This window comes from Urocitellus parryii, chromosome 4 (genome assembly GCF_045843805.1).
Source record: "Urocitellus parryii isolate mUroPar1 chromosome 4, mUroPar1.hap1, whole genome shotgun sequence".
Taxonomy (NCBI): domain Eukaryota; kingdom Metazoa; phylum Chordata; class Mammalia; order Rodentia; family Sciuridae; genus Urocitellus; species Urocitellus parryii.
In genome coordinates this window covers 79,836,462-79,980,640 of record NC_135534.1, presented here as the reverse complement: position 1 = coordinate 79,980,640, position 144,179 = coordinate 79,836,462, and the positions used below count along the sequence as shown (strand labels likewise).

The following is a 144,179-nucleotide window of genomic DNA, read 5'->3' as shown; positions in this document are numbered from 1 at the left end:
AGAAGAAGAAAGTGACTCCTCAGTTTCAAGCAGTGAAGATGGACATGGTGGGTATGAGGGCAGTGATCCTAGCTCACTTATCTTTCTCAGGGGAATCCTCAGACAGACTTCATCTGAAATTTATTTATATTCTAAAATTATTATGGTCCTGCCTGAGAAATATACACAATAAAAGGAAGGTGTCCAGGTTGGAAAGAAGGGAATATGGTGCAGTAATTTCTACACCAAGTTTGTAAACCTGGGAAAGGAAGAATCAGTGGAAGTGTTACCAAGTGGAATTACACCGAATTAAGAGTCTAAGAATACAGAATGAGATGATTGTGCTTTGGAAGGCACACAGAACTAGACTGAATATTCTTGAAGTAAGTTTTGCTCTCACCCTCTGTCTTCCAGAGGTGGTAGAGGGGATACCCATAAACCTGTCACCCACTTCTTCTATGAAATTTTCCCTCAAGGTGCTTCCAGTAAATCTTAAATTAGGGATATTGGATGGTAGTGGGTAGAGTTGGTGCCTTAAGAAATTTGATCAACTCCCAGTATCTCTCTCCCATATGAAATTGGGCAGAGCTATGTAGGCAGAAACATCTGTATATGTATATTTAACTCCTAGTCCTCCTCAATGAGACTTTGGTCACTAACGTTTAAAAATGGAAATTAAAATTTAAAAAAACCATCTATTTTGTCTAAATAAACTCATCCATGGAGTCAAAGTTTTATAACTTCGAGAGCAGTTCTTATAAGTGATACCTGAATTTATTCTAAGCAAAAGCTCCAATTTCTTTCTATTTCCCCAGGTGAGTGAATCTCACCTTTTATACTCAGGATAGATAATTGCACAGATATAGACATGATAAATACACTACTCTGACTTTATCTTTTCTGACTTCAGTTTATGCACCAATATAAGAATGTATTGATTATTTTCATTGACTTGTTTTTTTGATTGTATATGTAAGTCTAGGACCTTTTTATAATTTCTCCCCTGAATATTCCTTGCTATTTTTATATTTTGTCCTCATGAATGTTAGCATCACAATAGTTGAATTATATTTGTATGAAATACATTGAGTTATCAGTGTTTAAATTGTTCTGAACTTTAACAATTATTTTCAGATAATAATGGAATTATTTACAATTACTGTACCTCTGCTATCTTTTCAGGACTAAGTATGTTGCATGAGTATCAGGAACAATGTTGAACAAAAGCACTGAAATGACATGATCCTGATTTTCAATCTAAGTTTTATCAAATTTTTAACCATGAAAATCATGCTGATATACACATTTGAAATAAATTAGGACATAGTAAGACAATGCATTATTCTTATTATTAATCAGTTTGAATATATTGTGTTTACTAATTTGTCAAATACCTTTTCTCATAGAATGAATTTTTCTTATTGTATTAGGCAGGGTTTTCCACAAAAATTGAACTCACACACAGAGATGACTTCATTATGAGGAACTGACTCACACAGTTATGGAGGTTGAGAAGTCACATGATCTCCTATATGCAAGCTGGACACTTTGTAAAACTGATGCTATAATTCAGTCTGATTCTGAAGACCTGGAAACCAGTGAAGCCAGTAGTATGAGTCACAGTCCAAGGTTAAGAGAAATACAATGAGATTTCTTAGCTCAGACAGTTTGGCAAGATATGGTAAAACCTTCCATCATTTGCTTTTTTGTTATATGTAGTACCTCAGTGGTATGGATGAGGTTCATTCATTTGGGGTAGGTGAACTACTGACTCCACTCATTCAAGTTGACACATAAAACTGTCACACTTAGTATTATTCATAAAGAAATTGAGTTTTGACATGCCTAGTGTTATTCCTTTGTCACATTCCAGAAATGAACCCCTTTGACTTTAAAATTATGAGTACAGCTTATGCATTGTTTTCCACTGCTCTTAAGTTGGTAATATTATATTTAGACACTGCTTCTGAATATTAAACTTACTACCTCTTATTTTTTACATTTAATAATCTAGATTTGTATTGATACAGCCTCATGCCACTGAGTAATAAGATTTAAGGGATATGTGATATGTACTAAGTATTTACCTAAATCCCAAAGATGTCTCTTATGGTCTTCTCTAGAAAAAATTTTTAAATGCAAACAAATAAAGGGAGAAATATCTCTCACCAACTCTTCCATACACAGAGTCTGGACTGGATTAGCTTGTACCCTCTTTTACTTTGCAGGAAATAGGATAAAGTATGGAATAACAAATATACAAGTGTTCCCCTAGGTACTATATGTTCAAAGCACTCAAAATAACCAGAGGAGGGGCAGGTTCCCCTTCTTCCAGTGATGACTGAGCTGAGTCTTAAGGAATTCATAAATCCAAGAGGGTAAATAAAATGCAAAATTGTTTTGTCTCAAATAAGTTCTTCCTTGGCAATGATACCACACACACACACACACACATACACACACACACACACATGCAAAAAAAAAATCCACAGCCTGTCAATTCTATATTCAGTGTTATCTTCTCCCCTCTTCTCCATCATCACAGTTAATGTGACCTGCTCTCTCAATCCCTGGTACAAAAAATAACTATAATAAGTGAAGGAAATAATTAACCTTGTTCTCTATTCCATATTATATTCCCCTGTAGTTCCAGTTCTGTCTAAATTTTCTTTCTCTCTTTCAAAATTGTATTCCTTATATTTTCTCAATTAAGGGTATACTTAATTTAAGCTTCCACCTTAAACCAAAGACATTCTTGTAAATTTTTGAGTTCTCAATTTTAGGTTTTTGACATCTCAAAAAAAAAAAAAAAACATATGCAGTAGATAATTGGCCTCAGTCTTTTATTTTTCCACTCAACTTTTCAAAGGAAAGATCAGAGGAAACAAAAACAGGAGATTAAATCTCATAAAATCATAGAAATTAAATGCTAAAATATTTTCTAATATTTTTAATTGTTACATTATACTTGCACATAAGTAATTTTTCAAAAGTTATATTTTATCTGTTAAATAAAATGGATAAGAGTTCACTGATTTGAACTAGTCCTCAACAATTCAAACCAAAATAGATCCACTGGTGCTAATATTCCCAACACTAAATGAAGATCAAATTGTTCATTGGTCCTTTTGAGAAACCAGAAGGGAATGACCTGTTACCTAAACAAGCCAGTTTTTGCCAACATAGTAAGAGAATGTTTTGTGTTTTAACCCTTAGAAGGATAGCAAGGTGACACTAACCAGTTCACTTTGTCATATACACTTCCTTAGCTTCTGCTAAAACAACAGTATAAAAACTGTTGTTCTGTGAGACCTGGCATAGTGCCTCTCTATTTCTGTGTTTTATTTTATTTGTGCACCCCTCTATTTATAAACAAGATGAAATTAATGAGTTGCAAATAAAGCCAATATATTATTTAACAAAATTTGTAAAAAAAATTGTCTTTTAATGAATCCAAAGAAAAGTTTTAATTACATTTAAAAGCATTTCTTTGAACAATTATAAGTAAAAGAAAGCAATGCAAAATAAAACAAAAGCAGTTCTCAAATCAGAAAATCCCCAGAATTAAAACAAATTCAGGGAACTCCAGCCCAGGACTTGATCTAATAGCATTTACAGAAACTGGAAGTGAGATATAAAGACAACTTTATTGGTTCAGGGGTTACAGAGGCGTCTGTGATTAATTGACATTAGATACTGTAGTTAAACACTGTAATAACTTGGTCTTTTAGGCTTTCTTATTTTGATTGATTGATTGATTGGTTGATTGTTCTGAGAATTGAACCACTCTCAAGCCACTGGAATTATCAACATGCATCACAGCACCCAGGTTAGTCTGTTAGGTTTAGGGTGGGAGCTTTGTCCAAATCATTGGCTTTCCATGAATTTTGTATAACAGACATATTTAGAGATATAAGGGGAAAAAGAGTAATGTGAGAATTGTACCCCAATCACACACTTACAACCAGTAGTTTAGCTGGAAGCCAAAATAACACTTTCTGATTTGAAAGTACTAAAGTTTCCATCGTCCAGTAACATTAACACATAATCTTGAATGATTGGTCATTAGCATGAATCAAGGTGAATATGAGGGCAAAGCAGTGGGAAGATGTTTCTCCAAGTCCACAGTTCCCAGCCACAGTTGGAGCCATAAACTGGATACTGCTGGTAACATTGAGGGCTCAAGGGAAGCACTTCATGTATGCTGTTGTAATTCCTTTGCTTAATTTTGCTACACACAATTTTCTTTTAGCTACAGTATTTGCCAACTCAATTAGTTTCTTGACTGACTGTTTTCCACAGTATGTCCTTTATATTTTTACTTTCTTAGCATTGTATCATCAGTGATGTTCTTTTTCACTTTGTAACCCTTCCTCTTACAATTTCATCTGCATTTTTTTTAACACTGAAACATGCTATGTTCTCCACATTGGGTTCTATTCTCATTTCTATGAAGAATTATACTTTTGCCAAAAGACAAACAAGAAGTATGAATAAACAACAAGAAAAGCCTTGTATTTTTTATGTAAATGGAGAGGATTCTAGTGTTCTCACCTTGATTTCACTTCTCTGTTTTTTAACCCAGGTTATAGTAATTGTTACATAAGTCTATAAAAATGAAAGACAGGAAGGATATGTAACAAGCAAGAAGAAATGGTACACATCTATGATGCCAATGATTTGGAAATATGAAGCAGAAGGATCACAAAATTAAGGCCAACCTCAGAAGTTTAGGGACATTCTATCAAAATAAATCAAATAAACAAACAAATGGCTGGGGATATGGCTCAGTGGCAGGGTGTCCTGACTTTAATCTACAGTACCACAAAATGCTTTACAAAAAAGTTATTAAGTATTTTCAGGAGCATCATTGGGGTAAGATAGTCTTTTTACAATGACTGGAAAAAATTACCAGGCAGATATATAATTTTTCCTGGGGTAAATCTTCCCTGATGCCATCCTCCCCTGCATCATTTCCTGCAGCCACCACAAGGGAAGGAGCTTCCCTCTGCTGGGCCCTTCCCCCCTGAAATGCTGTTTCACTCTTAATCAAGAGCAATGGGGTCAGCCACCTATGGATTGAAACCTCTGAAACCAAACTCTGAGACTCAAAAAAGCTTTTCATCCTCTAAGTTGTTCTTGTCAGATATTTTGGTTAGAGTGAGGGAAAAGTTCAATAAGATACTTAGCTATTAAAGGACTGTAAAATAAACAGGACAGGGAGAGAGAGAGTCAACTATAAAATCTAGTTGGTATAGAGAGTAAGCATAAGGGAACATTTCTGAAAAGAATCTTCATAATTTGGAGAATTGTTCATGTTTTAGTTGTTCACTTAAGAGAATAAAAACAAGTAAAATGTTTCTTAACATATGACCCTCACTTACTCAGACAATAAATAAGGGAACGTTCAACACATCACCAAGGTTGAAAAACAGAATTTAACCTTGAATTGTACTCACTCCTAATTGAAACTCAAAGTATCCTCACATCCTTGATTAAAGATTACATTAGTTTCAGCTTGGTGCAGTGGCCCATACCTGTAATTCCAGCCACTCTGGAGACTAAGCCAAGAGGATCATATTTCAAAGCCAGCCTCAGCAAACTACTGATTCCCTCAGAAATTTGGTGAGATTCTATCCCCCGCCCCCCGAAAAAAAAAAAAAATCAAAAGGACAGAGGCTGTGGTCCAGTGGTTAAAAGCTCCTGGGTTTAATCCCTAGAATTAAAATAAAAAAGCATACCTGATTACATTAAACATGAACTCTTTTGAGTATTTATTCTGTTGTGACTATATTTTTTTCTTCTAAATAAATAAAATCCCTGTCATTGTGTATGCAGCATACTCAGAAATATCTTGCAGCTTGGTGTGTCATAAGGATGAACTTGAACTTATAGGATGAAAACAGATATGCTGTGGAAAACACCAAGACGTTTCCCAATTCAGGCCCCCTTCATCACAATATTTTTCAGCTTCCCTACTGGATGGTACATGGCAACAATTTGCCATTTTTGCATCCACAGATAAAAATCCAGTTGTTGAAAATCTTCCTTTTGACTATCTTATATATTTGGAGAAACAAGTGAGAACAACACACTTTCCAATTCTTTAAAATTGCCATCTATGTTAAGGCAAATTGGACTGTGCCCTAACAGATCCCATAAGAGGCTTCAACTTATGAGTGTCTGTGAGAAACAAATCCTGAGGCCACATGTTCACATCTGTAATCCCAGTAACTTGGGAGACTTAGGCAAAAGAAGCACAAATTTGAGGCCATACTCAACAGGGTATGAGGCTTTTAGAAACCTGAGGTCATGTCTCAAAATAAAACATAAAAATAGGTGGAGATGTGACTCGGGGTTAACTACCCACTGAGTACAATTCTCAATACCAACACACACACACACACACACACACACACACACACACACAGAGAGAGAGAGAGAGAGAGAGAGAGAGAGAGAGAGAGAGAGAGAGAGAAATAAACCCACAGTTTGGTGGAATTCAACAAATTATAAATGACACAATTCCTTCACAAATCATTATTTTTTCTCATGAGTATACCCTCAATATAATAATAATCATGAGATGAATTAATAAATGTCTACCTTTCCTGTCTTCAGTTGTTTCTGAAGGAAGTAGACTCTCATACTTACACCCCTTGGTTGATTTTTGTGCTCTTCTCTCTCAGATTTCTCTGGTTTACTTGGATCATTTCCCAAAAAGATCTCATTTGTTTTAGAAAATTCTCTTGAAAGACAACCAAGTTTGAGACTAGACAAGAACACAGATATTGATTTCAGAGCCACAGTGATAGATTAAAAATAAGTTTTAAGGGGAACAGAAGAATGGTGTTTCTAGGATTGATATGGGTAATTATCAATTTTAGGAGATTCAGACTATGGAATTGCAGAACTTAATAAATCGTTTTTCTAGAGAAACTGACACATACATGGTTTAGTAAATTCTTAGGTAGTTTGGAATTTGCTTCAGAATTTGGATCTAATGATACCAATGTTCTGTGAGTTTCAATGTACTATATCCTCTTTAGAAGGCTTTTGAATCTGTCCCCAGCCCATGGTGGTACCAATTGAACCCAGGGGCTCCTGCATGCTAAGAAGGTGCTTTACAGCTGAGCTACATCACCAGGAATTTTTAAAAGTTATTACTGTTTTGTTTAGAGTTAAGGTCTAAGCTCCCTAAGTCATCCTCAAACTGAGTATCCTCTTGCCTTAGTCTCATGAGAAGCTGGGATTACAGGGGTGCACTACCACCTCTAGCTGTACTAAATAGTTTTGTTAATTTAGAAACTCTTTAATACTCATGAGAGCTTTGAAGTTGCTGAAGCAGTATGCCATATAATCAATTTATTATAATAAAGAATAGTAAATTAGGTTCACCATTCTCCCAGTCTCCATAAAGGCAGATACAAACACATATATGATTCAGAATTTTATCACTGGTATGTACAGCTCTATGGAACACTAAGTTAAGCTGGTGATTCTTGGCTTTATATTCTTAGTCATCCTGCACTCCGACTTCAAAGCATCACTTACCAGGTACTACTCAGTAGCCTCTTCAGTGGAACAGTGTCTGTGAGCCCTGTGCTCCTGAGACTTGGAGCAGAGTGAAGAGAGCAGGTTTTTGTCCTCCTCTCAGAAGAACTTTTTTCTCATGGGTCACACACATGTGATCCTTAGAGCTCAGGTAATGCTTGAGACTGGCTTATCTGGCAGTGGATATGATATTCTTCAAAGGAACATTGCTCTTGAAGTGTCTCTGCTGTGATGGCTCCCTGACATAGGGCAATGATCAGGAGTTTGGGCTTCTTTTCAGTAAAGGCAGAGACATGCACTAAAGAAGCTATGCCCACATCGTATGGTGACTGGGTCTATAAGGTAATTCATGCAGATAGAGCAGATGAATTCTTTCTGAAAGACTTGCAGGATGTCTGAGACCATTTATTTCTTTTGTCTCTCTCTTTTTATTTTTAAGGGCTAAAAATATGAACAGTTTTAATTTTATAGTCAGAAAAGACAAAGAATTAAGAAAAGTTTTACTCAAGTCATGATGTAATAATAATCTTATGTCTAAAGAAGAATATAATTTACTTTTTACATGATACTAACAAAAAGTGAGGCATAAAATATCTCTCAAAATCTGTAGAAACCACTGTGACTTCCCTAGTCATCAGCATTCTCATCCTATGTTTTTCTCATGCATAATCCAGTTTCATATAATCCCTAGTGCTCTTCCTTTCCAAATTGAGATGAGACAGAATGGCTCCCACAGGGAAGAGTGGTGAGGAGAAGGGCTGTTTTGCCATTAAGAAAGTGGTGGCCAAAGAATACCCGATCAGCAATCACAATCCCATCCAGGGAGTGGGCTTCAAGACATGTATCTCAGTCACTCAAGATCCAGAAATTTGCTATGAAGGAAATGGGGACTCTAGATATGCACATGGATTCCAAACTCAGCAAAAATTTCTAGAAAAGAAGAACACACAGTGTCTGAATTCTGTATCTATGTTCAATTGTCCAGAAAACATAATAAGGATGAAGATTCACCGAACAAGTATTACACTTTGGTAGTCTACATTCCAGTTGTCCCATTCAAAAACCTAGACAATATGGATGAAAACTAATGGCTGATTGTCAAATGAAGTTATAAAACTGCCTTTTAAAAAATAAAGGAATCTCAGTTTCATGGAGATGTGACATTCCTCTAAAGAGTTTTAAGCATGGGTGTTTAGCTCAATTTACATTTTTATAGTGTGGATTCAGAATACCCTTAGCAGTAGCCATAATGCTTACTGCCAGTAATTCACATAGAAAAGGGCATGTGAAGGCTAGGGACTTAGCTCAGTGGAAGGGTCAGGCCCATCATTGTGGAGGCCCTGGGTTTGGTTTCCAGCACCATAAAAAAAAAAAAAAAATGAAGAATGTGAAAAAAGAAAAACGTGAAAAGGAATGGCCCTGCCATTGAACTTTTACCTTAGTCATTTTACTTAAATATTAAATTTCATAGTATTATGATTTCAACTCCTAAACAATTTCTAAGTGTTCAAGGGCTAATGATTAAAGTTAATATTGCAAAACTGTATCAGATTTCAACCAAACTCTACTGAAAAATATATTAATCTGTTGTGATAAAAATCCTACCTTTATTATATATTCTCCTGTAAAAAATACACACAAATTACAACAGGTACATCTTGCAAATCATTAAAACTATTATCAAGTAACGTTCACATTAGAAAAATATGGATTTATCTTAATTGATGCCAGAAAACAAGCAGTGCTTTCTTTCTGTTGGAATGTATTTTGCCACACTTTCTGAACAGTACTCCATAGCTCAATAAATAAGAACCGATACATGGGATGACAGATAATTAAAAGTTTTCTGCACAACAAGAAACCAACAGAGTGAAGAGAAACTACTGAACAGAAGAAAAATTTTGTCATTATCTCTTATTATAGAGTATTAATATTCAGTACAGAAAGGACAGAAAACATTGAGCACTATAAAAGCACCTAACCCAATTAACAAAGTAGGCATATGAACTGAACAGACAGTTCTCAAAAGAAATACAAATGTCTGACAACTATATGAAAATATGCTCAGTGTATACAGGGTTCACACCTGTAATCCCAGAGACTGGAGAGGCTGAGAAAAGAGGTTTGCAAATTCAAGACCAGTTTCACCAACTCAGTAGACTCTAAATAACTTGTTGAGATTCTGTCTCAAAATGAAAATTAAAAAAATCTGGAGAGGTGGCTCAGTGTTAAAACATCTCTAGGTTAAGTCTCTAGTACCCAAACTTCATAAAAAAAATCAAGGAAGGATAAAAGAAATATTTAATATTTTTATCCCTCAAGGAAATTCAAATAAAAAATACACTGTGATTCTCCCTCCAATGAGAATAGAAATCATCAAGAATACAAAACAAATAACAGCAAATTCTTGTAGGGATGTGAAAAAAGAAAATATTATACACTTTTGTGAGGATGTAAATTGTTTTTTTTAATACAAAGGAACAACAATGCAACACATAAATTATTGAAGTAAATTAATCATCAAATTAATTCCAAGGGATGTACAAAGTTAAGAAAATAGCAGTCTAATCATTTCTAAGAAAGCAAAGTATATCACTTCACAGAAAATAATTTATTTTGCTTATAATTGAAGTTCATATATTTGCTTGCTTTGATATGGGAAAGTAGGAGGAATTGCTCTTCTGCAAACTGACCTAAGAAATATGTCTGTGGGTTCACCGATACCTGCTGCAGAAGTAATAATATGAAGATTGTGTATGGTACTGGCAGGCTTCAGAAATCTTCCAGCCAGTCCAAAAGACACTCTGTGGGTTCTGGATAAGAATGAGTTGGGCTCTTCAAGGTTTTTTTTTGTTGTTGTTGTTTTGTTTTTTGTTTTTAATTGGCCCTAAAACCATACCCACTTTCTCTAAGAGATTGCTTTCCTTGGAGCTTGGGTTAGATGCTTGAATGGATGATCCATTAGGTTTGTCCAAAAAGAAACTGGCTTAGCTCCTTGGCTAATCTCCATAAACAATCTTGTAAAAACTTCCTCTCATCAATAGCCACTGATTTTACAACACTTGAAACTTCATAGGTCAATGTTCAATGTAATTTTTTGGAATTTTTAAAATTCTTTTGTTTATGAAATGACAGAAATAAAGTGTCATAAAGTAATGCTTTTAGCAAGCATTTTGGGAAACTTGGAAATGTTTTGCTTCAGATTGGCTTTAATTCTGTCCTGTTTTGTGGAGAGTTATGCAGTTATCCATTTGTTTATTTTTTTTTAAATTTTAATCCAAGAATATCTTTGATCCCTCTCTACACTGGAGATTTCTCCAGCCCTCACATTACAGATTTAGCTTCCCAAGGCTCCATCAAGGGAAGGAATTTGATTTGGCAGTGCCTGACCCATTTCAAGAGTACATGGGAGAAAGGCCAAGATTATTCCTTGCTCAGTGAACTTTGTGGGGCAATTTAATGTGTAATTTACATTATACTTATTTATTTATTTGTTTAATTTTTATATAGTCTGAGTTGCTCAGGCTGGCCTTGAACTTGATATCTTCCTTAGTTTTTTAAGTGGTGAAATTATAGATGTGCACAACTGGGACAGCTGTAATTTGCTTATTATTACAAAAAGGAAAGAACAATGGAAAAATATTAAATAGTTTATTTACTGACTTTGAGAAATAGTGTTTTAAAAATAATTAAATCATATTGCCAATGTACCAAACTTAATCTTTAAATACAGATGCCTCTCTTTTCCTGGCATACTTCACACCAAGATTCAAGTGTGGGAATACAAGGGTTTTAGAAGAAATGAAAATTTATACCTGACCTTTTAGTCTTCCAACATACATATATGTATATATACAATTTATGGTCTGGTTAGTTTTCACAATGGGGCTTTCTAGAAATGATCTTGGATTCTAAAAGCACAAGCTGCACTCTGAAGTCCCATAATTGTTAAACACAAAGTTTTTATTTCCAGTTCTAAATCAAATTTTCTAGCAGAATCCACTACTCTGTAAAGTATAAAAATCTATTTATTAAGAAAATCTGAGCAGAAGTTGTGGAACAAGCCTGTAATCCCAGCCACTCCCTGACTAAGTCAAGAGAACCACAAGTTTCAGACCAGCCTCTGCAATTTTGTGAGTGCCAAAGAGATTGAACTAGATCCTCTCTTAAAATTTAAAAATAACACACACACAAACACACACACACACACACACAGATCTGGGGATGTAACTCAGTTCTAAATCACCCCTTGGTTCAGTTTCCAGTAGCTAAATAAATTGATGAATTAATAAAAAATTTAAAAGGATTAAATTGATATTTAAAGTAATAAAAAGGTGGGATACATATAGTTCAGTGATAAAACACCCCAGGGTTAAGAAGAAGGAAAAAAAAAGTAAGAAGAGGAATGAAAGAAAAAAGAACCTCCTGTTATTTTTTTCCAAAATATTTATAAAGTTGCTGTAGGGGTGTTGAGAATAAAATGATTTAATTTATTATTTTGTATTTTTTTGGTATTTGAAAAAATTCTGATAATTAATTTCTGGTTCTTGTGTAATTGCAAAATAAACTCTAAATATCTGTTTTTTTTTATTCGGAGAAAGCAATTGATGGCTTTCAAAGCTTGTAAAGCTGACTATGAATTCTGTCTAGAGAAATCAGGGCCACCTTTCCCTGAGAAAATCTACACAAGTTCCTTCCAAGAGGGATATTAAAGCTGAAATCAGAGAGAAAGGAAAGGTTCATGTTTGTTTCACTTTCCTTTGGACTCTTCACTGGTATCTACTGCCACGAAATGAGAATAAGATTGGATTATTATATGGCAATGATCTCCACAAATCCTGATGTTATTTTTTTTTTCCTGGTAAATCTTAGAACCAGAGACCCTGAAATCAAGATTGTTTAGAAGTTGCAGGTGAGTGGATGGCAGAAGCCGACAATGGACAATAGTATGCATATTTTCACAAAGAACTGGGTACTAATTTGGGGCTGCTTCTACAGAATTTCCTTTTATGGCTCTAACCATGAAGAGTAGTCCAGCAGCGCTGCTCTCCTGCAGCAAGCTCTCCCAGGTTCACCCCCTTGAAGCTTATGGCACGGGCTAGGCTGAGCTTGAAGAGCTAGGATTGTGGAGTCATCTCAGTTGTTTGGATGCAGTACACTAAATCTTCACTAGAGGGGGCGAGGTCTGCCCACGCTCTGTGCGCACCTAGATCCGGAACCCATCCTTCCCACTGTCCTCCTTGTTCTGGTGTTTTCTGTTTGAAAAAATTGATTCCTTTCATGCATCAAATGGAATATCTTTAAACGTATTTGGAAAATTTTATATCCATTGCCCATTTTAATTAAGTTGTTGTTTTGTACGAACTCTGAATATTAAAGAATCTCAACAGGCTGTATTGTCTTCTAGATTTTGTATACATCAGCAATCCTGAGAACAGTGCCCCACTCAGAGTCAGAGCACCATGCTGTCTTTGTTAGAGCAGGTCATAATTCTTTGCCCTCAGGTCATTTGATTCTCATTTTCCGCTCTGGAGAGGGTGTCAGTGAGCAGACCAGCCACACTGACAACAGTCCTAAAAGCACCAGAGATTCTCATTATAGGGATATTCAGATTCATAATCATTAAAGGATGATTCCATTTTATGAATACCTCACAGGGTCCCAGTTGCTAGAATCAAATAAGAACTGTTATTCCAGTTCTCTGTCATAAACTGATTATAAAATTTATAACAAATTTTGTATCTGTAAATAAATAGTTTTAAGATCTTTTAAGATTTTGCTGTCTTAATGACAGCTAAAAATTTGTAGGGTGCTTACTATTTTCCAGGTAATGCATTATTTCTGGTTCATTTAATATTCATAACACCTTCTGAAGTGCTAAAGTTAGGAAGGAATTAAGTTTAAAAAAGAAATTAAGCTTGAAAAAGAAAAAAATTAAAAAAAATAAGTTTGGAGAGAATAAAGAGCTTAAGACTACCTGATAATGCACCTACGTCTTGAGATTAACTCAGAAAAATCAAGTATAGAAGCATTTCATTAAGCTTGTAATTAATACTTCCCATTTCTGAAAACCTACAATCAGGGTGTTACTTAAGACTGAGGAATAGAGATGGGCTTGGTGCTACATGCCTTTAATTCGGTTGACTCAATAGGTTGAAACAGAGGATTGCAAGTGTGAAGCCAGACTCAGTAATTTTGTGAGATTCTAAGCAACCTAGTGATACCTGGTCTCAAAATAAATAATTTTAACAGGATGCAAATATAGCCCAATGGCAAAACACTATTGGGACCAGTTCCCAATACCTCTAACAAACAACAACAAAAAAGAGTCAATGAATTGAGAACAAGAAAAACACTGAAGAATAGTTCTGAGGCTGTATTGGAAGTAGAATCATTCATTGTGATTCTAACATGCTGATTTCTATTACTTCATCATTCTTAGTAGTATATGACTAGGAGTGTGTGTGTATGTGTGTGTGTGTGTGTGTGTGTGTGTGTGTGTATATATATATATATATATATATATATATATAATTTTTCCCTATCTGCAATTTTAAAAAATCAATTCATCAGATTTATGACAGATTTTTGTCTTTATGAAATTACCTATGTCACTTTTGTTTTATACGAATAGATTTTTAGAAGAAAGCCAAAGAAACACAAGTTGGATGAGCTTGAAAGTTTACATATATTCTACTACTAAGCTCCATTCCAGTTGTTTTGGTAGAAACTCAGGATGAGCACAGCTGGATTCCATTATCCAATTCGGTTTTAGTTTGGGAAATGATTCAAGAATGATTGAATGATTCAAGTATTTATGAAATTGAAATAACTTTTACTTTCTTATTAGTTTGGCAAAACAGAATAGCCTCTTAATCTACTAACAAATCTCTCTATTGTCAATATTTTACTTTCTATTTCTTTTGTGAAAATAAAATCAACAACCTCAACCTTGGGAAGCATTTTTTATATGTGAATTAAATTATTTAATAACTGATACAGATCCTTGAACTATTTTTCAAATGTTTAAACTGTCTTTGGAGGTCTTGTGGGAAAGCTTATTTAATTAAGATGAGAATACTCTGATAATCATTTCACACATACAAATTCTTCGTAAAAGTGGACGGGACGTATAGTTACCGTTTGCCTTCTACAACATATATGTCCTTTTTTAAGTATAAAGTAATAATTTTGTAAATTGAATTACTTTAGTGAATTAATTTACTTTGGAGTTTCACAGGTCATTTTTTTCCTTCAAAGATGATTGATTTTCATTCATCATTGGCTCTGAATTCTTTAAGTTTCTTAGGCCGCTTTCTTTCATTTTCCCCCTATGTCTCTCTATTGAATATTCACTAAATCCTTGTATGTTTGAGGTAAGCTCATACATTTTCATAAATTTATGTGTACTGTGAATGTACTTGCTTTCCTTCTACCATGTATTTGTCTTTTGTCAGTCCAGATTGTATAGAGTTTTTATGAAGCAAGCATATGTGATTTGCCATTATGTTCAGTCTAAAAAATGTCTCCCTTTTGACTCATTTCCACTTACACTACTTTAAATTTATAAAAATAATACAAATTATTTTATTTGAGAGTACCATCATGCACATAGATATCTATCTGATATCACTTATACTTTGTTGATCATAAGTACATTGTAGTTGTAGATTTTAATTTTTACTTTAGTATTCTGAAGGCATGCTTAAGGATGAATCAAATATTACTTAAGATGATTTCTTTTTGGAAATATATAATTTCTTGTGCTATATATATATATACATATAATATATATATATATATACATATATATATACACACATGTGTATGTTTCTCTAATTTCAGAAATCAATATAAAGATACAACAAATTAAGATAGAAAGTGATTAATATGCTTTGCATTCACTTCCATACACATAGATTAAGAAACATCACTTGTTTAAGTTTTCTACCAGATTCTTTGTCATATTCAACAGCATATTTTACTTCTGTAAATAAACATGAATAATCTTCTTCATTTCCACTATAAATCTATTTTAATGGAATCTCTGATCACATTTCTCTGTAATGAAAAGGCAGCTCTCATCTTTCCTATGCAGGAAAGAACAAAGAGGTGACAGTTATTTGGGCCATAGCCACACAAACCTTACATTATTTCTTCTCATGAGGAAGCAAGCTAGAAAGAGAGGTAACGGGTTCTCTCAGCATGTTCCCATCTGTGTGACTACTTTAGCTTTATTGGATCTGTGTATATATGTATTTGTGTGTGGCAGTCTTATTTAGTTCTAACCAGTCTCTCCTTTTTTCCACCTATTTTTTCACTGTCTATTTTATTTTTAACTTCTTTATATTTTTATAAACTTAGAATGGAAATTTTCTATTTTTCACTTTTAAAACAATAACTTTACATGGGTGTCCACTCTTAGAGAGTCTCAGTGGGAGTGAGGCTCAATCCTTAGGGATATCTGATGATACAGATTTCTAGGCCTCACATTGAACAATTTTGATTTAGCAGAATGTGTCTGGGTCCCCATAATCTGGGAGCCTCACCCCTGCATAGATTGATTCAGAGAATCAAGGAACCACACTTTGAATTTTTCTTTTGTGGGGGGACATTCTGCTATTACTATATATAGTAGCTACTCATTAATAATAATCTTCTTTCTTGTTTTAATTGCATTAAACAATTGCATTAATATTTTCAACCAAACAATTATCAACATTTTCTCAGAATTTATAGTCATAGGCAGGTATAAGTATTTGGATTATAAACATATTTACAGATCTCTATTCCACAAAACTATTGTGCTTAGTTTGCTTATATTTTTATGATAGTAAGTACTGTGAATTAACAACATAGATTCAATTATAGAAGGCAACAATACTCCAGAAAAGAAGTATTGCTTATGTCAACTCAGATTCATCTATAGAAGGTAAATTTTATTTCATTTTGATGTAAAATGTTTAGAAAGAAAACTTAGAGTAAATTTCCTTTAGAGTTAGTATGCATTATATATATATATATATATATATATATATATATATATATATATATCTTCTAATTCTACAAATTCCAACTTATTATCTATCTTGGATATTCTTTTCCTATGAGATTATCAGTAACAACTTAATTTTCTATTTTAAAAGAGAGAAAATAATAATTCATACTATATATTAGAAATAAAACTAAGCTATTTCTCCTAGATACTTTTTTGTTATATTTACCAGTTTTCTATCTTGAACTAATACTTAGAACTATAGTATTAACCACATTTTTGCTATGGTGATATTAAAGGCATTTGGCTGAAATATTGTACAAGATATTTTATACAGAAATATTTTCTTATTAATATTTATAGAATATTTTATGCTGATATATTTTCTATAATAAAAGGGTTTCTTTAAAAGTTAAAAAAATATCTTCTGCATTTATTGGAAGATACACAAATTACTTCTTTTTAAAATTTGACATACATATGCCACTAGCCTTTTACTGAATTTTAACTTTTCTAGATCATACATACATCCTCTAACATCTCTTGATGTGCACTATTGAAATGAATGAGTGAATATAGAGTGAATTCAGTAACCTCATAGTGACTTTCCTAAGGCCCCTGACAGATACTACTGTAAGGATGAGGGCTGAATTGTGTGGAAACTCTTGCCTCAGCCACCTAAGGCCATCTACTCCAATCTCAGCCCAAAATATGTATGGCAGATTCTCTCACTCCTGGAGAAAAAATTCCATCCTCTTTTATTCCATGGGAATTATGCATTTGATTTAAAGACAGTTATATCTAGTTTAGAATTTAAAATAATGTTAGAATTAAGCACAACTGGATTTTCATTTGGAAGTATGGAATAGTATTTTCATTTATTTTTCAGGCAATTGTACTCTCAGAGTTGACTGTATACCTCTTCTTTACCAGTTGATGTATAAACTGTCAAAAGATGCATATAAGATCTTTCTTACTATGTTTTCTGGTGACTGGTGCATGAATAATATTTTTTGCCTTAAATTAGTGGAATTTAATTTCAAGCTGGTGATGGTACATGCTTGACTTGTATAAATAACAAATAAAACAAAAATGTAATATGACATTTTCTATATGACATAATTATGAAGATAGAGTTTCCAGCCTCTTCATTCAATAATAGTGCCTATTATTAATTGTGCACATAGTTATAATGTACAGTAGGCCCAATGTTAATCTGACAATGCATTTTATTTCAGGGGAAAAGAACATTGAACTGAGAACAAAAAATAAAAAAAAATAAAAAAAACTTTTGTTTTAAAAATTGTGTTCCCCACCAACTTCTTTCATACAACATGTTCATTGGGTGGTTACTTTGTTAGGATTCAAATATCATGTTTGGCAACAATGATGGTAAAAATACAAGATCATCAAAAAAAAAAAAATCTAAAGACTTCAAAAGCTAGAGAGGACACAGACTCACCATTTTGCACAGCCTGGTCTTGAACTCCTGAGCTCAGGCTGTCCTCTTGTCTCAGCCTCTCCAGAAGCAGGACCTGTAGGAATACCACTGTGCATAAAACCCAAATTGTTTCTATCCTGAGGATTTTGGTAGTGGGAATTGAACCCAGAGGCACTCAACCTCCGTGTCACATCCCCAACACCTTTTTCTATTTTCATTAGAGACAGGGTCTCACTTAGTTGCTTAACATCTCGCTGAGTTGCTGAGGCTGGCTTTGATTTTCAATCCTTAGGAAAGGATTTTCAATCCTTTGCCCTCAGCCTCACAAGCCACTGGTATCACAGGTATCTGCCAGTACATCTACCAAATATATACAGCTTTACAGTGGCATAAATTTTGTTGCTTATGTTCCTAATCTCCAGTAATTGATTATTTTTGTAGATTTCTAGTACATATATTGGTTTTTGAGAGTAGATCATTTGATGAAAATTTATTGGAAAAAGCCCTTCACCTGAAAATAAAGGTTTTCCTGGGTAAATAGTTATATGAATCTTTTCTGCCATAAGATAAATTATGAATTCCATTTTCCCCTATTTTCCATAAACAAATAATCCTTGCTTATATCACCAAAAATTGGAGTGAAGTTGATAAAGGATTCTTATACCAGATTTTCTTCAGCTAATCAGCCAGCACAGCCAAGTTTTTTTAACCTATAACAGAGCACAGATGAATATAGTTGTGCAAGTTTTTAGTAAAAATGTTTTTGCAATATTAGTAGTCATTACTTGTTATTCTTATATAAATTTTCATTGTATTATGTGCTAAATATATTTGAAAAATATAACTTCCCATAATATTGAATAAGGGAAGTAAAACAAATAATCTACTATTTCCTCATAAATTTACTAAGAGGCATGTTAGTAACCACTAAATTGTGTTGTCCTGCAATTAATTTACATTTAACATAAATATTAGTTTTTCCCCTTTCATTCATGCAACTGTAGATTCCTTGAATTTATTTTGTTGCATTAAATATCCTTTATCTGTCTGCTTTCTTCTATGTAAGGAGAGAGGAGGATAAAAACTACAAGTGTAAATACTGGGTCCTGGGGTACATGCATTTCAATTGTAACAAATGCTGCCAAACTATTTTGGTTCCTGTGATAAGATGTAAAAATTACATGGCTATATGTGCATATTTTTTCCTTCAAGATGAATTTCAGAAACTTTTCAAGTTCTAAAAACAATTCTTGTTGGTTTGACACTGTTCTTAAAGTCTTAACTATTGCTGTTTGCAGACATGGATCTTGAGCTTTCAGACAAAAGCTACTTGCCATGCTCTGAGTGTGTCATGTTTCTTATATATCTGGGAATTGTTGTACATGATCTCTCAGATGTGAATGTCATTTCTTGTTGTTCCAGATAATTCTATCTGTTTCAGAAAACTCAGTTCAAGAGTCAAGTGCTTGTTGAAACTCTCCTACTTGTATCTCCCTACACCCCTGATGGAGACACTCTTATGCTCCTAGGGTTTCCTAAGAAACAGAAAGAATGAGAAAATGGAGAGTCCACCTCTGTTCTGTAGAATCAGCTAGGGAACACCTGGCTCACAAATTTATTTTCACAGCAGATGCTTATTTGGTAAATGCTACATGATCAGACTGTTGGAAACACTAAGGATATACAAGCTAATAAAAGAGAGTCCTGGTTCCCATGGGACTTACAGCCCATTGGGAATCAGATAACAAAAACACCACTATTTATTTATTTGCCAGGTGAGGAATTTAGGGAAAAAAATAAATCAAGGGTCAGAGAGGAAGAATGTAGGTAGGATAGGGAGTGGAAGTAGCAAGCTGTTTTAGGTAAGATGGCCAGGGCATATCTGTCAGATAAGGTAACATCTTACTAGAGGAGGAATAAGAGATGTGGGATGAGAACAGTGTGTGAAAAGGCCTTGAGGGAGTATTCTTGGGAAGAATGGAAGACAAAAATGTGGAGAGGGATGTGGGTTGTTTCATATATCAAACTATGAGGCCCTGATGAAGATGGTGGGATTTATAGAGTGAGATCAGGAGCCATTAAAGAGTTTGAAATCATTTTATGTTTTGAAAGGATCATTCCATCTAGGAAGTTAGCAGTGGTGTTTGAATAAGCAAATTACAAAGAGAAATAAAATTAAAATTAGTGTATATTTTTCTGTCTTTCAGGAAGCTATACCTTAAGAGTTGATTGTATATCACTGATGTAGAGATTGGTACACAATCTAACAAAAAAGGTAAAAAGAAATACATATAACTTAAAAAAATCTAAGTTCTACAAATGATGTTTCCTTGAGGTGCCATTATGATGTTGAAACTTGGTGTTGTTTTATATAGTGTATCTTGTTGTTTTCATGTAACAGTCCACTCCACAGAATGTCAGATCTAACATGTTGCCTACACACTACTTCATCTCCCAGACACCACATTGACATGGCCATTATGTAGCATTATGTCTACTATTTCCAGTTTGAATTGAGGAAACAGCTTGAGGAGTGATAGCCACCCTATTCACCCAATGTGTACAGTTGCTTAACCACATCTTTATCTTTAAGCCCTTAATTTTACAATCGGTTTCTCCTTCTTAATATAGTGACATTAATTCTTTCAGGATTCAGAAAGAGCCATATTCTAAATGATGGAGGCAGAGTATGCATAAAAATAACCCATCATTTTGGGGCAGAGGCTAGGTAAAAACTAAGTAAATTCCTTTTCAACTTTTGCCTTGGACTCCAATCCCATGGCTGCACTGAGCCTGACTGATAGTTCAATGTTATCTTAATTCTCACAGCACAGAAGACAGTGAATTTGGTAGAAAGGTGGGTACCTACATTTCTATAGAACAGTAATCTGTTTAACCCTCATAATCGATAACTTTCATCCTAATACAAGTGAGTTAAAATTAAGGGTGTTGGCATGACAGAGTTTTGTTTCTGCTAAATGTCTGAAAGTGACCTGAAATAAATGGAAAGAAAATAATAGAGACAACAGAAAACAGGTTCACTGAATAGAATTACCAATTAAAATGTGATTTCCAAGAAAAACACAATTTCCTTGAAGAAGAATATAAGTTAGAATATATGTCATTAAGCTTTAGTTTCAAAAGCATGAAATTTAACCATGTAACTTCTAAAAAATGTAAAAATATTTATTAATCTAGCATTTATGGCCTTCATAATTTGCCTGGAGTCTTATAAATTACCATGCAACATATAGTATATGAAACCCAGTATTTCATGAATTTCCACTATTCAAATAATTCACAATACATGCTAAGGAAACTTGGCTGTCATTTTGTTTGCTAATTGGATTTGTGGCCTCAAATTAGAATCACAAAAAACATTCCTATATTGGTCAAGTTTAAAGAGTGAAGTGCTTGAAAAATTTTAATTTTGTAGTTTCTTTGCAGAGAATGATTTACAGTATTTTAAATTTTGCTGAAAAAGTATATATATATATATATATATATATCTCCATTAAATACTTTTTTATAAAAAATATTTATATAAATACTTATTTAATGTATATATACATTAAATGCTAATATATATATATTAAATACTAATATATATACTAAATAATAATATATATACTAAATACTAATATATACATATATATACACATTTTGGAGACTAATGGAGTTTTACTATTCCTTATATGAAGTTTGATATAAAATTGAAACTTGAGTGAAATAATTGTTTTTCATGCTATGTAAATTTACCATGTATCCCTGTAAACTATTGCATATTAATTTCCTTTTTAGCCCAGTATTATTGAGGATTATGAATTATCAGCTGATGCTTCTGGAACAGGTATTCATTGATCATTTAGGATTAACAGACAGACCTTTCTATAGGTAAGAAAGAAAATATTACTCTTCAATTTAATATTACATTTTTAAAATGTTGTGCACTGTGGAAAAAAATATCAAAATTGATTTCTTGCAAGCTAATAGAATATTTGAAAATGTATGTAGTGATAAATATACTATATTGAGTTTCCAAATAATGTAATATGACTATTAAATATCTTTATTTTTAGCATTTTTTGTGTCTGATTATTAAAAAATGTTTATTTTAGGAAATGTAAGAGATTCATTAAGACAATAAACAGAAAACAAGAATCTCTCCAATTACAGTAAAATATAAAATCAAGTTTATATTTTCTTACACATGATTTTAGCCCCTGTTCTATTTTAAATGTGTTTGTTTTTATATATATGCAAGATAATAATAAATTCAATAAACATGCATAATATGTAATAAATATTTTTATTTCCTCCCCAAATTTGTCATTAAAAGTTTTTCCCCCTAAATTTTGACAAATTTGCTTATTCCTGGTAAGTACCCACCCACTGCCCCCAGGTTGCCCATACTGTGAATACTGCAAAATGGGTTATACTATGAACAGCCAGAAGTGGTGCCAACTTTCCCTGGCACCTTTATCAAAGGGTCAGAGGTTGGGAGAAAATAATTATCCAAACAGGGTGACTATTTTGCCCATGGTAGCATGGTTGTGCCTCTTTAACACTTCACCTTGTTACTTTGCAACTTATCCTCTTTCAGGGCTAGCACATGACCTGGTTTAGCCCCTTCAATGAAAGTCTTCTTTCTAGACCTTGTAAACATCACAGATAGTTTTAATGATTCTTCATGCCTTCAGCTAAGCATTAACTCACATTTAGAATGTAAATTTTTAAAGAAGAGAAAAAAAATTGGTTTGATGATTATAAATGGGAAGTGTTATAAGGTCTTGGGCAGTGTGGTGTCATAAAAGTCAGTTCTTATTTCCCATGCTCATTGAGACAAATAATTTAATTGTAGTCAGTTTCCTCCTCTGTGAAATACTAATGTCAACTTTGTAGAATTCACTTTTAAGAATTAGAAAAATTGGCCAGGTGTTGTGGCTCACACCTATAATCAGCATTTGGGAGGCTGAGGCAGGAGAATCATAAGTTTAAGGCCAAACTCAGCAATGTAGTGAGGCTGTCAGCAATAAAAATAAAAACTACTACTAATAAAATGAAATAAAAAATGGCAGGGGATGTGGCTTGGTGGTAAAAGTCCATTGGGGTCAATCCTTAGTATAAAAAAAAAAAGAATTACAAAAATTGTAGTAAATTCTTAAAGAATACCAAGTACAATCTATACCAGGTAATCAGAAGTTGTTTATCCTTGTTACTACTGGTGTTAGCTCTGAACCACTTTGAGCTTTCTATTTAAAGGAAAATAGTTAATATATATTTCATAGACTAGTCTTTAGAGAGTAGTGAACTTGTAAATTTGCTTGCCAAAGGTCTTATTTAAAGTATAAATTTAGAAATATGAGATCCAAGATTGTATGGTGCTCCTCTTTCTTTCTTGTATGTCATTTGTGCAACTAACAGCAAAATATTTTCTTGACAGGCATGTCATCTATGCTCCGAGCAGCCACAACAAGTATGCAGGGGAATCATTCCCAGGAAATTCTGATGCTTTGTTTGATATTGAAAGCAAAGCGGACACTTCCAAGGCCTGGGAAGAAGTGAAGAGACATATTACTATTGCAGCCTTCACCATGCAGAAATTGGCAGTAACTTTGAGAGAAGTAGCTTAAGAGAATTCTTTAGAATCCCCAGGTTGAATTGGTATGGTATATCCATGAGTGTCTTGATAAATTAAGAAATAAAAGTGGCAGGTTTTGTGTGTGTGTGTGTGTGTGTGTGTGTGTGTGTGTGTGTATGTGTGTGTGTGTTTACTTTGTTCTTTGTTTTAGTTCTTGAATGTGTAACAACCCCAAAAGCAACATGACCTCAAAAAGTGGCCATCTGCCGCTGAGGCAGTCCCTGAAGGTTTGACAGCTGAAGGCTCTGCGCAGGCAGGGAATGTTCCCTGCAGCTGAAGCAAGATAGTCTTCATTGAAGGGGAATCACAGCAAATAAAGTTTACTTCAGAGTGAAATGCTGAAGGGAAAGGGGCACAAAACACAAGATCAAGAAGAAAAAGGAATGATGGAGTCCTAACAGTAAAGTATGTCCATGTCTTTTTTAAAGTAGATGATATTGAATAATAAATAACTGCATATTTATTTAAATTAAATTGGGTACATAGAAAAATTATGTGGGCTGGGGATGTGGCTCAAGCGGTAGCCCTCTCGCCTGGCATGCATGGACCCTGGTTCGGTCCTCAGCACCACATACCAACAAAGATGTTGTGTCCGCCGGCCGAGAACTAAAAAATAAATATTAAAAAAAATTCTCTCTCTCTCTCTCTCCTCTCTCACTCTCTCTTTAAAAAAAAAGAAAAATTATGTAAGTTGCTTCTAAAATATTAATATTTATATTATATTAGAAATAACTTTCTCTGCAGGTACTTGAAAAAATTTTAGATGTCCATGTTAAATATATGAATAGGTCCATTGCTTTTCAAAGTCAATTTTGTGACTAGAGTACCAAAATAAAACAAAAAATGTTGGAAGATCACTGATTTAACCCAACAGTTTATTTTACAAATCAGAATGAGAGTCAGAGATGTCTTGCACATAATTATGCTGATAACTGAACCCAATGACACAAGCCATTTTCCTCCTGGTAGTTGTGAAGACCCATTATGTTATTATTTGTGAACACGACTCTGAAGAGAGTAACGCTGTCATCAAGGGCTCCTTTACATAGGGAGCCTTATCCTTGGACTGCATGCAGCAGTGTGTATATTTATATGTGTTTTTCCAAGGCAGTACTTTTATATGTTCTGAAAAAAGACATAAAAACAAATATTGTTTAATTTGTATGTCAAATTAGCTTCAACTGAAATTCACTTCTCCTTGTGTGTCTTATTTAATTCTCATATTTTTCTGATCCTTTTGCATGTTCTTGATTCTTTCCTTTTTCAAAGATATTGAATATCCCTCATGCAGGAAACCTGTATATTTTATAATAAATTATTCTTGATCTCAACAGGGGGATCTAGTATATGTTAACTATGCACAAACTGAAGACTTCTTTAAACTGGAGAGGGACATGAAAATCAATTGCTCTGGAAAGATTGTGATTGCCAGATATGGGAAAGTTTTCAGAGGAAATAAGGTAATATCATCTCTTTCTTTTTCCTCCAATATTAAAAGGTATAATGCAATATATCTAAAATCTCCTTGCAACCTTTCAAAGACTATGATCCTCTTACATTCTGTAAATGTCCACCTTACAGGGAGGACATACTTACTAGCTTATGGGAAGTGGTTTTAAACTGGGCCACTGGAATTGGCCAGTGTTTGGCCAGGGTGAGCCAAATAGATTTTTCTGTACCTGCAAGTTACCCCTGTGGCCTACCTAGAAATGCATACTAGATTTGCTGTTTCTGTATTTTTGTTTTAAATATTATATCTAAAAATATTTACTTAAATAAATTTAATATACATTGTTATTATAGATATTAAGAGAAAATAAAAATCACATAGTAGTTTTTAAATTAATGTCACTTGACTTTTTAATTTTTAAAAATCTTTTTTGGGAAAATAAATGAAAAAATATTCACTTTCAACCACAGAACTGGGAGAAATCTGCCTGAGGAGTCTACTTGCTCTATATACTTCCAGAACATCAAAAGGAAACACCAAGTACTCACTACCACTATATGGGTATTTTCCAAACCTGTTCTGAGAACTGATCCATTTTTAGAACCTGAAGTAGAAAAAAGAAAAAGCTACTTCTCTGAATAAGTTCTTTGTTGTAAGCCTAATGAGAAAGGCTTGAACATAAAGCTCAGTTACTCATTTATGTGTAGTTTTGAAAATTGTTACTACCAAATCTGGGGCAACCAATTAACATAAGAGAAGTACACTCTATTTCCTAGGTTAAAAACGCCCAGCTGGCAGGGGCCAAAGCTGTCATTCCGTACTCAGACCCCACAGACTATTTTGCTCCTGGTGTACAGTCCTATCCAGATGGTTGGAATCTTCATGGAGGTGGTGTCCAGCGGGGAAATATCTTAAATCTTAATGGTGCAGGGGACCCTCTCACCCCTGGCTACCCAGCAAATGGTGAGTGATAAGGCCTCAGTCATTACAGGACACTTAGCCACATTTTAAAGTGATTTTATTTAAGGATTTTATATGACACAAAGGACTGAGAATGAATATTTGTGTGTGTGTGTGTGTGTGTGTGTGTGTGTGTGTGTGTATTATGTAGGAATGAGAGAGTTTCTAAAAATTATTGGTTCAGCTTCCTTATTTATTATTTGAAATCCTTGTGACTAATAGGTTTTGGAATTCAGACTTCCAAATGATTAAAAAGTAACATGGTACATATACCATATAATTCATAACACTTACTTGGGTGGCTGGAACAGAACACCAGAAACCAGTATATAAACAATATTTGCATCAAACTGTATAAATGCTGATACTAAGTGGGGTAAATATAGAATATAAATAGACTCATCTGCTCAAGTGAGTTTTGCTATGAAATAAGTTCAGGCTATATAGGTTTTATTGTCAAGTACATTTACCCTAAATTCATAGTTGGCACAGATTTTTTTTTGTTTTTGCTTTTACCATTGACCAGAGATAGGAGAAGAGAAAATTTTATAACATTTTTAAATGACAAGGTAGAATCTAGAACCCCATAAAGAAAACTGTCTTTTTTTTAAAAAAATATTTTCGTTAGTTGTAGATGGATACAATACCTTTTATTTTATTTATTTTTATGGGGTGCTGAGGACTGAACCCAAGGTCTTACAGGTGCTAGGCAAACACACTACCACTGAGCTATGACCCCAGCCCTAAACACTTGTCTCTGTTGCTGCATGATGATAGCAGTGATGGATGTGAAGGAGTATCTCATACATGCCAGCACTGTACATGCATCAACAACCCTAAAAGCCAGGAGGCATTATCTCTGTTGGCAGGGGAGGAAACTGTGACTAGAAGAGGTAAGGTGTCTGCAAAAGATAAACAACTACTTAGCAGGGAGTGGGATTCTAATTCAGGTACTCTGGCTTCAGAGTCTGTGTACTTGTGCTGAAAAGCCACCTTGTAAAACATTAGCAAAAAGAGCTCAATTATTATATGTGTACTCAACTATCTGAACATATTTACAAAAATATGTAATCATTTAGTTTAGGTAGTTGCAAATTAACTAAAGTTGCATAAATTAGTTGGCCAAAGCATCTTTGTCATTTACATATTTACTCTTTATCTGGATTTTCCATCAAATCGTGGAGTCCTCTGAAGCTTATGTACGGTTTTGCTTTGTAACTCTTCTGAAAATATGGTACATTGTCATAGATTCTTTGCTTTTTTAAAAAAGAATACACATTACCATATAGTAAAACCATATGAATCTGTCTAAAGTTTTTCCACCTTTGTATTCTCAAGTTTAAAAAAATGCAACTTCTTCCAAATAAAATGAGATTAACTGCAATGTTTCTGTTGATTATCTTCACATTTAAATGATGGGATTTTGGGGGAACCCATGTTATCCTTTGGAAGCTAGCATTTATTCAACCCCTTGGGTGCCTTTAAGTTTACCATTTCCTTTTAATTTCTACTATGGAATAGTTCTAACATAGCCAAAGCAAAGATAGTCACCAACATATTGTCAACTTTGTTTCATCGATCTATCACCCCCCTTTTGTTGAAAACATCGCTCCCTACACTGCATATCATTATGTCATTTTACCCAAGAGAATAATAAGTTTTTGAGATTAAGTTTCTTATTAGATAATTTCAAAACCTGGTGTGTCAGGGGGAAAGGAAAACACAGACCAAATTTGTCTTAAGCCTGAATTAATGTCAGAATATTATTTTGCAGTAAAATTTATATGCAATAAAATGCATAGATTTTAAATTCAGTTCAATGAATTTTTCTATCTTAAATTTTGCTTTTGCAGCACTGGGAATTGAATGCAGGGTCTTATGGTCTGGTTCATGTGCTAGGCAAGCACCCTATACTGAATCGTGTCTCCAACCCCAGTTCAATGAACTTTGAAAATTGTATGCATTCATGTCACCCAAAATTAAAGGACATTTTTATGATGTTCAGTGTGCTCTCCTATGCTCCTTCTCAGTCAATTTGCACTTCATTCCCCCAAAGCAACCACATTTTGATATCTAGCATCGTACATTAGTTTGCCTCATTTTGATGTTCATATAAATGGAATCAGACAGTAGATGCTCTTTTTTGTTTCACATATTTCTCTCAGTATAATGATTTCAGATTTTCCATGTCATTTTGCATACCAGTAGCATGTTCCTTTTAACAAGGGAGTAGCATTCTATTTTTGGATTATACGAAAATTATTTATTCTCCTGTGGTCAGAAATTTGTTAGATGATGTAAATGTGGCTGATTTAAACAATTTTGTAAGGTTTTTTTGTGCACATATGCTTTCATCTTTTTAAGGTAAATATCTAACAGTGGAATTGCACATTTCTGCTTAAGGTACCTTTCAAAAAATTATCCCAAGTCATTGTCTAATTTATATTCTTAAAAGCAATGTAGGAGGGTTTAGTTGCTTTATGTTCTTGCTAACATTTTGAATTATAAGTTTTCTTTAACCAATTCCAATAGATCAAAATGAGAATGCGTTCAATATGATTTACATAGATCTACTTGAAAGGAATTGAGGTTTTTTTTTTTTTGGAAATGTGTCTCTTTTTTGTTGTTGTTGTTTCATAATATGCTAATAGGCATGATATTACAGAAACTGTTGGTCTTCTAAATATTCCTGTTCATCCAATTGGATACTATGATGCACAGAAACTCCTTGAGTAAGTTTGCATGAATAAATAATTGACTACTTGGGTATTTCCTATGATTGGTAGTTTTATCTTCATTTATTTTTCTGTATTGATTGTCTCTGAGATGTGTAGAGCATGTGATTGTATCATGATTTTATAGAATAATGGTTCTGTTCTGGAATTTACATTATATGATTTACATTATAGGATTTACATTATATGATTATCCAATGTTTGCCAGTCACCTAAAGGAGCCTTTCTGATCTCTAACTGCAGGGAGCATAATTGATCAATTGCTCCAGCCATTATGCTTTGAAATCTACTGCTGAGTGTGGTAGGGTGCTTAGACAGACTCGTTCTGGAACCACAGGACTCCTCAGATATGAAAATTGGACTTGAGGACCTGTTGATAATTAGCTCAAATAGAAGCTGCACCATGGCCCCATCTTCCTCTTCTTCCTTCCCTTTCTCCTTTACTTTGCATCAGATCTGCACCACAGTCCGCTGACTTTATGAGGCTTCCCTAGCTCCCATTTTGCCCCTAGTAAATCATTATCTTTTCCCCTAATAAATCTCTTACTCATCTGTATTGCTTATTTCTTATTTCTTGAAGGACCTAGAATAAAGTAAAGTGAGAAATACTTCCATTGTGTTTTTATTCTCTTCCCTTTCTTTCTCTGCTTTCATTATTGAATCTTCTTCAAATATGTTACTGTTTAACCTAGCATTGGAAAGCTTTCCCCTTTCTTGCCCCATTTTTTTTTCCCATCTGAATGTCCCTTCTTTCCTTTTAGGAAAGGAGATGACACTGATTTTTCTGAAAGTGAAGTTGGTAAAGACCAAAACATCTGGCTAGTTTGTCCTTTTTCTTTTTGAGTACAAAGCATTCTTACTCCTTGTATTCTAGCATGTATGAGAAAGCGTTTTATGACCTAGCATGCAAGGCCCTCATTTATATAGGTGGCCAGGCTGATATCTGGAGATTTGGAGGAATGTGTCCAATTTAAGAGGAGGTTAAGGAATTACCCTGTGTTTGTTTTGTTTTTCCTTTTGGCCCATATTTTAGTCAGATTTTTTTTTTGCTACAGTAACCAAAGGAACTGATAAGAACAATTAGAGGAGGAAAAGTTTATTTGGGGACTCAGTCTCAGTCCATTGATGGCTGGCTCCATTCCTTGGGGCTTGAGGCAGAATATCAAGGAGAAAGGGGATGGCAGAAGAAAGTGGTCCAGGACTTCATATGGGGAAGGAGGGAAGGAGGTAGGGGAAGGAGAGAGGAAGAAGGAGAAAGGGGGTATGGGCTGGGGGATGGGGGTGGGAGAGAGAGAGAGAGAGAGAGAGAGAGAAGAAAAATTACACTCTGCTCAACAAGGACATAATGGGAAGGCTGACCCCAGGGACCAACCCCTATCTAGCCACACCTTAATCCCTTCCAGGGATTAACAGTTACTACCCAGTTAATTCGTATCAGTGGATTAATTCACTAATTAGGGTAAACCTCTTATAACCCCCAAAATCCATCTCTAAACTTTATCCCATTTTTTTCACACATGAGTTTTTGGGGTACACCTAACATCTAAACCATAACAGGGCTTTAACTCTGTCACATCAGCTATGATTTAGGATCAGGTACAATTTTTGAGTACAGTATGATCTATGATTTATCTAAACATATTAATAAATAAAATCTAAGTATTATGAATTTAGTCAATGACAGTAATTGTAGCATAACTTGTAATATTCTATAATCAAGATAAAACTTCAACAATCAATAAGTACTCAAATATGTTACTGATTGTGGTAGTAAATGAAGTCACTAATAGATACAAGAATATTGTATAATATTCAATGATATAGAACATGTTTGTGATACACTATTGAGTTAAAAAGGAAAATTTCAAATCAATGTATAAGATGGTCCAAGTTATATAAAAGTTTAAAAATGAACCCATTTTATGTTTGTAATTAGGGAAAGAATGCATGAAACTGTTTCTGAAAGCTCAGTCCTGGTCCCTGATGCCAATCCAATAATGAGGGACACAGTTGTGAGAAAAAGGAAAAAGAAAGTTTATTGCTTTGCTAGCAAAGGAAAGGAGAAACACAGGGGACTCCTGTCCCAGACACTGATTCTGCCCATCTGAAGGAACAGAGGGCTTTTAAATAGGTGATTCAAAAGCTCTGTTGGAGTTGTAATTCACTTGTTAATTTGGAATATAATAATTTCTGAGATCTTCTATCTCATTTACACACTCCTGCCAACAGGAATTTTAGTTGCACTTAGCAGGAGGTTAAATCATCTTCCAAGAAACCAAGTTCCAGTACTTTTCAAGCTTCTCTCTTACGTACTTTGATCATACTCCAGCCAGATTTGTCACTAAGCCTTACACTTGCTCCATAGTTCTATGCCTTCCTGCCTCTCTATATTATATCTTGTCCCTTGAGTGACTTTTCCTTCACCTTCCCATTCCTATGTCTTGCTTATCCTTTAAAATACAACAAAGTGAAATCCCCTTTAGAAAGTTGTTCCTGATCCAACAAGTTGCATTAATCCTTTTTGTGCTTATTTTGTAGAACTCTGTATATTATCTGTCATGTTCTATTTTATATCATAGTTGGTTTTATATGTATCACCTTCTGAGTGACTTGGGAACTTTTTGGTGGAATGATCATGTGTTACATTCCTTGTCAAGTAAACCAAAGTACATTTAGAAAGGTAGACAATAAATGTTTCACAAATGGTCAAATAAAAATAAATATGCTATAGGAGACAGATTTAAGTCACTACTATTTATAAATATTTACGGAGTATCTAACATCTATCAAATCCTTTCAGAGATCGTTTCAAAATTTATTCATATTATCTGATATCTTTAGAGTTTGAATAAACCTCTGTTCTTTGTGAATGTGTCATATATCCTTTATCTGTTATTAGATTCTTACAGGTAACCATTTTTTAATGTTCTGTTGTTTTTTTACCTGACCTTGAGGGACCAGTACCATTACAGCATATTTTATTGTTTTGTAAGAAAAAGTACTATTTATTTTCTTTTTTATGTTATAATACACAACTGTCTATTTTTCTTCTTGATGAATTTGCATTTTTTTTGCTTTTCATGTTTATTTTGAAAAGGAAATACATTGACAAAGTTATAACTTGAAAAGATTTACAGTAAAAAGATTTCCTTTTATTCATTTCTATGAATGTTAATGTTAATAATATTGGAGAAATATTTTGTATATGATCATGTATATGTATATTCTTCCCTTGTCTCCTACAACTTCTTTGCATATTTAATATTTGCTGTTTTGACTATGGATTGTGTTTTCTAACAATGTAAAAATCCTCTTCATAGTACTAGATGATATTGTGTGAAAATTTATTGTGCAAAAATAAATTACATATTACTTGAAATTCTATTTATTAGCCAAACTTCCTAGTGAGATAGGGAGGAAAATAGGATGTATTTATTCTCAAAGACTGTTTCTGCCCTACAACTAGATTTTCATCAAAATCTATTTATAGTAGAGGTAGAAATTGCTCACATTGCATTTTCAGTTTTCTAAGTTTGTCTTGGGCCACATCCATCTATCTGCTGCTGTTCAGTTAAAATACTTTTTATTTCATGCCCAACCCAAGAAGTCAGCCCTTGCTCTGATACAGTAAAGGTAGCTGTATTGAAGGAAAATGACAAGAATCACACCATTTTGTAAATATTACCATATATATTACCATATTACTTTTCTCAGTCTCCTACTAAAAGATTACAGTGAACTGATAGCATGTAGTAGCTGTCCACGTGAACACTTCTACCTTTTTCAAATTTAAAATAAAATAAAATAAAATAAAAAGCATGAAACTTTTAGGGACATATGACTAAAGCAAAATTATTTCCTTTGATCTTCCTTTTTTTCCAGGTAGTTATGTGAAAACACACTTTTTGTAAGAGATGACAATACAAAGATTTGGGAGTATATTTATCAGGGAAAATTCCAAAGAGTTATACATCAAGCTTTTTATTCAGAGAATACTCTAGAGAGCACTTCTAACATTTACTCTTGAGAGTAGTAGCACAATGTTCAAATTCTAGTCAATAATTTAAATCTCAGCTGTACCACTTATCAGCACAAAACTTTGTGCATGTTACCTAATCACACTTAGCCTCATGCTTCTCATCTGCGAATTGGGAAAAATAATGGAACCTACTTTATAAGGCTTGTAGTAAGGATTAAATGGCATATTATATTCAAAATGTTTTACATGACACCTCTGTCATAGAAGCTATTGTAAACAAATGCTCAAGAAAGTAAATTCATTGACACTTACAACTTGTTAAATAAAGTGAAAGTTTTCCTCCAGCTAATATTGATTTTTTTTTCCTTTTTTGGTCCAACAGATACATGGGTGGCTCAGCACCACCAGATAGCAGCTGGAAAGGAGGTCTCACAGTGCCTTATAATGTGGGACCTGACTATACTGGAAAATTCTCTACACAGTTAAGAGAGTATTTCAATTTAACTCTTTAATACAGATCTTTTAAGAGACTAAAATTGTAGAGAATGACATAAAAAGTAAAATGTATATAGCACCAGTAGGAAACAAAACTAGAGGTTGAAGTGGGCCACACTTTTAGAGGGGTTGTGGCTCAACAGTAGAGTGCTCAACTAGCACATTCAAGGCCTGGGTTTGAGCCTCAGCACCACATAAAAATAAATAAAATAAAGGTAATGTGTCCAACTACAACTAGAAAAAAAATGGCTAGTGTAATTTAAACAATGAAAGAAGATATAAAAATTGTGGTGTTAATTTGATAACCAGCATTTTTGAGAATGTACGCTTTGTTTTTGCTTTAGAAAAGTCAAGATGCACATTTATTCCAACAGTGAAGTGACAAGGATTTACAATGTGATTGGTACTCTCAGAGGAGCCATGGAACCAGCTAAATTAACTATTTTCTCAGCAAATACTGAGTGAGAAACTCTTATGTTCCAGGTGGTGGTCTGAGCTCTGGGGCCATAATATGAACAAAGAATATGACACTTTGCCCTAATAAAATTTACCTAAACACTATCTATAATGTAATATGCTATTGTTATACATGTTGTGAAGAAAAGAAAAGTGGAGCTAGCTTGGGGGGATGACTGAAGTGAGTGATAAACTATGAGTGTTTCAGTCAAAGAATTAAAGCAAGGTGGGCAGGGAGAGAATTTTGAGGTGTTTCTCTAAGTTTTCTTGATTTGCTTGCCATATATTTTACATAAGGAAATGTTTTAATGATGACTACAAACATCTGCACAAAAGGAAAAACTCAGAAAACTAAGATAAACTTAAGTTAATGAATTCTTTGTAGAATGGTATTTTCTACAACTAAAGTAATTGACAATATCTAGACACATGCATTCCATAGTTTTTCAAATGATCTGCTGATTAATATATTTTTTATATAGCCTTCATTTAGCACATCTCAATTCCATAGGAACTAGTTGGTTATACATTTCTTACTAAAATAGATACATGTAAATTTTATATGCTTCTTCTTATAAGGGATCAAGAATGTTGATATCCTTCTAGTGAGTACTGAACAATGTATAACTAGCTTTTAATTGCATCTTATTTTATATGGGCAATGTGCTAAACATTGGGACTGAAAGAATAATAAAAACCTGGGATGGGGGCCCCTACTTTGTAAGGAGAGCCATACATTCAATTGTGATCTGTGTTTTATCAGATGTGGAAAGTTGCCCTGAGAACTGGGTAGACAGAACAATTCCCTTTTTTTTCTATGAGAGATAAAAGTTCAGAGAGGAAAAATTAGGACCGGTACTTTGAAAATTTGTAAGAGTAGAAAGTACAGAACTGTGTTTTTTCACTCCGAAAATGTTGGAAGGAAAGTGGTAAGGTAAGAGAGAGTAATAGAGAATTGAAAAGGTGGATAAAAATAAATGTATATAATTGTCCATATACTTTGGATTACAGTAATATATTGAGGTATGCATTTTCTCTATCACATTCATACTCTCTTCATAGAGAGGAAACATTAAAATCAGATCAAACAGCACATTTGCACAAGATTTCAAGAAACTTGCTATTTTTCTTGAGTTGTGAGTGCTTCGTGTTTAGATATTGTTGAATCATTTGCAATTTACTCCATTATTGACCTAAAGCCACAGTCTTGCAATGTTGGTTTCTAGACAGATATGTCATTCTTGGAGGTCACCGAGACTCATGGGTCTTTGGGGGCATTGACCCTCAGAGTGGAGCAGCTGTTGTTCATGAAATTTTGAGGAGCTTTGGAAAACTGAAAAAGGAAGGTAATATAAACAATAAAATAAAAGACCAGTCTCTTTGAATTCTCAACTAAGTCTTCTGTAGTGTTAATTTGAAAATACCATCTTAGCTGTTGCTATCTGTTGATCAAAAGAGAAGACAGCCATTATTATTAGATAATTTATTTATTAATTTTAATTTATTACAGACTGTGATATTATTGGTAGCATAAATTAAATGATAATCTAACATGAAGGAATTGCACTGTTCTTGGCTGCTCTTGGTAACCAAGAAGATGTAGCCAGGTTCTTCCATAAAAAGTCATAAGCTAAAGCTTTCCTGTCAGAGAGCTGCAAACAGAAATTCCTGGGCTGCTTCAGTCTCACTCTTCAGGTCATGAAGACTAAGGATATAGAAGCTATGCCCAGAGAAATACTAATCTGGCTGTCTAATGGGATTCTGCTCCCTGTAGGGTGTCTGTTCTCTCCTATTCTCATCCATATGCTTAGAACCACTGATTCAGTCATTTTAGAATCTTCATATGAAAACCAAATAAAAAATGTAGTTTCAATGATTTTTAAAGTAATTTTTATACCTTGTGAGCAGCAAGTCTATTCTCTTTTCTGACCCTGCAAACCAGGTGTCTGAGGGCTGTAAGATGCAAACATTATATTTAAGCAACAGTAAAAACAACAGTGAAAGTATGTTTAGTTTGCATGCTATTGATTTTCTTTGAGAAACAGTGTTCTCATATAAATGACTCATTTTGACTTTATAACAACCAAGGAGAAGTTTATGTAGTTATTTTAGTATTTCTTTTGCAGATAAGTTAACCAAGTTTAGAGAATTAAATAATTTTCCCAGGGTCATGTAGGTAATATGTGGCCCAGTGAGACAATCAGAGTTTAGACTGAAATTTCTGGGTACTGGTTCACAAAACCATATTGTCTCTAATTAAAATGAAATACAAGGGTTCTCCATTCTCTTCTCCACAGAAATATCTTAGATTTTAAGAAAATAAACGAATGGAGACCCAAATTTACATATTAAATGAATTGGTAGTGTTTAATCTTATTACAAAAAAAAAAAAAAAAACTTTATGATGTGAGTCAGGCATCATGGTTCACATCTATAATCCCAGGAGCTCAGGAGGCTGAGACAAAGGATCACAGTTCAATGCCTTAGTAAGGCCCTAAACAATTTATCCAGACTGTGTCTCTAAATAAAAATGTAAAAAGGGGCTGGGGATGTGACTTACTGATTAAGTGCCCCCTAGGGTCAATCCTTAGTTTGATTCTCACACACATTAAAGTTTCATGATTTGATATGACACTGGAAAATCTCTATGATAAATGCAAAACATCTCTGTGGCAATTATAGAGTATTCTGAAACAATGAAATGTTAAGGAATAATAATAGGATATCTGAATAATGCTGTTAAAAACTTTAAAAAACAGGATGTTAAATTCAACAGCTATAGCATAAGCATTCTTTTTTGGGATGTGTGTATGTGTTTGTAGACACATTTTAATATAGCTTATTTAGCAACTAAAATATAAACATAAGCCAGGATAAATATTCCTAATAAATACACATGAAATATTTACTAACAATGACAGCTTAGAATTTTGGGATCACTAGGAGCTTTTTGAGCATTGCTCCATTTAACCACCAATAGTCAAGTAGTGACTTCACATTTATTCTGTTGTCCTGGTGTGTGAGGAGATAGACTTGGTCAGTTTGAATAACTCACCTCATGACACCTCTTGTAAGTGAGAGAATCAAGATTTGAACAAGATCTTTCTTTAACTCTGAGGCTAGAGTCTTACTGCCCAGCCACATGACCTCCCCCACTGAATTACACATATTTCAGCAGCAACAGGCATTGCTATTGCTAATGGAGCCCCTGTTCACTAATTCTACCAGAGGCTGGAGTGAAATCATACTGTCAGCTGACACTGAGCATCTGTTTATGTGATGTCAGAAACACAGGGAGGAGTTGGAAATGATTTTTCAGTTCCATGGGTTGTCAGAACTCTGGCTGCACCTAGCAATATCTTCTTTCCTTTTAGGCAACTGCAGAACAGAAAGCCTTCCAATGCATAGCCAATTATCAAAAATTTATTAGAATATTTTATGACTTTTTTAAGACTATTATTGTGTCTTTATTTCTCCCTTTTCAATCGTGCTATTTCACTTTGACAAATCACCTTTAAAATCTTCCAAAGGAAATTATTATTTTTTTGGGGGGGGTGCTACTACAGATTAATTCAAGGGCACTTGACCACTGAGCCACATTTCCAGCCCTATTTAGAATTTTATTTAGAGACAGGATCTCACTGAATTTTTAGTGTCTCATGGTTGCTAAGGTTTGCTTAGAACTTGTGATTCTCCTGTCTCAGCCTCCTGAGCTGTTAGGATTATAAGTATGAGTCACAAAGTCTAGCCCATTATGATTCTTAAATTCAAAATTCACCCTTCCTAATCAACAAATGATGCTTTCAATTCTTTCTTTTCCTCTTTTTTTTTTCTTGGTATTTGTTTATTTTCCCCCATTTGGGCTTGATAATGTCTTGGGTACAGTACATTTTTCCCCCAGTATTTATATACATATACATATATATTTTAGGATGAAGGCCTAGAAAAACAATTTTGTTTGCAAGCTGGGATGCAGAAGAATTTGGTCTTCTTGGTTCTACTGAGTGGGCAGAGGTTAGTGAATAATTTGCTATAATGTTAAGTTTCATAGTAACAAAGCAGTGGGCTGGGATGTAGATCAGTTCTAGAGCATTTGCTTAGTGTGCACAAGTTCTGGGATTTGATCTCCAGCACCACAAAACATACCAAAACAAAGACTTTGGACTTAATAGTTAAATCTATAAAAATAACAGGTGAATACAGTGAGAAAATGCTCAAGCTTTTTTTTTTTTTTTAAATCTTAAGCAATAAATTCCTGCTCAAATCTCAAGAAAAAACTATCTTCACTAAAGATCTAAGTTTTGTTTTTTAGAGATACAATGTTACTTGTTGAAATTAATTTATCTCTATTTTCTGAATATATCTCTATTTTCTGGGAGCATAATAGTAAATAAATCGATATACTGTAAATATTCATTTTCCTTGGTGGGGGGAGCAGAAATAGTGTTTTCATAGAATGTGAGGTAAAGCTTTTATATATATATATATATATATATATATATATATATATATATATATGAAAACAAATATAAAAAACATATATATATTTGTTTTTTAGTTGAAGGTGGACACAATATCTATATTTCATTTTTATTTGGTGCTGAGGATCTAACTCAGTGCCTCACGCATGCTAGGCAAGCTGTCTACCACTGAGCTACAATCCCAGCCCTGTGGTAAAGCTTTTTATAAGAAAGATTTATGATGGTATCAGAAAAAGCCTAAATGTTTTCAGGATCTGATTTACCCCATTCTAATTATTTTTATCTTTCAGAGTTACATATTTATTTTCATTTTTATGTTATATTCAGAATGCTTAGGAAATTACATATTTTGGAGACTCGAAATCTACATTAATATCTCAAAACATTTTGCTATACTTCCTGATAGTGTTCTAAAAGTGTTCAATTATCAACATTTACCAGTAGGTGGAGCCATCCTACAAGATAACTTGACTTCATGTTTACAGGATCCAACTTTATAAATTTTTCAAGCAGATTTTGAAATAGCTTATTCAATGTGAATGGGGCAAGATTTTCTATTTAAATAATGAGATATTTGTAGGAAGATTTACACTCAAAAGTCTCCTAGGTCATTTCATGTTTGCTGAGAGAATTTTTAAACTTATCTATGGACAAACCACAGTATGATTCAGAAATTCACTTCTTTTCCATGTACATAAATATGTGGACAGTTCATCTTAAATGTTAGTTTTTTAAAGTTTTGTTTGTAGTTTCTAACTGGTAACTTTCATTGAATTCTTTCAAGTCAACTCTCTTTTGAGAGTCTTATATGCTAAATTTGTTAATATGGGCCTGTTTCATTCACAAATTTATATTTAATGTGCCTTTTGCTGGGGGATGGGAGGGTGGTTATGTTGATATGTTTAAAGGTGGATTTTTCTTGTCTTTTTGTGATAGGAGAATTCCAGACTCCTTCAAGAACGTGGAGTGGCCTATATTAATGCTGATTCCTCTATAGAAGGTGAATATAGTAGTCCTCATTAAAAAAAAAAAAAATTGAATAAGAGATAGCAATTCAATTTATATCCTAACCAGGAAAGCAACCCTTGAACATATGTTTAAGAAATATGCTCCTGGTCTGTCTCACTGCTGCCTTTAACTCTGGAATGTATGTGAGCCCTAAGTGAGAGAATTTTTTTTTTTTTTTTCGTTTGCTTTATACTCTATAGAGTGCTGATTCAGGGAAGCAGCATTCTATGATAATAACCTATGCCAGATTATCTTAAACATAGCAGAAATTTATCTAATATCTTTTGATGAGTAAATCAGGAGCATAGTTTTATGATTTAGAATATAAAGTTATTCTCATGATAATACACATATGTTTTTGAAAAAAAATGCTGATTTCCAAGATTTCATCTTTCACCAAATGTTTTTATTTTTAAGTTTTTCTTTAATTCAACAATTAAGTCTAGTACACAACTGAATACTTCTCTGAACTTTTCCAGGAATCCAGGGGAATCAGAGGTTAGGAAGGAATGGTCTTATATTTGGGAGGTCATGGATCACATACATGGTAAAATAAATCAGTCTTGGCTTATAATCAGGTACTAAAAGGGATATTTAATCATTCTGCTCTTTGCAGTTTGAAGAGGAGAATAGTAACTACTTGAGACCAGCAGTAAGAAAGGGAATAAGCATTTGAGACAGGTCTTGAATAATGTGTATGCTTTTTTAAAGGCAGAGAGTCCAATTGAGAGACATTTCTAGTTGATTTTCATGACAATGAAGCAGCCCATTGTCCCTGTACTCCACCCCACTGATCCCTTCTGCTCCTTGACCAAAAACAACAGCTGCTGTTCTCTGTACTCAGTTGCTCTTCAACACATTCTCTCTGCTTAATTCTTTTCCTGACAGTCTCCCCTGAAATGTTGCCTTTTAGGGGAGGCCATATCATTGCAGCACTCATCATTGTCATTGTTAGGTAATTACTTGTTTTATAAACTGCCTGTCTCAATAAATAATACTCTTTAGCAGTATCTTGCCTGCTTACTCCTGGATTCTTAATTTCTCATTAAGTAAGTGTTTATGGCATGGTTGCTGAAAGTGAAGAAATAAATAGGTGAAGATTGGCTGGAGTTGTAGCTCAGTGGTAGAGCACCCACCTAGCATGTGTGAGGTACTATGTTCAATCCTCAGTACCACATTAAAAAAATAAAAAGATGAAGGTATTGTATCATCTAAAAAAAAAAAAAGAAGAAGAAAGAAAGAAAGAAAAAAGAGAAAAAAGTGAAGAGTGGACTTTTAGAATATTTTCCTTAATGTGTTACAAATTTAGGAGAACAAACTTATTGTAAATTTGCCATGTTAACAATTGGTATACAGTACCTTATTTATCTATCAATCTATTTTTGGCTTCTATTTTTTAAAATGTTTAAAATTTGTCCCTTTTAGATATACATGACAGTAGAGTATATTTTGACATATTGTACATACATGGACTATAACTTATTCTAATTATGGTGTCATTCTTGTGGTTGTACATGATGTGAAGTTACACTGGTTGTGTATTTGTATCTGAACATTGGAAATTTATGTCCAATTCATTCCATTGTCTTTGCTATTTCTCCCTCCCTTCCCTTTCTTTTCAATTGTCTAATCTACTGAACTTCTGAAATATAGCACTTTGATGGAGTTAGTTTGGCATTTATACTTCTTCTTTGTGCATGTGTCTGAGCTACATTGTCCTAAGTTCATTTAGAGGGGTGCATTTCACCTATCATTTCCTCCTCCTCTTGGACTAATGTGATGGCCTGGCCTTTCACAACAGACTTCCTGAATTAATTCCTGGCCCTGCCACTTCCTTCTTATGTGACTTCAGGTTATTGCCTTCTGCATCTATTCCTCACTTCTAAATAGATTACTGAGAGCACCTGTCTCCAAGGGTGATTTACTAAGGCAAAAGGAGTTAATGATGGCAGAACTCCTAGACCTTCCTTGCAGAGTAAATGTTCAAAAAATTAATCTTGATTCTTATTGTTACTACTACTTAAAATATATGAACAGATGAAACATTTTTGCCCTATAGAATGAATACTCCAAACACAGTCTTCAAATAAACAATATTCTTTTCATTGTAGTTTTTAAGATTTGATTCTTCATGTATTATTTAAAATTAGTGGGTTTAGCTGATTTACAGCATCCGCCTAGAATTGCTTTGTTGAATTCTTGTAGTTTTCAGGATTAAGGAAGAAAGGATCTAATATGTGATTGGATCATCACTAATCTCATTTTGTTTTATATTAAAATTTTTGTTAAATTCTCATTTCTCAAAGTTTCTTATGTTAAGATACAAAATTTACAGATAAAGCAAACTCCAGTCATGAACCACTCTTAAATGAGGAAGTTCACAAAACTCACTTCTTCATGGTAAATATGAAAATGTGTTCTTTGTTTTTATACAGACTAAAATGATGTTGTCAGCTCAGTTTGAGTTGTCATTGGAAGATCATATTTTCCTTTCAGAATACGCAGGAATTGCTGGTAATATTACAAATTGACTGGTGAACACAAGCTAATGTGAAGAATACTACTAGTATGTGAGGTGAGTGAGGCATGACTAGTATTTCCTGTCCAAATTTGGAGTTTTGGATAAATTGTTCCAAACACTGAGGGCAGTATTGAACTATTTAGTTTTAAAGAGAAGATATATATATATATATATATATATATTAACTATGGCAAAGTTGAGTTTTTTAATGTATAATACCGTGTTATATAATATATTCAAAAATCTTCAGAAGAATCAAACAAAGGTATAAAACAAAAGGCAGAAGATTCAGATAAAAGAGGTAAAATAATGCATTAAGAACCCTGAAGAGACATCGTAAGGAGATAGCCTGAGATCCCTCAGAGGTCTTGATTTAAACAGGAAAGAGGCAAGAAACTGAGAAAGAATTTATCACAAAATGCCATTGAGTTAAAACATGAAATGCTGCACCTGAACTGGCAACCACAACTGCTATCTCAACTGGGAAATAGAATAAACAGCAAACTGAGAAGAAAAGTAGTCCAGGCTCAGCAGATTCAGAGGCTCAGTACTACATGGGGCTTCATACTTCAGACACTGGCCACCACTGATGGATGATTAATTGGTGTATGTATATATTTTTTAAAACGTAAATACTTTATATAAATTTTTCTAAAAATTGCTTTTTTGACTATCTAAGTGTGTCATGGAACATAGACACATAGATATCTGTGTTAAAACTTTTCAAATTTTACTTTAAAATATTTTATATCTAAAGAAAAGTTAAAAATGTGATATACTGACTTAATTTGTATTTGTATTTGTGTTTCTATGGCCAGTTTCCTATTCCTCTAAAATGTTCATACATCCCATGAGACAGTTGCAAAGCATTGAAAGCTTACATTGGTAAGTTATCATGAACTGAAGTCAGACATTTTTAAAATTTTTAAAAGTTACACCAGCTTGTACATGAAAATCCTATTTTCTATTCCAGGATCCAACCTAGAATGGACCATTGAATTTACTCTGATGACTCCTTTGGTTTCATTTGAAAGAGCTTTTTTCCTTACTTTTTATGACTTTCACAATTTCAAGGAATACTTGTCAGGCTTTTTGTAAAAGAACCCTCAATTTTGATTTGTAGTTTTTTTTTTTTTCTCATGAATAGACTAGAGTTATCAGTTCAGAGAGTAAGAAAACAGAGGCAAAATTCTCTCCTCATTATAAGTATATGGTATCCACATATTCTGTGTACCAAATTAAGTTCTTTGGTTATATAAAAATATATCATTCTGACAGTGGTGAAGGCGATCCCCCACTCACTGTCTTGACAGGGTCACAGTGAGGATGAATGCTGGCAAAGCCACGCTGGTTGGTGGGTAACCGAAACCATGAGACCCTTTTTTATGTAATTGGGACTTTGCATTTTCATGCTTATGTTTCTCACAGGAGGCATGAGTATGTTAAATGCCAAACAAATTAAATTTCAGGTGGCTAGAACAAAACAGGTAGTTCATGCCTTGGAGGCTATTCTAATACCCCTCACCATATCTAGGACAAAGTAAAAAGCTATTCTTCTATCTTAGTGCATTGTGGACAAACCTAATAATGGACAACAATCATCCTCTGAAAGGACATGAGAACTAGTGCACCTTGACTGAGAAACAAACTCTTTGAGAACTAGTGTACCTTGACTGAGAAACAAACTCTTTGAGAACTAGTGTACCTTGACTGAGAAATAAAGAAAGTCTTTGAGAAAGCAGCTCAACCAGTTTTATGAGAATAAATTTAGAAATTAATTAAAATAGCTTTATAAGACACAGTTTTAGAATAATGTTAGAAATATTATTTTATTTAGATTCTTAAGTTTAGAAATTCTTAAGTCTTTAGTTGTATAGGTTTCTGATATGCTTTAAGGATGATTCATAAACTTTAGGATATTTTAAATATAAGATTTAAAGGGACTTTTTAGATGGGAATTTTAGATTAAAAATAAAGTACAAGTGTACTTTAGGTTAATGATTGGTTAGGAGACTTAGAGTCTGGTTACGTAGTTTGGCATTAGTTAATAAGAAAATAACATATCTTGGGAAAAATGGTAAATCTTGGGAAAATCTGAAGGATGTAAATTGGTGACATGTTTTATTGATGATTCTGTACTTTTGATGATTGTATGGCTGGGGGTCATATCCTGGAAGGATGTAGATTGGTATGCCCTCAATCATGGTTAAGGAAATATCATGTCTTGGCAAAGTTTTAAATTATATAATTAATGACATATTATGAATCTATAATGATGAGAAAAATTGTAATAAAATGGGGACCCAGAGAAAGCTGCTTTAGCTCTCTCTCTGAAGATTGCTCAAACAGAACGACTCCTGTCTCATCTTTTCCCCGACGCCACTCATCCTTCAGGACTCCCTGGACCCTGCTGGGGCAGGACCCCGGCATGACAGAGGATATGGATAATGATTGAGGCTATAAACTTGTGTATATAGAGAAGGGGCAGAGAACATGTGTAAAATTTCTTTATTTCCTCTCAATTTTGCTGTTAACATAAAACTTTTAAAAAAATAGTTAAGGAAGTCAGGACCTAATCAAATATGTTGAATATTTAGGCCTAATTTTTCTTCCATTACGTTCAGGTTATCTGGTCCAATTCCTAGATCCTTAATCCACTTCCAGTTAAGCTTTGTGCATGGTGACAGATAATGGTTTAATTTCACTTTTCTACATGTGGATTACTATTTTTCCCAGAACCATTTGTTGAAAGGGCTATCTTTTCTACAATGTATGTTTTAAGTGCTTTTGTCTACTATCAGATAACTGTATTTATGTGGTGTTGTATCTGTGTCTTCTATTCTGTACCATTGGTCTACAAGTCTACCTTGATACCAATACCATGCCATTTTTTGTTACTATGGCTCTGCAGTATAGTTTAAAGTCTGATCTTATAATGCATGCTGATTTACTTTTCTTGCTAAGGATTGCTTTGACTACTGTGAGTCTCTTATTTTTTCAAATGATTTTCATGATTGCTTTTTTTATTTCTATGAGGAATGTTGTTGGGATTTTAATTGAGTTTGCATCAAATCTATATAATGATTTTGGTAATATGGCCACTTTGACAACCTTAATTATTCCTACCGAAGAACATGGGAGATATTTCCATCTTCTAAGATCTTCTTCATTGTCTTTGTTTAGTCTTCTGTAGTGTTTATTGCATAGGTCTCCCTGAGAAGTGGATGCAGATACATAATGGGGTGGAGGATGAGAATGGAGGAACTTTGATTAGGCAAAGGGGAGGGAAGGTAGGGGAGGGAGAATGGGGGTAGGAAAGATAGTGGAATGAGATGAACATCATTACCCTGGGTACATGTATGACTACATATGTGAAACAACTCTACATTGTGTACAGGCAGAGAAATAAATGAAAAGATGTGCTCAATATGCATACAATGAATAGAAATGCATTCTGCTATCATGTATAAGTAATTAGAACAAAAAATAAAAATAGTGAAGAAAATGAAAGAAAAAAAATAGTTAAGGAAATAGTAGGGAAGGAGAAAGGGCCAAACTTTACTGGCTTCACTGAAAAATAGCTTCTTATCCTGAGTGTGTGAAAGAGTTTTCCTTTTTTATTCCCTAAGGATAAATAAATTAGAATTTCTTAGATTAACAGAAAGGTGAAAACATCAAAATGGTATGTTTATTGTGGACAAATATTTCTGCCTATGATGTGAAAATTTTTCCTAAAAAATGCTATTAAACATGTATCATACATTTATGTAAATTTGTTAATTCTGAAAACCTCACAAAATACTCAAAGATCCACAGCCTATAGTGCAGATGGAAAAAAGGGACTGCAAAGCATTTTATGTGCCACAAAATATGATCTTCATTTAAAGAAAATTAATCAACACAATTTTGAATTCATACTATCTTCAACCATCTTTGTTTTTAAAAACAAGTTGAAGTTACATTCAAGAAAACATTTTTTTCTTTTTTCTTTTTCATGGACTGAGAATGAAACCAGAGGTGCTCTACCACTGAACTACATTCCCAGGCTTTTTTTTTTTTTTTCTGGTACTTAGAATTGAACCCAGAACATGTGCACGTGAGGGAACCACTCTACCAACTGAGCTGTATCTGAGCACCTTCTACTCCTATTTTTTTTTTTTTTTTGAGACTAGGCCTTGCTAAGGTTCCAAAGCTGGCCTCAAACTTGAGGTCCTCCAATTTTAGCTTCCTGAATTTCTAGAACTCTTGGAATTAATAAGCATGTACCACCACACCGGGCTCTAGTAAAAAATACTGAAAAAAATACTAAAGTATAATATTGTTGACTTTTATTGGGAAGGGCTGCCTGAATTACAGAATTCCTAGGCATAGAGTTTCCTGATTTATCCCTGGTTATTTGTGGCCAATATGAACAAAAGGCCTGACTGGGAAATTCAAAGAGCCAGCAGGGTACTGCCATATAAGGGAATTCTTGATAATATTCATAAAACTCAAACTTCCACTCTCAAAAATTAAGAAACACACCAACCAGACCTAAGGCTTCTCTATGTAGTGAAAAAACACTAGTGAGGTGGTCAAGAGACTGTAGTGATCTTCCTCCTTCACAAAGAGGAGAAGAAACATGTCTTTGGAGTCAATCAGTGTGCCATTCTTCCTTACCCAGGAGTCCTTGAAGATTCCTAGATCCCTGTCCAAAGAGTCCTTCATATCCAATTTATAGTAATATTTCCCAGGGAACTCTTTGTTCCCCATGCAGCAAAATAGTTAGATCTATCAGAATTCAAACATGAGCCTAGATGGACATGCTCAAATCTCAAACTTCTCACATTATCAAATAGTTTGATGTTATGATCGGTTACTGCATTTTTGAAGGAAATTTCCACAGTGGAAAGAAGAAAATATTCCAGTCAAAATCATCTTTTAAATTCCTGTTAGATGAGAAGTTATACCTTTTACTCTTTTAGGAGGAGAGATGGGTTAGAAGGCAGAAGTAAAGGGATAATTCTGGCTGACGTATTTTGCAAGTTTTCCAGAATATCTGCAGCAGAAACAAAAACCCAATGACAATGAAAACACTGTTAAAAATATGAACACTGTAACAAAATAGGTGGTCATGCCTATTTCTAGCTCATTAGTTTTCATTTTACCTGAGAACTGGAGGTCTGCATTGCCACTAAATCCAAGGAAATTACTACTTGCTTTGGTTTCTATTTAGGTTTACCATGAAAATCTATATACTGCCTCAACTTCACCAACTCATTTTATTTTTGATGCCCATAAAATATTGCTCTGTGCATTCATTTATTTTATGTTTGTTCATGTATTTTAATATATTAAATTTAATGCATTTTATATATTACATTTAATATAATACATGTGAAATATTCAATTACTAAGATATTTTAAGGGAAAATATTTAAATAATCTCCATCACTAACTGTACCTAATTTAAAGTGAGAACATTCTGAACTAATTTATAATTTTCTGACTGATGTAAGTGATTTTGTATCTATTCCCTGAATCATATTTATCATTACAACAGCCTGCATTTATTTTTTTTCTTATTTAATCATGGTAATCAGTTTACTAATTGTGATTATGAATACAAATTGACAGGGCATTTCCTTTTTGGATACTAAAGGTTAATAAAGGTAAATATTTCCCACAGAAAATCATTACTGAAGGGCACTATACTGTGTTTCCATCCATGGGCTGATACTCACCTTGAAAGCAGTTGAGCCTGTCTATCAGTCCAGTGATGGTCTGGGCAGGAAGTGCTGGCTTTATAGGATGAGGCAACTGCACTGACTCACTTCTGTAAGGAGGAAGAGGATATGAATCTTGTGTTATGAAAGATGTCATAGCAGTTTTTAAGGAACCAAACAACCATTCCACTCAAAATATTTCTTGAAACCCTTTTCTTATCATTGTGTACCTCCATCTTCATGAGAAGGGACTATTCCTAGGAGTCTTTTTTACTTTATTTGCCAGTTAACAGCTCATTTCTCAGAGATGCCAATCTCATTTTCTAACTAGGAAAAACTATCCCCTGCACCTCATTTTATCATGTAAAATCATACAGGGTTGTATTTATGAATGTCAGCATTCAGCCCAGCAAAACATGCATCCCTCAACCACAGGAGAAAAGAGAAGCTAACTTCTGATAAAGGGAACAGGAAATCATATTCACACAAACACATGCACACACAGTTGATTACTAATTACATAAAGTATTTCTTCACTTTGTTAGAAACAGCTTGATCTTCTTAATAGCTCACATGGTGCACTAGTTTTCACTAAAGAAAACTTACTTTGTCAATAGACCTCCCAAGTCCTGCAAAGAAAACAAGAAAGGCTTATATTTTTTTAAAAAATAGGATGGTATTTTGTTTTTTGTAAATTCAGGTAAGTATCAAATATCATCACAGCAACCCTTTTTATAAATTCATTTTCATCTCTCAGGACAATACTGGTAACACATATTTGAAGAAACTGAATTCTTGAAGAATTCAGCACCCAGAGGGTAAGAAAAGAGTGAGAAGATAGGACATGGGTAGCACATAGCAGATAATGTCTCTAATGAGGGCATTTCAAACCCACAATTTCAAAACAGAAGTAAGGAACGATTAACTTTTCCAAAATTTCTTCATATTTTCCAGTGGCAGGTAAAAATGGAATGGTTGATGAATAAGTGGTTATTTTCTGATTCTTAGAGAAGCAAGTTTCAAAACAACAATTTAAGAAGAAAACATTTCCTAGGACAGCTACTCACAAAATTCCATAAATTTTGCTTATTTGTAGTCAGAATAGAAGTTAAACTTTACCTAGATTATATCCAAATAGGAAAGAACCTCATCATTGATGCAGGAGATGTGAAAATTTAGATGTGGCACTAAGTAATGTGGTCAAAATTGAGAATCTAGGATTATGTAAAACACTTTCACCTGCATCTCAGTGCTCACCTGGAGAAGCTCAAAATAGGGTTTATGGGACATTTTCACCAGCTTCTTATGTATTTCTATGACGTGTGTCTTCTTTTGAACCATTTTGGCTTTGCTTTTTTTGAGATGCTCAAAAATTAATTTCTTTTCCTTTTTAAGACTCTATATGTAGTTTTTCTTCCCCATGAAGAATGGGACACAGTTACTTATAGTCAGCCCTCATCAGCTCTTCCCATATATACGTGTAGCACCGTAGGGATAGGTGCTAGGTCTAGATCACCTTTCAGCAAGATTTTATCCTCCTCCACTTAAACCTCTCTCTTTGGCTAGTACATTTTATCAGTATGTTACATACACCATAAATTCATATCTACCCATTTCTCAGAAATTGCAATTTTATTCCTCTTTAATCTTGATTATTTTTCTATTCTTTATAATGATGGAAGGAACCAAGCCATCCTTTTATCTGCATTTATCAACTTTTATCTGCTTCATGAGTGTGTAAAATATCTGAAAAAAAAATTTTGACTGATAATTTATCCTCCCACATATAAAAGCCTCTATGCAAGCCATTAGAATTTATAGTTGAGTCATACATCATTATATGCAATAGTCTCATCTCTGTTTATTAAATTAATTTTAATCTCAAACCTCCCTACAACACTGCTTGTTCATTTGTTTGACCAACATAGTTGAATTTTACTTTCAGAATTAGAAACCACTAGAAAAGCTATGTCTAATATCCTTACACTATGATGTTAAAGTGACTATAGGTAAATTTCTAGAATGTCTGCCTCAAGCTGAGTGTTAGAAAAATAGACTTATACTTACCATCCATGGACTGATAATCTTCATTTAGATTTTTCTGATTTACATGGATCTTTTCCCATAATGATCTTATTTGCTTTAGCAGCTTCTCCTTTGTATGCATGTATATACATATGTGTGTGTGTGTGTGTGTGTGTGTGTGTGTGTGTGTATATATATATATATATATATATAATCATTAAACACTTGAGAAGCAAATACATTTGATTCCATTTCACAATGATAGAATCAACAAAAAAGATATAATTACTTTTGTAGGAAGAAAAAAATTATAATACCTTCTTTTTTTTTACCATTGATGATTATGAATTTTAGAAGATTTCAGGCTGCAAAAGTACAAAATAGGGATAGTGATATATAGCTTTCAGATAGTGTGGCAATTCCATCAGAATTGGGATTTTCTGAGGCTCTACCACACTAATTCCAAGGACTTTATCCCTTGTGTTAGTATATATGCATACTATATAGAAATATTTTGCATTTATTATTGGAGTATCCTGTAACTCTTTTCAAATGAGAACTTTCTAATGCCTTAGTGTTAAACTCAAAATTAAAGTAAGCATGTACCTTATCATGAGCCCTGTAGAAGCAAGCTCCACTAAGGCAAGTATATTTGTACACTTTATTTATTGCTTACACCTTTGGTACTTAGCTTCTTCCTTGATGCTTGGAAAATTTTGTAGCAAGCAGTAAAAAACAGGGCAATCATCATTGTGATCCTCATCTTTGTTATAATCCCTGAGTGCCCTCACTAACCCTTCACAGTGCTCTTAGGAGATTCACTTACCTGGTACTCCTCAGCAGCCCCTTCTACAGAAGGATGTCCCTGAGCCCTTTGCTCCTGAGAGCTGGAGCAGAGCAAACACAGCAGGGGCTTGTTCTCTTCACAGAAGTTGTTCTTTGTCTCTTTGTAGATCACACACATTTTGTTAGAGTTCAGGAATTTCCTGAGACTGGCTTTTCTGGAAGTGGACATCAAATTTTTCAGAAGAATATCTTTTTTGACATATTTCTGTTGAGATGGCTCTCTGCACACAGGGAAACAGGAAGGAGTTTGGACTTGTTCCCAGGAAAGGCAGAGAAAGGGCAAACAAAAGCTGTGCCACTGCCTATGGTGACTGGGTCCATAAGGTACTTCAGGCATATGGAGCAGGTGCATTCTTTCTTGAAGGCTTGTGAGATTCCTAAGCCCATTTTCTGAGGGAAGAATATCAATAGAATTTATTCATTTATCCTTGAAGAGAAAAAGTCCTGAACAAAATTTTACTCAAGTTGTTACTGAATAGCACACTTCTGCCTATGACAAAATAGACTTCCTTTCATATATGACCAAATATAAAAATTAATAAATAGGTAACTCAAATAAATTATGCATTTAAGAGAATATCTCTCTCTACCAAGCCCAAACAATTTCCAAACACTGCTTCACACTGTGAAAATATGTAAATATTTTAATCTGTTCCAGAAAACAAGGCATCATTTATAATTTTATTTTGCTAAAGATTTGGGTTCTCATTTCTACAGTGGTTGAATTTCTAGAAATAAGAGGGAAGAACTATTCCTAAATATATTTTTAGATCTACTAGTACAAAAGTACAAGTTATCTGGAAGCTAATTTCTGAGTCCTTATAAAATACATAGAACAAACTAAGGGATACAAAACTAACAAAATTAAATTAAATATCACTTTAATTCCAAACTATATTCAAGTCAAGACAGAAGAGGAATGATTTTTATACTAAGTAGAGAAACAGCATCATTTCATAGAGATAATCTAATTTGAAGATCATTTAAAATAGGAAATTTGACTTTTTTTGGCTTGGTAAAGCAACTACATTTCCACTATGAATTGTGTACTTACCTAACTAGTGGGTCCATGATTTCATCAGTGCTTGTGGCAGAAGGGTAAGTATGAAGTCAGCTCTAGGATTACATGCTCCAGTTGTAGAGGAGGTAGATTAAAATGTCCCTCAGTGAGATGAGTTTCCAACTCTGCTCTGGAGAAGAATGAGCTTGTCTCCAGGAGTGCCCTTTTACTGAGTGCCTGAAGACCACACCCAGTTCTTCCTTGATTGCATTTCAGGATGCTCAATCAGTGTTAGTGTAAGTAATTGGGTTAGTGTGGGTAATTGGATTAGTGTGGGTGTTTTGGTAATGTGGGTGATTAGTTTTCAGGTACAGAGTATTGATGTATCACCTTGTCTAATCTTCATAAATAAAGCTCCACAGGCTTACCAACAATGATCAATTAAAAAAAAATAAAACAAAATGAATCCTCAGCTTCAGATTGTTTCTAATCTTTAGTTGTGTTCTTTTATTTTTTTGCTTTAAAAACATAGAAAGAGGGTTTCATCAATATATGATTTTTAGTAAATATATATATATATTTACTAAAATATATATATTGCCTGAGATTGAATTTAATTATATTCTGACACTTAGAGAGGGATTTAGTTTAGAAATTTTATTTTACTCACCAGGTGTGGGGGTGCATGCCTATATTCCTAGCTATGGAAGCTGAGTCAGGTGGCTCAGCAATTCAAACCCCAGCCTCAGCAATTAGTAAGGTCCTAAGCAAGTCAGTAAAACCTATCCCTAACTAAAATATGAAAAAGGACTAGGATGTGGTTAAGTGCTCAGTGGTTAAGTGCCCCTGGATTCAATCCCTGGTATACACAGACACACACACAGACACACACACACACACACACACACACACACACAGAGAAAAGAAAGAAAAAAGAAAGAAAATAATTTTGTTTTTCTCACCTCAATCTCATTCTTTCCAGTAAGAGACTGAGGGTCCTGCCTTCTAAGTGCTTCTAAAGGAATGACACATATTCAGTGTAAACTGCAAGAGCAAATGAGGCCACACTTGCAACCCATCCTGTTTGGAACATGAAAGATGCAACCACAAAGCCTCTACAGACTCTTGATACACTGCATGGACTTTTTCTAGAACTTCCCTTGTACACAGATTAGTGTCAAGGATGAATTTGCCCAGCTGTTACTACTTATGATCTTAGGATATAAAATCAAGACTTTTAATACAAGAATCCTGGACTTTAAGGGAGAGTGTTCAGGAGAAGTAGCTGCCCTGATATTTCCTGAGCTACAAAGGCATTAGGCTGCCCAGGAGGCCCTGTTTTTTGCCCCAGATTTTCAAAGTGTTAGATGAGGAGAACTCTTCATTTTGGGGGACCTCAAACATTCATATTTGCCAAATTTCTTCCCTAAAAGAGAAATCAAGGAGATTCAAGCTCTCAGACATTGGCTTGGGTATCCATACTTTCTATCTGGAAGATGCAGTGTGGTCACAGTGATTTCTGACACCTAAGATAAAGCAATTATATAAGGTCTAGCTCAGGCAAAAAAAAATTGAGACTGCTGCTGTGCACAGGGGTTCATGTCAGTAATCCCAGCTACTCAAGAGGCTGAGACTACTTGGAAGGATAAAGAATTTAAGGTCAGACTGGGACTGAGCAAGATGATCACAAAAAAAAAAAAAAAAAAAAATGCTCGGCAGGGGGGCTGGTTTCAGACAATGTTAATGCTGTTAAAAAGTTATCCATGAACTTGAGTTTCACCTGGGAGCCACCAGAGCATTCACCACTTCCTGTTGATGTGTTTGTAAGTAAAAGAGGGGAGAGACAAAAAAACTACCAAATACTCTCAGAGTCTGTGAAGTCAAGATACTTAACCTCTGAGCTATTGACTGTTTCTGTCTCCTATGATGGTGGAGGCATGGTACAGGCAGGAAGTGGAAGCTACAAGCTGAAGACCCAGACTTTTTGCACAGACAGCCAGGGTGGGACACTGTTAAACCTTTTGCATGTAGCCAACATCATGAACCTTTGGAACACATTTCAATCTTTATGTTTCTTCCCCATGATTTTTGTTTTTAAAAGTTTATATCACTATCTTAACTTTTAAAATTTGTCTTTTAATATCAAACAGAATAATAAATAGAAGATTTTACCAAACTTGAAATAACTGAAATAAATGAGTGATCTGTAGAAAAGTAATAAATCTGATCTATTTAAAAAACATTGTATAAAATGTCATCTTTGTAGCCAGCATGGTAGCACACTCCTGTAATCTCAGCTACTCAGGAGACTGATGCAGTAGGATCACATGTTTGTTTATAGGCTGGGCAATTTAGCAAGGCCCTGTCTCAAACTCAAAAATATATAGGGCTGGAGATGTAGCTCAATGATAGAGGATCACTAAGTTCAATTCCCAGTACCAGGCATACTCAAAAAGAAAATTATTTCCTTTCCCTTTCCATTCTGTGTAAGTAACCTTAAAAGTTACAAAAAAAAAAAAAAAAAAAAAAAAAAAAAAAAACCTCACAATTTGCAAAGACACCTTACCAACCTTTTGAAGAAGTGTGCCAACTGATCTAACTGTAAAGAGTACAATGTAGTGCTGTTGATTGCTTGGTGATGAATGGTGTTTCTTTTACATTTTTGTAGTTTATTTTTATATATTATAATTTCCTTATAAAAATGGAACAATTCTGTGATATGTAGAATGTAAATTGACATGCTTTCTCTCATACTAGACTTTACCTGTGTGTGTTGTGTCTGAATTAATCTGGTGGGAAGTTGAGTTGGTTTGGGGATTCATTACTGATGTCATTATTTCAGTGCTGCATGGGCTGCATATTCACCTAGCATTACTTTGTTTTAAGTGTTGGACTGGCTCACCAGTTTGTCTCAGTATCTGCTCCACACTCTAGTTCTCCCTACAAACTCTTCTCAGGCCCTCAGACAAACTGCTTTTACATGTTACTCATCACTTGCTAGTCTCATTGTGCAATGGCAACATGAAGGATGTAGGAACATTCCTTGTGTTTCTGATGATGAAACCGAGATCTTAGGCACATTCCATGTCCCTGAGTCTTGGAAGGGGCTTTGTCAGTGATTATGTCCACCTCCACCTGTAGGTCTAGACTCACCACATATTTGTATCTACTTTAAAATTTCTCTCTGCTTTTTAAATATCTTTATTTCCCCTTTCCTAAAGGCAATAATATATTTGGCTCTTTGTGGCTTAAAGTATTTTTTTAACAGGAGAGATAATTTTCCTCCTGGTGAAACAAAATATGTCCCCCTCAATTGCAATTTTTCCTATATTTTATTCCCAGTTATTACTGACCTGTATAATTCTTTTCTCATGAAGTTATTTACTATTTTAAGTTTGGAGCTTGGGATACACCTCAGTTGATAGAGTATTTATCTTGCATTCACCATGCCCTGGGTTCAATCCCCAGCACCCCCCAAAAAATATTTTAAGTTTTAATGTTACATCATAGAGTCTGAAATTTATTTAAGTAAGTTGCCATTGGTATTGTGTGTGTGTGTGTGTGTGTGTGTGTGTGTGTGTGTGTGTGGTAATAGGATCTAAAATGTATTTTCTTGGTAAATATCTAATATATCATTCCTTAGCTATATACAGTGGAAAAACTGTTTGAATATTTTTTTCAGCCTATGCTTTTGAAATTTGTTCATTCACATTGTTGCAATGAGAGTTTGTCCATTTTGATTGCTTCATATAATTGCTTTGCATGAGTGTACAACAATTTATCTATTCAACTGTTGGTAAGTGTCTTTGACTCCAAATTTTAGGGTATTATGAGAAATGATGAAAGGAACAACATTGCCTATAAATTTTACCTAATAAGTATATGTAGAAACTGCTGATAATATATGCTTATCCCTACTGGAAAACCTAGGCCTTAGAAAGTGCTTTCAGTAAGTAAGCCAAAATTTATTTTTTCAATTAATATTTTCTCTAGCCTTGTGTAAACCTTATTTATTCTACATTTTGTCAACACATATTATTCATCTTTAAATTTTTATTTATTCTTGACAAGGTCTAGTGATTCAATTTATGGTTTGAATTTGCAATAATCTAATGACTCATAAAGGTGAGTATTTTTTCATATTTCACTGACTACTGTCGGAGTCCAGCTCCAACAGGGTGTCTCAGGAGACGAACAGATGGTGAGGAGTCGGCGAAAGGGTGGTGGAGAAACAACACAGACACCAAAGTGAAGGTGTTGATCCCAATATTTACTTGTGAAGTTGATCATATATACTTTTCATTTTGGCAGGCTCACAGTACTTTGTGGTTACAAAACAGGAATCATTATCCAGAGAAACAAAATATTACGTAGCTCCAATTAGAATAGAAGAATGTATCTTGGCTTATGCATAAGCAAGCATTTGTACTTTTAGTTTGTGTTTTGCTTTGAGCTGTTTCTGCTTAGTTAACTTTTAGTAATAGTTTGAAATGTCCCAAACTATTGGCCTATACCTTGACTATTCTTTCTTGACTTACTGAGTGGAACCTGTGCCATGGTTACGGCAAGTGGTTGACTTATTATTAATTTTAATCAAATAAGAGTAAGAGCACAAACCATTGTGCACAGGAACAAGAACAAGTTGCCCAGTACTAAGCACTAATCTGTCTTCTTAACATTAATTTTTCTTTCCTAGATTTTAATTTAATTTCTCAAATACTTCCTTGACAGGAATACAGGGCGTTTTTCATTAGACATTAACAATTTATGCTCCATAGCTGAATCATTGCATTTAGAGCAAACAGATCTATTCTTTAGAAGTAGTTGCATTAATTGGGAAAGTAATGTTTTTTCCTTCATACTTAATGGTCATATGAGAAGTCGTAACTATACTTATTAAAGGAATACAAAAACAAACCAGCCCATTCCCAGAAACATACTGCGCTCCTCCAGAGGATGTATGCCTTGCACCATCCACCTCAGTAGGGCCTTGCCATTGCCTGAGTCAGGGGAGGGGCACAGCAGACTACATATGTGTATTCTGTTTTATGATATTACCATTCAAAAAACTTATCAATTTTTTTTTTTTTTACCAGGTTCACTTTTCTTTATTTACCAAACTTTGTGCATCTCTGTTATTCAGGGCTCTCTAGAGGAACAGAACCAACAGGGAATATATAGGAGATTATTAGATTTGCTTACAGAACCAGAAGCTGTATAATCCCACAATGCCTATCAGCAGGATGGAGAGTGGAGAAACCAGTAGATGCTTAGTCTAAGATACTGAAGCTTCAGAACAAGATGGATTAATGATGTAGTCCCAGTGGGACAAAAGGCCTGGAAACAACCTGATAGTATTCAGAGTTCACTTTGGAAGAGTGAAGGAGCTAGAGTCTGATGCTCTCAGGATTTTGTAGCAGCAATCTAAAACCCCTCAAGAGGAATCAAGCTAGAGGGCACTGATGCCTCATTTTTGCAACTTTTATTCCATCCAGGACTTCAACCTATGGCTGCCCACACTTAGAGTGAATCTGTACTTCAGTTTGCTGTCCTGTATGTCAATTGTTTCTAGAAACACTTCCATTGACATGCCAGAAGCATCCTAATATTAAGCATATTTTAATCCAAACTGACAATTCAGATCAACCAACACAGCATCTATGATGCATGTATATTGTATCTTTGATACATACTTGGTAAATACATTCTTTTTTGGGGGGAAGGGCACTGGGAATTGAAACCAGGGATGCTTTATCACTGAGTAACATACCATGTCACTTCTATTTTTTGAGAAAGTATACCACTAAGTTGCTTAAAGTCTTGCTAAAACTCTGACCCTACTGCCTCAGCCTTCCAAGTGGCTGAGGTTATAGGCATCTTCCACCATGCCTGGTTCTAGCTTTTATTTTCTTGAGAAAAGATCTTGCTTTATTGCCTTGAACACCTGGAATTAAACCAACCACCTTATTTGGCTTCCAAGTAGGTGAAATTGCCATGCACTATGAGCTCTGCCTGTAATTTCACCTTAAAAAACGAGAAAATTATGTTCTTATAACCATTGAGTCTTTATGGTCATGCTTGTTTGGGTAGAGAAAGAGACATGTTAGGTTGAATTTTAACTTTATTAAATCATACTTTATCGATTCTTTCATTTGTGACAGTCCAGGAATAAATTAAAACCAGAAAACATATTATATTTCATGTACCATAGGCAATTATATTCCTCAAATGAATAAATTTTAAAAAACTAGTTTTAGGAATATATGAGCTTTTAATATTATCATCATAATTAATAACAAAGTAAACAAGTTTTCATAACATTAAAAGGGAATGTAAAGTTAATAAAATATAACCTGTTTGATATGTTTGATAATATCCAAGGAAGAGGGCTTCCTTGGATATTTAATTTTTCATACATTGGGGCATAGTCCTTATGTCTGGTCAGATGTGACTACAGCAGAAAACAGGATTGACATGGGGAGAAAAGGAACAGGAAATAATACTGTGTATCAGTGAACTTTGAGCAACATTAATGAAGCTCACCACTCTACCTTCATAATCCAGGAATACTCCTATTCTGCCAATGGGCCTTTGTACATATTGAAGTATAAGTGGGGAGGTGGTAAAGAGAGTGCAATGGGAACCCTCCTTAACACATCCAAGAAGGAAGAGCCCCTCCACCTCATCCATCTTGTAATTTCTGTTTTTTTCCCAATAATCATTACATACTCCCAAAGCCCAGTTCCAAGAGTCTCCCACTTCCACCTCCCAGTAATATCTGCCAGTGGCAAAAGTCTGAGTACCCCAGGCAAGAAAGCATTCTGATGTTGGAATGATCAAGGAGGAACCTTGTGGATTGCATCCAACATTCACGCTTCTCAACTCTCCATACAGGAAGATGTGGCAGTTGGCTCTTTTACGACACAGAGTAATATCAACTGTAAGAAAAATATTGCAGACATGTATGTAAATAATAAGAAGTTAAAGTTCTAAAAACAATCTTTCTGAGAAGAAATGATACTACTGAAAAATGTGAAATTGTAACAGCAACAATTATTTTGGTTGTAAAATCTAATAAATTATGGGCATAAATAGTAAATCTACAGAACAAACAAATTCCTTGCCACAGATACAGAAATTTGTTGAAAATGTGAAAAATCAAATATTGAGCCAAATATAAAACTAATATCTTTTAATTTAATTTTTATTTCAAAATAGCTACAGAGAGGATGCCCTGAATTCTCTGGAGGCATCAAAAATAAGTATCAGAAAAATATTCCTATTTCAAAAAAATGGTGTCATTATTTGGATGAGAGGTGAAGATTTTCTCTCTTGTAACCTTTTCAAGATGACTGGATAAAAATACATTTATACATTTTAGAAATTATCACTTGGTGAAATTAATTCTTATTCATAGTTACTAAATATTCAAATATCTTATAAATGTTGTTGGAATCCATGTGAATCCTTTCTGTTATTCCTCAAATTCAGTAATTTTAGAAAGAACAATTTAAAATTTATTTATGCAAAACTTTTCACTATCCCTAAGTTTTCTGCATGCTCTGCATTGCGCTTCATATCTGAGATTAAACATAACTCTTTATATTGAGCAAACCAAAATCAATTTTATGTGTATTTTCCTTTCTTGGTGAGAAAGCTGATTTCTTATCTTAGATTTCCTATAGCTATTCAAAATTTTATGTCATTTAATCATATATATCTATGGTAAAAATGACATAAAGTTCTAGTCAAATATTTACCCCACAAAGCTTCTCCTAACAATTCAAATTAAGCAGGATGAGGTGGCTTAAGCCTGAAATCCCAGAAGACTGGGATAAGCAGATGAAAAGTTCAAGGCCAGCTTGGGCAAATTAGTGAGACACTGTTTCAAAAAAAAAAAAAAAAAAAAAAAATCTGGGGGCTGCATATCTGGCTAAGTGGTGTGGTGCTTGCCTAATATGTGTGAGGCCCCAAGTTAAAATGCCAGGACCAAATTTTTTTTCAATAATGAACATACTGAACAACTGCATAAATTTGTATGTGAAATTGAATAATGAATCTTAAATCTGAGTGTAGCTCTGTTCATTAAAATTTCCAATTTTTATATCATTTTTATATAACTCAGGACATATGAGCCTGGATTCTATTTAAGTAGTTTTTTTTTTTTTATCTTTTACTCTTTATACTATAAATTTGACTATAGGAACATACTCAAGAATTTGCAGTCAAATTATTCATTTCTAAAAATAAGTAAAATATTTAATGAAAGAGAAATTCCACTCATGTGGTCCTAACAACAAATAATAGATTGAGAGAATACTGACAATGGGCCTATGCTTACCTCGGAAGCTGTTGAGCCTGTCAATTAGTCCAGTGATGGGTCCTGCACTGAGTTCTGGATTCACAGGTTGGACTATATACAGCTGCATAGATTCAATCCTGCAAGAAGGAAGATGCAGTTAACATTCGTACAGTCAGAAAATCATGACTCTTCTTGATAAGACACTTTATAAAAATTCTTGCAACACACAGATGTGGAAATACAGAAATTATCACTTTGTGAATTTAATTCTTATTCGAAGTTCCTAAATATTCAAATATATTGTAAATGCTGTTGGAATCCACTTTAATCCTTTCTGTTATTCCTCAAATTCTGTAAATATACTTAGTTCTCTGTTCATTTACGTATATTTAAGATTAAAAATCTGCTGTCCATTTCCAGTCTGCACTGAAATCTCCCTATCTGCAGACACAAGCTTCTCTAAAAACTAGAACTGGCTGTTGCCTCCTTCACAGGGAGAATTTCTGAAGAATCTTAGGCAGGGATATCTGCTTCCTGGAGGACCCACAGAGTTCTAAAATGCTGTGAGTTTCTTTCAACTGTCATTTAAATCTGTCAGCTTATACATACAAAATTAACAAATCTCTAGAGATTTCACACATTGGAGCACTCTATCTCTCCTGTTAGCTGCTGTTCCCTCTATTAGCTCTGTGAGGTATTTGACTTAATCACCCTTGAGAACACTTAGTACTTCTCCTTTATCTGCATAGGCTTTCCAGAATTGGAAAGAAAACAAGGAATGGAAGGATTTTTAAATAATTTCTCTTTTGCCACATTTTTATTGAAGCTGCTCCTAAAATCACTGAGAATAGGAAGTAAGAGAGATGTCAAGAGTAGGTAGGGGAGGAAAAAAGTAGATCAATGACAATAGTGACTCAGTATTCCAATGAATCATGCACATAGTTGTCCTGACTAGTACTGTAGAAACTGAAAATAGCATCTGCTGGGAGGCAGGTAAACACTCACCTGTGCAGTGTGTCTCCAAAGACCTGTGAAAAGAAAAATAAAAAGTCTGAGTGATTTTCACAGGATCCCTCTACCATTAGTTACAGTGTGAGATTTTTGATACATTGCCAGAAGTTACTACATCCTTGGATGCATTTCCCACTTCCTCTCTACTCAAAAAAAAAAAAAAAAATACAGTCCTGTATAGAGTCCTGGCAAAGTCTGGTTCTTCAATATTCTGTGTGAGTGGAAGGGGCAGAGACTGTGGAGTCTGGGCTCTGCTGCAATCAGAAATAAGATCCCAGCCATTGTCCCAAGGCCCTGTGTCTCAGGTGAACAGCCACAAAGGAGTATTAAAAAGATCTATATTCTTGAATCACCCCATCTTCTTATGTCGGTGAGTTAACCTGAATACCCATGTTCAGCTCACTATTTTGTGAATTTCTAAAAGTCCCAATTATGTTGTTGATTTTCAGATGGGGACTATACATTAATCATTCCATACAATTTTGTCTCTTACAGATAACATAGGAGGGAATCCTAGGTTTTTGGAAATCCTTGAAGCAGTGACCTGTTAGCAAAGTAACAGCAATTGTGGGGAAATATGTTTATAGAGCAAACTGGAAGCAACAGGGGAAGTGGATTTCAGCTGGGAAATGCAACAGCTATACATGCTTGTCCTACATCCCCATGTATCAGTAGTTACCTGGAGTAACTCCACATCTGGTCTGTGGCATATTTCCTTCACCTCTTCATATATTCCTCTTAACATCTCTGTCATATGAGCCATTCTGGTTTTACTCTCTTTGAGCTGCTCAAAAATGTCTTTGCTCTCTTTTTGCAGCCTCTCTAAATGATGCTTTTCTTCCTCATAGTCAGTTGCAGGCATCTTCCCATATTCAACTCTAATTGCTTCTCTTCTTAAATTTATGTAGTTCTGCAGTAAAATTAAATTCATCAAAATATGGACCTCTAACTCCTGTTGAAACTCCTTGATTCTAGGATATAACTTTCCTCTGTTAATATATGAATATACCACCAGTGAAATTCCACATCATATACTATCACAAGAATGGGATTCTAATCCGAATAAGTTATAATCTAAGTATGAATCATATGTCATGATACATCTACTCTCATGTGTATTTTTAAAGGACAAACAAAAAATAAAATAAAATAAAGAAACTCTCTGATTCTTGTTTATCTTATAACAATTATTTAAGCCTTCATCTTGTCAAACTTTCAGAATTCACAAATTTTTATTCCTTTCCTTCTTTTTATAAATACTCATGGCTTCTTTCTTTCCTTCCTTCCTTCCTTTCTTTCTTTTAATTTTCTTAGAGAATCTCATTAAGTTGCTGAGGCTCGACTCAAACTTATCATCTTTCTGCCTTAGCCTCCCAAGCAGCTGGTATTTCAGGACAGCACCACCATGTCATTTACTCTGCATCATGGTCAACAGTTTCATTCAACAAGTTACATTCACTTAATTCATGATTAAGAGTTTTATAAAACAATCCACACACAAAAGTAAAGTTGTTTTATCCGTTCCAACCCATATGTGGAGAAACATAACCCATTTCATACTTAAGGACTTTAGACCCCAAGGAGTGAATTGCAATCCATTCACTTTTCTTCAGTATAAGCCAAGTCACTTAAAGCCTACATACTGTAACCTCAGAGTGCAATACTAATTTCCATGCACTTCACCCAGTTAACTGTCATACTGAAGTGTCTTTTAGCATATATTATGTTATCTGTCTGATACCATTTCCTTCAATTCTCCTCAAAAGTCATTCCAATCTATGACATCAACTTCAATGTGACTTCAGCAACCACCCTCCCAATATACCAAGTGTAATTATTTGACATGTGCTTCTCTCTGGGTTGACACTCTATGGCTATGTTCCTCTTTGTGTCTTAATCTCAAAGTAATTTTTTAGTGAAAAATTTTGCCACCAACAATTTAAAAAAAATCAAACCTCATCTCCAGTCTCTGCCCTTGTACCCGCTTTCTACTTCCCTGCTTAATTATTCTTAAAAAACCCCAAGTTATCATATTCTAATATATCAAGAATTTCACTTATTTACATGATGGCCATTTTCCTTTTTGATTTGTATCTTAACCTTTCCAATAAGAGATAGTTGCAGGTTGAATTCTGCCATATTTTCTAGCTTATAATTTGTCATAGTTATCATAAAACAAATTTTAAATTAATTTTCATTTAAATTATAACACTCAGGATAAACATTCACAAAGAAAATGAGTTATTTAAAAATTATTCTCAAACTTGTAATCTTCTACTCAAAACACAATGCTATGTCACCCATCATATTTCCCCTCCATAGTTTATATTATGTTGTTAAATATTATTTAGTTGGGGTAATTTCAGACTCTTCTTATATTTGAACCATTTATCCCTCTCTCTGAAATTTTCTACCAGGAGTCAGCTCAATCCGCTTTGGAAGCTGCATTTGAATTTTCAGTGACTACCAAATGCCACTTTTTGCCTGTCACTTATATCTTCCCAGCATGTGACATTGTGAAATGGCCCAGATTTTTGTAGCTGTTGTGTAAGTACTAAGTATACATTTACCTGTAGTAAAGCAGCATGCTTTTGATAATATCTGTATCTCAGACAGAAATACTACCTAAGGGCCATACTGCCCTAAATAGGAACTGAGGAAATACTTTTACTATTGACCCCACCCCTTTCTTGTTTAATCCTAGAGAAAACTAGGGTTTCAGATCTATTTCCTACTTTAAACATTACACATATGTCCCCCTAAGTTCATGTTGAAGGCAGAAGCATAGAACTAACCTCCCATGAGCCCATAATCAACATCTCCATAGTCAGGTTTCTGTAACTTTCACAATATTTGTCCCATAAACACTTCATTTTCTTCACCATATTCTCCTGTAAAAAAATAAAAATCACAAATCATAGAAGCAGCAAAAAAAAAAAATAGACCTTCACATAGGGAAGAAGCCAGAAATGAGAGATAAATTAACCCCAATGAAAATAACTGGGTCATTATGTTTTCTTTGTTCCTCTCAGATGTTTATCAAATATGTGAAGCTTGAGACTTGGAACCTGGAAGAGATTCTTAATGGGAAACATAGAGAGAGTCATGCATTCCCCAAGGAAAGAGACCCATATTGATTTCTTTGTTCTTACAGACATGGATCTTCAGAGGAATCACTTACCCTGTGTTCCTCAGCAGCAAGTTCGATTGGCCAATGTTTGTGAGCTTCATGCTCCTGGGATTTAGAGCAGAGCAAACAGAGAAAGTTCTTGTCTTCTTCACAGAAGATCTTCTTCATCTCCTGATGAGCCCCACACATGTGTTCCTCAGAGCTCAGGAATTGCCTAAGACTGTTTTTTCTGACAATGGCTGCCAGTTTCTTCATACAAATATTTGTTTTAAAGTTTCTCTTCTGTACCATCTGCTTGCATTCAGAGCAGGTAACATGATCTGGGAGGTCATGCCAGCCAAGGTAGACACAAGGCCTACAAAAGCTGTGCCCACAGGCTAAGGTGACTGGATCTATGAAGTACTTCATGCAGACAGGGCAGGTGATTTCCTTTTGGAAGGCTTGCATGGTTCTGGAATCCATGTTTCTGAGGAAGAAAAAACAGGTCACTTCTGAGCCTGCTTAGGCTAAAAGGTTCTCAAGAACTACACCTGAGGTGTAAGAACTACATTTTATTTTCTTAAAAAATGCTCATTAAAGCAAGACAAACTATATTGTATGACACAAAAGGAGAATTGATGCACAAGGAGAGCCTTCAGCTTTATATCAGCCATAATTTTGATTAGATGACTCACATCCCTTCCACACTGAGTTCCTGTTCCCACCAGAATAGAAATTTGAGTATTGATCTTCTGAATTTAGGTATAGGAATTGGGTCATAAGAAGTCTACAATCATAACTGTCCCCATTCCTCTTTCCAATAACTGGAAAAAGAAAGTCTATTTGGGTCAAGGAAGTATGAGAAATTCACAGAAAGTTTTATACAATATCCCTGTAAGCCAGGCATAGAATCCCAGCTCCTTAAAAGTAAAACAAACAAACAAACAAACAAAAGCTCATATGTATTATGGTTATCTAGAGGAAGAGAACCAATAGGAAGTATAACTATAAAAAGAGATATTTTAGGTTGGCTTATGCCAGAAAGTGAATACTCCACAAAGGTCACGTGCAGTCTGGAGAGCTGAAAGAACCAGTAGCTGTGAATTCCAAGAGGCTGAAGCCTCAGAAAAAGAGGGATCAATTGTTCTACCCTAGTCCAAGACTGAAACTTTCTGGATAATCCCTGGAGGCAGGCATAAGGAAAATTCAAACAAAACCTCAGCAATACAGGGAAACATTTTCTCAAAATAAATCATACAAAAAAGCCTGGCAATATGGCTCCATGGCTAAGCACCCTTGGCTCCAATCACTGGTACAAAAAAGAAATAATAATAATAATAGGAACATCTCCTTTGTAAATTATATACTCACCCAAGGAATGTGTCTATTGTTTCACCAGTGCTTACTGTAGAGGTGATATGAAGTCTGTCTGGGGATCAGTGCTTCACTTAGTAGCACTGATGTCTTTCAGGGGTCTGCAAAGCCAGGTGAGTTCGGAAACTACTCTGATCTGGAGAGGAATGAGACTAGCTCCTCCTGCACTTTCTTTTTATAGAGGCTCTGAAGACCACACCCAGTTCTCCAAGTGATTAGATTTCAAGAAGCTTCCAATAGGAATTAGTATGAGTGATTAAGATTGTATAAGTAATTAGATTAGTAAGGTAGATTAGGCTGGGATGGGTTTTTAATTTCAAAATAGAGAAGACTGATTTAACACTGTGGCTAATCTTGATCAACAAACCTTTATAACACCACCTCCCACACACTTCCTGATACACCCTGACACTCCAGACACACCCTGTCTACCCACAGTGATCCCACTGGCATAGATGTTTGTAAGGTTTTCTGGCTCCTAAATTCCCTCCTAATGTCTTGAGTCCCAATTCCCTGCCTGAGCCACGGGCTACAAAGCTTTTTCTTCCTTTTATTCCACAGTAGACAGGGCACGCTATTTCTTAGCAAACTCCAGGCAAGCTTTTCCTGTTATGAGAGTATATAATATGTCTCAAAATAGAACAATAAAAAATTTCATTAACATTTTACTAGCTAGTTACACATTTCAAACATGTGCACATTCCATATATGGGCCTCAACTTGTTTTCTTACTTTGGCTCCACAAATATGAAATATCAGGTAAAATTTTAAAAAGATCTCATTGAAAGGTACTAGTCAAAATTATGAGCCTGGTGCTATTGGCACAAGTTGTAAAGTGAAAGCATGTGTTGACACCCATGTCTTCTGAGTCTAGAGTCCATTCCCAAGAAAGTGTCCCAAAATTTCTTTAACTACTTACAAAAATTGCATTGTAACAACAACAACAACAAAATTATAGTAGTGTATAAAGTAGCAAGGAATACTTTAAAAGAAATAGTTTTTGTCCCAACTTTCCCAAAACTTGATAATTGAATTTAACATGGATTCCTCCATTTTCTTATGCAATCTTTTTTTAATATTTATTTTTTTACTTATAGGTGGACACGATACCTTTATTTTTTATATGTATGTGGTGCTGAGGGTCAAACCCAGTGCCTCACACATGCTAGGTTGAGCTCTCTGCCACTGAGCCACAACCCCAACCCTTTTATGCATTCTTCAACTAATGATTTAGCTCTGACTATGCCACATTTTTGGGATACATGGGAATTGTTACCTGATCTCTAAGACTTTTATTATAATGTTTTGTATATTTCAGGAGAATGATTGTATTGGGTTTGAACAATTGGGCTTTTAACAAATTATCTTGGATTCCAAAGGCAAAACTCATCTTTCCTGGGGACCATGATTTTTAAAAATGCCCCCAAGATATTTTTTCTATTGTTTTACTAATTTTTCTAGTATCATCCTTTCCTTGGTATATGATAGTGTCTTCTAACAAAATAATATATATTATTAGAAAATATTCATAACTTTTATAGGATAAAAGAAATATTTGCCTCAGAAATGGTCAATAGTTATGTCTGGGTTAAACCTTGTTCCAATAAAGATTTAGAAATCTTAAAGGATATCCAAAAGGATAACGATCTTTTCAGTAGCAGATCTCCCAAACAGCACCGAAAAATATTAATAGACACACAACAATAGGCTTTTGCCTATGAGAGATCTTGAGGCCTGGACAGTGACTGTGAAGAGGTAGATTGTAACATCCCAGCAGCAAGGCGCCTGCCTCCCAACCCTCTTCTTCTCTGCTGTCATCTCCATGGGGTCTCTGGACTAAAGTACCTTTGGCATTAATTGTAAGGCTGTCCCTCCCAGGTCAGTCTTCTTCTCTGCCTGCCCTTCTTTCTGTCAGAAGATGGAGGGTGAAGGGTCTAGTCTGCCAAATCTCACCTTCCCTCCCCACTGCAAGCCTGCAGGCCGGAACCATGAAGAAAATAAAGTTGGGGTTCCTCTGTTTCCCAGAGTACAAAGAAGACTTCAAGCAGTATAGTACATTCATTGAGAGAGGTGCAGAAATGCTTACCTAGATGTTCTTTGTATCATAATCTTTTGCTATGAAAAGCAAGCTATCTATATTACAGAAACAGAAACTACTCATTAGATGCATATAGTAAAATATTGAAGCATTTTTTTAATTCAATGCTTTTTTATTTTTTATTTTTAGTTGCAGTTGAACACAATATCTTTATTTATTTATTTTTATGTGATCCTGGGGAACGAACCCAAGGCCTCGCCCATGCTAGGCCACCACTCTACCCCTGAGCCATAACCCCGCCTTGAAGCATGTTTTATTAAACTTTCAACAATTATTCAGCTATATAGTCTTGTATATTCCAGATATCCAGTTGATAATAGAAACGTTTTCCTCCATGCCTAAACTATTTATTGATGGCAGCTTGCTAACTGGAGGAAAAGTCCTTGACGATGAAAATGCAGGGATCTCTAGAGTGCTGCCCTTGTTATTGCATGCATTGAGTAAAGATTTGGAATGAAGGGCAGAAACATAGGTGCTTATTATTTTCAAACAATATGTTTTTTATCAAAACTAACATTGGATTTGTCCATCTGGTCCAAGAATATGAAATCATCTGCCCAGCAAATTTGACAATGCAAATGGTTTCTCTAATCCAGAGAAAATTTTTTCATCCTGGAACCACATTCTGTATAAAGAGAACACATGAAACTGGGCATGGTGGTACATGCCTGCAATGCCACCAACTCAGGAGGCCGAACAGGAAGAGTCTAATTTTGATGCCAGGCTCAGCAACTTAGAGAGGCCCTAAGCATCTTAGCAAGACACACTATCTCAAAAAATAAAAAGGGCTCAGGATGTGACTCAGTCGTAAAGTACCCCTTGGTTTAATTTCTAGTGTCTCCCTGTACCCTCACATAAACTGTGACTATCATTTTGGAAATATGAAAATGGTGATTGCACAGAATGGAAAATTGAAAAGCAACAATAAAGAGGGTATGAATTTAGTGATCAGATCAAAGGAAATTAATCAATCTAATCTAATAAGTAAATCTAATCTAATAAGTCAATCTTATCTAATAAATCAATGTAATCTAATAAATCTAATATAATCTGTCAATCTAATCTAATAAGTCATTCTAACCTAGTTAACTTTTTTATCTCTGGGTTCTTCCCTATTCTAGGGGAGTTCTTGACAATCCAAGGAACCAGTACTCTGTGAAACTCCTCTGAACCAAGTTCTAATCACTAGGCTCCAGTTCAACTCTAGGATTTCCTATTTAAATTTTGGAGCCTATCCATGGGGTCCTGAAGGAATCCCAGTGCTATGAAGTCTCTGCACATTCATGTGGGCAATGAACACTGTATACAAATGTTTTGTTGTTTAAATTATTTAAATGTTAACAGAAAAAAAGGGGGAATAGAAAATTAGCAAACAAATTCTGAGAGATGGGCCTCTCACAGTGGCAGAGGCCTGTAAACCCAGAGACTCCAGAGGTGGAGACAGGAGGATTCCAGGTTCAAAGCCAGCCTCAACAATTCAGTGAGGCACTAAACAACTCAATGAGAACCTGTCTCTGATCAAATACAAAATCAGGCTGAGGATGTGGTTCAGTGGTCATGTGCCCCTGAGTTCAATACCCACAAAAAAAAAAAAAAAAAAAAAATTCTGAGAGATGAAATCTACCAAGAAAAATAAAAGAACATGTACTTCAAAATTATTTAAACTGCTAATGTTCTTTCTTTTGAAGAGTCATAAACCCTATAACAAAAAGGAAAACAAAAGAGAAAGAAAGTTTGATGAGAAAAGAAAGAATGGGGTAGAAGGGGCAAAAAGGAGAGAAAGGATTATTCCGATGTCCATGGTTACCATTCAGCATCCCAAATATCAGTCAATATATTTATTGTGAAACTTTATTCCAACTTCTACATTAGACAACGCCTTATCAACCTACTTGTGTACCATTAACAAATGCAAGTCAACTATTTCTAGAACATGTGTTTTGGCTTCCTGACAGGAGGGAAATATTACTGAACTAAGGGAAGTTTCAGATAATTTAATCATAGAAGCATCTACACATTCGTTTAAAGAATTTAAAACTTTCATTTACACCATAGTTAACTTACAAGAGGTTTTCCCCATGTGATAAATGTGGTATAGGAAAGATGAAGAAATCTATCATGGGTAATAACTCAGCATTACAGATCTTTGATGACCAACACTATAGATGAGAATAAAATAATTTTGATGAATCAGGTGTTTTCTCAATCCTTGAATCTTATGAGAATATTAAAACAAAATCTCTAAGTCTAAAGCAAAAAACCTAAAACAACCCGCAAAAGAAAGTAGTCTAGCTATAACAAAACAAACTATTCCTCAAAGCAGTCCCATTGTAACTTACATTTTATATTTTTTTGAATGTATGGACCAAGTACTATTATGGGTATATAAATCATAAAATTCAATTTACCCTTTTATACAATATATTCATATATTTACAAAACACTCACCTGTACAAAAAATCTGCAATAGTTTTTGGTATTAGATTACCCAGACTTGTTTTTCCATGTGATTAGGAAATAGAAAATGAAGTGCCATTGGATAATTCTAAATAAAAGTTTACAAAATGTATAGCAAAAAAACAGATTATTTTGGTATTGTGTGTTTGGTTTCTAATGGATGATATATATATGTATATATATATATATATATATATATATATATATATATATATTTACACACACACACATGTATATATGTATGTATAGTCATTCCTCCACATAAATATGATCCATTATCTTTCCTTCTGCACTAAAATAAAATTGCAAATTTGTACCATAACCATATGAAAACTCATTCGCAACTAAATATCCTTTCTGATTTCCAAACACATTTCTGAAACCTCTTAGCTCCTGGGTGACCTGATTTCTCAGTCTTTGTCTTGGATCAAATAGCATTCTCTCAAGGAGGACTATTTTGACCTCTTCAATGTTATTCAACTGGCTTACCATATGAGGCATCACCCATTCTTTTTCTTGGAATTTGATAATATTTCAAATATGGCATTCACATACTCTTATTATTTTCTGTTTTTTTCCAACTGTGATGGTTAATTTTATGCATCAATTCCATCAAGGTTTTAATCAAAGTAATCAAAATGTGCTGGGCAGAAATTGTTTAGACCTGTTTAACATTTAAATCAATAGACTTGGATTAAACAAGGTTATCTTCCAAAATGTAGACGGGCCTTATCCACTCAGTTGAAGGTCTCAGAGAAAAGGACTAAGGTACCCTGAGGAGAAAGAATTCTGCTTGCAGGCAGTCTTCAGGTTTGAGACTGCAACATCAACTCTTCTCTGGGCCTACAGCCTGCTACTCTACCCTGAAGATAGACTTGTTGGTCCCTACAGTCACATGGACCATTTTAGGTATACATATTCATATGGATATAGATTTGAACATAGAGATATAGACTTATTTGGTTTCTTGGACAACTCTACTACACCCACTAAACAACCTCAGAGTTTTGAAAACTGCTGGCTTAACTCCTTTTGTTGTTTTATTTAGTTATTGATATGCATTGTTTCACTAACGCATAGAATTGTTCTTGAAACTTAATAAATAAATAAGTGCTAAATAATAAGGTGTAGTGAACAAGCAGACCCTTTCGTAGAGATGAAAAAGAGAAAAAAAATGTGGATGTGTAATATCTGTTTTCTAAAACTACAGTAATTATGATTTTGAAAAATTCTATCTAGAATATCTCATTTATAATAAAAATAACATTTCTCAAACCATTCACTAATAATTTTTTTTGTGAGGTAAGGGAGAATTTCATGGTGTGATAACTTTCTGTCAGCCTATAATGTGATTGGTGTTAAGTGTTATAGAATTTATACATTAAAGAAAGACACATTTTTTGGTGTATGCAAATACCTACAATATTTCTATATATTCAGCAAGATTTGGAGAGTACAACTAGTCAAACCTTCCAAAAACTAACTATATTGATAATGTAGCTTCATTTCATTAAAACTTCTTTCAACAATAATATCTTCTTGGACTATACTCAGACTCAAGATTCTTGAAGGGTATTTTGGTGTCTTTCTATATTTGGATTATTTTATTGTATTTCATGCATCAAAATAAAAACAACTAAAATAAGAATAAAAAGATCCAGACTCTGAAATATTTTCAATTTATAGATGTATTCAAAGACAATTTTTTATGATTAAAACTCTCCAAGGGCTGGGGATGTGGCTCAAGCGGTAGCGCTCTCGCCTGGCATGCGTGCGACCCGGGTTCGATCCTCAGCACCACATACCAACAAAGATGTTGTGTCCGCCGAGAACTAAAAAATAAATATTAAAAATTCTCTCTCTCTCTCTCTCTCTCTCTCTCTCTCTCTCTCTCACACACACACACACACACACACACACACTCTTTAAAAAAAAAAAAAATCTCTCCAAGACTTGAACAGAGACATTTGCAGTCCAATGTTTTGGGTGACAGAGGCTATAAGATCAGAAGTTTCAGATATCTGCAAGATCCTATATCAATTAAAAAAAATAGATAAGGCCTAGAGGTAGAGTACCCTTGGTTTAAATCCCTAGTACCACAAAACAAACAATTAAATGTGTCTATTTATCTGGAAAGCATACATTTTCTACACAATGAACAATAAAACAGCAGTTATGATTTTATTAACATGTCTGTATAAAAGATTTAATTTCAGTAATGGGGAAATAAGTTAATTCTTGTGTCACTGTATTTCTGGACAAACTTCTAGTCAAATGTAGAATAGAAAGTATGTTGGCTTTACTAAGTCAAGCAAACTCCAAACTATCCGAAGGTGGCTCCAAGGGGAGAATCTCAGTAAGATGAAAGTAATTTTGCTTTGAAGTTTACATTATTTTTTTGTTCTTGTTGCTGTTTTGTTGTACCACGGATTGAACCCAGAGGTGCTCAACCATTGGCACACACTCAGCCCTTTCCTATATTTTGTTCAAAGACAGGGTCTCCTTAAGTTGCTGAGGCTGGCATTGAACTTGTGGTCTTTTTAACTTGAGCCTCCTAAACCAATACCAGGTATACACTAAAACATCTGGATGAATTTTACCTTCTTTTGATATATTTTCTTTATATCAGTGCTATTATCTTGCAGGTCATAAAGTAGTGTGACTCTGGTCTCATTATCTTTCAAAGTAAAACTCCAAACTGACAGTTTTAAACTCAGGCCTGCTCCAGTGTGTCTGTTGGATAAGGGTGGGAATACCAGATGGAGGGGGCAATTAAGACTGAACAAAATCTACACAATCAAGTCTTCAAGGTTTATTTACACACTATAAATTGATATTTTACTAATACCAGTTTAGGATCCTTGTTCCTGGGTAGTCTTTATGTGGAAAGTTCCATCTCTGTTTCACACAGTGTTTACAGTTACCCTTTATTTTGTTTCAATCTCGGTAGGATATGTTTCCAGAAATTTGTTTAAGATATTCCAATTTATTGGCATATAACTTAAAAAAATATTTTGTAGTCATCCTTTGAATTCCAGTGGCATCTTGTTGTGATGTTTCCATTTTTTCTAACTTTATTTATTTTGGTATTTTCTTTTTCTTTTGATTATTTAGCTAAAGTTTGTCAATTGTGTTTATATTTTCAAAGAACCAACTCTTTGCTCCATATATGTATTGTATTGTTCTTTTAATCTCTATTTCATTTATTTCTGCTCTGATCTTTATTATATCTTTCTATCTACTCACTTTAGGTTTTGTTTCTTCTGGTTTTTCTAAGGCCTTGAGATACATCATCTTTTAAGAGGTATAATGCTTGTCCTTTTTAGTTTTATTTAATAGGTTCAAGTGATATTTTGCAGAAGATAGAATGAAATAGTAGATGAAGATTTTGAATAGTTCAAATCCAGCAGATGAAAGGCAAGTATAAACTCAAATCAGAAGGAGTCACTTTTATAAATAAATATAAATATATATATATATATATATATATATATATATATATATATATATATATATATATATTACTAACAGTAAATAAATTACAACAAGGGACATATTGCAAGTGAAATGTGATGATTTTTCTCTATTTATCCCATGGAATCAAAATAACTCTTTTTTTTTTCCTCTGCCGAAATCTGGAATCACTTATGCTACAGGAATTAAATAAATAATTTTTAATTTGTTCTAGTTAATTATACATGAGTAGAATGCATTTTGACACATAATATGTAAATGGAGTATAACTTCTCATTCTTCTTGTTGTACATGATGTAGAATCACAGCAGTCGAGTAGTCGTGTATGTACATAGGGTAATAATATTCAATTCATTCTATTGTTCTTCCTATGTCCTTATGCCCTCCCCTCCCTTCACTCCTCTCTGCCTAATGCATTCTATCAGCCCCCTCCCCTTATTGTAAATTACTGTCCTAATATCAAAGAAAATATTTGGCCTTTGTTTTTTGGGGGATTGACTTATTTCACTTAGCATGATATTCTCCAGCTCCATGCATTTCCAGCAATTGTAATTCCATTTTTTAAGGATGAATAATATCCATTGTGTATATATATCATATTTTTAAAAATCTATTCATCTGTTGAAGAGCAACTAGGTTGTTTCCATCCTTTAGCTCTTGAGAGTTGAGCTCTTATATGGCTATACAACTTTAGTATGCTGATTTTAAGTCCTTTGTGTATAAACCAAAGAGTGAGATAGCTGGGTCAAATGGTGGTTCCATGTCAGGTCTTCTGAGGAATCTCCATACTGCTTTCCATAATGGTTGCACTTATTTACATTCCCTCCAGTAATGTATGTGTACCTTTTTGCCCACATCCTCACCAACATTTGTTTTTGCTTGTATTCTTGATGATTGTCATTCTGACTACAGTGAGATAAAATCTTAGAGTAGTTTTGATTTGCATTTTTCTAATTCTACAGATGTTGAACATTTTTTTCATATATTTGGTAATCATTTGTATTTCTTCTTCTGTGAAGTGTCTGTTCAGTTCTTTAGCTGATTTATTCACTGTGTTATTTGTTTATTTGGTGTTAAGTTTTTGAGTTGTTTTTATATCCTGGAGATTAAAGCTCTATCTGAGGTGCACATGATAAAGGTTTTCTTCCATTCTATAGCCTCTCTCTTCATGTTTGTTTTCATCTTCATGATTGTTTCATTTGCTGAGAAGAAGCTGTTTAATTTGAATACATCTCATTTATTAATTCTTTAATTCTTGCACTTTGGGAGTCTTTTTAAGGAATTTAGAGCCTAGATTAACGTGGTCAAGATTTGGACCTACTTTTTCTTCTATTAAGCATAGGGTCTCTGTAGAGCCTAAATCTTTAATCCCCTTTAAGTGGAGTTGCATAGAGGGAGAGATTGGTGTTTAATTTCATTGTGTTACTGATAGAGTTTCAATTTTCCTGGCACCATGTGTTGAATAGGCTATCTTCCTCCAGTGAAAATTTTGGGAAACTTGTCTAGTATGAGATAGCTCTATTTATGTGGGTTTGTCTCCATGTCTTGTATTCTAAACCATTGGCCTATGTGTCAGTTTTGTTGCCAATACCATGCCATTTTTGTTATGTTCTCTTAGCATAATTTAAGTTCTGGTATTGTGATGGTGCCTACCTTACTCTTCTTGATAAAGATTGTTTTGGTTATTCTGTGCCTCTTAATTTGCCCAATAAGTTTATGATGGCTTTTTGTTTCTTTATAAAGAATGTCATTGGGGTTTTAATAGAAATTTTGCTAAATATATATGGCCCTTTTTATAGTATGGCCATTTTGTTCATATTAATTCTGCATATTCAGGAGCGTGGGAGGTCTTCCCATCTTCTAAAGTCTTATTCAATTTCTTTGTTGTTCTTCAGTTTTCATTGTAGAGAGCTTTCACCTCTTTCATTAGATTGATTCCCAAGTATTTTTCTTTAGGTTATTGGGATTAGGGTAGTTTTTCTAACTTCTCTTTCAGTAGATTTACCACTGATGTACAGGAACATATTTGATGTAAGGGTGTTGATTTTATGACCTGCTATTTTGACAAATTAATTTATTAGTTCTAGAAGATTTTTGGCAGAATTTCCTGGATCTTCTAAATACAGATCAGGTCATCAGCAAATAGTAATGGTTTGAATTCTTCTTTTCCTATTCATATCCCTTTAATTTCTTTTCTCTGTTTAATTGCTCAGGCAGGAGTTTCAAGGATAATGTTGAATAGAAGCAGTAAAAGAAGAGATGCTTGGATCCAGAGGAGAGACCTGCCTGCCCTGCCACCCCACACCTGGAGACCTGAAGAGAAGCCATGTCCATACATGGAGAGCCACCCATGCTGGGGTTCCTTATTCACCAAAACATGGCTCCACAGCCCAACATCAGGGTACATGTAGGCTTGAAGCTGCCATCCCCATAAAACTGGGATATCACCACTTCTATCAAGTGATAACAATAAGGACCTGGTAATACATAACCAAGGTCCCTGGGGAGCTGGCTACACCAGAGGATTCTCTACTAGGGGTGCTAACAGTTATCCTATTGCTGAGGTAACAGGGTCTGGCATGGGGTTGCCTATCTCTTGTTTCTCCTAGGAATAGCCAACTTCTCATGATTACCGTCTCACTTTTTATATAATCTAATACTCAATATTCTCACCATTTTATCTCATAAACATCTTAGCCAACCCCACATTCCCCCTTCCATCATTGGAAACTGTAAACCATTATGCAAACCTTTCAACTATATGGTAGAAGGTAACCAAACTCATCATTTTTTATTATAATGACAAGACTGTAAATGTAAAAATAGAAGTTAAATGATATCTGGCTGCACGTTGGGTAAATTGAGTGCTGTGATATTGATCTCTCCCTTAGAAGTGAGGTATTGGTAATCCATGGGGACACCATAAGACAATAGGGAAGAAGCTGTAATATCTTTGATCTACACTGCAAGAGAGGATGACACATAGACATCATGAAAAAACAAGGGAGTAAAGTGCCCCAACCAAACCAAGATGCTACAATAGAATCCATAGATAGGGCAATAGGTGAAATATCAGATAAGGGGTTCAGAATATACATAACTAAAATGATTTGTGAATTAAAGAATGACCTAAGTAAGCAGATATAGGCAACAAAGAGATAAGAGAACAAGTACAGGCAAAGATAGATCACACTAACAAAGAGATAAGAGAGCAAATACAGGTTGCAAGAGAGTACTTCCAGAAAGAGATAGAGATATTGAGGGGAAAAAACCAGAAACCCATGAAATGAAAGAAACAATAAGCCAATTAAAAAAAACTCAATACATAATATCACCAACAGACTGCATCACTTGGAAGACAGGACCTCAGGCAATGAAGACAAATATACAATCTTGAAAATAAAGTTGACCTCACAGTGAAGATGGTAATAAACCATGAACAGAGATTTTTTTCTCTTTCCTTTATTAATAGAATTATGGTAATGTAAAATTACTTATGGGTGTTTCCCAGATATCTTTAGAAATGTATGTTTTCCAGATTTCTTTGGAAATGGAATAACAATGCACGAAGAAGGTGAAAGATATCCATCCAAGGGGATGGTGTATGGGAACACATGAGTGAACTAATGATATTTCTCCAAAACTGTACTGAAGGAGCAGGGACCAGTGGCATATGCCTGTAATCCCAGCTGCTAAGGAGACTGAAGCAGGAGAACTGCAACTTCAAAGTCAGCCTAAGCAACTCTGACTCAAAATTTAAAAAATAATTATAAAAAGGGCTAGGAATATGGCTCAATGGTTGGATGTCTCTTGGATCAATCCCTGGTACAAAAAAATAATAATCATTATTGAAGGAAATAATTATCATTGATCTCTTTTCCACATTATATTTTCCTCCAGTTCCACTTCTCTCTTTTTTTCCTCTCAAAATGGTACTTCCTTAGATTTTTCTCAATTAAGAAAATGCTGACTTTAAACTTCCAACTTAAACCAAAGGCATCCTTTTAAAGTGCTGAGTTCTCAACTGAAAGATTTTGAGGTCTCAAAAAATTATATGCCTTGGTGACTGGCCTCAGCATTATTTTACCCCTCAACCTTTCAAAGGAAAGATCACAGGAATCCAAGATGGGAAATTTAACCTAATAAAACCATAAAAATTTGACACTTGAATATTTTCATACTTTTAATTGCTATAGTGGTACATAATAAATAATTATGTTTAAAATATATATTGTATTTGTTAAATAAAATAGATAGGCATCATTATCCAAAACACATGTATGAAGACATGAAGTAAGTGTCAACATACTTTATATACAAACAGAGATATGAAAAATTGTGGTATATATGTTTAATAAGAATTGTAATGCAAAAAAGTACATGTATGAAGACATGAATTAGTGTGAACATACTTTATATGCAAAGATATGAAAAAATGCACTCTATATGTGGAATAAGAATTGTAATGCATTCTGATGTTGGGTATTTAAAAAAATAAAATCAATTTTAAAAATAAATAAATAATATGGATAGGAGTCTCCTTTTGAGAAAACAGGAGAGAATGGCCAATCACCTAAACAGGCCAGTTTTTATCCAACACAGTAAGATAATGTTGTGTTAACATTAAGGGTTCTTTTCACCCTTACAAGGAAACCAAAATGATGTTAATCAGTTCACATTGTCTTATGCCCTTCCCTAGCTTCTGCTCAAACTACCTTATAAAAACCAATTGTTCTGCTAGACCTGGCAGAGTGCTTCTCTATTTCTGTGTTTTCATTTCTTTTTACACTTCTCTATTTATAAATGAAATAAAATTCATGAGTTGAAAATAAAGTGAATTCGATTATTTGACCAAATTTGTTGAAATTTTGCCTTTCTATGAATCAAAAGAAAAATCTTAATTAAATTCAAAAGTATTTATGTGAGCAATTATAAATAAAACAGTGCAATGCATAATAAAACGAAGGGGTTCTCAAATCAGACAGTCCCTAGACTAAAACAATTTCAGGGAAATCCAGCCCAGGACTTTATCTAACAACATTTATAGAAGATGGAAGTGAGATATAGAGACAACTTAATTGGTTACTGAGTTATAGAGCATTCTGTGATTACCTGATGCTCAGATACTGTGGTGAAACTCTGTAAACTTAGTCTGAGATATATATATATATATATATATATATCCCCTGAGAATTGAAGACCTCTTGAGCCACAGGGATTACCAGCATGCAGAACAGCACCATGCTTGGTCTGTTAGGCTTAGTGTAGGAGCTCAGTCCAAATCAATGTCCTCTGATGTATTTTATTTAACAACATCCAGAGATATAAGGAAAAAACAAAGAAAAATGAGGAAATTGTACCCCAATAACACATACAATTAGTAGTTTAGCTGGAAGCCAAGATAACATTTTCTGATTTGAAAGTAGTACAGTTTCCATCATCTAATATCCTTAATACATAATCCTGAATCATTGGTCACTAGCAATAAACCAAAGTGAACATGACAGCAGAACAGTGGGAAGATGTTCCTCCAAGTCCACAGTACCCTCAGCCACGGTTGGAGCAATAAACTGGATTCTGCTGGTGACATTGAGGGCTCAGGGCAAGCACTCCATTTATGCTCTTATCATTGCTTTGCTTAATTTTGTTACACACAGGTTTTCTTTTCAGCTACTAATTCACCATCTCAATTAGTTCCTTGAATATCTGTTTTTCACAGTGTGTCCTTCATAAAATGCCTTTCTCAGCATTGTATCAATGATATTCTTTTTCAATTTGTAACTCTTCCTTTTACATTCACCTGCTTTGTTATAACTCAACACATCCTATTCTTTCTGTTAGATGCAGGACAGGCTGAACTGTGTTTTCTGCAGGGCAGGCTGAACAAATGTTAGCTGCAGGATATCCCACGCACTCAAACCCCCTCTGTCTGGTCCTTTATCACCTGTTTGTATCAAATCTCAACACTGAACCCCACTCAAGGCTGAGCACTCAACCCCCTGCTCAAGGCTGACACTCAACCCACCACTCAAGGCCCAGCACTTAACCCCCTTGTGTGCCAACAAGTTAGCTTGCAAACCCAGAGAAGCTGTTAGATTTAGGCAGCACAGCAGAAGGGCTATAAAAGCCTTCCCCAACCGGGCCCCTCCACCACTTTTCTTTCTCTCTTTTCTCCTCTGTTGCACTGCTGCAAGAAAGATCTCTTGGTCGCTCTGAGTGTTGTGGTCACTTTACTTTCACTTCCCCCATAAGTTTTTATTGATATTTCTTGGAAGAATTAAATTTCTGCCAAAAGAAAAATAAAAGAAGTAAATGAATAAACAACAAGGAGAGTCTATCTTTGATGTAATTGTCAAGGATTCCAGTGTTCTTGCCTTGGTTTTACTTTTCTATTTTATATCCCAGGTTATAATAATTCTGATACAGGTCTTCAAAACTGAAAGGTAGTAAGTAAATGTATCAACCTGCATGCGATCCTGCAAAACTATCATGCCAATGATTCCGGAGTCCAAAGCAGGAGGATCACAAAGTTGATGCCAACCTCAGCAGTATAATAAGATGCTGTCTCAAATTAAAAAAAAATTAAAAAGGGATAGGGAATGGCTCAGTGGTACGGTGCCCTTGGGTTTAATCTCCATAACCACAAAAATGTTTTTTAAAATGTAATTAAATATTTTCAGAAGCATCATTAGAGTAATAAGTTCTTATTATAATGGCTGGAAAGAAATTACTAAATAGATACATAAATTTATCCTGGTGTCCTTTCTTACAGCTACCACAAGGGGAGCAGCCTCCCTCTCCTGGACCCCTCCTCTCTGAAGAGCTGCTTCACTCTTAACCCAGAGTAATGGAGTCAGCCATCTATGAATTGAGATCTCTGAAACCAAACTGTGAGCCTCAAATAAACTTGTCCTCCTCTAGATTGTTCTTGTCAGGTATTTTGGTCACCATGAGGAAAAAATTCAATAATATACTTATTTAATAAAGGACTGTAAAATTAACAGGAGGAAGAGAGTCAACTATGGAATCTAGTTGGTCCGAAGAGTAAGAATAAGGAAACATTTCTGTAAAGCATTTTCATAATTTAGAGAATTGTTTCAGTTTTAGTCATCCATTTAAGAGATTAAAAACAAGTAAGCTGCTCCTTGCCATATGACCCTCACTTAGAAAATAATAAGGAAACACTCAACACATTACCAAGATTGAAGAGCAGAGTTTACCCACACTTGAAACACACCTGGTTTCAACTCAAAGTATCCTCAAATCCCTGATTAAAGACTACCTTACTTTCAGCTGGGTGCAATGGCACACACCTGTAACCCCAGCCACTCTGGAGGCTAAGGCAAGAGGATCAAAAGTTCAAAACCAGCCTGAGCACAGCAGTGATATCCTCAGCAACTTAGTGAGATACTGTTCCAAAATAAAAACAAAAAACAAAAGGACAGAGATTATGGGCCAGTGGTTAAGAGCTCCTGGATTCAATCCCTGAAATAAAAAAGTACCTTATTGCACTGAACATGAACTCTTGAGTATATATTCTGTTGTGCCCATTATTATTTATTTTTTCTAAATAAATAAAATATCTATCATTGTGTATCCAGCATACCCAGAAATATCTTGCAGCTGGGTGTGCCAAAAAGATAAGTTTTAAGGAATAGAATGGAAACATAAAGGATGTATAAAACAGCAAGCCATTCTCCCGTGGCTTGCTTCTCAGGATATTTTTTAGCTTTTCTGCTGGATGGCACATGGCAACAAATTGACTTTTTTGCATACATAATTACAATTCCAGTTGTTAAAAATCTTCCTTTTGACCACCTCCCATATTTGGAGAAACAAATGACAAGAACACACTGGCCAATTCCTTTAAAATTGGCATTGATTGGCCTGTGCCCTAACAGATCCTATGAGAGACTTGACTTTACACTGAGTACCAGTGAGGAAAAAACCTTCAGACCACATGCTCACACCTGTAATCCTAGTGACTTGGGAGACTGAGTCAGGAGGAGCACCAGTTGGAGGTCAGCCTCAGCAGCTTAGTGAGGCCCTGTGCAACTTAAGATGGTGTCTCAAAAAAAAAAAAAAATGACTGGGGATGTGACTCAGGGCTAAAGTACCCAGTGAGTTCTATTTCCAATACCAACAAGAAATAGAGAAATGAACCCACAGTTTGGTGGAATTAAACATATTATAAATGATATAATTTCTTCACAACTCATTATTTTTTTCATGGATATACCCCCACAATCAATATTTTCTTTTTTAAAAAAACAGACATATCTCACTTGTTATAAAACACATATTCTTTTTCATATGCATTTGTCTTCAAAGTATAAAAGCATTTTGTGTTTGACACAATAAAGGAGATTTACAGCACCTTTGACTTAGTGATTTAATAATATGTCAATTTCATTCTTGATTGTCTACATCATTCTAAGTCCAATTTTATGCATTCTTATCACTATGGACCTTCATATTCCCCTGGTACATTACTTTATCTCTGGGGAAATTTCAAAATCAACATTATATTATAAAATAATAATTTCAAATTTCAAAATAGTGGAACCTCCTTAACATTCAAAACTGGAAATCTAGATTTCTTGCCTTTAATTAACATTATCCTCTAATATTTTCCTGTCCTATTATGTTAGCAGAACTTTGGAAACTTTCCTCAGGCTAGCAAAATATGTGCTTACACTATGCTTTCATTTTAATGTTAGAAGAAAAATACTAAAATACTAAAAACTGTGTCAATCTAGAACATAGCAATTCATGTTAAGCCTAAGGCAGGCATTTTCATAAATATGTACTCTATATGAAAAATTTAAACTAACTTTAAGTTGCTTTTTCGTGAGCACGATTAAAATGCAGAAATGAAGCTACTGTCAAGGTTAAAAATATATGAGTATGAACATGAATGTAAGAAACTGCATAAATTCCATCTTATTAGCAGTGTAGGCTGCAACTTTACCTGCTGAGAATAAAGAAGGTAGACTGAGCTTGCTGGTAGCACTTGACATCATAGATAAGCCAATGGTAGGAAGTAAATGCATCTAAAGAAAACTAAAGTAGTTAATTATTTCTATCAATAATATTTTAATATTCCAGCCAATATTTATTTTTTGGATACTCTGTTAGGTACTAGGGTAAGCTCTACTTGCATTATATTATCTGAACTCAGTCATTAGAATGAATGCTGGTCTATCACTTAAGCTGATTCACCTGAGAGGGAACACACAGAACCTAAAGAAATCTCATTTGGAAACATCACCTTATTTCAAACTCTTTAATTCCTCCTGGCTCAGCTTCTTTTTCATAATTAGTGTAGTATAGGTAGTTTTCTTGTTTTGTTTGGTACTGAGTATTGAACCCAGGGCACTTAACCATTGAGATACACCCCCAACCCTTACTTACTTTTGAGGCAGGCTCTTGATAATTTGTTTAGGCCCTCACTAAATTGATAAAGCTGGTCTTGAGCTTCAACCTCCCAAGTCACTAGGATTACAGGCATGTTCCACCAAGCACAGCAGTATAAGCATTTTTGTATTTAAATCATACAGGATATATTTATATATAAGCTACACAATAAATGTTCAAGAAATGTAAACTGCATAAGTCTTTTCACCAGAAGTGAAAAGAAATAAAACTGGCAAGTCTACATAGTGAACACCCATTCCCGGGTATGGCTGACAACAAAGTCTACCAAGCTTCACATTTTAATTTTTTATTAACATTTGTTGATTTCTACAATATATTCAGGAAGAACATTTGATGGCAGAAACACATTCATAAACATGATTGAGTATGACATAACAACCATAAAAAATCAACTGAGTATTTATTGTATCATGGCAAGATGGAAAAGTCAGTAGAGAGCACAAGTTTGTATTCTGTTTCACTATCTTCCCATCTCATGTCTCATGCCCTGGGGAATGATCATAAATCTTGAACCCCCATATACCCACCCCTGATAGAATCAAACCCTGAATGCCAGACATTCTTCTGAGCTACAATGCCTGTTCATTAAGTTAATGTGAAAAATTACATGTGCCCACCATGATGGTAACACACACACCTATGCTACCTTTTCCCCTTTAAGGTGAATTGAATAGATCCAGAAGATTTCAAACTGACACATGCATTCTGGATGGCCAGATCTGTGTAGATGTGCAAACTCTTGTGTTCCTGTATTAATCTAGACTCAGAATCACAAACCCATGTTTTTGTAATCACACAAAGGTCATGAAACATTGAATCAACAATAGCTTATATTATAGGCAACTAAAGATGCTTTTATTAAAGTAAAATTGAGCAAACAAAATTTCATATTGTATCATATTTTCATATTTAATAAAATGAGGTTACATTAAGATATCGATAAAAAATAGTCATAGTAATTGCTCTGCTTCAACTGAGAAGGGGTCCCTTAAATATGAAGTTCTCGGGCAGAGAAGTTAGCTTCCCGAATTATCCCTAATTAGGTGTGGACTGTGGAAAATAAATGGCCTGACAGGGAAATTCAGGGACCTAATACAATATGTCCATATAAGGGAACTCCTGGCAACATTCAAAAAACTCACACTTCCACTTTGAAAATCAAGGAACACACCAACATGGCCCATAGGTCTCTCTATATAGAGAGAAAGTATTGGAGAGGTGGTCAAGAGACTGAAATGTGTGTCCTCCTTCACACATAAAAGGAGAAACATGTCCTCAGATTCAAGCAGTGTGTGGTTCTTCCTTACCACAGGATCCCTACAGACTCCCACAGCCCAGTCCCAGGAGCCACACACATCCAGCTCCCAGTAATGTTTCCCAGAAGTGAAGATCTGGTCTTCCAATGCAGCAAAAGAGTTTGATCTGTCAGAATTCAAAGCTTCATCTTCATCATCTTCTCCAAACATCAGTCTTCTCACATCACACAGCACTACATTGTGACTGCTTATTTCATTACGGAAGGAAATGTTCACTGTGAAGAGAGAATAATTAAGCCAAAATCAGACCTTCCCCCCACCCCAATTCACACAAAATGAGAGTTGATTTAGAGACTTACAAGAAAAAACAAGCAAAGATTAATGGAAAAGCTTTGGCTAGAAAAATATCAGATTCAAGTGCTACCAGTAAATCTGAACAACTACAGGGAAAATATTCCTAAAAATTCATTGATTATAGAGCTTACTTCTGCTGCTTATTTTTTATGACACTCGAAAATCTGGAGACCTGAGCATTCTCAAGTCCATAGCAATAAAATTAACCTCCATTACTCTCTCTTTTGAAAAGAAAAAGACAAAAATAAATGTAATCATGGATAGTAGATAATATGATTATTATTAGATAATTACATAAATGTATCAGTGATATTACAATCTTCTGGTTAAGAAACCAAGTTTATATTTAAGAAAATCTATTTATTACAGAATTGGTTTCCCGTTAAGAATTTTCTGCCTTTTACTTTTGGTTCCATCTGACCCTTTTTCTGCTAAACTAACCTGTCAGGGTTAGGTCTACCATGGAGTTCCATATACTGCTTCACCAAGTGATGACTTACTTCATCATTGTTCATACAATGTTCTGTGAATTCATTACTTTATATTTGTATACTGTTTATTATATCAAGGGTAATGTGTTACAAATCTAGTTACTAGAAAACATTAAAGAAAACCATTTTTACAAATTTAAATTCAATAAACCCATTATCATAATTAATTGCTCTTGAAATTGTCTTGACTTGAGTCCATTAGTGTGACTCAGTGAACAAATGATATTGTATGTGGTGATGTTTCTAGGGCTTAGTGAGACTTTTTATTTCCTTTCCTTAATTGAAACTGTTGTGACAGAGCTTGTATACAACATTTCATTTATGTTCTTTTCTTTACATTGTTCCATATTTTAACATGGTATACATCAATAAATATGTTTTGCATTCTTAGTTGCAGGCTGATCACTTTTATTAGGTCAACGATTAATGAAGAGAGAATGATTACCCATAGAAAACCATCATTGTAGGGCACAGTGTAGCTGTCCCTCAAACAGACTGACACCCACCTTGGAAGTGTTTAAGTTCATCTCTCAGTCCAGTGATGGGCTGAGCACTGAGCTGTGGCCTCACAGGCTGGGGCATGTGCAGGAACACTAACTCATACCTGCAAGGAAAAAATAAATAAATAAATTGATCTTTCTGGCACCAAAGACTTCAACAATGATAGATTCAAACAGTTTTTAAGACATAATGGTAATGGCTCAACTAAAGGTTCTTGATCAAAATCATATTCTAATGAAACCTAATGAAAAGGAGCACACTAGAATATAAAAGAATGGAAAAATATTTATAGCCCACAGGAAGTAAGAAGAGGATGGGAGGTGTCTGAAAAGCAATGCTCTCTCCAAAGAAAGAAAGTTTGAGGACTTTATTCTGAGAGTCTATACATATTCCCTTTGGGGGCCATTGCATTAGGATGTACATTTCTGGACTGGGAATATTTCTCCATGAACTTGCCTGACACGTAGGAGGCCCTTATTGAAATCCCATGAATAAAAAGGAAGAAAAAAAGAAAGAGATGTACATTTCTCTGTTGTTTTTTTTCTTTCTTTCTTTTTGGTACCATGGATTGAACCTAGGGGCACTTTACCACTGAGCTATATATATAATCCTTTTTGTTTTTGGACAAGGTTTCATTAAGCTGCTGAGGCTGACTTCAAAGAATGTGCCATTCTCCTGAATTGCAGTCTAAGCCTCCTGAATTGCTGAGATTATAGGCCTGAACCACTGTGTCCAGCCAAAATATGTACCTTTCTGAACATTCTCAATTAAGGATCCATAGTTCAAGTTGAAGAGATGGCATATATTCCTTACTTTTCTCAAGTGGAGATCATCGAGCACATGATAAAAGTTTTAAAAGGCAGATGAGAACACAGTAAAGATAGCTGATGCAAACACTTCTGGATGACAGAATAAAAAACATTGCTCAGCTAAATGATGTAATGGGTCTAAATGAAAAACTTAGATTACCTCAGTGACCTTTGAGATATTGGCTGAGTCTTTGTAAATTTCTCAAAAAGTTTTAGCGAAAATAAATGAAAGGACACTTTGACAGTATGTTAATGTAGGAGTTTTATCCTAAAGGTTCCTACATCACTTAACAATGATCTAACACTGACATTTAGTGTAACTACATAATCATGGGGTAGGATTGTTCTAGTTTTTATTGTTTTTGTTGTTGTTGTTGTTGTTGTTGTTTTGTTGATACCAAGGATTGCTGAGAGCATCCCCCATATATATATATATATATATATATATATATATATATATATATATATTTTTTTTTTTTTTTTTTTAATTGAGACAGAATCTCCTAAATTGTTGATGCTGGCTTTGAACTCATGATCCTCCTGTCTCAGCCTCCTGAGCCACTAGGATGACAGGCTTGCTTCACTGTGCCCAGATCAGGATTGTTCTAGTCTTAAGGAATCTTTCTTACTTTTTTCTCTGCCTACTTCTCTCACCTATCACCTGGTAAGGACTATTCCATGTACCTCAATTTGTTTATGACTTGAAATCTAAAATTATAGATAGCTGTCTTTAGAAACCTCTGCTTAAGTTCAGCAAAAACTAAACCCTTCAGCTCCAGGGAAGAAAAGCTCAGTTTTGATAAAAAGGGAACAAGAAATCATATTCAGTAAAACACAGACACATAGAGGAAATGTACACTATCTCAATAAATACTTTCTTCATTGTCAGAAACACATTGGTATTCACAGCATTTGTGGTGCCCCAATTTGCATTAAAAGTCAAACTTACTCTGCCAATGTGTCTTCTAAATTCTGCAAAGAAAAAACAAAAAGAAAGAAAAGCTTAAATTTCATCAGAATTAGCTCTTCTACCATTAAGCCTTTGTATTTGAAAAACCACCACCTCAACACTCCTTGTAAATTAATTTTCTACCATAAAGGTAAAACAGGAAGAATCTAATTTTTGCTAAATTCAAAACCCTGAAGGTTATTTTGCAATGCTGCAAACCAGCAACTGTCTGAAAAGAGATCTTTTGCAGGACTTATTCCCATAGTGACATATGCTAAGGACAATTTGAACTAAGGACATTCAAATTAAAAAACAATGTAATAAATGTTAACAATTTTCAAATTTCTTCATGTTCCTCAGCTGGACAAAAATGAAATAAACATGAACAAAATGCTCTTTTTATTTCTTTCTTTTTAAAATATTGTAGACGTTGATGGAGCTTTATTTAATTTACTTATTGAGGGGTGGTGCTAAGAAATGAACCCAGTGCCTCACATTTGCTAGGCATGTGTTCTACCACTGGGCCCAGCCCCAGCCGGTTTCTTTCTATTTCTTAATGAAGTAACCTACAAAAGGATAATTTCAGAAATAAACATATCCTGAGGAACCTACTGTCACAATTTAACAAAGCTTGCTTGCTGCATGAAATCACAGTGTCTGTTATTCCCAAAGTTTAAGATCCCACCAAAAATGCAGAATGCATATAAATATGTCTTTGGTACCAAATAATGTGGCCAAGACACAAAATATTTTCAGTCATGTCTCAATTACATACCTCAAACAGCTCCACATATGGTTTATGGCACATTTTCATCAGCTCCTGATAGTCTTTCTTTAGTTGTTTCCCCTTTTGAAGCATTTTGGCTTTCCTTTTCTTAATTTTCTGTATAGTCAATTTGCGTTCCTTTAAAAGTGTCTCCAAATGTTCTTTTTCTTCCTCATGGACACTGGGATGCAGCATCCTATAAGCTGCCTTGGTATTCTCTCTTTGCAGATGCACATACCACTGCAAGGACACGAATTTCTTAGATCAAATATCAGGTCAACTTTACTCTCCTCCACTTTATAACATCATCTATTCATTTTGACTCATGTCTTATGCTAGTAAACTATGCACATAAATTCGTGTCTTTCTATTTCTCATAAACCATTAATTCATTCTTCTCTTCCCTTCATTTATTTTTCACTCATTATTAACTATATTAAGAGGCAGAACACTCCTCTCTCAAACTCATCTACTTCATGACTTGTTGAAACAACCAGAAAGAAAGATTTTCATTGGTAATTCCTGTATATATCTTCTCAAATCAGAAACTCTGAATGCAAGTCATTTTGAATTCATGCATAACTCACAAATAATTGTATGCAACACTTTCATTTTTGTTAGTAAATAGGTCAATAATATCAAACTTCCCTGCTCCATAGCTCAACAATTCTCCCTGAGTAGCAGTGCGGTTTTGTACTCCAACAAGTAGAAGCTATCAAGAAAGATCTTCCTAAAATTTTGTGATGATTCCAACTCACTTGATGAATCAATAAATGTCTACCTTTCCTATCCTAGGTTGATTCTGAGAGAAATAGACTCTCATACTTACAACCCATTGGTTAATTTTTCTGCTCTCTTCTTTTAGATTTCTCTGGTTTTCTTGGATCTTTTTCCAAAGAGATCTCATTAGTTTTAGAAACTTCTCCTGTAAGAGAACAAAAGTTGAGCACTGGACAAGCAAGTTGATTATGTTTTCAGGCCCACAATGATGAAGAATTTCAAGCAATTTATATTTTAAAAAAAAGTTTTATGCAGCACAGAGGCTAGGGTTTCCCTGCTTGGTGTGGATAATTATCAATTTTAGGGGATTCAGACTATAGAATCACACAATGTAATAAAACCATTTTCCAAGAGAAATTGGCAAATACATGGGCAATGTTAATTCTTAGGTAGTGTGGAAATTTGCTTCAGAATTTGGATCTAATGACACTAATATTCTGTGAGTTTCATTCTAATATATCCTATATAAAAGCCCTTTGAATTTGTGGTACCACTTCCCTGCCCACCATACTAGCAATTGAACCTAGGGTCTCATGTATGCTAGGAAAGTGCTATGCCACTGAGCTACATCAACAGTCCTTTTAAGAAGTTACTATATATTTTAATTTTCCCAAGCCATCCTCCAACTGATTATCTTCCTGCTTCAGTCTTGTGAGTAGCTGGGTTTACAGGTGTGCACCACCACATCCAGCAGAACATTTAGTTTTGTTAGTTTAGACACTCATGAGAACTTTAAAGTGCCCTAAGCAGTAAAACCATATCATCAAGTTATTGAAATAGGTTATAATAAATTAGTTTCCTCACACTCTCAGTTTCCATGAATATAGATACTATCACATACTTTATTCATAATTTTATTCATAATTGTATCACTGCTACCTATACTTGTATATGGCACTCAGTAACAATGGTTCTTGTGCCTTATAGTCTTAGTCACCCTGCCCTCTAGCTATCTCAGAAGCATCACTTACCCTGTACTGCTCAGTAGCCTCTTCAATGGGACAGTGTCTGTGAGCCCAGTGCTCCTGGGAGTTGGAGCAGAGCAAACACAGCAGGGTCTTGTTCTCTTCACAGAAGATCTTTCTCTCCTTGTGGGTCACACACATGTGATCCTTAGAGCTCGGGAAATGCCTGACACTGGCTTTTCTGAAAATGGATACCAGATATTCAAAGAATATTACTCTTGAAGTCAATCTGCTGTAATGGCTCCCGGCACATAGGGAATGTTCAGGAGTTTGGGCTTCTTCCCACAAATGGCAGAGACAGGGCCAACAAAAGCTGTGCCCACAGCATATGGTGACTGGGTCTATAAGATAATTCATGCAGATGGAGCAGGTGAGTTCTCTCTGCAGGATGTCTGAGTCCATTCTTTTCTTCTTTTTTTTCCCCTATTTTTTTAAGGGAAGAGAATCAGAACAATTTCATATATATAGTATGAAAAGACAAGAAACTAAGTCAACAAAAAAAAATTTGGGGAGGGGGAGGTGGTACTAGGGATTGAACTCATTGGCATTCAACCACTGATCCACATTCCCAGTACTATTTTGTATTTTATTTAAAATCAGGATCTCACTGAGTTGCTCAGCTCTTTGCTTTTGCTGAGACTGGCTTTGGTCTCACAATTCTTCTGCTTCAGCCTCCCTAGCTTCTAGGATTAAACTAATCAAAATTGTACTCAAGTTATGACCCAATAATAAGCCTATGTCTAGGAAGAATAGCCTTTATTTTGCATGACATAAACAGAAAATGGAGGCATAAAGAGAGCTCTCAAAAACTTTAGAAATCCCTATTGCTTACCTAGTCATCAGCATTCCCATCCTATTTTTGCCTCATGCATAAAACAGAACCTTACAATCCCTAGTGCTCTTCCTTTCCAGCTTGGGCACAGGCAGAATGGCTCCCACAAAGAATGGTGGGGAGAAGGGTTGTTCTGCCATCAAGGAGTGGTGACCAAAATATGCCCCATCAGCAATCACAAGCCCATCCAGGGAGTGGGCTTCAAGGCACGTACCTCTGGCACTCAAGATCCAGAAATTTGCTGTGAAGGAGATGGGGACTCAAGATACGCACATGGATACCAGGCTCAGCAAAGCTGTCTAGAAAACAAGACAATGAAGTGTCCCATAATTGTATCCATGTTCAATTGTTTGGGAAACATAATTAGGATAAAGATTCACCCAATGATCATTACACTTTGGTATCCTATGTCACAGTTGCCACATCCAAATGCTTACAGAAAATGTGAACTATCTTATCAAATAATGTTATAAATCTTCCTTTCTTAAACAAAGAAAGAACCTCAGTTTCATAAAAATGTGACATTCCTCTAAATGATCTTAACCATGAATGTTTGACCCAATTAGAGTTTTATAATGTGGATTCTGAATGCTTTTAACATCAATCATATTGATCACTGCCCATAATTGGTATAGAAAAGGGCATATGAAAGCTAGGGACTCAGTGGTAGAGTCTTGCCCAAAATGGCAAAGGCCTTGGATTTGGTTCCCAGCGCTGTATTAAAAAAAAAATGAAAAAGAAAGAGAAAGAAATGCCCTTACCATTGAACTATTACTTTAATTATTTTATTTAAATATCTCCTTAGATATTATTACTATTATTAATTATTATTATTATTATTATTATTTCAACTAGAATTCACTATCCCAAAACAATTTCTAAATACTTAATGGTTAATGTGATGATCATTACTATCCAAAGTACATGTATGGAGACACGAATTGGTGTGCATATACTATGTATACAACTAGAGATATGAAAAATTGTGCTCTATATATGTAATAAAAATTGTAATGCATTCTGCTGTCATATATAAATTTAAAAATTTACATGAAAATAAATAAATAAATACCTAAGGGCTGATGATTAAGCTTAACTTTGCAAAATTGAATCTGATTTCAGCCAAAATCTACTAACAGGAATATACTAACCTCTTGTGGTACCCTCCTATCTTTATTATCTATAGTCTTGTAATAAAAAAATACACAAATTACAACAAATAGGTATATCTAGCAAGTCATTAAAATCATTACCAAATACCTATCACACTGGAAAAACACATAATTAACTTAATTGCCACCAGGAAACAAGCAGTGCTTTCTGGCAGAATGCGTTTTAGTGGACTTCCTGAATAGGACCTGCTCAGCTCCGAAAATAAGAACAGAAATCAGTAAATGGGATGGCACCAAATTAAAAGCTTTCTGTACACCACGGAAACAACTGAGTGAAGAAAAACTACTGAACGGAGAAAATTTTTGTCAACCTCTCTTCCCACAGATAATATATATAATATTATAATACATATATACATATATATATATCCAGAACAGAAAGAACTCAAAAATCTAAGCACTATAAAAACAAATAACCTAGTTAATAAATAGGCTAATGAACTGAACATACAGCTCTCAAAAGAAGTACAAATGACTCACAATTATATGAAAAAAGGCCCAGTGTGCACAAAGTGCACACCTGTACTTTCAGAGACTAGAGAATCTGAGGCAAGAGGACTACAAATTCAAGCCCATCATCAACCAACTTAGTAGGGCCTAAGCAACTTGATGAGACCCTGTATTAAAATGAAAAATAAAAAGGTCAGGGGATATAGTTCAGTTGGTAAAACACCCCTGGGTTCTAGCTCTAGTACTGTCCTACTCTTCACACACACACACACAAAAAAAAAAAAAAAAAAAAAAAGGAAGGAAGGAAGGAAAAAAAATTAATATCTTTAGCCCTCAAGCAAATGCAAATCAAAACTAAACTTGTGAGTCTCACTCCAATGAGAATGGCAATCATCAAGAATACAAAACAAATAATAAATTCTGGATGTAAGAAAAAGGAACTGTTGTACACTTTTGTGAGGATGTAAACTAGTTCCTTTAATACATAGTAACAACAATGGAATACATAAATTATTTATGTAAAATTAATCATCAAATTTATTCCAAGGCATGCAACAAGACAAAAAACAGCAGTCTAATCATTATTAAGATAGCAAATTACATCACTTCACAGAAAACAAGTTCATTTTACTGATAATTAAAATTCATAAATTTGCTTGCTTTGATATGGGGAAGTAGAAGGAGCTGCTTTTCTGTATACTCACCTAAGAAATATGTCTGTGGGCTCACCAATACTTGTTGCAGAAGTAATAATATGAAGTCGACAAAGGAATCAGGGCCTCTGTGTGGTAGTGGAAGACTTCTGAAATCTCTCAGCCAGTCCCAAAGGCACTCTGTGAGCTCTGGAGAAGAACAAGTTGGGCTCTTGCAGTGTCCTTTTATTGCCCCAGAAACCACACCCATTTTCTCCAAAAGATTGCATTTCTTGGAGCTTGGGATAGTCTTGAGTGGATGATTGATTGGATGATTGATTAGGTGTGTCCAAAATAGAGATCTCCATAAACAATCTTGTAGAAACCTCCTCTCATCAACAGTCGCTGATTATATACCAATTTACCCTTCAAATATCAAATTTAAATATATTTTTTGGAATATTTTTATTTTTGTTTATAAAATGAGAGAAAAGTGGTATCATCAATTTATACACTTAACAAATGTTTTAGAAAATTTGAAAATGTTTTCTTTGAGATTGGCTTTAATTCTATCCTGTCATACAGAGAATGATGCAGTCATTGATGATATTTTTTTATGTTAATCTAAGAACATCACTGATCCCACTCCACCCTGGAGATTTCTCCTGCCCTCACATTCCAGATCACACTTCCCAAGGCCTTCATAAATGGCAGAAATTTGGTTTGGCACTGCCTGACCCACTTCAGGGATACAGGGGAGAAAGGCCAAGAAGTCCTAGCTCATAGAACTTTGTGGGGCAACTTAATGCTTAATTTACATTATAATTATTTATTTTTATTTTTTGATACAGTCTAAGTTGTTCAGGCTTGAACTGGACATCATCCTGCCTTACTCTTCTGAACAGCTGAACTACAGATGAACCTCACTATGTCAGCTATAATTTGCTTATTATAACAAAAAGGAAACAACAATGGAAAAAATCAGAAATAGTTTCTTTAATTATTGATTTGGGAAAATAGTGTTTTACAAAGGAATAACTCATAGTCCCACTCTTCCAAAATGATCTTTACATCTGGGTGCCTTCCTTTCCTGGCATATTTTAAACTAAGATTTAGCTGTAGGAATGAACGGGTTTCAGAAGGAATAAGAATTCTTACCTGATATTTTAGTTTTCCAACGTACATATGTGTGTGTGTGTGTGTGTGTGTGTGTGTGTATATATACATACACATACATACACACAACTCATGGTTTGGTAAGTTTTACAATTGTGCTTTCTAGAAATGATCTTGGGTTCTAAAAGCACAGCTATACTCTGGTGGCCCATAAATGTTAAATTCAGGGGCTTTATGCCCAGTTCTTAATCAAAATTTCTAGCACCATTCTCTCTTCAGTAAAGTCTAAAATCTATATTTATTAAGAAAATCCAGGCCAGGAGTGGTGGTGCATGCCTGTAATCCCAGCCACTTAGGAGACTGAGGCAAGAGAACCACAAGTTTGAGGCCAGCCTCTGAAATTTTGTGAGGACCTAAGAAATTTAGCCTGTCTTATAATTGAAAAATAAACAAATAAGTAAACAAGGCTGGTGATGTAGCTCAGAGCTAAATTTCCCCCGGGTTCAATTCCCAGTATCAAAACGGTACTGATTGTGGAACCTGGGACTGAGAAAGGATTTTAAAATAGTAGACTTGGCAGTTCCATTAACTGAACGCTAGGGGGAACCCGGTTACCTCTTTGAAGGTAACCAACTTTGAAAATGCTGATCTCATGCTGATTCAACTTTTTTGGGGGAAATCACATGTATGCAGAATTCTCTTTTTAAAACATCGGAAAGATTAAGTGAAAAATATGATTTTCAGATGTCACACACATGGAATCTGCACTTTGATCGCTTTATAAGCACATTAAAAAAAAAAAACAGTATCACCTATTTAATTTTGCAATGACTCCAACTTATGAATGGAAGAGCTATGGCTGAGAAATATACTAAAGAAAATCTCATGCTCCGAGTATATTAAACCCTTACTTTTTTTGAGGAGACATTCTATGATGGGGAAAAAGTTTTAAAATTTTATTTTTATATTGGGAATTTAGGCTTGTCTTCCTTAATTAATTTTTGTCATCAAGTCTTCTACTAAAAAAAAAAAACAAAAAAAAAAACCCAACAACAACAACAACAAAAAAAAAACTGACTGGGATAGTTAGGCCTCATAACCACATTGAAATTATAACACTTTTTTCTTTTATTTTTTAGTCCTACTGGGAATGAATTCAACTCAGGGCCCACCAGGACTCAGAGCTCTCTAGGTTAGGCAAACACTGTCACCAAGCCCCAGTCGAAGCCTATTCTGTGCAACTTTAAGAGATTCATCTAAACTGGGTGGGGTGGGGCACACCTGTAATCCCATAATCCCAGCTGCTGGGAGCCTGAGGCAGGAGGATTGCAAGTTCAAAGCCAGTCTCTGAAATTTAGTGAGGCCCTAAACAATTTAGTGAGACTCTGTCTCAAAATAACAAATATAAAGGATGTGCCTCAGTGGTCAAATACCCCTGAATTCACTCCCCTTGAACAGAAGAAAGAAGAAAGAAGAAGAAGAAGAAGGAGAAGGAGAAGGAGAAGGAGAAGGAGAAGGAGAAACAGAAGAAGAAGAAGGAGAAGGAGAAGGAGAAGGAGAAGGAGAAGGAGAAGGAGAAGAGAAGAAGAAGAGGATTATTCATGCAGTTTATACAACTTTTATCTCTTGTTCTCCCAAGAGTAATACATTGTTACCGCTGTTGACTGGTGCTGAGTCCTTGCTTCCCCCAATGTTGAAGAATAACCCCAGAGAAGCATGCCCAGGCGCTCAGGCAAGGTCAGAGTGGAAAGTACAAGTTTATTAAAGGACAGCAGAAAAGACTTCTCTCAAGGGGTCCCAAGAGGTGGAATCAGTGGAAGTGCGGTTGTCTCCCCTTTTTATACCTAAGGTCTTCATCTGGTTCCCCCCCCCCATTCCTATCCTTTGTTCTGTTATCTTTCAGTGATGGACTGTAGGTGGGAAGGCACAGGGTGGGGCACAGGTGGGCCAAAGAAGTAATCTGGGCAGGAAGGACTTTTGAGTCAGCATCTTATGTTTGCTGGGAGCTGTTTCATTAACACTTCTTTGGGATGGGCTCTGGGCCTTGGGTTTTTCCAGGACTTCATTAACATTCCAAGAGTTGTTCTGCTTTTCCTGGAATTCATTCTCAACATGGCCTCCATTTTGGATCTTACTCAATATTAGACCTGATTTACCTAACTACACTAACTACTTAACTTTAAATCTGGCTTCAACATGACAGAATAAACCTTCACATAACTAAAACACAAACAAATCTCTGAGATTTTTGTTTGTTTGTAAACTGAAATTTCTCTGTATTGTTCAGGTTGGTCACAACTTTCCTGGCTCAAGGCTTGACTCAAATGATCTTCCTGCTCAGCCTCCACAGTAGCTGGAATTTCATTTCATTTCAGGCTGCCATTTCATTTCAGTGTTTCTCAATCTTTGGCATGATCAGAATCCACTTGTGGTACTTGCTATACATAAATTGCTTCATTTCTGATTTACTAGTTCTAGGATTGACCTGAGACTTTGCATGGCTAACAAGTTGCCAAGTGATATTGATTCTGTTGGTCTGGGGACTTCATGCCAGGAACCACTTCCCTAGATAATTAAGGCTTTTTTTTTTTTTGGTATGGTTATAAAAAGGATAAGTGTGAACTTTATTAAGTGTAAACATTAAAATATATATCCAGGTACTACAGCATATACCACCATGTCCAGCCAGGTTTCCCAGACACTTGAAATTTTATAAAAAATTAAAATTCCCCCCAAAATCAAACAATTGTTTTACTATGGCCTATTAGATCCAACAGTAAGAATTAAGTTGTTTACATTATAAAGAAAAACTTATTATAGGGATTATAGATTCTCAGTTTTGTTTAGACCTTTCACCTAATTCTCTTTAATTTCACAATATTTTTTAAATTTCTTTTTAAAAAAAAATTTTTTAGTTGCCAATGGACCTTTATTTTATTTATTGATACGTGGTGCTGAGGATCGAACCCAATGCCTCACATGTGCTAAACAAGCGCTCTGCCACTGAGCCACCTCCCCAGCCCTTTTTTTAAATTTCTTGAAGGATATTTTGAATTAGAGAAGTTTCAGTTAACCAGATGCCTGGAAAATTTGTGTCTCAGATTCTAAAACTAGAAATAATTGGGGAAAATGGAATTTATAAGGTCTTGGGGATGAATGACAAATATTTGATTCCAACAGTAATGCAATATTGTCTTCAAAGGAAGATGAAAAATATTGTGTGCACGTCAAGTAGTTTTGTTGAGATTGTTTTTTCCAATAGAATACCTTTCTAGTTCACTTTCCAGCTTTGAAGGAAAGACTGAAAAGGGTTCATATCAACCAACAATGTTGCTTTGTTAATTGTGTTTTGCAATATGCAAATATTTGTTGAGATGTTAATAATTAGAAACTATTTTTTGATAGTGACCCCTTCTGTTATGAGCTTAATTAAAATGGAAATTTGAATGCTTGCAGATTCTATTATTAACAAAAGGCCAAAGACTTATTGAACAAACTAACTGGACTTTTCATAATGAATTGTCAAGATACAGATTACAAATGCTGCCTAATAGGGCATAATAATGTTCATATTTGAGGAAATACTGTTCCTTCTTGAAACTGTTACTTTTAATTATTTAATCATTATCTGTCTTCTCATACATTGTAGGTTTTATAAATAAAATGATACTAATTTCAGGATTAAGCACAATGAGTGGCATGCTATAGCATTTCAATAAGTGTTGGTTGAGTTAGTAAACCAACCTTTTTTGGGGAAGGGTACAGAAATTAAACTCAGGGATACTTTACCACAGAGCACCATCCCTAGCCCTAGTTATTTTTATTTTATTTTATTTTTTTTTGAGACAGGGTCTCACCAAATGCTTAGGACCTCACTAAATTGCTGAGGCTGACCTTGAACTGGTGATCTTCTTGCCTCAGCCTCCCAAGTTATGGGATTACAGGCATGTACCACTGTGCCCAACAGTGATTTAATTTTTATATGGGAAAATTAGACAATTTGGAAAATGTTGCTAAATAATACATCAATTTTTCTATTAGTCAAACTTCAATTAGTATAATTAAGATAGGAGTAGAAGATCCAGATGGCAGGCTAGAGGGAGATGGCGTTCTTTGTAGCTTTGTGACCTGGGGTTCAAGCAGTGGAAATACTGTTTGTCTGCAAGTTTTTAGAGGACCTTCAACAGCTGCTCTCATACAAATCATGTCATAAGCAAATAGACAATTTGAGTTCTTTTTTTTATCAGTATTCGATTCATTTCTTTCATCCAATTGCTCTGGATAAAGTATTATGAACTATGTTAAATAGAAGTGGTGGAAGAGGGAATCCTTGTCTTGTTCCAGTTTTTAGAGGGAATGCTTTCATATTTTCTCCATTTAGAATGATGTTGGCCTTGGGCTTAGCATAAACAACTTTTACAATGTTGAGATATGTTCCTGTTATCCCTAATTTTTCCAGTGTTTTGAACATGAAGGGTGCTGCATTTTGTTGAATGCTTTTTTCTGCATCTATTAAGATGGTCATATGATTTCTATCTTTAAGTCTATTGATGTGATGAATTACATTTATTGATTTCCAGAAGTTGAACCAACCTTGCATCCCTAGGATGAATCTCATTTGATTGTGGTGCTGTATCACTTTAATATGTTTTTGTATTTGATTTGCCAGAATTTTATTGAGAATTTTTGCATGTATGTTCATTAGAGATATAGGTCTGAAGTTTTCTTTATTTCATGTGTCTTTATCTGGTTTTCGAATCGGTGATATTGGCCTCGTAGAATGAGTTTGGAAGTGTTCCCTCTTTTTATATTTCATTGGATAATTTGAAGAGTATTGGTATTAGTTCTTCTTTGATGGTTTTCTAAAACTCAGCAGTGTATCCATCTGGTCCTAGGCTTTACTTGGTTGTAGTCTTCTGATGGTGTCTTTTGTTTCATTGTTCAAAATTGATCTGTTTAACTTGTGTATATCATTCTTATTCAGTTTGGGTAAATCATCTGATTTTAGAAATTTGTCTATGTCTTTGATGTCTTCAGGATATGAAGACTATCACCAGCCACAACACTGTACACCATAGAACTGTATTTATTGGAGTACAATTTTTAAAAATAATTTCTAATTATTTTCTGCATTTCTGTAGTGTTCATTGTGACAGCCTGCACCTGGGGACACAGGACAGGGTATGAAGACTATCACCAGCCACAACACTGCACACCACAGAACTGTATTAAGAAAACAGCATACTACAGAGATGCAGTCACATCAATGTTTATAGCAACACAATTCACAATAGCTAAATTATGGGAGCAAACTAGATGCCCTTCAATTGAAGAATGGATAAAGAAACTGTGATATATATATATATACAGAATGGAATATTACTCAGGATTAAAAGAGCATACAATCATGGTATTTGCAGGTAAATGGATGGAGTCAAGAATATCATGCTAAGTGAAGTAAACCAATCCCCAAAACACAAATACCGAATGTTTTCTCTGATATGTGCATGCTGATGCATAATGAAGGCTGGGGGTTAGGGGGAGCATGAGAGTAATGAAGGCACTTTAGATAGGGCAAAGGGGAAGGAGGGGAAGGGAGTGGGCATAGGGGTAGGAAAGCTGGTGGAATGAGTTGAACATCATTATTCTAAGTACATATATGAAGACATAAATGATGTGACTCTATGTACAAGCAGAGAAAAAATTGTGCTCTACATGTGTATTATGAATTGAAATACATTCTGCTGTCATGTATAAAAAGTCAAAATAAATAAATAAATTTTAAAAAAGATAGGAGTAGGGGAAAAAACTAATTTAACAAGCAGCTATTTTAATCATTACTTTCTACCTTCTCTCTCCAACAAAATTTTGTTGTAGAGGTAATTTACATATGTCTTTTGAGAGCTATACAGCAATAGCAAAGTTTTCATGAAAAACAGAAGAAAAAAATAGCCAAAGGTCTAGAAATTGACAAATTACATAAGCGATCCTCAAAATGTTTATGTGAAGCACAAATCAAATTAGATATTATATATTACATATTGAGAAGACTCTTGTCCCAATGTTTGACACTAGATAGTTATTTAAAGCCCTATATTCTTTATTAGTAAAACAGATAAAATACATCTGGGTGCTCCAAGATTGAGGGGGATAATTATTTCAGCAGCTGTTGCACATTATCAATAATTTCATTCTAACTTGCTGTATATGCTGCTGTGTATCTATAGGGTTAGGGACCAACTTATTGTTTAAAGAAAATATTCATGGAAAGGTGTTTGTCTCTGAAATAAAAAAACACCAGAAGAATCACTTGAGGAATGTGTAAGGGGCCAGTAGCTGAAGGAGCTGAGGTTAGTTGGGCTTTAAACAATATATAAATATTCTAAAAAAGCAATTAGTTCAATAAAGATGTTTGTTTTAAAGTTAACTTTTAGGGATTTTACAAAAGTTCTAAGAGGAAAAAAAAAACATCAGATATATCAGCCAACAATGACACTGGGTAGAAATAAATCATTTGCTTGTAATAACTTGTTAAAAACAAAGAAAGATGCCTTGTCTAAGGCCATTAGAACTGCAGACAATGCAGCAAAGGTAGGACATAGTCCTGGAGGTACTATCTCCTTCCAATCCCACGCAAAAAGGTTGCTTTGGCTGAAAAAGAAAATGATTTTGCTTACATATGAGTAGCCCATTGTAAATTCCTAAAATTTCCCTCTGGGTGAGATGGATGGATGCAGGAGTTCTGTTTGCAAATCTTCTAAACACCTTTAAAGAAAATGGGATGGGATTGGCGAAGAAGCAGTGCTTTAGTCTTTTAGGCAGCAGGAACATTTCCCACAGCTGCCACAGCAGACTTTGCCGGGATACTGCAGGATCCATGGAATGCAAGTTGCAGGTCAACAGGAAGAGTGCCCCCTCCCTCTGCAGGGCTTCCTCTCTCCCAGCCAGGGTTCCTGGGGACTTCAGGGGCCAGAAGAAGCTGGGGGCTCGCTCCTGTTCCTTAGTCTCTGGACCCACTGGCAGGGCTGAGCCGCCTTTTGGAAGGTCAGCTGCGGTCAGCGGCGGTGAAAGCTGCCTGGGAGGTCACCGCTTTCAAGGCTCTCGCTCTCTGCTCTTCTGCAGCCCCGAGCTTTTGCGAGGGCTGCTGGCGCCCAGATCTCAGAACAGAAGCCATGGCGAAGTCCAGGGGCCGTCTGTACCTTTGGATGTCTTTGATTGCCCTGCTGGCATCTTTTCTGGTGGGCTTTCTGGTGGGTGAGTGTACAATCAAGTCCCTGGGCTGTCTCTCTGCGGAGGTAAAGGAAGGAAGCCTGTAGCTGGAGCCAGTGGGTTGTCCCAGGCCAGTGTCTAGTTCGGCTCAGGACAAGGCTAACTCCATAAACTGCACCCAAACTAGAAACCGAACAGAATGTATTTGTGGCCGCAATAAGAAAAAAATAAAATAAAATAAACTCACTGAGTTCAGGCTTTTATTGTGGGCTTTGAAAAGAGAATTTAGGGCTGTCACTGTTTACAGGGATGAAAAATTTATTTGCATTTCCAAGTAATAGTAATGAGTCAAAATTATTAGCTAATATGACTAAGCACTGCAAAGAACTTTTTTTTTCCTTATCGTTTAAATACATAAATTTTGGAAAACTCTCTGTGTGTCAAGAACTGGTACAAATTATATCCCCTGGCGAGAATAAGAAAGGCCTTAACTCAGAGATGCAAACATGTAAGAAAGGAAAGCACATCTCTCAAGTAAAACCGGTTTTAACCCACTCAAAATTGCAGCACACAAAGGAATGTGGAGGTTTTCTGCATTTTATATGGATCTTTTTTTAAAAGTTCACTATGAGCTATTTGTTAGGCATCAGTTTTTCTTTTTCTTTTTGCCTTTTTTGGTTTTTGCTTTTCTTCTTCTTTTTATTTATTCATTTTTTTGAGTCAGGGTCTTGTCAAGTGTTCCAGGTTGTCCTCACACTTGAGATCCTCTTGCCTAAGTTTCCCTAGTTTCTGGAATTACAGGCATACACCACTGCACCACAGCTGGTTTTTACTTCTAATAAAGTCAAAAGTAATTATGTATATGTATTTTTCCCCCCACAGGCTGGTTTTTTAAGCCTCTCAAAGAAACAATCTGTGTACCACACCATGGTCAAAGTATACAAGGGAAACTGTTGTCAGAAATGAAAGCTGAAAACATTAGATCATTTCTTCGGTAGGTTTGTTTTGCATTTTTATTCTAAACATAGTATTTAAAGTATTATTTAGTCATAGGTGTATTAAAACTGGTTATATTCAGTTGAACAATCTTTGTGTGAAATTGTATATTACTCATTAATTTACGGTTAGTTAAAATGTCTCTTTAAACCACTCTTGGTGTGAAATCCGTAACTTGTTAAGAAGTAGGTCTTTCTTCCTAATTTCATCCTCCAGAAAAAGTATCTGTTGGCTTACTGGGGGATGTTTCAACTTCATGCAGCTCTGGGCTGCAAGTGAATGCTATTCTTTGTTCCTCACTGTGGATGTAATCAGTAGCCTGAATTGAATCAGCAATTTTATTTATTTTTTACACACTGTATTCACTTAGTTTGTTCTTTGCTCAGTGATTTAGTGAAAAGGAGATCAGTGTTTCAGATTCTGTCTGCCACAGGTTAAACCTTCATCCTCTCTTGCTAATATAAATTTGTGGTTCAAAAATAGGGCAACATGAAAACAAAATATGATCAGTGCCAATCTTCCATCTTCTAAGAGTGATATTCAGAGTGATATTTGTGAACTTGTTGAAAGCAATCAGCATAACATTTATTTCTTTGTTCAGGCTGTTTCAAAGAAGTGATATTTTAAAAATCAGCTTTATTGAAAGATAATTTACATAAAGTAATCTTGATTTCTATAATAGCTACAACTTCAGAGTTTTTACAGATGTCTGTGGTATGCAACAAACCTTTGCCTCAATCACGATACAAAATATTTCTAGCATACCCTCTGTAGTTTGTTCCTCCCTTCACCCCAACCCTACATAATCACTGTTCAGTTTTACATCACTATAGATTTATTTGCATATCCTAAAATTTCTATATAAATGTGGTGTTCATAGCACGTTCTGTGTGTTGTCTGGCTTCTTTCACTCAGGTGGTTAGGGATGTAGCTCAGTTGGTAGATTGCTTACCTGGCATGCACAAGGCCCTGGGTTCAATCCCCAACACTGCCAAAAAAATAAATAAATAAAATAAAAATGATTGACCCACTTTGTTGCATGTGTCACTAATTCCTTCCTGTTTTTTAAATCACTGAGTAGAATTCCATTTTACAGATATTCTATAATGCTATAATGCATACTTGAGGGACATTTGGATTGCTTCTACTTTTTATTATTGTAAAAGAAGCTTATATAGATAAATGTTACAAGTCTTCATGTGATATATATTTTCATTTCTATTAGAATGATTGGGTTGGAGGATAAGCATTTGCTGTGTTTCTCTTCTCTCTCTCTCTCTCTCTCTCTCTCTCTCTCTCTCTCTCTCTCTCTGTGTTTTGCTGGGGATCAAACCTAAGGTCTTGCACATCCTAGGCAAGTGCTTTAACACTGAGCTTTACCTCCAGCCCTTTAGATTTTTTTTAAGAAAAGGCTAAAGAGATTTCAAAAGTGGTCATATCAGTTTATATTTCTATCCATCAGTGTAAGTATTCTAGTGGCTCCACATCTGGGGCAATACTTAGTATTGTCAGTTGTTCAGATTTTAACCAATTTAATTGTTGAATAGTGATATATTTTTGTAATTTTAATTTGCATTTCTTCATGACTCATGATATTAAACATCTTCTCATGTTCTTATTAGACATTAGTATATCTTCTTTTATAAAGTTTCTGTCCATATATTTTCCAATACATATTCTGGGGTTAAGTCCTTTGTTAATCATATGTATTACAAATATTTTCTACTGCAGCTGGTCTTTTGTTTTCATAGTGGAGTTTTTGAAGATCAGAAATTTCTAATCTCAATGAAGTTCATTTAATCAATTTTTGTTTGTTTGATGCTTCCTACTTCTTCTGTCTTATCTAAGTTTGTCTATGAGACTATTGTCTTAAATATTTTCTTCTAGAAGTTTTAGAATGGTAGTTTGCACATTTAAGGTCAATGTTCCAAATCGACTTAATTTTTGATATGGTGCCATCTAAGGATTGATGATAATCTTAAATACAAATAGTCAATTATTCCTGTAAAATTTCTTGAAAAGACTTTTCTTTCCTTCTTAGGAAGATTTTGTTCATTATTTCTTAAGACATTTTCCCCTATATTCTTTATTTTTCTTCTTCTGAGAGTTCAACTGAACTCTAGAGATCAATATGCAGACTGAAGTGCATACTCCATGATACATTTCCTCCTTGTCCATGCTGTGGTTTAATGAGATCACACAATTCCATATTAATTCCCATGGATGAATTAGAATTAGCAATAATGAGGAATAAAAACAGCTATACTGTTCTTGGGAAATTTGAGCTAATTTATGACCAATGTACATCAGATATCAGGAAGCTAATTCAAAATGTTTGTTCTGACATGCTTTTTGGAGACACAGAAAAAGAATGAGTGGGCAATGGGATGACTATCACTTGTAGTCTATATTGCTCATTTGGTAAAATGCTATAAAATGCAGACTATCTTTTGAAATGAGACAACATGTTTAAATTTGTATAACTTAAAAAATCAGGAGCTGGGGATGTGGCTCAAGCGGTAGCGCGCTTGCCTGGCATGAGTGCAGCCCGGGTTGGATCCTCAGCACCACATACCAACAAAGATGTTGTGTCCGCCGAGAACTAGAAAATAAATATTAAAAATTCTCTCTCTCTCTCTCTCTCTCTCTCTCTCTCTCTCTCTCTCTCTCTCTCTCTCTCTCTCCCTCTCTCTCCTCTCTCACTCTCTCTTTAAAAAAAAAAACAAAAAACAGGTAAAATGTTAACATTATTGACCTCTGCCGCATATCATGAAGTGTCCAAAAGAAAGCACCTAGAAAAATTACATGAGTTATCAGGAGTAAACCTTGGTGCTGGCTCTTACCTTGAAATTTTTATTACTATTACTTTGCTGTAATATATAAAGTATGTTTAATATATTATGTTAATATATCATATTATATTGCTTTCTATTACCTTGGATATATTACCATACATATGGTGATAAATGATGTATTAATAGTTTTCATGATGATTAAGTACATCCTTGAGAGTGGCTTTTCTTTCCTTTGTGTATGACTGAATACAGAAATGCATACTAAGAAGGTGACTATTTGGGCTCTTAATATATGAGTCTGGACAACATAAGCACAACAGCTATTGGCAAAATTTTATTAGTCAATGAACTCTCACAGAATATAAAATAAGGCAAGTGGTGGGCTAGGGATAAAATATGTGTAACATTCAAATAAAAATGAAAGAAAAAGGGACCACAAAGGAGGCTGAAAGGAAAAGTCATGAAATGAAAATCACAAGTGTGCTACCTTTGTTAGCATTTTTTTTTTTTTTTCATGCTTGGGATGGAAACCAGGGGCTCACACGTGATAGATGAGCACTCTACCGCTGAACCACATCCCCAACCAAGAGTCCTGCCTTTGAAGTCCTGTTCTTTTCGGTTTTGTTGAGATGAAGTCTTGCTATGTTGTCCAGTTTGGTCTCAAATTCCTGGACTCAAGTGGTCCTCCTGTAGCATCCTTCTGAATGCTAGGATTACAGGCACATGACACCCTGTCCAACTTTGATGTCATTTTACACTGTATGGTAGCTTTTAATTGTCTGGAACTACATGCATTTATAAAAGTTTTTATTATTTTGAAAAAAAAAATAATAGAGCTCTTTCTTATTGTCAGTAGAATTTACCTACTTAATTATGGAATCTAGGATGCTTATTAAGTCTATACTTGGAAAAAATTAATTATACCTTAATAATAACCTGGAATTAATCTTCTAGCTTGACATGCTTTACTTCTTGCTAGGTATTCAAAACATCATATCTTGAACCACCTCCAGATGGATATGAGACTGTGACAAATATTGTACCTCCCTATAATGCTTTCTCAGCCCAAGGCATGCCAGAGGTAAAGTAAAACATTTTTTAATTCAAGTTTTATTTATCTCTATTATTTTTAATTCAAGCTTTTAAAACTTTCTTTATTGTATGAAAACTATGTAGAGGAATAAAACCAAGGAATTTACCTGGAGATTAAACATACTCACCTATTGTTTTATGTTCAGTACTATGCATGCCCCCCAAAATAAAAAGAATAATTAAAAAAAGACTACCTAAAACAAAAAAGAAAACAAATACATTAAAAACAGACCCCAGTAAGGCAGAGGCCACTCTTTGCAATAACAAAGAAACTTCTGAAGATGATTTCAATTCAGCAAGGGTAATAGATGTTTTTATAAATTGATTTCCATTGTTTTTAATCTGAATTTACATACCATATGAGCAGTTAAATTAATGTTATTTTGGAAATTAAACATAGTTGTGAATGTTTTAAATGACATTTACTCTAGTTCTTATGACTGTACACACTGATAATTCTTCAAAAGAAACCACACTACTTAAAATATGTCTTACTGATTGCCTTTTCTCCAATCTTTTCAGTATTTTGATAGTTTCTCTAAAATATTCTATAGAATAGCATATTTATTAATCCCAAATAAGGAAAGAAAAGGACTGAGGATGTAGCTCAGTGGTAGAATTCTTGCTTTGCATATGCTGCAGGACCCTGGGTTCAATCTCCAGTATAGAGAAAAATGAAGAAAACAAAAAAAGAAAAAAAAAACAAAACAAAACAAAAACCTTCTGCTGGTGCAATTTTGTGAAACACATTTATTTTAAATTTTTTTTCTTTAATTTTAGCAGTGGTATTTTTTTCTTCTTTTTTCTGTAGGGAGATCTCGTACATGTGAACTATGCTCGTACTGAAGACTTTTTCAAACTAGAAAGAGAGATGAATATTAACTGCACTGGAAAGATTGTTATTGCAAGATATGAGAAGATCTTCAGAGGAAATAAAGTATGGTGGAGCTTTTCTAAAGGGAAGGAACGGGGACAGATACTGTGGATGTAAATGATCAGCTTGCCTCATGGTTTCCAAAATTGCTTTGAAATTTCTTTTCTACTTGCCATGGGTACACAGAAAATTTTATTTTTTATTCACCTCATATGTCCATAAAGGAAAAGAGTTTTATTAGAAGAATAATATCTTTTAAAAATTAATTGAAGAAATGCATACAAACTAAAAAATAAAAATCTGCCTTGCATTATTCAACTTCATTGGCTAGATATAATCAATCTTAATAGCTTTTTCCAAAAACCTAATTCTGTGATATATAAAATACCTCTATATATTTACTATACACACATATATGGATGTAATTATATTTAATATATAGTATATTATATAACATCAGTTATATATTATAATATATAAGAATACATATAGATCTAATTACTATTTATTAAACACAGGTCATTATCCACTGTATGTTGGATAACTTTATAATTTCACTCAGCCATGACTTGGATATTCTTTCATATCATTACACGGAAAGTCATGTAACATAGTCTTTAAGAGTATAGTCCATGAATCCTTACCACCTGGGTCTGCTCTCCTCTGGGCCCCTGATCTTTTATTGTGAGCAAGATCCTTAACCTCTCTGTGCCAACATTTCCTCATATATAAAATGGGATGCTAATTATAGCAACAATCTCAAAGTGAAACTCAGATTGTTTCACAACAATCTTCTTACTAGCTCAGTGGTAGAATTCTTGCCTTGCCTGTGCTGCAAATAAATTAATAAATATCTCACTAATTTAAGGAAGTGGTTAATTAGGGGTATGGCTATAGGATATATATTTTGAATCTGGAGCTGGAGTTTCTCTGTCTGCTTGTTGACCACCATGATGAGAGCTGCTTCCCTCTGCCACACTAGTGCTAACTGACTTTATGTTTTAAAGCACTTAGGGTAATAGCTGGTTTTAGTAATTTCTATATCTTAATATCTCACTAATTTAAGTGGTAACATAATATTTTGTAGGAATGAAAAGCAGTGTATTCAACCATTTCTTTGTTATCGAGTGCTTATCTTGAATTGGTTACTAGTACAAATAATTCTATTGTGAACATTCTTGTCCATATACACTTCAAACATCTGTATGAACATTTTTATAGTATAGAATCTTGGAAATGGAGTGGCTAAATAATAGTGTAGCTTCAGACAGCATTTTGACAGGCATAATGATAACAGTGTTTCCCCCAAATTGTGTCAGATTATATTTTCACTGATAACAGCAAAATGATTTCTGAATATTGAGATCTCTTTTAGTTAATCAAGACTGATAATCTTTTGCTATAATACTTTTGCTGATGAAAGATTTAGTACCTCGCAGGGTAGATGTTATGGTTTGGATATGAAGTGTCTCCCAAAAGCTCACCTGTGAGAAAATGCAAGAAGTTTCAGAGGAGAAGTGACTGGATTGTGAAGGTCTTAACCCAATCAATAAATTAATTGGATTTAATTGAGTGGTAACTAGAGGCAGGTGGGGTGTGGCTAGAGGAAGTTGTTAATTGAGGGTGTGGCTATACCATATATATTTTGTATCTGGAGCTGGGGTTTCTCTCTCTGCTTGTTGACCACCATGATGCAAGCTGCTTCCCTCTGCCACACACTCCATCATGATGTTCTGCCTCACCTCAAGCCCAAGGAATAGAGCTAGCCTTCTCTGTACTAAGACCTCTGAAACTGTGAGCGCTCAAATAAACTTTTCCTCCTTAGGGTTGTTCTGGTCAAATCCTTTAGTCACAGCAGCGAAAAATCTGAATAAAACGGTAGATTTTCATATTGTTGGTCAATTTACATTGTTCAAAATATTTTTGAAAAACAGGTTGAGAAGTTCTTCATACACTATGACTGTTTTGCATAAAATTTTATGTCAGTTTAATTAAACCAATATTTGTAAAGTGCTTACTCTATGATGTGTGAGATTTTGGAGGGTGGGTATTTAAAATTAAGACATGATGTATTTTCTCAATAATATCCTCAGTCTAGTAGAGAAGACAGATATTTAAAAGACATTTTAATACACTATGATCTTCCCTACAATAAATATATATACAAAGAATAAATCCATAGAAGAAAGGAGACTTTAATTTTTAAGGTTTGGAAACCATAGAATATTTCACATGTGTGAGGCCTACAAAGAGGGGAACTGTCTTCAAAGCAAAGAGAACTAAATAGGTAATGGCATAATCAAGTGCAATGTCTAAATTTCCTTACATTATGATTTTTTATATAAATAGTAATTTGCCATTTCTGTACCTTCCTCACACAGGTTAAAAATGCCATGTTAGCAGGAGCCATAGGAATCATCTTGTACTCATATCCAGCTGACTACTTTGCCCCTGGGGTACAGCCATATCCCAAAGGCTGGAACCTTCCTGGAACTGCAGTGCAGAGAGGAAATGTGTTAAATTTGAATGGTGCTGGTGACCCTCTCACTCCAGGCTATGCAGCTAAAGGTAATGGATGAGCCTATGAGCCTGTCAGTGTACCATTTTTGCAAAAAGATTCCTTGCTGTTTTAGATGGGGAAAAAAGCAAGTATCTGTAGAATAACATTAAAATAACTAAAAAATGTATGCATTATGTAATTTTGGATTATTAATACTAGGAATTCAAAATAATTGCCTTTGTAGTATATATGTATGTGTGTATGTGTGAATGTATTTGGCGCTAGAAATTGAACCCTGGGCTCTCAATTGCTGAGCTACATTCCCACATCTTTTTATTTTGACATGAGGTCCCAATAAGTTAATTAAGGTCTAAATTGGTGATACTGACCTCAAACTTGCACTCCTACTGCCTCAGCCTTCTGAGTTACTAGAATTACAGGTGAGTGCCATTGCACTTGGCCTTTGCATTATTTTTTAGTTTGAATTCTCATGACATGTAGGCATGGGAAGGGAATATTCAGTTGGTATTCTCCTTTTACCCTTACTAGACAAGAGTTTCAGAAATGTTGCTCCTCATACCCAAAGTAATATTGCTCTTAACAAACTAGGATTTACATTTTCTAAGTTATCTAGGATTGTATGCTTCTTTAGATCACTCACTTGTATTTTAGAAATACCAATGAGGTTTTTTTATTAGTGTTATTTTAAATGTCAATTTTGAAGTTTTGACATGTATAAAGCCATTTTTTTTTAAAGAGAGAGAAGAGAGAGAGAGAGAGAGAATTTTTTAATATTTGTTTTTTAGCTATTGGAGGACACAACATCTTTGTTTGTATGTAGTGCTGAGGATCGAACCCAGGCAGCGTGCATGCCAGGTGAGCGCGCTACCACGCAGCGTGCATGCCAGGTGAGCGCGCTACCACTTGAGCCACATCCCAGCCCTGTAAAGCCATCTTTACAAACTCTTCCTTTCTCTGTCTACTCTTCTTGCCTTCTCAATACCAATGCCTAGGCAACCATTGTTCTGCTTTTTCTCAGCATAATTATTTTGAGATCCATCCATGTTGGCATTTCTGTCATAGTTTGTTTCTGACTAACATTGCATTGACTGGCTATACCAGAGTTGGTTTATCCATTTACTTGTTGAGGGACATTTGGATTGTTTCTTTTTAGAAACTTTTACATATAAAAGTGCTATGAACAAGTTTACAAGTAAGTGTCAGTGTGCATACATTTATTTCTCTTTGGTTTGGTAAATACTTAGAAGAAGAATGGATGAATAAGACGGCAGATTGATATTTAACTTATAAAGAAATTTTCAAATTGGTTTTCCAAAAAGACTGCTCTACTTTGTATTCCACCTAATAATCCAGTTCTTATATCCTTGCCAGTAGTTATGTGGCAGTGGCTATTAATTCTGGATTTTAAGTAAGTCCTCTAAGTTACAACGCTTGTTTTTTAAAGTTATTGTCACATCTTGGTCCTTTCCATGTGAATTTTAGAGCTAGGTTTCTAATTTCCCAGAAATTAGGAATCCCACAGACATTTTTTTTTTTTCTGTGAGTTTAAAAGAAATCTGTAGATCAATTTGAGGAGATTTGACATCTTAAAATGTTTGAATCTTTTGATATATGAAAAAAGTACAACTCTTTACTAGTTAATTTCTCTCAGCAATGTTTTATAGTTTTACTGTATGGATCATGCACATCTTTTGTCAGATTTACTCATAAGCATTTCATAATTTTGTACTATTGTAAATTACATTAAATCTCAAGTCCTATTGCTCATTACCAATATACAGTAATGCTATTATATTTCTAGAAAAAAATAACTTAACCCTTTACCTTGCAAACTTGTTAAATTCACTAATTATTTTTAAGGTTTTTACAATCCATTAGCATATTTACATAGATGATTATATCCTTAGCATATTTACATAGATGATTATATCATTTGCAAATAAATACGGTTTTCTTTGTTTCTAATTTTTGTATGTGTCATTTCTTTTTCTTGCCTTATTGTACTGGCCAGTAAGCACTTTCTTTACAATGTGGAACACAGTTGTTAGAGCAGACATCCTTGCTTTGTTTTTGTTCTATAGGAAAACATTCAGTCTTTCTCTGGTAGCAGAGTATTTTGGGGATTGAGTTTAGATGCTCTCACATACCAGGCAGGCACTCTACCACTGAACTCCATGCTGAGTGCTTTTATAAAATTTTAGTTTGAAACAGGGTTTTGCTAAATTGCCTAGGCTGGCCTCAAAATTTCTGTTCTCCTGCCTCAGCTTCCCAAGTAGCTGGGATTACAGGTATGTACCAACTTAGTCAACTCTTTGTTTAATATGACATTAGCTCTAGGTTTTAATGAATTGTTTTTGTTGGACTGAGGGAGGTCATTTCTATGTGCTTAACGTTTTTGTCAATAACCTATATTGGGTTTTTTAAAATGCTTTTTCTTTGTATATTGAGCAATCCTATGTTATTAATGCTTTCATTGAATCCATACAGATATTTTTATGCTAATCCAATACCATCCTGTAATAAACTAGTTGATCACAATTTATTTTGATTTTTCTATTTTATTTCATGTGTGCTAAACTTTTCTTAAGAATATTTTCTTTATGGTCATATTGTAAAGTGGTCTGTGAATGTTTTTGTAATATTATTGTGCCATTCCAGAATGGGACACTTACATTTTCCTTATTTTTCTGTGTGAATTTATATAGAATTGGTTAAATTTTGTCTATAGAGATTGGGATAGAATTTGCCCATAATTCCTCTGGACCTGAAGTTTATTTGTAGAAATTGTTTCTGTTTTAACTACCAGTTGAATTTCTTTAGTAGGCATAAGACTGTTCGGGTTATCTATCTAGTCCTGAATGAAATTTGGTAATTCATTTCAGGGATTTTGTTTATTGAATTTGTCAGACAATTAAGAGTGTAGAATTTTTTCATAATACTCATGTTATTTTTTTAAACTTTGTCTACTAAGACCATAATGATATTTTCTCCTTTATTTTTTATTTAACAATTTATATTTCCCCTTTTGTTCATTATCTGTCTTATTAGAGATTGATTAGTTTTATTGATCTTATCAAAGAACCAGCTTTCAGTGTCATTTTTAAATCTATTATTTTGTGTTTGATTCATATATTTTTAGATTTATTCCAATTTTTCCTTTCGCCTATTGTTTTAACTTTAATTTTTTCTTCTTTTTCTAAACTTTTAAGTTGGAATCTGATTTCATTTGTTTGAAACCTGTCCTTTTCCTAAGATAGGTGTTTTAGTGCTAGTATTCTACTAAGCACTGCTCTGTCTTTTACAACTTTTGATATACCGTTTTTATTTATTTAGTTCAAAATAGTTTATCATGTTAGTTTGCATTTCTACTTTAACCCATAGATTATTTGTTATTATGTTATTTAGTTTTCAAATATTCAGGGTTTTCCCAAGTATCTCTCTAATGTTGGTTTCTAATTTCACTGTGGTCAGAGAATATAACTTTTATGATTTTTATGGATACTGAGATGTATTTTATGGTCCAAAATATAGTGTATCACACTTATTTCATATGTATTTGAAAAAAAATGGAATACAGTATTCTATAAATTTCAATTTGGCCAAGTTAATAGATAGATACTTCTATTTAAGTTATATATTTACTGAATTTCTAGATATATTGTTAAACTTTTTGTTTCAATACTCAATTACTATATCTAATAAGAAATAGTTGTTTGGCAAAACAATCATTTCATCTATTTTGTCATTTTTACATTGTTTGAAACATTTCTTCAATCTTGGCTGAAAGCCAAAAGTTCTTACATGGTTTTAAGGATTTCAATAGTTTCTGTCTTTCTTTGAAGAGAATAATGCATTACTGTTTGAATAAAATATTTGTTCTTATTTCCCAAGACCTTATGAATTCAATTTTTCCCAATAATTATAGTTTTAGAATCTGAGATACATTTTCTAGGCATCTAGTTAACTGAAACTCCTCAAAGAAGGATTCAAAATATCCTACAGGAAATTAAAGAAAATTCTTGTAAGTTAAAGAGAATTAGGTGAAATGTCAAAACAAAGTTGAGAATCTATAAACCCTACAATTAGTTTTACCTTAAAATGTAAACAACTTAATTCTTACTGTTGAATCTAATAGGCCATAATAAAAAAATAGCTTGGTTTCAGGGGACTTTTAATTTTTATATAATCGCAAATGTCTAGCAAAATTGGCTGGACATGTTGGTGCATGCCTATAATCCCAATTACTCAGGAGGATTAAAAGTTTGATGCTAATCTGGGAAACATAGGTAGACCCTGTCTGAAAATAAAATGAGAAAAATATTGGGGATATAGCTCAGTGGTAGAGGGCCGACCTACCATGGGTGAAGCTCTGGGTTCAATCCCCAGTACTGAGAAAACAATGTGTATAGCAAGCAAAGCTATAATAATAATACAGATATTTCCTACATAGCTTTTGCTCAGATTCTTCAATTGTTTTCATTTATGTACTTGATTTTGCAGATTATACTTTCAGACTAAATATTGAAGAAGGAGTTGGAATCCCGAAAATACCTGTACATCCTATTGGACATAATGATGCAGAAATATTACTACGGTATATAGTTTTTTTAGTTGGATATGAGAGGAAGACATTTTGTCATTTTCTCATCTAAAACCAATAAAACCCAATTGTGTTAAAAGTAAAGTCTTGTATCAAAATAATTCCTGAAGTAGGAATGATGGAACACACTTCTATTCCATAACAGGAGCAGTCAGTTTAGTGACTAGGAAATAAGAAAACATTGCTCTGGTAGCTCTAAATGAAATTCTCAAATGCAAAGATTTGTTTAAAGATAAAAATGGATACTGGTTTGAGATTTGTTTTCAGGTATTTGAATTTACTTAGATATTCAATAAATACTTATTTATACCCAACCTGTAGTTTAGAAATACAATCATGCTTACCACTTACTAGATGTATGATCTTGGACCAATTGATTCTTCTCTGATTCAGTTTGCTTATTTATAAAACAAAGACAGTAAATTTTCTCCCTGATGGGGTTGTCATTAATTTATACTAGTTAGCATAGTGTCTAGAATATATTAAACACCAATTAATGTTTGCTCATACTGTATTCTGTAACTGAAGTTTCTTTATGTATCTCCCAACCCATTGTTTAAATGTTTCTGCCAGAACAACTTTGCTAGGAGCCATAGCCAAGTAATATGATGCATGGCACTTTTGGTTGTAAGGTGACGCCAGCTAGCCATTGAGATGATATGATTATGTTAAGATTTACATTCATATGGATATTGGACTCCTGCTGTTCCCCTTGGCCTGCTACAGGACTCATGTTACTGGACTCCTGGAGAGTTCCCATTGGTTGGGAAAGGACAGTAGGAGGGAATTCCGGGGGAGGTCCTGGTCCCCGGTTCCGGTAGGACAGACTGCATGGGTGGACCGGCTTGCTTCCCGGACGCGTACAGGGTATTGGCAGCATTTTCAAAAATAAAGTTTTGTTCCTGCTTGAGTGGCTCGTGATTCTGTGCCCAGCCAGACTGCGGCACAACTTCATGATTTCTTTATGGGTACACACTACATAGTTGACAGCTTCTTTAAAATTCATTTCTTCCTAACCCAGTTATGAATTTCCTAATGTTGGATATCTTGTACTCACTGTGTCCCCACAGAAGTAAGATCAAGGGTGAGGAGACTTTTGCTTCCCATCTGCCTTCACTATTATATGTTTTTCCTCCTCAGCTCTTAGCACCAAAATATTATGTATTTTACTTATTTGCTCCAGTTATGGCTCTCTCATTAGAAAAAAAGCTCCTCAGAATATAGAATAAAAGGGGTTTGGACAAGTTGGTCAATAAATAATCCTTATTGTAGAGTGAAATATTGCCTCAGCATGAATTTCTTGATTTTTTTTTTCATGGAAATGGTGATACTCAGCCTTTTTCTGTCATCTCATTCTCTTTTGACAGCCACTTGGGAGGAACTGCTCCACCAGATAAGAACTGGAAGGGAGCTCTTAATGTGAGTTACAATGTAGGACCTGGCTTTACAGGGAATGAGTCTTTCAGGTATTTTTATATTACTTTAATAACTTGGAAAAGTTTTATATTTCAATGGAAATGTGAAGATAACTGTTCCACCAGGCATATTTTGCTTATATCTTTTTCTTATTGTCACTAGTGAAAAATTTATCATTTTATATCACTTAAGAAGAACTTACAGAATGAACCATTGAATCCCCCCCCTCCCCCTCTAGCTGGGGATTGAAGGGGATTCACACATGCAAGGCAAGCACTCTATGACTGAGCCACATCCCTAGCACCATGAATCAATGAATTTTTATAGTAATATTTTAGCATTAGTTTCAGAATTTCATCAATTACTGTATTTGAATTATAGACTTAACATTTCAAGTAATAATTTTTAAACTTTCCTTTCACCTAAAGTTTAAAAATTTTTTTCCCAATAACTTTCAGAATGTTATATATGTATGTGAAACATTAGGTTATGTTAAGGGAGGGAATATTGGAGAACAGAGAAAGGAGCCAACAATTATTGGTTATTTACTGTATATTAAGTGAGTTTAAATGAATAGATCATGTAGCTACTATAAAGCACAATACACTCATTGTTTTGAACACATGAAAGCATCATTCTAGAGGAGGAGTGTTGTGGAATGTATCTGTTGAGTTAGATCTACAGAAAGAATAAAAATTTCCAAATGGCTCAAGGCAGGCAGGAAATGCTAGCTACCGTGTGAACTTGGAGAGAGTTTGTGGAATGGCCCTGCATGATTAGAACTAAGAAGTTTGAGTCACTTAAAATGTTGCAGGAGAGGAAAAAGTCACTGGTAAATCAGAAATGCCATAGCTTGCTTTTTTTGTTTTGTTTTTGTTTTTTGTTTTGTTTTGTTTGGTTTGGTACCAGGGATTCTACCCAGGGGCACTTAACCACCCCACCAAGTCTCATCCCCAACTCTTTTTATTTTTTAATTTTTGAGACAGGGCCTCATTAAGTTGCTTAGGACCTTGCTAAGTAGCTGAGGCTGGCTTTGAATTCCCAGTCCTCCTGTGTCAACCTCCAGAGTCACTGGGATTATAGGAGTGCACCACCATGCCCAGTGTGATAGAATGTTTTGAAATTTTTGAAATTTAAGGTACTAGGTTAAATTCAATTTCCTTCCTTGATAGGAACTTCAGAAGCATTCAGTTTCTGTGTTTATTAATCTCTATAATCAATCACTATAGAGTTCCTTTAATTTAAGAGACTATTTAGTTTATTTATGTCTCCTGAAGGGAAAAAAATCACATAATATAACAAAAAGTAAAAATCTATCTGATTTACAAACCAGAGTATACAAACACAAAACATAACTTCAGTTCTATAATTTCAGTCATAGTTCAAGAGTAAACTCAAAAACATAAGAAATCCCAGGTCTAGATATCAAATACACTGTTCTCCACTGTGGATACAAAATTTCTGATGGATTTGAGTTTACAATGCACAATGAACAATGTTAAAAATTCCTAAAAACTAGATTCTTTCCTATCTCTCCTACCACAGAGATCTTCAGAATTCATTGATTCACTTAGATAACCAAATGATAAGATATAAAGTGAGATTTCTAATCATTGCTGCTACCAGTGAATAATAGCTTATTCTGATCTAAGCAAAGAGGAAACATAAATGAAACACAAAACCTGTAAGGAAAAAAGTAAAACTAGACATATGGCATGTTAGCAAAGTTGGGAGAGCCATAGAAAATATGAAGAATGAGTTTCAACTGAAACTCATTCAAGATGAATCTACCGTTTGTTTCAAAGGGACCTTTAAAATAATGAAGGATAATTTAAAAACTGATTATTAGATGGATGTAAATGAACATGTATTACAGATTTCATTTAACTTTAGTTAATAAAAAAATCCAGAATTATGTTAAAAATGATTCAAAATGCCAAGTAGATAATTCAGTGGTAGAGAACTTGCCTAGCATGCCCAGGGCCACAGGTTCAGTCCCCAGTACTGGAATAAATTAAAAAAAGAATGGGTTCACGTGGACATAGCAGTGCACACCTCTAATTCCAGAGGTTCTGGAGACTGAGGCAGGAGGATTTTGAGTTCAAAGCTAGCCTCTACAACTTAGTGGGACCTTAAGTGATTCAGTGAGACCCTGTCTCTAAATAAAATACAAAGAATAGTAGGGATGTGGCTCACTGGTTAAGTGTCCCTGAGTTCAATTCCTGGTACCCTTCCAAAAGAAAGAATGGGTTCAAAGAAGAATTTACAGATAATACCAAAATATATCAGTTCATCAGGAATGTCAAACTTAATCACGAGTAATTAATATACTTAACAGTAGGAAAGCTGGCATATTTCATAATAAGGGAGGATTCAGATGAAACTTCACTAGATACCAATTCATTGGACATGAATTATTTGTGGTACAGAGTTGCAAAATAGTCTAGTTGAAAATAATAAATGAGAGAAATTCATTATGAGTGATATAGCATCTTTCCCAATTTTCCCTTACAGGAGTATATTCATTCATTTCACAAATATTATTGAACATTTACTAAACTCCAGGTGCCATTCTGGGATCTTGGGGTTCAGAAATGAACAGAGGAGGCAAACAGCCCTATCCTATGGAGCCTACATCCCAGAGATCAGTTTGTTTGGGATGCATTGAGTTTGCAGTGATGATAGGATAAACATGCAGATTTTTTTTTTTTTTTTGAACCCAGCTACATCCTGAGCCCTTTTAAGGTTTTATTTTGAGACTTAGTCTTGCTCATTTGCTTAGGGCCTCAATAGTTGCTAAGGCTGGTGGGATTACAAGGGTGTGCCACCACACCTGGCTCACAGATATTCATTTGAATACCTCTGGAGGTCAAAAATACTAAAAATAAAAAAGATATAAAGATTAAAGACTTAGATGAGATTCTTTGAGAGTCTGAGCAGATGGTCTATGTTTGTTTTCATGTTTGGACTAACATTTTTCTTCAGTTCTCATTTGTTACATTAACTCTTAATTATCTTAGTTTAATGACATAATATCAATAAATTTTAGCTTCTTACTAGTCATATATTTTAGGATCATATTTTTAGAAACATGCTAAACAATATTTCTGTATTTATATATTATCATAATCATCATCCTCATTATCATTTTTGATGCTGGTTATTGAACCCAGGAGCTTGCTCATACTAAGCAATGCTATACCATTGAGCTGCACCCCAGCTGTGTTATGAATTTTTATCTCTCAGTAGCAAAAATACTTTACTTAATGCCTTAAAATGTAAAAATCATTGAATAGTTTTCTCTCCATGGTACTTTTAGTTGAATGCTGCATGTGGATTAATTGTGTATTCTGAAACACACTGTAATTTGGTGGGAGACAGAATCTGCACTTAACAATATACAGGTTTTGACAGCTTCATTGTTCTTCCATTTAAAAATAATCACAAATTGAAACCAACTGGTGCCTCCATCCCCCAAATAAATAAAAGCTTATTATGTTCTCTTGTGAAAAAATGGCTCAACATTTTCCTATGTCATTCTGGATTCATGAAACTTTTTTTTTTTTTCCTATCTGGCAGAGCCTGATTGTACTTTCGCTTTTTTTATAATTTGGTTAGTTTATATTCATGAATGACTATTTAAAATCAGAATCAACAATGAGAGTCTGAAAATTTTTATTATGTAATTGTGCATTTTAGCAGGAGCTTCACAAATTTTCATTTAACAGAATTTATCATGGTTCTCACAGGAAGCACTCAGGCAGTTCTTCAACTGTGTACCTAGGGATTACTTCCATAGTCTTGAAGAAAGTTATTGAACAGTAGGAATTAATATAATTAATATAGTCATGCATCACTCAATATGAGAATATTTTCTGAAAAATGCATATTAGCAATTTCATTATTGCTTGAACATTAGAGAATGTACTTAGACAAACCTAGTTGACTTGCATTAAACACAAGATTTATGAGGCTTCTGCCAGTGTAACATGGAATAGTATTTTATAACCAACTTACTTTTAATAAATAGAAGGTATACTCTATAAAGAAATGATAAAAATAATATTATGTACTATGCATAATTGCACATGCTACACTTTTATATGGCTGGCAGTGCAATAGGTTAGTGGACAGCAGCATCTCCACAAATGTATGACTACTATGTTAGGCTATGACATTACAGCAACTATAATTTTACTAGACAATAAGGATTTTTCAGGTGTATTATAAACTTATGGGACCACCATCATAGATTATAAAGGTAAATGTTCAAATAATAGGCTTATGTTCCTTCTGTTTATTAATTAATAATAGGATGTCTTCATTAATGTTTTAATACTTAAAGTAAGATGTATTTAAAGTTTTTTGAACAAATGCCCAAGATATTTAATAGACTACTTAGAATTGTAAATAAGTATCCATAATACAGCTTTGAGAAGGAAGAATATAAATATTAGGTAGTTTTGAAAAACTGACTTCAAATTGCATGCTTAAATACTTAGGTGTAAATTGTCACAATGTCTGCAACTTCCTTACAAAGCAACTCCCTTACAGAGCATTCAATATTAAAGATTGTTGAATATAGGTGATTGATATACATATTTTTATTCTTGTTTAATTTTCTGTAGTTTTGTGATTTTTCATAATAAAATGTTGGAAGAAGGGCTGGGATTGTAGATCAGTAGTAGAGCACTTGCCTAGCATGGGTGAAGCACGGGGTTCAATTCTCAGCACCACACATATCTAAGTAAAATAAAGGTTCATTGACAACTAAAAAAATGTTGGAAGAAAACTGTAAAACTGTAAATATAATACCATATTTGAGGTAATTTATTCCTTTTAAAATTCTAGGAAAGTTAGAATGCAAGCTCATAACACCAATAAAATTACAAGGATTTACAATGTAATTGGAACTATTAGAGGATCTGTCGAACCTGGTGAGTCATCAAGTTCTTTTAGCAGTTTTTACAAAGATTAAGTGTAAGAAAACATAAATTTCATTCTTCAATTTATATTTTTCTGAATTATTTGCAACTACTAAATTTGGAAAAAATTGTACAACTCTAAAGGTTTTACTTTTTGCTGATTATTTTTTGTGGGATAAACTCAAGCAGGAGGAAGTTTAATTTGAAGACATACATTACAAATATTTATAATGTATTCAAAGTTTTTGTTTTCCAGACAGGTATGTTATTCCGGAAGGGCACCGTGACTCTTGGGTGTTTGGAGGTATTGACCCAACTACTGGGACAGCCGTTTTGCAAGAAATTGCTCAGAGTTTTGGAAAATTGATAAGAGGAGGTAAGTGATAAGAGAATGTGACTTCCTTATATTTCCTTTATTCCTAGGCAGGTGTACCTAACTCTGTATTTTAACAATGATTACAGGCTGGAGACCTAGGGGAACTATCATTTTTGCCAGTTGGGATGCAGAAGAATTTGGACTGCTGGGTTCTACAGAATGGGCTGAGGTAAATAAGATGGCCAAGGTTCTTGTTATTGTTTTGATCAACAAAGAACAAATATATATCTCAGGATCAGCACAGCTAGACTCCATTACTTTATATGGTTTTAATTTGGAGAATGATTGGAGAGAATTTAAGAAATAGAATTTGTTTCTACTTTCTTATTAGTTTGGCAAAACACAATAGCCTCTTAGTCAACAAACAAATCTACTCAAATCTATTTGCATTTGTTTTGTGAAAATAAAATCAGTAACTTCAACATTAGGAAGCATTTTTTACATGTAAATTGAAACTAATTTTCAAATTTTCCTTGGAGGTCTTCTGGGAAAGCTTATTTAATTAAGAAGATTATATTCTGATAATTATTTCACATTTACAAATTCCACATAAAATAGCAACCATAGTTACATTTTGCCTTTTATAACATATATACCATTTGCTAAAGATATATATGTTGTAAAAGGATATATATAAAATTTCAACTTTATAACTTGGATTACTTTAGTTAATCAATTTACTGTGTAGTTTCACAGGTTCATTTTTCCTTGAGAGATGATTGATTTTCATTCATAACTGGCTCTGGATTCTCTAAGTGTCATATGCTCCTTTCTTTTGTTTCTTTCCTATGCCTCCCTATTGAATAATCTCTAAGTTCTTCTGTGTTTGAGGTGAGCTCATGTCGCGACCCCTTGCCCGCAAGGAAGACGCAACTCAGGAATCTTCTTTCAGCAGTTTTATTCAGGTCCTTGATACTTTTTCTTCTTTCAGCAGTTTATTCAGGCCTTTGTTTTGACATGTCTTTTAGCTTCTACTGCTACTCCTACTACTACTTCTACTGCTACTCCTACTGCCACTACTACTACTGCTACTACTACTACTCCCGTGTGCCCCAGCCTTAATAAAGCAGATAAAGCCCCAATGCACAACTGCCACGTGGACTTTTCTCATAGGGTGCCAAGTCACAGCGTGCCAACTCATTCTGATAAGGAGTTGTTTGTCACAGACTACAGGGGAAACCAGCGCCATCTTGTAATGGCGGCCACAGTTCACAGAAACGGCTCACCACAAGCTCATACATTTTTTATAAATTTAGGTGCACTGTGAAAGTACTTGCTATCTTTCTACCCTGTATTTAACTTTTGTCAGTCCAGATTGTATGGAGTTCTTATGAAGCATGCATATGTGTTTTGCATTGTGTTTAGTTTAAAAAAAATGCCTCCCTCTTGACTCATTTCTTCTTGCATTACTTTAAATTTATAAAAATAATACAAATCAAATAAACATGAGAATACAATCATGCACATAGATACTTATCTGATATCACTTATGCTTTGTTGATCATATGTATGTTGTAGATTTTAATTTTTACATTAGTATTCTGATGGCATGTTGGAAGAACATTACTTTAGATGAATCAAATATTAATTAAGATAATTTATTTTTAGAAATATGTAATTTCTTATGATACATATATACATAAATACACATCTGTTTCTTTAATTTCAGAAGCTCAGAGTAAATAAATTTACAACAGAAAGTGATTAATATGTTTTGCATTAACATATAAATAGCAATTAAGAAATAATACTTGTTCTAGTTTATTATCAGACTCTTTATCATATTCAACAGCATACTATACACTTATAAATACACATGAGAAATCTTCATTATTTCCATTATAAACCTGTTATAGTGGAAGCTCTGAGTACATTTTTATGTAATGAAAAGGCAGCTATCATCTTGCTTTTGTAGGCAAGAGCAAAGAGGTGACAGTTATTTGGGCCTAGACATACCGCCTTAAATGTTTTTACTATAACTTGTTCTCATGAGGAAGAAAGCTTGAAAGAGAGGTAAAGGGCTCTCTCAGCATGTTCCCTTCTGTGTCTGTGTGTGTGTATGGCATAATTACTTTTGTTCAAACCTGTCACTCCTTCTTTCCACCATTTTTCCCTCTGTTCTTTTTTATTTTTCATTTCTTTATATTTTTATTAACATAGTATGAATATTTTCTATTTTTGCTTTTAAAATGGTAACTTTACATGGGTATTCACTCTTAGTGAATCTCAACAGGAGTGAAGATTAATCCTCAGGGATACCTGATGATACAGATTTCCAGGCCTCACATTGAGCAATTCTGATTTAGTATATCAGGGCTGAGTCCCCAGAATCTCGGAACCTCATCCCTACATCTATTGATTCAGAGAATCAAAGAACCACATATTGAAAATGTTTCTTTTCCTTTGGGGCTCTCTGCTATTACTATATATATTAGCTACTGATTCATAGTAATCTTCTTGTTTTAATTGCATACTGTTTTCAACCAACCAATTATCAACATTTTCTCAGAAGCTATGGTCACAGGCAGGTGTAAGTATTTGGTTATAAAGATATTTGCAGATCATTCTTCCACAAAACTATTGTGCTTATTTTGTTTATATTTTTATGATAGTAAATACTGTGAATTAACAACTTTGCTTCAACTATAGGAGAATGTAAAAATACTCCAGGAGAGAAGTGTTGCTTATATCAATTCAGATTCATCTATAGAAGGTAAATTTTATTTCATTTTTAAGTAAGATGTTTAGAAAGTAAATTTTACTTAGAGTAATTTTCCTTTATGGTTATTATGCATTATGTGTCCTTTAAGTCTATAAATTCCAACTTCTTATCTATTTCAGATATTCTGTTCCTATGAGACTTCTCAGTAATAACTTAATTTTCTATTTTACCATGGATAAAATAATGATTCATATCAATTATTGGGAATCATAACTAACCTATTGCTCTTAGTTTCTTTGTTATATTTACCATATTTATTTATCTATCTTGGTCTACTACTTAAACTCTAGTGTTAACCACATTTTTGTTATGGATATATTAAATAAATTTTGGTAAAAATATTCTACAGAATATTTCATACAGAAATATTTTCTGTAATAATATTTATAGAATATTTTATACAGATATATTTCCTATTTTAAAACAGTTTCTTAAAAAGTATAAAAAGACAGGAATGATTCCTGTATTTATTGGAATATGCACAAACTCTTTCCTTTTGAATTTGACATATGTATGTTCCTAGTTTTTTGTTGAATTTTAATTTTTCTAGATGAATGTCAGAGCATACATACATACTCTAATATCTTAATATGTAATATTGAAATGAATGAGTGAATACAGAGGGAATTCTGTAGCCTTATCCTGCTTTTGCGTATGAGAGATACTGCCATAAGGATGAGGTCTGAATTGTGTGGGAGCTCTTGCCTCAGACACCTAAGGCCATTTACTCCTTTTTCAGCCCAAAATATGTATGGCAGATTCTCCTATTCCTGGAGAGAAAATTCTACCCTCTTTTATTCCATGGGAATGATGCATTTGATATAAAGACTGTTATATCCTATTTAAAATTTTAAAATAATGTTAGAATTAAGCACAATTCAAGTTTCATTTGGAAGTATGAAATAGTAGTTTTATTTATTTTTCAGGCAATTATACTCTCAGAGTTGACTGTACACCCCTTCTTTACCAGTTGATGTACAAACTGACAAAAGAGGTATATAAGATCTGTCTTACTATGTTTTCTGATGAATGGATACATGAATAACACTTTTTTCCCTTAAGCTAGTGGCACTTAATTTTAAGTTGGTTGACTCATATAAAGGACAAACAAAAACAAAACTTTTAATATGAAATTTACTATGTGACATAAATATGAAGATAGTATTTCCAGTCTGTTCTTTCTAATAATAATGCTTATTAATTGTATCCTAACTTATAATGTATAGTAGGCTCAATATTAATCTGACAGAACATTTTGTTACACTGAAAAGAACATTGAACTGCTACAGAAAAATTTCAGAGTTCAAAAAATTGTGTTTCCCAGCCACTCCTTTCATACAACAAATATAAATTGGGTGGTTACTTTGTCAGGTCTCATAAGATAAAGTTTGGCAGCAACAATGATAAAAGTAGAAGACCATCAAAACTAAAAACTTTGAAAGCTAGAGAGGACACAGACTCACCATTTTGCCCTGGCTGGTCTTGAACTCCTGAGCTTGGGCAGTCCACCAGTCTCAGCCTCCCCAGAAGCTAGAACTGTAGGAATACCATTGTGCCTGGACCCCAGATTGTTTCTAACCTGAGGACTTGGTACTGAGGATTGAACCCAGGGGCACTCAACCACTGAGTCACATCTCCAGCCCCCTTTTGTTATTTTATTTAGAGACGAGGTCTTCATGAGTTGCATAGGGCCTTATTAAGTTGCTGAGGATGGCTTTGAACTTGCGATCCTCCTGCCTCAGACTCCCAAGCCATTGGGAATATGGGCTTGTGCCACCATGCCCAGCAAATATATAGTTTTATAATGGAATAAATTTAGTTGTTTCTGTTCTTAATCACCAGTATTTGATTATCTTTCTAGATGTCTAGCCCAGATGATGGTTTTGAGAGTAAATCACTTTATGAAAGCTGGTTGGAAAAAGACCCTTCACCTGAAAATAAAGGTTTTCCTAGATAAATCACTTACATTCATCTTTTCTTCCATAAATTCCCCTCTGCCCCACATTTCCCCAAACATGTAATCCTCATATGTATCATCAATAATTGGAGTGAATTTTTTAATGAGTATATATGTTTCATTTATTCTGATTTGTTATACATGATGGCAGAATGCAATTCATTTCATATTATACATTTAAAGCACACTTTTCTTTTTCTTTTTTTTTAAGAGAGAGTGAGAGAGGAGAGAGAGAGAGGAGAGAGAGAGAGAGAGAGAGAGAGAGAGAGAGAGAGAATTTTTTTAATATTTATTTATTTATTTTTTTAGTTCTCGGCGGACACAACATCTTTGTTGGTATGTGGTGCTGAGGATCGAACCCGGGCTGCACGCATGCCAGGCGAGCGCGCTACTGCTTGAGCCACATCCCCAGCCCTAAAGCACACTTTTCAAGACACTGATTGTACACAGAATATTTTCACACCATTCATGTCTTATACATGTACTTAGGGTAATGATGTCTAACTCATTCCACCATCATTCCTACCCCATTGCCCCCTCCTTTCCCCTCCCTCCCCTTTGCCCTATCTAAAGTTCCTCCATTCCTTCCATGCTCCTTCCCCCAATTGCCATTATTCATGTGTATCCTCATATCAAGGAAAACATTCAGCTTTTGGTTTTTTTGGTGTTGGCTTGCTTCACTTAGTATTATATTCTCCAACTTCATTTACCTGCAAATGCCATGATTTTATTCTCTTTTATTGCTGAGTAATGTTCCATTGTGTATATATACCAACATTTCCCAATCCATTCATCTACTGAAAGGTATCCGAGTTGGTCCCACAATTTAGCTATTGTGAATTGTGGTGCTATAAACATTAATGTGGCTGTGTCCCTGTAGTATGCTATTTTTAAGTCCTTTAGGTATAGACCTAGGAGTGGGATAGATGGGTCAAATGGTGGTTCCATTTCCAGTTTTCCAAGGATTCTCCATTCTGCTTTCCATATCAGCTGCACTAATTTGCAGTCCCACCAGCAATGTATGAGTGTACCTTTTCCCCCACATCCTCACCAAAACTTATTGTTGATTATATTCTGAATAGATCCATTCTGACTGGAGTGAGACAAAATCTTGGAGCAGTTTTTATTTGCATTTCTTTAATTGCTAGAGATGTCGAACATTTTTTTTATAAGTTTGTTGATTGATTATATATCCTTTTCTGAGAAGTGTCTCTTCAGTTCCTTGGCCCATTTATTGATTGGGTTATTTGTTATTTTGGTGTTAAAGTTTTTTAGTGCTTTATATATTTTAGAGATTAGTGCTGTGATGTGCTTGTGGGAAAGAATTTATATGTCCTAGAGATTAGTGCTCTGATGTGCTTGTGGTAAAGATTTGCTCCCATTCTGTAGGCTCGGTATTGACCTCACTGATTGTTTCTTTTGCTGAGAAGAACCTTTTGAGTTTGAATCAATCCCATTTATTTTTTCATGGTTTTAATTTTTGAGCTACAGGAATTTTATTAAGAAAGTTGGGCACTTCTCAGAGAAGGATATACAATCAATCAAAAAATACACGAAAAAATGCTCACCATCTCTAGCAATCAGAGAAATGCAAATTAAAACCACTCTAAGATACCATCTCACTCCAATAAGAATAGCAGCTACTATGAAGTCAAACAACAACAAGTGCTGGCGAGGATGTGGGGAAAAGGGTACACTTGTACATTGCTGGTGGGACTGCAAATTGGTGAGGCCAATTGGGAAAGCAGTATGGAGATTCCTTGGAAAGCTGGGAATGGAACCACCATTTGACCCAGCTATTCCCCTTCTCAGACTATTCCAAAAGACCTAAAAAGAGCATACTACAGGGATACAGCTACATCAATGTTCATAGCAGCACAATTCACAATAGCTAGACTGTGGAACCAACCTAGATGCCCTTCAATAGATGAATGGATAAAAAAATGTGGCATTTATACACAATGGAATATTACTCAGCATTAAAAAATAACAAAATCATGGCATTTGCAGGGAAATGGATGGCATTAGAGCATATTATGCTAACTGAAGTTAGCCAATCCCTAAAAAAAGAAATGCTGAATGTCTTCTTTGATATAAAGGAGGCGACTCAAAACAGAGCAGGGAGGAAGAGCATGAGAAGAAGATTACCATTAAACAGGGATGAGAAGTGGGAGGGAATGGGAGAGAGAATGGGAATTGCAGGGAAGATGGAAGGAGACCCTCATTGTTATGCAAAATTACATATAAGATGATGTGAGGGAGAAGGGAAAAAGAGAGAGAGAAATGTGTAATAGTAGATGGAGTAGAGGAAGGTGAAAGGAGGGGAGTGGGAAGGGGGGATAGGAAGAGGATAGGAAGGGCAGCAGAATACAACAGACACTAGTATGGCAGTATGTATAAATGTGGCTGTATAACCAATGTGATCCTGCAATTTGTACACATGGGAAAAGTAAGAATTCATACCCCTTTTGAATCAAATATATGATATATGATATGTCAAGATCATTGTAATGTTTTGAGCAACTAGTAAAAAAAAAAGTTGGGGCCTAAATGGACATGATGGAGATTTGAGTCTACTTTTTTTTTTTTTATTAGGTGCAAGGTCTCTGGTTTAATTCCTAGGTCCTTGATCCACTCTGAGTTGAGTTTTGTGCATGGTGAAAGATAGAGGTTTAATTTCATTGTGTTACATGTGGATTTTCAGATTTCCAGCACCATTTGTTGAAGAGGCTATATTTTATCCAATGTATATTTTTGGCACCTTTGTCTAATATAAGATAACTGAAGTTTTGTGGGTTAGACTCGATGTTCTCTATTCTGTACCATTGGTGTCAGGTCTATTTTGGTGCCATGGAGTGAAGTTGATGAAAGCTTTCTTCTCCCAGGTTTTGTTCTGCTAATCATCCAGCACAGCCATTGAGCTATAATCTCTATTATATTATAGAGATTATAATATATTTTTTAACCTATAATAGAGCACAGATGGATGTAATTTTGCAAATTTTTAATCAAAATGTTTTTGCTATATTATTAGTCACTATTTGGTATTCCTATATAAAATTTTATTCCAATATGTATAGATATACTAATAAAAATATAACTTCCCATGATATTGATGAAGGGAAGAAAAACAAGTAATGGACTATTTGCTTGTAAATTTACTAAGAGGCATTGTTAGCAACCACCAAATTGTATTGACCTGTAATTATTTTAGTATATATATATATATAATATCTATGTAATATTATTATATATATAATATATACAGATTTTATATATAGAACATATACACAGATTATATATAAAGATTTTGTATAGATATATAATATGTTAATTTTTTCCTCTTTTCATTCATGCAACAGCAGGTTCCTTGAATTTATTGTATATTCATTTTCTACTACAGTGCTATTTCTAATACTAGTAAATGAAGGTGGAAGTTAATAGCCTCATTTCATATCCGAAATCAGTCTTTGAAAGCTTAAATGTATTTCTTTCATAAAAGTTTCATATCCTTGTTCAACAAAGAGTAGAATACAAAAGATATTTTAAGAGCATCCAAGGCCTCAATCTCAAAACACACCTAATAATCTAGTAGTTTGGAAATACACACTTTCTTTTTCTTTTGGAATTTTTAAAATGTGTTCTAATTAGTTATATGTGACAGTCGAATGCACTTTAACATATCATACATAAATTCAATATAACTTCTCATTCTTCCGATTGTACACAATATAGCATCACACTACCGGTTGTGTAGTCATTTATGCATACAGGGTAATAATGTCTGATTCATTCTCCTATCCTTCCTACTCCTGTATCCTCTCCCCTCCCTTCACTCCCCTCTGCCTAATCCAAAGTAACTCTACTCTTCCCTAGTTGCTGCCTGCTTGCCTTATTCTGAATCAGCAGCTGCATATCAGAGAAAACATTTTGCCTTTGGTTTGGGGGATTGGCTTACTTCACTTAGCATGGTATTCTCCAGCTCCATCCATTTACCAGCAAATGCGGTCATTTCATTCTTTAAGACTGAGTAATATTTCATTTTGTGTGTGTGCGTGTGTGTATACACACCACATTTTCTTTATCCATTTATCTGTTGAAAGGCATCTAGGTTGGTTCCATAATTTGGCAATTGTGAGTTGACCTGTTATAAACATTGATGTGGTTATGTCACTGTATTCTGATTTTAAGTCCTTTGGGTATAAACAGAGGAGTGGGATAGCTGGGTCAAATGGTGTCCCATTCCACATTTTCTAAGGAATATTCATACTGCTTTCCTAATGCTTGCACAATTTGCAGTCCTACCAGCATATATGAGTGTACCTTCTTCCCCACATCCTCACCAACACTTATTATTGCTTGTATTCTTGATAATTGCCATTCTGACTGGAGGGAGATGAAATCTTGGAGTAGTTTTAATTTGCATTTCTCTAATTGCTAGAGATGTTGAACATTTTTTCATGTATTTGTTGATCAATTGTATTTTTTCTTTTGTAAAGTGTCTGTTCAGTTCCTTAACCCATTTATTGACTGGGTTATTTATTTTTTTTTTTTGTTAAGGTTTTTGAGTTCTTTATATATCCTGAAGATTAGTACTCTATCTGAAGTGCATGTGGTAAAGATTTTCTCTCATTCTTTAGGCTCTCTCTTCATGTTATTGATTGTTTCCTTTGCTGAGAAAAAGCTTTTTAGTTTGAATCCATCCCATGTATTGATTTTTTGTGTGTGTGTGCTTTAGGATCTTGTTAAGGAAGTCATCTCCTAAGGCAACATGGTGAAGATTTGGGCCTGCTTTTTCTTCTATTAGGCATAGTTCTTAATGCAAATATAATATTACATTCTGCTTTATTGACTCACCATTAGTTCACAAAAAAAATTCACATCATTAGATCATGTATGTATGTATATGCATATATATGCATGTGCATATTACAGTGATTTTAATTATATGCAAATAAATATAAATAGATTTGTTTTTGGAATGAAATGAGGTACACATAGATTCTTCATGATCTTAAATATAGATTTCCTTGTGGCAAATTTTATATTGGACTATACTGCTCCAATGTAGGCACATAGCTACATTGCTTTGCACTTTTCTTAGATGCTGAAAATTTGGAAGATGGCTAAATCACTGGGCTACAAGTTTTGATGACACTGCCAATCTCTGGTTGTCTTCAATGCAGATTTATAAATTTATTACAGTAATTTTCCAATGTATGCTAGGAAAAAATTACTTTGAAGGCTATTAGCTTGTACTAATCCTTGTAGTACATACACTATGTAATTTCTTACTACTCTTGAGTCAGGATTCTTTAATCATCTACTTAACTTTGTGTTATCTAATTATATATTCATGTATGTATGTATTTTTATTTATTTTTCCATATTTTACATCTAGAATCAACAAGCTGGGATCTGGAAGTGATTTTGAAGCTTATTTTCAGAGACTTGGAATTGCTTCAGGCAGAGTTCATTACACCAAGAACAGGGTAAGCCACTTTATTATTTTCAATATATAGCATTTGTGTTAGTCAGCTTTCCATTACTGTAACAAATACCTGAGGTGAACAACTGATAGAGAGAGGTTATTTGGACTCAGCATTTGGGAGAATTGTGTCCATGGTCAGTGGCATCATTGCTTTTGGGCCTGGTTGAGGAAGCACATCTTGTGGAGAACACATGGTGCAGGAAAGCTGCTGACCTAATTATAGCTGGGAAGCCAAGAGGGAAATAAGAATAAGAAGTATTGCCACTATCTTTCCAGGCTATCATGCCCCAAATACCTAAGACCTCTTACAAGGCCTACTTCTTAAAAGTTCTGCTACCTTCTAGGAGTGCAATCTGAGGACCAAACCTTTAACTCATGGAACTTTGGGGGACATTTCAGATCTAAACTATAGCAACAATGTAATGAATCCACCTTCCATTGGTGAGGAACTGTTTTCTGAGTTGTTTGGCATTGGGCACCAGATAGACATGTGGCCTGGGAAGAACTCCAGGGATGCAGACAGACTGCCTGCTCTTTTAGATAAACCAGGAAGTAATTTGGATTATTTTGTGAGTATTTCACTACTAGGTTTATTAACTGAAATGGCTGTTCACAGAGTAATGCCACATGGTTATCAGTAGTAGGTAATTCATATTCTTTTCTTGATTCAAGGTAAGTTGGAAAAATCTCATCTTCTAGCCTAGTTTTATTTATTTTTTCCTAGCCTCATCTTGTAGGCTCTGATGTCCTTTTCCTGAGTAAAATGCAGTCGGAGGATGAATACATTTTGAGGGGTACACTAGTATTATCTATTGTCAGTAGCCCCTCTTCATATTCCAAATCCTGCCTATCATGAGTCCAAGACTTCTGAGTAAAGAACAGCAAGTTTCTCTTAATTATTAACTTGATATTCTTCTGTTCTGCAGTGTCTAGTTTGCATCCTTGTCACCTAAGCACCCAGATGACATAGTTAACTTGGATATAGTCAACATACCATATTGACTTGTCTATATTATAAATTAAACCATAAATTACACTGAAGATTACATTAGTAAACACAGATTTTCACAGCTTTTAATCAATTTTCAAATCAAAAATGCAACACACCAACATCTTGCATGTTGATAATATGTATCTATTATAAAATTGACAGTCCAAAATATAATTAAGAACAAAGAATTAAGCTAGAGCAGTTCCAGAATATTACAAAATAGATGTATAAATTCTGTATACTAATATGCCTTATACTTAATACAGTTGACCCTTGAACAACATGGGTTTGAACTGCATGGGTTCATTTATATGTAGATTTTTTTTGGAGATTCACTACAATTTGAAAAATGTACAGATGAATAATGTAGCCTCCCTGTCAAAAAATACACATAAAAGATTAGGTATGTCATGAATACATTAAATGTATTTAAATAATAGTCTGTGTTATTATTTACTACCAGGAAAGTGTATTATAACTATTTAGAATTTATCAAAACCTACACACAAATGCTTAAGGAGACCTGGTATCATTTGTAGGAGAAAGAAATATAAACATGTAAAGAAGTATTAAAATTAATTATAGTCTACACTATACTACTATAATAATTTCATAGCTGTGTTCTATTGTATTGTGGTGAGCTTAAGTCTTGCAAGTATCTGTTTCAAATGCCATATGACACTAATTATCCTTGCATTATCAGTTGTCTCTCCAGTAAGTTGCATAGCATAATAAAAAGTAATCTTTTCTGATTCTCACATATTTTCACTATATAGAATAATATAACACACAAAATATATGATAATTGTTGTTGTTTTCAGTTAGGCTTCCTGTCAATAACAGGATATTAGTAGTTCAGTTTTTGGTGAGTCAAAAGTTATCTTTGAATTTTGAAATATATGTGTGGGGACAAATCAGCATCTCTAACACCAATGTTGTTTAGTGGTCAACTGTACATAAAAGGTGGGCTTTTAATTCATTTTCAAGGCCTTTTCACTTTTGTACCCTGTCATCAATTTGAGCAGCTATGTAGTTTCTAAGACCACTACAGATTAGAAACAGACGATTAGAAGGAGAGTGACCAAGACAAATTTTTTTCTAGTGATACTAAATAAGAATTATAATATGAATGATAACCCTATTACAAGGTAGCAGGTGGTAAACTAAACTTAGGATAGGTATACGTAAGAACTAAAATTATATATATTTTTATATGATCCTACTATACCATAATTAATGTTCATTATAGTAGCTCTTAATTATACAATAAAGGTTAAATGATTTGGTTATACACTTCTTGGGGAGGGAAGACATCAAATACACCATTGTTCAGTTGAATAAATACCTAACTACCAAGCACCTTTAATTCCCAATTGATGGATAATTTCAAACTGCTAATGTGCAGATCGAATATATATGCCTTAATTTTAGTTATTAGAAATACAATAAATAAAAACTTCAAGCAGCGGCATTTTGAATAAAAGCTGCATGAATATAAAATGAATAAGGGTAAAATTTTAAATCAGTGAATTTTTGGTTGCAATATTTTAGTTAATCAAATTTCAATATTTTTGCTTTATTGTGTTAAAACTCAGGATACATATTAATTCTTCAGTCACTTCTCTTGATTACATAAAATATTTTAATTTGAATAAATATCCAATTTTATTTTACACTTGCATCTTCTCTTTTTTAGAAAACAGATAAATACAGCAGCTACCCTGTATATCACACAATTTATGAAACATTTGAATTAGTAGAGAATTTTTATTACCCCACATTTAAGAAACAGCTCTCTGTGGCTCAATTACGAGGAGCACTGGTATAAGAGCTTGCAGAATCTATAATCATTCCTTTCAATATTCAAGACTATGGAACAGCTTTGGAAAACTATGCAGCAAGTATCTTCAATTTATCCAAGAAATATGACCAGCAATTGAAAGATGAGGGGGTATCATTTGGTAAGACATTTTATAATCTTTAAGGTAGTGCTTGATGATATTATCTTTTATGATCAACAGATACTGTTTCATTCTAGAATTAGTCATAATTACTTATTTTGCCTAACTAATTCTTTTACACAAAAATAAACATCTACCTAATTCGGAATCTGATTTAATCTGATGTGTCTAGAATGAATCCATTATGGCTGAGTTAGTGCTACAAGCAGTGGATTGGTAAATATTCCTTATACTATACTGCCTTTAAGAACATTTTTCACTTTTACAAAAGCAAAGTGAAGAAATTATAAAAATATTGAAAAGTAGAGAAGACCACCAGTTCTACTACATATATGTATAAACATTCTTATCACTGAATATTTCCATTAGTGTTTGTGTAAATGAAGAATTATTTACATAGTTATAAGCTATGTAAATATGTTATAACTATGTAAATATCTTTCTTTTTATAACTGGTCACTCAGTTTTGGTTCTACTTCATATATCTCCTATAAAGTAGGAATTAAAATATAATGTAGAATAGTAGCATAGATTATTGGGTCTGGAAGATTGCCTAAATTAGATCCTAGCTCTACCATTTAGTCTGTGTGTTCTTTGGAAAGTTACTTAACTTTTCTATGCCCCAGTTTTTTTTTTTTTTAAGAAGTGAAACAATAAAATGAAAGACTATAATATGTCAATGATTATTGTGGAGATCTTTAAGTAATATAAAAGCAGTGGTGGTTAGCACTGTGCTTAATAAATGCTGCCTATTATTACTATTTTATTATCACTTTCTTTATTATTCAGGGGGACTTATTCTTATATAACAAAATTGTAAAATATGTGCTGTTTACTCTGTCGAAAGTGCTCTTATTTCTGAGAGATTGTATTATAAGACTTAGTCAAATACTCAAAGATTAAAATCTTATGTGGGCAAGAGAAGACAAAATGCATAGGATATTAGAGGGTACACAGAGTACTATAGCACAGAAAAGTGTTATGGAGTGGTCATATGTTATTTTAAGTATTATTACATAAGTGTTAGTAATCTTTATGAAGTTACAAAGAACAGAGGTATTTTGATATAGAAATAAAATAAAGCAAAGAAAATACAGAGAATTGTGGTTATATCAATGATTGGGGTATCTTTGCATGGTGAAGGAAATGAAGAGATTAAATTAGAGAAATAAGCAGAGTTAACAGGAAGACAGTCCTTAATATTTCTTTGGCTATTTAGCATATAGTTGCCTTTATAAGTGCTCAGATTTCCTTTTGGTGGAATTATGTCTTATCCATTTGTATAAGTCAGGGTCCAATCAAGAGGCATAAATTACACAAGCTCAACAGAAGGGCTCCCTTTAAATGGTATTCATTCTTCTACCAGCTTACCGTGTTTGGGACCTGGTCTGCTCTGTCAATGCCTTGCTCTGCTCTGTTTTAGTAATTTCTTCATTGGTGACTATCCTTCAGAGGAAATATTTTCCTATCTTTCAACAGTATTTCTTTTTTTCATGTGTACTACTACTTTCACTATTGAAAGTCTTCATTTAGTGCCAGTCAAAAATATTATCTTGGAAAATGTTTTCAATGAAGAAGAAAGGTATGATGAATTACCAAATGAATGAACACAAAATTGGCATTCCCTGTCTCCAGTTCTCCATGCCACACAAATTAATTCATTGTGCTATCTTATCCACTGAAAGTAGCTTTTGCCAAAATTGTCATTGACCTGAGTCACTAAATTCTAGGAAAACATTTCCATTCTTATCTTGACTTCAGTATATTTTTCTTTTTCTTTTTTGCAATACTGGGGATTGTGACCAGGTAGCTTTACCACTGAACTACATCCCCAGTCCTTTTTATGTTTTATTTTGAGTCAGGGTCTAAGTTGCTGAGACTGGCCTTGATCCTACTGCCTCAGGCTTCTCAGTCACTGGGATTACAGGCATGTGCCACTGTGCCTTGTAACTTCTGTTAAACAGTTAAAATGAAAAACTTCAATACTCTCTTCCCTCAGTTTCCATCACATCTGTTATTATTTAAGCAAGATTTAAAACACAAGTAAAATTGAAGAAAATCTAGGATGAAAAGACCCTGTTTTTCATTCTAAATGTGTTTATATTGAAGGTACCAATTACCAGAGTGACCTAATAGAAATCCTGTTGTCTGAGCTGTACTTGCTGTATCTATAAAATGAATACTTTATGTTATACTTTGCATAACAGAATGATGCAAATAGCAAAACAATAATATATTATTTAGAGGCCGGGTGCAGTGGTTGGTGTATGCCTATAATCCCAGACACTTGGGAAGCTGAGAGAGGAGGATCACACATTTGGGGCTAGCCTCAGTAACTCAGCAAGACCCTGTCTCAAAATTAAAAATAAAAAGGGCTGAGGATGTAGCTCAGTGGCAAAGCAACACTGGGTTCAATTCCCAGTATCCATCAATCAACTCCTGCTTAGAAAACATGAAAAACAATAAATTATAGCATTAAAATCGTCCTGAGAACCTAATTTGTAAACTAAAGAAAAGTTTTACCCATCAAACCTGATCATTGAGTCAGAATATATCAGTTTGTCACAGGTTGCCTTTTGAGTAAGATCTTAAATGTACTGCTTGGAAATTAAAATTGAGTCGGGCTCAGTGTTACACACCTATAATCCCAGTGGCTCAGGAGGCTGAGGCAGGAGGATCAAGAATTCAAAGCTAGCTTCAGGAAAAACAAGGCGCTAAGCAACTCAGTGAGACCCTGTCTCTAAAGGAAATACAAAATAGGGCTGGGGATATGGCTCAGTGGCCAAGTACCCCTGAGTTCCATCCCTGGTGCCAGAAAAAAAAAATTGTTATTGTTTTAATCCTGTAACAATTATAGGGATTATCATTTATTTATAGCTATATATTCAGTGTTTTATGTGGAGTAGTTGTCCTAATAAAAATGTATTAAAATGAATATATAAAGGAATGAATATTGGCTTTGAGTAAATTATAGGTCAAAGAATTATCTATATTCTAAATTTTTGAGTGGTAATTTCCTTAAGAATAATTTTAGCCATTTAAAAAATTTCATACAATATTTTTGGTGATATATCCTAATACTTTTCATGAATCTACAAGAAGGCTCAATAACAAAATAGTTTCAGCATCTATTCTATCACATTAGTGTGGAGAGGACAGAAAAATGAAATTAAAATATGACTCACTAATGCCTGTAATTTCTTTTTTCTACTTAAAAAAAGGACTCCTTGTTTTCTGCTGTAAAAAACTTCTCAGAGGCTGCTTCAGATTTTCATAGAAGACTTACAGAAGTTGATCTTAATAAGTAAGTTTCAGATGCCTAATGTTTTGAAGAATAATCTGGTTGCAGGAATGAACTGTTTTCACTCCCTTAAGCTTTCAGCTCTAAATCACTGCTATTCAAATTATGGTCTGCAAATCAATAGCACACCATGACCTACAAGCTTGTTAGAAAGGCAGAAATCAGAGCCCACCATAGAGAATAAAATTTGACATAGAGAATTAAAATTTGCTTTTTAAAAAGAACTTCAGGTGATTTAGGAGGTACTGTTGTAAATGGAAGTCTAAACACTCATTCCAATACAAGGGCCAGAAACGTGTTTTTAGGAGTTTGTGTTGTTTATCTAGTATTCATTCATAGCTTTATGGGTTTAAGTGCCTTTGTACTCTATTTAATTATAGTCCTTTTCCAACACTTCTATGCATCAATTTATAATTCTTTCTTTATCGAATTCATATAACTTATTGCCAGTTTTAGCTTGAAAATAGTTTAAAAGTTATATTCAAAGTAAAACATTATGTAATAAACATAAATTGCTCCACATTATAGTCCATGACATTACGTTTTCAGACTTAATCAGAAAACAGAAAGCTTTGCCAGTCATTTTTTTTTTTCTTTTGGTACCTGGGATTGAACCTAGGGGTGTTTTACTACTGAGCCACATCCTCAGGCCTTTTTTGTGTTTTTATTTAGAGACAGGGTTTCCTGAAGTTACTTAGGGCCTCATTGAATTGCTGAGGCTGGCTTTGAACTTCTAGTCCTCCTGTCTTAGCCTCCTGAGCTGCTGATATTACAAGCATGAGCCATCACACCTTAAAATGGCTTTGTCAGTCATTTTAGGGAGACTTTCTTCTCCTTTGAATTGTAGGAGTGCCCAGAGAACTCAAGATGACAGTCTGAAAATTTCAAGTGCAAAAGGAATTCCCAGCCCACTGTTTCCTTCCCTTCTTGTGGACTCCTAAAACCTTCAGCCATTGTTTGCTATTCTGCCTTTATTTGGCTCCTTTCTTCCACAGTAGCCTGAGTGACTTGTCAGGAACAACTTGGTAGTTCACCCTGTACTATCCAAAATGCTAGTTGACTGTCTTCCAGTTCTTTTTGATAATCTTGCGGCTTTGAAAAACAAATCATTACCAGTAGGACTGTTATTATAAATGCCAGAATGATGACCTTGCTATGTAGTTTATCATGTAAAGCAGTACTGGATTAATATGCATTTTTGTTAAAAAGAAAAATATATTGATTTTAATTATTTTTCCATGTCATCTTTATTTAATATTATTTTAAATATGGTTCTATAGTAAAGGTTTTAATTACATATTTCTTGTTCTCAAAGTCCCATTGCAGTGAGAATTATGAATGACCAATTGATGCTTCTGGAAAGAGCATTCATTCATCCCCTTGGTTTACCAGGGAGACAGTTCTATAGGTAAGGAAAACAGTATGGAATCCACTAAAGGGTACCAAATACCTCACTTTGACAAGAAAAAAAAAATACCCAAAGCCTGCTGTAAACTGTTATTATTAAATGAATAGAGGGTGACTATGTATACTGAAGGAAACATGGGCATATTATGCATCTAATACTAGTATAATACATAATACCAAAAAATTACACATTTTTCTACAAATGGTGAGGATTGAATAAGAACTCTTATAACAAAATTATCAAGCCATAGAATTTAAAAGGAGATCTTAGAGAGTTCAGCTAGTTGAACTATCTACATGAATCCTTACAGATTCTCAGTTAACATATACAGGATGGGAAGCTTACTTCATGAGGAAGTTCAGTCTGTTAGAGAAGGTCTCATTATTACAAAACTTTCTTCATAAAGATCTGAAATCTATTATTCTGTAATGTTCTCCCTTTGAACCAGATCTTTTCTCCAAAGTAGAGTAACATTTCCATATAACATTTTGGGTTTTTTAAAGATGGCTGCCATGTTCCTATAAAGAAATATAATGGTTTTCTTTTTGTATATCAGTTATGTTTTCTCAAGGTCCTTTGTAAATTATGGTTTCTTGTGAAAATTAGAAAGGTCCTAAAATGTAAAGTCATAAAATATATGATCAAGTTCACTTACAGATGTGAGATTTAGTTTAAGTGGCTTCCATGGCTTTCCTATCTCAATTAAGATGATGTTAATTGCTAAGGCTATCTATCAACAAATAACATGCCAAAAATTGTTGTATACATTACTTTTCTAAATGTCAGTGATTATTATTAACATTTAAGTAATTATAAGAAGTTTATGGAGCCCAGCTCTGTTACATAATAAGTGTGAGCGAGGCAAAATTAAAGAAGCATACACTCAGTAAATGGCAGTTAGTTTTATAAATTGTAAATAAGAACATAAATGTTTACTCATGCAAATGAAATAGGACAATTAGTTAAGTATATAAATCAAAAAGTTAAAAACAGTATCTATAATCTTGTTATTAGTCTCTTTAAATTTCTATTATATATAATCAAACACCTATTATTTTAAAATATAAAAATATCAGTCTTTATTGGAGCACATAGGAAAAAAAAGAGACAAGGCATTTTCATCACTCCCGCCTATATTTCACTCAGTCCCACTATTTTCATTGAAATTCAGTGTTTACTGGGAATTTCTTTACACACACACACACACACACACACACACACACACTATATATATATATATATATGTATATATATATATATATGTATGAATATATGAAATGTGTATCATTATAATCTGTATATATTGTTTACATGTAATTACGCATAAATTGTATTCATGTATATATGTATACATTTACTTATAGTACACATATTACCTGCATACATATACATGCACACATTATAATATGAACATTTCTTTACTTAAAGATAAATGGAACCATATAGGAGTTTACATATTTTTTCCCTTAATAATCTCTTTTAGCTTTCTATGTTACTCTATAGTTTTGCTCTTTTCATCTGCAGCCTACTGCTATATTATATGGCTCACATTTTATAATTTATCTTATTTAAATTAATTTTTTTTTTTTACTTGCAGATGGACACAACGCTATATCTTTATTTGGTGCTGAGGATCAAACCCAGTGCCTCACTTGTTCTAGGCAAGCACTCTACCACTTTGAGTCTTTTCTCCCAGTTATTTATTACTATAGGACATAATAAATATATATGGAAGTAAGTCATTGTTGTGTCCTATTTGAACATTTACTATCTCCATAATTAGGACTTGGGATTTCAGGGTCTAAGGACCAACACATTTTAAAATTTGATGAGGTTACTACAACCTAATCTCCAAAAAAATTACACTGATTTTTTAATTTTATTTTTTTGGTACTGGGGATTGGACTCAGGGATGCTTTTACTATTTTGAGACAGGTTCTTGTTAAGTTGCTGAGGCTGGCCTCAAACCTATGATCCTTCTTCTTCAGCCTTCTGAATCACTGGGATGACAAGCATATGCCACTGTGACTGGCCTACACTGTATTTTAAAAATACATTTTTGACTATTAACTAAATATTAAAAGTATATTCTAAAGTTGTTACATTACGGAGTTTGTGTACTGCAGTGGTATAGGAATATTTTTTCCATGTATGATTGTAAAGGTTACTTTATTAAGTGAATATATAACGTATTGCACCCTTTCACTTTCTCACATAACTTCTGAAGTGAATATAGTTATGGTAGTAATTCATTTCCAATTGTTTTAAATAATAAGAATATTTTCTTTTAGGCACATCATTTTTGCTCCAAGTAGCCACAACAAATATGCTGGAGAATCATTTCCTGGGGTTTATGATGCTATGTTTGATATTGATAATAAAGCAGACCCTCATTTGGCCTGGGCAAAAGTAAAGAAACATATTTCTATTGCAGTTTTCACAATTCAAGCAGCAGCAGGAACACTGAAAGAAGTGTTATAAGAAGGCATCAGCTAAGTGAATAACTATTAAAAGTGTTGCTGAAAGTCTGAGGATGAAGTTAGTCTTTTTGATGGCCTGTGTTCTAAAATCTTGATTTTTAATGTCTACCAACAGATAAGTGGATAAATTGTGGGAATACATATCCATAGGGGAATACTACTTAGCAGTAAAATTAAAGGAAGCAATGCTACTGGCAGACATTGTTGAGTGACAGAAGCTAGGCATAAAAGAGTACATAAGGCAAAACCATTTACATGAAGAAGTGTTAAACTAGATATAAACTGGTGATTGGACAAACGACTGGAGGGAAAGGGTGATCACAAAGATGTATGGAAAATCTTTCTTGGATAAATGCGTTTTCTGTATCTTGAGCTGTTACAGCAGTGTACACATTTGCCATACCTCATCAAACTAAAAATGTCTACATCTTACTGTATGAAAATTCTGCCCTGGAAAATTTGACTACAAAAAAATAAAGGTCTGGTAGAAAAACTGGGATAGTACATCTTCTCTTGTAAAATTACCAATGCAGTGCCAATTGTCAGAAAAAGTCAATAGTATCTAAACTTTTGATAAATTCAACTCTACTGAATAAATACATAAATCTAATAGGTGATGAGGTAGCTGCCACAAAGTTCTAGTCTAGCTTCTATAAAGCATATCAGCATCTGCAAGCCTTTATGAAGCCACAGAATTACAGGTGAACATAATTAAGTTTCAATTAGCTTGACTGTTCAACTATATTACCAAAAAGAGGTGAAAATCAAAAATTAGAATGGATTTATTGGCAGGCACACGCAAGTAAGGGACAACTCCAAGTTTGACTGCAAGGAGAAACTACATCTGGCACTCCTTACAAGGCCAACAATATGATTTAATATAACAAAGAGTTGGGGTATTTAGAAACAGACATTACTTTTATAACTCAACATTACTACAGGGTGTCTCACCATTTCCCCATAATAAAATAAGCACATATGTAACAATAATCTTGAGTCATCAAGATAAATTTTGTGTCCCACTTATTCTATGAAAAATACCACAAAGTCTTCTGCTTTAAAAAGATAACAAGTTGGGGCTGGGGATGTGGCTCAAGCAGTAACGCGCTTGCCTGGCATGCATGGGGAGGCACTGTGTTGTAGAAAAGAGTGGATTAACACCCATGAGTCATACATTTCTACTATCCAACTGAGTCAATTATATATAACTGGACATCAGTTCCTTCTAACTCTATTACATCATTTCTAAAGGAGACAAAACACAAAAGTTTGGAAATCTCTTGAAGGGTATTATTCCTGCTGGCAGCTTTTTTTTTTTTTTTGAAGAAATACACGGGCTAACCCACATATGTGACTTGAAATATGTATTTGGGATAAAGTATTAATCTTTGCAACTTACTGTTCTTTTAATTGGCAAGCTATTTTGTTTTTCTCATCTTTCATCAACAATTGATCAGAACAAGCAGCTATGTGGGAAATACTGTAATCAGTCCATGATACTGGATGTAGGGTATGTGCTATCCCATGTTAATTACACATTTGAATGTTTTTTTTAAAAAAAATTTTCTCCTGAGCATTTGATTAACAGTTGAGCTGTTAATCATTATTCCCCCAAGTGAACGATTGTTTCTTTTAAGAATACATAGAAAATAATAACAACGAAATATATTGTTGTCAGTGTGTATTGCCTGATTTATGAATGATTTTTAAAATCAAAGTTAAATAAGCCATACATTCCTATTATACTACAGTAATTTACTTTAGTCATCTAAAAAATTAAACATGTTTAATACAATCAGAAGTTACATAATATTAAAGTAGACCACTAAACTACAGGCATGTGAAAAATATATATATATATATATATATATATATATATATATATATATATATACATATTTAGAAATTCTAAAAATTTGTTCTGTAGAGAAATTGAACAGAATATATAACATAAGGGTGTTTACTGCAGTATTCTATATCATAGTGAAATGAGTAAGTAATGAACAAAATTTCAATGGAGAACTGATTAACTTACTGTATAATCCTAAAACTGATGCTATATACATTTTAATTCATATGGTAAATTGTCCGTGACTTTTGTTGCAAAAAAGTGATAAATATAAATATAAAAATATCAACAAAATGTCAACAGTGCTTACTTTGGGGTGGCAAGAATCAGTACTTTTTTCTGGGTTGCTGAAGTTTTTAATATCAGGATATATTCCTTTTATAATTGGTAAAATAAAAATTTCATTTTGAACAGGAAAAAGTATATGAATTTATGGGATGCAATACAGTTCACAAATATAAATCCTCTTCCAGTTTTCTAATTTATCAGTTCTTCTGAGGATATAAATAATACTCATTTACCTACACACACACTGGCCATCTGAATATTTTCCCAAAGTTCATACTTTAAAGGACATCAATTAGTTGATCCTTGAGCTTTTAAGTGTAGAAATTAGTTTAGGGTAAAATAGTCACCTCCAAATAAATGATAGTGCTACATAGTAAAAGCTAGACAGCCTTCCCTTGTTGTTGCTTTCTAACAATGAAGTAATTTGCTCTATATTCTCTTTTCTGACAGTTTGCCCTGCTTCAGCTTCTAAAGTACCTGGAATTACAGGTGTGCACCACCATGCCTATACCTCTACCTTTTCAATAGTTCTTATATTCTAATTTCCAATCTAATTAATCTAAGTTCAGAGAAGCCATCTTTCACTTAAATGATATGACTTCTCTTGAGATCATTCCACTTCCTTTTCTCCTTTATATCCATAATTATACTTAGAGTGATCTTCCTAAATGTAAGCATACATGCACTATTTAAAATCTCTTCGATAGGGAGTTTCATTCCTGGGGATGTTGTTGTAACTGACAGATAATTGCTCCAGTTACAACTAGGAAAAATTGGATTGAATATATTTAGAGATAACAAATATTTTTAGAAATACTTTTATATTTTAAATTTTCTCAAGATATTTTCAGAGATTCAGAGCCAATATAGTATATTTTTATTATTTACTACATATATTTTAAAATATACTATTATCTTGCAAAAAAATCAATTTTGATATTTTTTTCCACAGTGCACAACATTTTAAAAATTATATTAGAATGAAGAGTCATATTTTTTTCTTACCAAGAAAATGACCTATCTGGTAACCTTAAAGGATCAATGAATGCATTTTTAGAAACATCAGTTGATCATTCATAATCCTCAATAATATTGTGATTAAAAGAGAATTAATGTAGGTATGAGGAAATGAAAGTGTGTTAATTAGCCAGCAAAAAAATCTAAAATTTCTATAATATGCAAATTAAGAACAAGCAAGGTAATTATCATAGTTTTGATATCCTGCAAAATTCTGTTTTTCTGAGGCTTAGGAACCTATTGATACTGTGACATGTGCCAATGGAATCATGTGATAGTAATTTTTATGTAAGTGGAAATAGT

General features: G+C 34.3%; 2 protein-coding genes and 1 pseudogene across 2 annotated transcripts; 1 reads left to right on the top strand and 2 right to left on the bottom strand.

Annotated features, from left to right (window-relative positions):
• Positions 1-57,712: 57,712 nt before the first annotated feature.
• On the bottom strand, positions 57,713-64,176 carry LOC144254518 (tripartite motif-containing protein 51-like). Its single transcript, XM_077797792.1, has 6 exons — positions 63,766-64,176; positions 63,380-63,475; positions 61,264-61,494; positions 60,579-60,601; positions 59,613-59,710; positions 57,713-58,209 (listed from the first exon to the last, which is right to left on the bottom strand). The coding sequence occupies exons 1-6, from the start codon at positions 64,174-64,176 to the stop codon at positions 57,713-57,715; spliced, it is 1,356 nt and encodes a 451-aa protein (XP_077653918.1).
• Positions 64,177-83,550: 19,374 nt separating this feature from the next.
• LOC144254303 (tripartite motif-containing protein 43-like) lies at positions 83,551-89,807 on the bottom strand (annotated as a pseudogene).
• A 10,972-nt stretch (positions 89,808-100,779) lies between these two features.
• On the top strand, positions 100,780-140,723 carry LOC113177799 (N-acetylated-alpha-linked acidic dipeptidase 2-like). The gene is given in 19 exon segments (XM_077797305.1): positions 100,780-100,861; positions 101,699-101,810; positions 105,142-105,173; positions 105,585-105,688; positions 106,511-106,636; positions 108,955-109,141; positions 113,595-113,688; positions 115,062-115,160; positions 119,962-120,047; positions 120,292-120,411; positions 120,498-120,580; positions 123,061-123,124; positions 124,060-124,127; positions 124,995-125,082; positions 130,488-130,582; positions 133,269-133,532; positions 136,755-136,837; positions 138,150-138,242; positions 140,534-140,723. Coding segments are annotated over 19 exon segments (2,070 nt in total).
• The last annotated feature ends 3,456 nt before the right edge of the window (positions 140,724-144,179 follow it).

What these genes read in the sequence shown, in the direction of transcription:
- LOC144254518 (XM_077797792.1), bottom strand. Translation starts at nt 64,176, where the DNA reads ATGGATTCCAGAACCATGCAAGCCTTCCAAAAGGAAATCACCTGCCCT. An exon ending in CAGATGTGGAGTTACTCCAG is followed by an intron (nt 60,602 to 61,263) that starts GTAACTACTGAT and finishes TTCTTTTCACAG; the next exon opens with GTCTTTGGAGACACACTGCA. An exon ending in CAGGCTCAACAGCTTCCGAG is followed by an intron (nt 58,210 to 59,612) that starts GTAAGCATAGGC and finishes TTTTTCTTACAG; the next exon opens with TTGATATTACTCTGTGTCGT.